The sequence below is a fragment of the Pelodiscus sinensis genome, chromosome 23 (assembly GCF_049634645.1).
Source record: "Pelodiscus sinensis isolate JC-2024 chromosome 23, ASM4963464v1, whole genome shotgun sequence".
NCBI lineage: Eukaryota > Metazoa > Chordata > Testudines > Trionychidae > Pelodiscus > Pelodiscus sinensis.
Window position 1 is genome coordinate 14,051,088 of NC_134733.1, and position 133,525 is coordinate 14,184,612.

Here is a 133,525-nt window from a genome sequence, read left to right on the forward strand (position 1 = left end):
ATTTAATGCCAAAGGGACTTAGGAGTCTCACATAGATGCTTTTGAATCTTTTGTATTATAGGCCTTAATTATGTCACTTGCTTAAATGAGAATGTAAATTCTTTGGGGGCAGGACTGAGTCTTCCTCAGGTCTGTGCAGAGCCAGTCATACTAACAATGCATGTGGCGCATAAAGTTTTCTGTTTTTGGGGGGGGTTTTCTGCTACAAAATGATACCCAGAAACAGATGGAGCCTCGGTTGGATTGCTGAGTAAATCTGTGACAGCGCTTGTGTTGAGGAGAAATGAGGGCATTAAAATTTCAAGTGAGAACATAGGTTCTGTAAATTTGTCCCTCCTAGCTGCTTTCCCTTCCCCTGCAACATTAACCATTTTTGGACTGTAGTTTCATTTACAAAGTGAAACCAAACTAGTTTATCATGCTGAGTTTTTGGGGAAGGAGGCTAAAGAAATGCCCAGGAAAATAGAGCTTGTTCCATTATCTAGATTTGTAGAAAGTGTCCTGAGTAGAGAAATGGGGGAGAAGAAAGCTAAACTACAGTTTAAAACTAATGTGTATGGAACTAAATAGAGAGACTCTCTTAAGCTCTTACAATATGTTGTTAGACTGTGATATTTATAGGAAATTCCCTAGGAACCATTTTAGATGGCTGGAGGATTTTTAATATATTTTAATAACACCACAAAAATTCTTTGCTTGCCTTCATAATTTTAATAAGACATTTCAGGCTGTGCAGTATCCTCATGTACCCAAGAAGGCATTAATCAGCACTGCTGCACAATCTGTTGAGACTTATTGCTTAATTAGAACGCACACAAGCCTATTTGTCACTGTGACAGTGGCATGCGCACTAAGGTTAAGATGGCAGAAATGCCCAGGTTAAACCTTTAGTGAAGTGTACATGAAACTATTTTGGGAAGAAAATACAACACTTACCATCCCAGTTATCCTCAATATTTCCTCATTGGCTCTGTCCTCCCAAGCTTTATTATATCATTTTTAATTCAGTTACCTAATGCTATGAACGAGTGCTAGGAGAAGATATATTTGACTCCCCTGCTGAATCACTGATGAAGGCCAACAACATAATGTGTATATGAAGATATTTTCCCATGGCAGATGAACTGCTGCCGCCATTAGTAAAACCCTTAAAAAAATAGAAAGTGGCCGTGGATGATGCTGAAATCCAAAGGGCAAGTGATTCTCATGTCGAGGTATGTCAGCCTGTCCTAAATTGTGAGTTAATATAACTCATGAATGGTTGTGGGGAACCAATGTGACTCCTTTTAGACTGACACACACAATTCACATCAGCGTTCTGAGGGCTTGTCTTCATTGCTCAAACAGGCACTTTTTTTTATCTTGGAATCAAACGCAAAGGGAAAACCGGATACTTTAGTTATAACACTAGGTAAACTCGCAGAGGTCAGATCTATACTCCTTCTGCTTGGTCTCTGCTTTGTTTTGCTCTCAGAGAATACAGCCACTGAGCCAACCAGACATCCCTCTGCTTTTACCCCAGTGTAACTAACTAGCATGACCCTATCCTGAGATGAAAAACAAAGCAAAGACTAAACAGTTGCCCTTGACAAGTTTATCTTGAGGTAAAACTAAAGTGCCAGTCTCTCCTCACTCATAGTAACTGAGGAGACTTGTGCAGATTGATTCTGTGTGTGTTTAATTCGGCTAAAACTATCCCCTGCTATGTTTTTGTGGCTTTGTTTTTTCCTCTTGGCAGTGCTATTTTTGGGAAATTAAACAGCAGTTATGCTTACTCACTCTGTTATACCCTAACAGATACTTGAAGGTAAGTTGTTGTATTTATGTGACTCCATCACAGGAGCAGGGTCTGCAGTCAAACCTCTCAGATTCAGAAACGCACATACAGTGTTAATCCTTTGTTTACCGAAGGCAAGACTAAACACAAACACCCAGGCACAGTTTGTACTGTGTATTTTTACATTTGAAACCCACTGATAAGAAGTGAGAAACCAGAGCTTGCAGCACTTATTGCTTTTGGTTGATAATGCCTGCCCAGGCTTTTGATTGAGTCCCTTAGTTTGAGTGAGTTACAGCACAACAAAAGAGGGCAAGAAAAGGGTGGTGGAGAGATAATGGTACCAAGGAAACAGCTTCCTAATAACTATGCAATAACTGTACTAGCAGTAACTGTTTTTTCCATCACTGTAATCAGTCCGCTTCCTCAAGGGGCAGTCGCTAGGTCATTCTTCTACCAACCTAGTTATGTCTCCATCAGGGGTTAGGTTAGCTTAATAATGTGTATTGGTGTGAATTTTTCCTTCTTCTGCGCAATGTAGCTACATGGACAAAGTTTTCAATATAGACGAGGCTTTAGATGTGTGCTCAGTGGCTTCTCAGTGCCAGCTAGCAATGGTTCGCTATTCCTTGTGTCAGCAACTCCTATCAGGCCTGACAAATTTCCTACACGCAAACGCTTCTTTCTTAGTATTTACCTAAAAAGGGTTGTGTGAGGTGTCTCATGCAATCTTGTGTCATGCTGATCCTTAAAATTAGGCAGAGTATGTGCAATGACATTTAAGAAATAGCATGTATGTACTAAGGACTGATTAAAGGGAGGAGGTGGGGGGGGCGCCCAGCCCAGCCCAGCCCTCATTGCAGTTGAGTTGTTCCAGAGTGAGGGTGAGGTTTACCGGTTAAACATTCACTACTTCTTCGAGTGATGTCCCCATGGGTGCTCCACCGTTGGTGTCAGGCTCATCCCGGCACCACAGGTTAGAGACTTTTTCAGGCAGTATCTGGTTGAGCCGCATATGCAGGGATGTGTGCTGTTCGCACCTTTGAGAGAGAGAGAGAGAGAGAGAGAGGACTCGTTCATCATGTAAATTGTTTTCCCACAACCCGCTGATGCACTTTGCGTTTAATGGGACCTAACGATGACCCCTCACAAGCACAAAAAGACGACTTCAGTTTAAATACAGATTTCCTAAATCCATACCTCAGAGACACCTCATACCAACAAGGCAATGCAGAGAGGACCAAAAAAAAATCTTTAAAAAAAAATGCCTGGTTCATCCGGCTTTAAGAAATGAGACCAGTGTTGTGACCCAGTGTCCGCTTGGGATAGCCACAGGTCTTTCATTAAGTGCTTGGGCAAAGCGCATATCCCTCGCCTGCACTGCTGCAGCCTCTCAGCCAGGACGCAAAAGGATAGGAAGCTCAGATTGAGAATGCTCCTTTTCGATAAGGCCCTTGAGTCTCAAGCACCCAAAGAAGGGACTGCAAGAGGCCCTTAGCAAGCAAAGGAAATGAGCAGGTTCCCCTTTGTCTAAATTGCACACAAAAAAAGATAATCTCTTCAGCCCATTCCCTACCTCCCAAAGTTAGCACGGGAGATAAGCCTGGTACATCCGGTGCCGGCCGTCCCCATGCCGCCTCCATGCTGCATCGGTCACAGAACCAAAACCACAGACTTTGCAAACTCCAGCACCGAAAGCATGGCACCGAAGCCTCTGGAGGCCCGTGAACCAGATAAGACTCCAGCACTCCTAGCACCAGCGAAAGCAAGGGCGAAATCCACCAGACCTTTGCCTTGATTGCCAAGCCCGGAACAGGTGGCCTTTCCAAAGGCAACAATGCCTCCTCCGTGAGCAACTCCGCTCATGGACACCGAAAGAGACTGCCGATTCCCAGCACCACTCGACACACAGGTACTGTGCGGAAGAAACAGTGCTGACTGCAGCACCACATTCTAGGTCACCATGGGATGAAACCCATGCACAACCGTTTTAGTGACCATCTCCAGCTAAAAACTGCCCCCGCTTCCCGAGATCAGCGGTGCTCTCCCATTACTCTGATTATGATGACCGCAGGAACACATTCTGCTCTCAACACTCCTCTCTAACCAGAACAAATACACCCTATGATAGACACCTACCACGATATCACCATCATCCTCCCTGGTAGTCTGACTGGTCTTATCTTCATAACGGTAGTCCCCATGCCATCATTGTGCTCCATCACGGCATCAATCCACTGACTGTCAACTTCTGCCCACAGATCAGCACTATCTTCCCATCTTCATAGTCTGCACCCTAGCCAAACATCACGTGGGCAAGCAGGTCTCAAGTCCACTGAGCATTATCGTTTCCTTGCGATGGTGGACTGACCCAAGAAACCTTCTCACCGGTGTCACGTTCCACCAGATACAGCTCTCTCTACAAATTACTACGGACGCCTCCCTTATCAGCTGGGGCACACGCATGCAACGTAATTTGCACAAGGCAGATGGTCAGCTCACGAATCCCCGTTGCATATCAATCTGTTGGAGCTTTGTGCAGTGACCAGTGCTTGCAAGCATTTTATCCACCACATTTGCAGATCCACGGTGCTCATCCTCACTGACAATGTTGCCACCATGTTCTGTATCAATCGTTAGGGTGGTGCCCGCTCTTTTTCCCTCTATACTGAGGCTGTATGCCTATGGAACTGGTATATCAACAACATTTAACCTAGTTGCATTGTATCTCCCGGGGATCAACAATACAACTGCGGATGCTCTCAGGCGCCATTTTGGAACAGACCACGAGTGGTAGATACACAAAAGCATCATACAAACTATATTCTGTTGCTGCAGGTTTCCAATGGTAGATCTCTTCTCAATTTACCAGAATACAAAGTGCCCCAGTACTGCTCCAGAATGGGAGCAGGTCTGGGCTCACTAGGAGATGCTTTCCTAGTCACATGGGAAGCTCCCCTCTCCTACACATTTCTTTCAATGCCTCTCATTCCAAGGGTTGACGGGAAGATCAAGTAGAACAATACCATAGTCATCCTCTTAGCGCCAGCATGAACCAGACTTGGTTTCCCTGTGTTTATCGAATGTCTCATCGACCTCCTTACCCTATTCCAGTTCATCTAGACCTCCTTTCTCAGAATGCAGGTGCTCTTCTCCATCCCCAGCTCGAAACACTACAGCTCATGGTATGGCTTCTCTCTGGTTCTCGGAAGAGGAGAAAAGATTCTCACACCAAGTGAGGAATGTCTTGCTTCAAAGTCAACAGCAGACTATTCGCAGTACTTACCTGCAGAAGTGGAAATGTTTCACAACATAGTGCCACAACATGGGCACTCAAACTACCACCCCCTTTACATACAATTCTTAATTACATTATCCATCTCAGACAGGATCTATCACTCGCCTCTTTCACTCTTACATCTTGCCGCACTGACGTCCTTTCACACTCTGATTGATGGCTTTTTGATATTCGCACATCCTATCTCTAAGAGATTTATTAAAGGGCTACCCAACCTAATCCCTCCACATAAACTCATGGGCCCACATGGAACCTAGAGTTGGTGCTCGATTCATTAACTAGACCACCGTTTGAGCCTCTGGCCATGTGATTGCTCTGAAGACAGTGTTTTTATTGGCAATCACATCTGCGAGACGAGTTAGTGAGGCTAACATGCAGCTGGCAAGGCAGCTGTGCCTTATACAACATTCCATAAGTACAGAGTGGTTCTCCGACCACTCCCCACTTTTCTGCCTAAAATCTGCTCAGAATTTTACATTAATGAGCCCATTTCCTGTGGGGAGATGGTGTTACACACCCTAGATGTCCGGAGAGCGTTATCATTTTATAATGACCATACACGGCCTTTCTGCAAGTCTCCAACTCTGTTTTTATCACTTGTGGAACGTTCCTGGGGAATGCCACTATCATCACAGTGTATTTCCAAACTAATAACATCGTCCATCATCCAATGTTACTTGCTCTAAGACAGAACACTTTCTTCGCTGCCTAAGACACGCTCTACACAGGTAGTAGCCACCTCAACACCTTTTTGAAGGGTGTCTTTCTCAAGAACATATGTGCGGCAGCTACTTGATCATCCAACCAAACCTTCATAAGGCATTTGCAATTCCCTTAAAAGTAGACCGAAGCTCTGCAGTAGCTCAAGCAGTTCTTTAATCCGTGTGTAGTACTTAAACCAAAACCCACCTTCCACTTTGTGGGTACCGTTGTGTAGTCATCAACAGTGGAGCACCCACAGGGACATCACTCGAAGAAGAAAAGGAAGTTACTCACCTTGTGTAGTAACAACAGTTCTTCCAGATATGTGTCCCCGGGTGTGCTCCATGACCCACCCTTCCCTCTTCTTCGGACCTGTTCCATTCAGGAGGGCATGCACAAAGAAACTGAGGGGAGTTGAGCCACACGCAAACTCCAAAGGTGCAAATGGCATGCGCAGCCCAACCAGATGCTGCTTGAAAGTCTCCAATGTGCAGCGCCAGGGCAAGCCTGACACCAACAGTGGAGCACCCAGTCGGGGACACATCTCGAAGAACTGTCATTACTACACAAGGTGAGTAATTTCCTTATCCCTAATATGTACTGAAAGTATGTCTTAGAATCTGTCCCCCAGCAGACTTGGCAGGTTGGCTTTGCTAGGCTAAGGTCTGTGGAATAACTTGCCCTTAGTTCATGTATGCATTAAGCATTGTAGAGTTAGCATAGAGAGCCCCATTTGCATGTAAAAGTAAATGGGGGGAAAAGGTTGGGAGGGTAGGAGGAAGTGTGAAACAAACAAGAGTATGAGAAGATGCCTTTGAGTCATACCTCGCGAGGGAAACGCTGGGAGTTATCTTGCCTGTGGGGGAAGACAAAAAATGGAGTTTGGGGGACAAGAAGGCCACACAAGGACTCCTCTTCTATCCAGCAGGTGGGGGGTTAATTAGGCAGTGTGGTTATGGCAGCAGTGAGGAACCTAAGCTAATGAGTGGGCCACATGAGTGACCCTCCTTCATCTCACTGGGCCACAAGTTGGTTGCAACCAAGATGGTGTCCCATGATAAGGTAGTTTTGCTAACTGCTGGCATATCTGCAATTTGTAGGGGTTGCAGACGGAATGCATGGCTGTTTTAGGCAGTGTTGTGTGCAATCAGCACGCACTTCAGTTAACATGTCACTTTAATAATACCAGTTAGAAAAAAACTATGTGGATAGAAACCAGCAGAAAGTGGCAACCTTGCATGTGGGCACCGTAAATTAAGTATCTTGCATGCCACATATAGAACCCTCATGGGCTGCATGAAAACAGGCTCTCCACCAGCCTCAGTTGGTTGCAACGTTGCCAGGAAAGGCTTAGGTGAGAAATTGCTTCAGCTGAGGTTAGCCTGTTAAAGTTAAATCTGTTATCAGCCTGGGTTGGGCCAAAAGCTCTGGTCTCCCCCAGCCAAGGCAGAGAGTTGAGGTTACTGCCCTGTTTGTTTGATTTGTAACCAGTTCTTATTATCCTTGCTCTTCTTATAATTACCTTTGTTAATAAACGTATATTTTGTTTTCCCTATAAATAGATTACTGTGTTGTATTGGAGCTGATACCCAGCAGTTTCAAACATAGTATTGTGTGTGTATACTATACCCATGGGAGTATCGAACCTAGTAATTACAGTGCATGTCCACTAATAGGGACTGGATGCTACAGGGGGATGCTTGTGGGCAATTCAGGACTGGAGTCTGCAACGCAAAGTAGGGCACAAAAAAGATGACAACTCACTGGAGGCAGGAGAGTAGTACAGTGACTCTCAGTCCTGGACAGCCCGAGAAAGTGTCCCTAGATGGACAGAGCTATATTGCTAAGGTGTGTGAAAAATTCACATTCCTAAAACCTAGGTAAGACAATTCAAGCCTCAATGTGTAGGCACCATTAGGTCAACAGAAGAATTTTTTTGTCCATTCTTCTATTCATTCTTCTATGTTCTAAACACCGATAACACTCTTGAATGTGAGCTGGTATCTAGAGTGCCTACAGACTTTCTGTCCCAAGGAATTCAGAACCTAATCAGAAGACAGGCCAAAAATGAGGAGGGTAGAAACATCTTTTCCCCTTGAAATCTGTGCCTTGGAGAAAGAGGGTAGTGACAGGTTGGATCACAGTCGTCCCTTTAGGGTTGTCCCCAGGTGTATGAATCAAGCCACTGATGCCCACCTTCCTGCCCTCTGGGCCTCCCTGCCACCCTGTCCTGCTGTACCAGAAGCTCTGGTCTCCCCTACCCCAGGCTCACAGTTGGGGTTACCTCCTCCTTGAATCAGGTCATTGAATTGATCAGTGTTTGATAAACATTTGATAAAGTTCCCAAGCATCAGTAATGGCTGATTTTAGAATTCTAAACTGATCCCCATTTCATCTTTCTAACTCCACATACAAGAATAACACGTACACAAACATAGCAGATAGTAACTTAAACATTCATGTTACATGAGGTATTTTGTCTAAATCATCTTTGAGTGATGCATATTTGTATTCATAACCCAACTTCAGTAAAGCATGGAGGGGCATGACATGGGTGAAGCAGGGCCTTTTCTCTCCCCCCAGGCCACCTCTCGGCTGCCAGGAGCCTTTTCTCCCCCCCAAGCCATCAGGGCCTTTTCTCTGCCCCCGCTCCCTGACCGCCAGGGTCTGCGGGGAGGCGAGTGGGGGGATTTGGGACAGGGGGCTAGTTCCCGGTGTGCTGGCAGACAAGAAGGTGATGCCCCAGACCTGCTGGCTGCTGCCTTTGTGGTGTAGCTGCCCCCAGTGCATTCTCTGCAGGATTGCTCTCCCCTGTGGGCTCATTGCCCTCAATGGTCATTCAATAGCGCTCTCATGCCCCTCCTTTTCCCTATTATGGAAAACAGTCTCTTTCCCAGTGATTCCAGTTGACCTTGTACAATCAGACCTCAACCTTGCTTTAAGGTAAGAGAAGAGGAAGCTGCATACTAAATTTGGTGGTTCTAGCTGTTAACATTTAGGAGCAGTTCTAGAACAAACAGACTCGCAGACAGACAAGCGCACAAATCTCTAATGTGTGTGTATGTGATGCTGTTTGGAGTACGCTGGTATGCTGAGATTCCATAACAAGAGGGAAGGTCTCTGTATGGTGGGAGGCTAGGTGTTGGTAGACTGTCGTCCTGTTATTGGGAGGGCGGGGAAGACACTCCAACAAGTGGGTTATGGTCTGCCATTCTGCCCCGACCTCAGTGTAGAAGTGGGGTGAAACCTGGCCGAACTGGTGGATGGCTGCAGCAGCTTTGGTTGAGCCAGAGAATAAATAGTTGGTTGAGCCTGGTCTAGGATCTACAATCAAGTGGACAAGGAGCAGGAGTGGCCTGAGGCCAGCTGCGGCAGCTGGCGCCCCAGGCAGAACGCGCGATCGGCGCCCCCGCCTGCATGGCCGTCAACGGTGTGACGTCATCATCGGGCGCCCCATTGAAGGTGGCACCTTAGGTGACCGCTGAGTCAGCCTATACTCATGGGTCGCCCCTGACAAGGAGGCAGGTGCAGTAATGGGCCCCTGAATTTACTTGATGTTAGGCTTCTTCCTATCGATGTTTCCACTCTGTAATGATGTAATTTTTGGTTCTTTGGCAGCACTGATCATCCAGGCGTGATAAAGGGCCAATCACATGGTAATACAAGAAGCGTGCATGAGGTGCCTTGGCAATAGGGTTTTAAGAGATCAGCTGTGGTGTCCCTCTCTGGACTGTGGAGCAGAACTTCATATTTCAAAATCAGAAGATGTGCAAGAGTCCATTGGGACTCTCTCTTACATGCATGGTTGGTGGGTAAATGAGAGAAAATGGACGAAGTTCTACAGGAACAAATGCCACTCGTTTATTTTCCATTATTGGAAGAATAAAGATCAATCATAAAGATCAATCAGCCAAAAGTGGCTGGTGGGCTTGAAGAGTGTGAGCTCAGTGTTGTGGAACTGCTGTGACAGGTGGGACTCAGTTGGTAGCTGTGTGAAACAAGGGAAAACCCAAAGGAAATCACCACCTTTGTTAGGCCACAACTTATCTAAACACTGCGCCATATGTTTATAACCAAGTGCACAAAATGCATTTTTTTCTCCTCTTTAGAAGAGCATCAGCTCCATTAAGCAAGAGATTTGCCAGCTCTTCAGTGGTTGGTTCAGTGCTACCCTTGTGTGTCTCTTGTCTGGTGCACTCACACTGGTGCAAGCACATACGGTTTGGCGTCCTTAACATTTGCAAGTCACAATAAATGAGAAGCTGGGGTATACAGCGCTTAATAATGCCCGTCTGTTAATTGTGTCTGTCGGAGGTCTTGATTGAGTTGCAGGCAGTGGCGGAGGAGAGCATGGTTTCTCGTGCCAAGAAAGCAACCTTCTAATAATTACAAATAGCCTGTGCAGCAATATAGGTAATACTGGGTTGTGGAAGGGCATGACAGCTGAGCAGTTCTCAAATGGCATGCGGAGTATGACTTTAGCAGCAGTGTGTCCCTTCTTTCTTGTTAGCCACATCGCCTACTCCAGCTTTTTATCATCGGTCTCCTAATTTATTTTTGTTATTATTTATCTTTAATTTGGGGGGAAATTATTACTGTTTTGTAATAAAATGTCAGGAGGGGAAAGCTTTCCCGCCAGAGCCACTATCCTAGGACCGAACTAAAACAGGATGGATCTTGTCTTGGATGATTTCAGTGTGTGGAAAGGTTTTTAAATATAGGCGGATTGGTTAGGAGCAGGTCCCCGGGCTAATGGTACTGTCCAGAACACTGTGGATTCAGAACAACCTTCTTTCTGCCTTCCCTCAGTGCCCAGACACCAAACCAGCTCAGTTTATCATGCTGTTAGCAATTATAGTACAGAGATGTAAGATGTGTTGACTGCAAGACCTTGCTCTGAGATGAGGTGAGATCACCAGGAACAAAATGATCATTACAGGCCATTCATGTCGGCAGCATTTATGCTCCCATGTTTGCTTGCAAGCAAAAACAGCAGCTAATTTGCAAGGCAGCCTTTTGTAAAGAGGCCTTTTGATCAATGATTGCCTGTGTTAATGTTTCAGTAGGCTATTGATTCCTGCAACAGCTTTTGTTCCCTAAATTTATGTGCGATGGGTTTCTGCAGCACACACTATGCATGTTTGATTAAAGTTCAATTGACTTCACTGGAGGTGAAGCCGGGAGCTGTTTCGCTCTCTGTTTGTAGAACCAAAGCTTTCCCGACATGTTCTTTTGTTTGTGTTCAAGCCCCTGCCACCCATGCAGTCACCAAAATGCTGTTGCTAATCCTCCCAGATTCACTCCACTCCATCATTTAATCCTTTAGGTAGACAGACTAGTATTTGATGGCAAGGCAGCTAATATTAAAACCTGGGTTGGAATTTGTCTGCATACATTCCATAAGATTTATAATGTTAAAATCTTACTTCTGTACTTCCTCACTGATACTTAATGCTGGGACTGTGACTGAAGGTTGGGTCATTTTAGTGCATCATGTATCTGAAGCTCCAGAAAGGAATCTTACCTACCGTTCATTAACTCTTGTGATCACCCATTTCTTCAGTCTCAGCTAAGGGAGTCTTTTTGAATAAGCATTTCATTAGTCATTTTAAGACAATCCAATCCATTGCATTAGTAGATGTGTTTGTTAGTGAATGTAAATGTAAGGCTGTCTTGTCGTGGACGGTAGTTGTAGTGGAAGGAAATCACACATGCATATAGATATGTTTGTGCAAATCTTAAAAAACCCACAAATCCTGGAACACCCTGGATCGGGCTCCCAGCTCCAGAAGGAAAGATGATGGTTTGTTACCCAGAGCTACTCCGCTGTTCTCTATTCCCAGAGTAGGGACTCAGGGCTAGAAACTAGAATGTATCCCTGGTACCAAGAGGATTGCAGGATCTTGCTTCCTGTTCTGGAAGGAAGAATGGCTGCTTGATAACACAGGGAGACCCCACTGTGCATCTGCATTGAGCTTAGTACAGTTTAGTGATTAGAGCAAGGGACTGTTACTGCATCTGGCTCTGGCTCAGGCTGTGTCTGCGTGTTAAAACACTACTGCTGTGTTGCTGTAATTGAGGGGTGAGGAACCTTTTTTGAGTCGAGGACCACAGACCCACAGAGAAATCAGCTGGGGCCCACATACAAGTGAGATGTCCCTTACAGAGAAGGAGAAAGACACTCCTCACATTCCCTTCACACACCAGAGCTGGGCGGGGGGGAAGAGGAGGCAGGCTAGTCGATTTTGTATACCCCAGTCCTGGGGGTGGGTCACAGGGAGGCTGGAGCACCAATGCCATGGCGCTCCCCAATGCGGGGGCATCTCTGAGCCTCGGGGGCCAGATCCAGGCAATCCAGGGGCTGCATCCAGCCCCCAAGCCTAAGGGTCCCCACCCCTGCTGAGCTCTTCTGTATAGATCAGGGCTACTCAACTTTGGAAGCTCCTGAAGCCACAATGATACTCACAGCACATGCCAAGGGCCGCAACTTTAAGTGTGGTTGTATAGACATGCAAATATATGTGCAAATAGCCTCTTTCACACTTAAGGCAAGACTATACAACATGCAGGCCCCGTTTAAGTTAGTTCTGCTGATATTAATAAAATGCAGTAGTTACCTGATTTCTACCCATAGGACAGCACTTTTAAAGAGTAATGACAGTCCAGGAACTTAATTACTAAAACACGCATCAGCAGAAGACCATTATATTGACTACTTTTTTGTTTTGGCTCCCACCCATGGGCCATGTGTTGAGCCCCACGTAAACCCAAACCACACCATGGACCGCAAACAATCAGTCTGCGTGTTGAGAGTAGCCCTGGTATAAATGCTCACTACAAAGTAGCTCTGCTGATGTAAGATTCCAGGGTAGACCAGCCCTTATTCCGCGCCCTTGGGCAGCTAATTTAAAGTTCCTGAGGCCTGATCTGCGCTAAAAATAAGGTCAACCCAATCAAATTACTCAGGGGTATGAAAAATCCACACACCACCAACCCCAGTGATGCAGTTTAGCTGACCTAACCCTCAATATAGTTAACACCACCACCACTTACTGGGGAGATGAATCACCTTCACAGATGGAAAACTTCTCCCATTGGTGTAGGTAGGGTCTATACTGAAGTGTGACAGCAGTGCAGCTGTAGACAGTGGTGCTGTACTGTTTCAAGTCTAGATAAGCCCTGAGTTGCTATATTTACCAATTGGTATTGAATGAGGATGGTACCTGCCTAGTTCACTTTTGGAGACTCTGGAAAAATGAGCATTTTCATGAGGATTTTTGTATCCCACCTGATCTAGGGGCATAGCTATGTTTTTGTCTCATGCACAAAGTGTTGCTCTGAAATTGGTGGGGCTTAGGTGTCATTTCAATATTGGTAAATCTGTGGCAATTGCACCTGCTACCAGTGCAGCTTAACAGTGTATTTGTTCTGTCTGTTATCTGAAGACAAAGTTGTGGTTGTGTAACTTCGTCTACTGTTCGATGTTTTAAGTGAGTCCTGTAACTTTTTAAATAATATCTCCTATATGTCTGCATTGCTTGCAGTGCTGTACACACAGATTATGCTGTTACTGCTTGTTCTGAGCCATTGGAAGTTTTGAGTGAGGAATTTGTCTTTAGTGCAGAGTTAACTCAAGTGATCTATGCTGAGCAAAGACTGAACTATTTAGCCCAGATTGAGAGAGCACAGACTGGCTACGTCTAGACTGGCATGATTTTCGGCAAATGCTTTTAACGGAAAAGTTTTTCCGTTAAAAGCATTTGCGGAAAAAAGCGTCTAGATTGGCATGGACACTTTTCCGCAAGAGCACTTTTTGCGGAAAAGCGTCCGTGCCAATCTAGACGCGGTTTTGCGCAAGAAAGCCCTGATCGCCATTTTCGCAATTGGGGCTTTTTTGCGCAAAACAATACTGCATTTTCTACAATGGCCCTCTTGCGCAAAAGCTTTTGCCAGAACGGGAGCAGCATAGCATTTCCGCAAGAACACTGACAATCTTACATGAGATCATCAGTGTTCTTGCATAAATTCAAGCGGCCAGTGAAGACAGCTGGCAAGTTTTTCTTTTGCGGAAAAACTTGCCAGTCTAGACGCAGCCACTGAGGTTACTTGATTAGATCACATATAAGGCAGTTCAAAGAGGCCCTTTTTTGTGGTCAGTAGGCATGTTTGTTCTGATGTTGATTTTCAAGGGGCTAGTTAGAACGTCTCCATTTCTCTGGCAACTTTTACCTCAGAGGCAGATAAGTGGCCAGGAAATGATGGGGTTTTAAAGTTTAAAAAACAAAAAACACCAAAAAAAAAAAAAAAAGATTAAAACTACATGCTGTTCTTCAACTGCTAGTTTTAATGTCATCAGCTATAGGGTTTTGAATGCAAACCAGATTCATTATGCTATGGAATTATCTCTAGTTTTCCTTGGTGTACTCCTTTACCTGTCCAATTAATTTGCAAGTAGGCATATATATTCAGATTAAAGTTTGGTTTGGTTGAATATTATGTTTACAGCTTATTCTAATTCATGTTTTTTCCCAACCCTAGTCTTCTATGAGTCCGTGTTTTTATTCTGATATTCAACTTTTCAAACAGGATATCACTATAGAGTTGAACTGATTCCACTTTCACTCAAAGTACCATGGGATCTTTAAAAGGCTAGAGCATGGATTTTTATAACTCGTTGAAGAGATGATACTTCTGAAGTACAGAGCCTACTAACTCTTTGACTCAAAGGAAAGAGCGCCCCCTGCTGAAGCACCAATATCTGCACTTCCTGCAGTATGCAAGTGGTAGCAAGACTTCCCATCCAACTACTAATTTTTTTAAAAATGTGCTTCCCCACCGAAATATCTGTTTCTCTTACATCCAGGGGATTTTTTTCTCACTGAAATATACCTTTAAGCTTGTGTGTGTGTGTGTGTGTGTGTGTGTGTGTGTGTCAGAGACTGACAAGTCAGCTATTCATGCCCCTCTAACACATTCTTTCTATGTTTACAGGGAGAACTAATCACTTTCTATTACTATTGGAAGAAAACCCCTGAAGCAGCAAGTTCCCGAGCCCACCGTAGGCATCGAAGGCAGGCTGTGTTTCGGAGAATTAAGACTCGAACTGCTTCCACTCCAGTCAACACTCCCTCCAGGCCCCCCTCTAGTGAATTCTGTAAGTGGAAGCTAAAAGCAGCACATTTATCTTTGTTTAGATGCATAGAACTGTAGTAATGTAATGGCTGTCTGCCTGTAGCTGAATAAAGCAAGAAAATGGAGTTTAGGCATTTGGTTTCTCCCACTCCACCGTTATGCCTGAGTATAGCAGGCGTCTGTGATCTGCAAGTGATGGTTTTGTACTGTGTGTAATGCAGTGCTTAGGAACGGAGGCCCAGCGTAAGGATGGACACTTGTACCTGGATCTAAATTTCCCTGTGTTTGTTGTAGTTGGTTGTATGTGTTGCATTTTCTCTGGGGTTATTCTAGGAATAACACTGAGAAAAGGCAAGATATAAAGCAAACTTCCCTCTCCAAGCTTCATTTCATGACCATATTTTCTGCTTTATTTCAACTCATGCCATGCTATAGTCAGTGTTGCTGTATCTTCACATATCTTAGGTAGGGATTTTAACTGGTAACTGGTTGCTCTGTACTTGGGGAGCAGTTCCCCACCCACATCACACCACGGGCTACTCCAGCCCTAGGACTGGAAGCAGGCAGAGGGCCAGAAGCAACCAGGCGGAAGCAGCCAGGCTAAAACTGCCCCCACTGCTGCCTGGTTGTTAGTTAAACTTAATGTTTAACCAGTTAACTAATTAAATAGGATTTTACATCCTTAATGTAAGGCTATGATTGCACTACAGCCTGTGTCGGCATAATTTTAAAAACTACCCTGCATGCCAAAAGTTACACTAACAGCACTCATGTGCATATTGTTGTTTTGTGGGGAGATCTCGCACAAACACAATTTGGGCTGCTTGTGGCACTGGCTTTACTGCACTGCTAGGAGAGCTCTCCTGTCAACATAGACCATCTTCACCAGATGTGCTACAGCTGTATTGGTCCAGCTGTGCTGCTGTAGCACTTTCTCTATAGACATGACCTTAGAAGCTCCATGACCTTGATTGCTCTGGCCTCTAAGTATTGTTTGAGACAAAAGCATCTAAACAGTCTAGCACATCACTATGGGTACGTCTAGACGACATGCCTCTGTCGCCAGAGGCATGTAGATTAGGCTACCAGACATAGGAAAATGAAGCGGCAATTTAAATAATCGCCGCTTCATTTAAATTTACATGGCTGCCGCGCTGAGCCGACAAACAGCTGATCAGCTGTTTGTCAGCTCAGTGCAATAGTCTGGACGCGCGGGTGGCGACATCAAAGGTATTTGTCGACCACTCAGGTATGCCTCCTGGGATGAGGCTGTTGGCTCAGCGCGGCAGCCGTGTAAATTTAAATGAAGCGGCGATTATTTAAATCGCCGCTTCATTTTCCTATGTCTGGTAGCCTAATCTACATGCCTCTGGCGACAGAGGCATGTAGTCTAGACGTACCCTAAGTGTTATGGCACCACAGTTACCAGTACAGCTGTAAGGAATATATCACCATACAAAAGACTAAAGATTTAAAGATTCCCCTTAAAGTTTTAATCTCTTTTTATGGACTAACTCCCCTCACTCCCAAAAGTCAGAAATGTCACCAAAATGTATTGACGTAGGCTTTAGGGATGAGGGAAAGGGGGGGGGGGGAGGAGATATAATGAGGAATAGTAAGAGAGAGAGGTTAACTTCCTCATGCCAGAAAGTCTCTCTTATTCTTGTTTAGAAAGAAGGGCCCCCACGTTACCATTGGACTCAGGTGGATTGGATTCCTGTGCCCACACAGCCTTTTGCAGTTTCTGTGACCTCTAGGTTCTACCCATTCAAATCCGATTATGAGATTAAGTCCAAAATTAGCTCAGTAAAATGAAAATCTTGTCCTAGCGCAAATTTCACATTCAAGTTTTTGAACACTTCAAGGAATTGAAGTTGGAAAATGTGATAGTGCTAGCAGCCACTGTTGCAGCAACTTAGGTTAATAAGTTGGACCACATGTGCGTTTGTAGAAGGGTATATGGATTGATGACAAATGGTAATGGAAGTTACTGCAGAGACACTCCGTCTACAGAACATGCATGTTATAGTCCTGCACCAAGGACATCTCTTCAGTCTAAAGACTTAAACAAAAGAGGAAACACGTAGTTATTGATATGCATTGCTTTGTGAATTTGTCATGAGTGGCTAGAAAATGCAGTGCCCTCAGCTATAAAAGATTCACTCTGAACTCTTTGCAGAATTCTGCAGGATCCTATATTTTGCTTTGAAATATTCAGATTCTTTCCAGTACACGTAATGTGTGTACTGTGACACTAATGCACTTTTCACAAGTTGGTTATGCTTTTCAGCTGATGGGCATGGTGATCATATGATTTGACATCGACTACTCACTAAACGTGGAGGTGACTTTTGCAATAGTCTTTAGTTCCCAAAAAATGCATTACATAAAATGTACTTCCACCAGAGAATGCACCCTTTAAGAAATGATTACACTGGATTCTTGTGCCTTTGTCCAGATGGATCACAAAGCACATTACAAATTATATACATGAATCCTTCATCTGTGAATTTCAGCCATCTTTGAGGTGAAACTGTGTTTGAGCACTTTTGTTCAAATATTTAGTTTGAAAGGGACATCCTTGTTGCAGGAACTTACGTATGTTCTGTTGAAGTACAAAACCGTCCCACACAGCCAGTTGAAGACCGGAAGTTTAAAAAAAAAAAAAACTCTTGTCCAGTTGAAACTGCAAGGGAGGAATTTAGATCTCAGGGGTTGTACCATTTGATTGGAGAATTGCTAATACAGTTCCTGTTTTTAAGAAAGGGGAAAAAAAGCCACCCGGGTAACTATAGGCCTGTTAGTCTGACATCTGTAGTATGCAAGATCTTGGAAAAAATTTTGAAGGAGAAAGTAGTTAGAGACATTGAGGCTAATGGCAATTGGGACAAATTACAACATGGTTTTACAAAAGGTAGATCGTGCCAAAACAACCAGATCTCTTTTTTTGAGAAAGTAACAGATTTTTTTAGATAAAGGAAATGCCTGGATTTTAGTAAGGCATTTGATATAGTACCACATGGGGAATTATTGGTTAAATTGGAAAAGATAGGGATTAATATGAAAGTTGAGAGGTGAATAACCAACTGGTTAAAGGGGAGACTACAGCGGGTCATATTGAAAGGTGAACTGTCAGGTTGGAGGAAGGTTACTAGTGGAGTTCCTCAGGGATCAGTTTTGGGGCCAATTTTATTTAATCTTTTTATCGCTGACCTTGGCACCAAAAGTGGAAGTGTCCTGATAAAGTTTGCGGATGACACAAAGTTGGGAGCTATTGCCAATTCAGAAAAGGATCGGGATATCATACAGGAAGATCTGGATGACCTTGTAAATTGGAGTGATAGCAATAGGATGAAATTTAATAGTGAGAAGTGTAAGGTTATGCATTTAGGGATTAATAACAAGAATTTTAGTCATAAGCTGGGGACACATCAGTTGGAAGTAACAGAGGAGGAGAAGGACCTCGGAGTCCTGGTTGATTATAGTATGGCTATGAGCTGCCATTGTGACATGGCCGTGAAAAAGGCTAATACGGTCTTGGGATGTATTAGGCGAGGTATTTCCAGTAGGGATAAGGAGGTGTTAGTGCCATTGTACAAGGCATTGGTGAGACCCCATTTGGAATACTGTGTGCAGTTCTGGTCTCCCATGTTTAAGAAGGATGAATTCAAACTGGAACAGGTACAAAGAAGGGCCACTAGGATGAACCGAGGAATGGAAAACCTGTTTTATGAAAGGAGACTCAAGGAGCTTGGCTTGTTTACCTTAACCAAAAGAAGGCTGAGGGGGGACATGATTGCACTCTTTAAGTATATTAGAGGGATAAATACCAGGGAGGGAGAGGAATTATTTAAGCTTAATACCAATGTGGACACAAGAACAAATGGATATAAACTGACTAGTAGGAAGTTTAGACTTGAGATTAGACGAAGGTTTCTAAACATTAGAGGAATAAGGTTCTGGAACGGCCTTCCAAGGGAAGTAGTGGGGGCAAAAGATCTATCTGGCTTCAAGATTAAACTAGATGGGTTTATGAAGGGGATGGTTTGATGAGATAACATGATCTTGGTAACTAATTGTCCATTCATTATCAGTGGGAAATAGGTCAATGGAGGGATTATAGGAGTTACTATAAAGAACTTTCTGGGTGTCTGGCTGGTGAGTCTTGCCCACATGCTCAGGGTTTAGCTGATCGCCATATTTGGGGTCAGGAAGGAATTTTCCTCCAGGGTAGATTGGCAGAGGCCCTGGAGGTTTTTCACCTTCCTCTGTAGCATGGGGCACAGATCACAGCTGGAGGATTCTCTGCATCTTGGGGTCTTCAAAGTATTTGAAGGCTTCAATATCTGAGATATAGGTGAGAGGATTATTCTAGGCGGGGGTGGGTGAGATTCTGTGGCCTGCACTGTGCAGGGGGTCAGACTAGATGATCATAATGGTCCCTTCTGACCTTAAAGTCTATGAGTAATAATATCGGAGATGGAATTTGGCTAGAATCTTGAGGTGAAGATCCCTACTCTGGAAAATTGTCCTGAGACTTAATTGCCAGCAATTATAGAGGCTATCCACTTCCCTCTTCCCCTCCCCCAACATGAAAGATAACACCGCTAAAAGAATGGCTAGAATTTTTCGTTGTAAATGGTTATTTAGTCAACTGGTGCAAAATATGAGCGCCTTCTGATTTTAACTTCGTTCTTTGCTTACTCAGTGGACTTGAGCTCAGCCAGCGAAGATGATTTTGACAGCGAGGACAGTGAACAAGAACTGAAGGGTTACGCCTGTCGTCACTGCTTCACAACCAGTATGCACTTACTGTATCTCTTTGCAATATGCTAGTGCCCTTTCAGCATAGCTTCATCGAAGCAAGAACAGTTCACATGCATGTATCCGTACTAAAAACATACCATTGGAGCAGCCAAAATATGCCCTATTTTTGTAGAGGGTTAAACATAATTTACCATTGCAAATTAGTATTACAAAGTGATGGGGGAATATCCTGGAAGTTAGAAATTTATGTAGCAATGAATGCATGCCTAAACAGAGAGTCCCTTGTATAATCCATTTACTGTATAGCATATCAATATTGAACTGTGGCTGTCAGATACATCACACACATTTATGATGCATCAAGGCTTTTCTGCATCAGCTTCTCTCCTGTAAGTACTCCTGGAAGCCCTCTGATGCTTGTGCATACACACACAGTGCATACTGAGAGCCTGGAGGTAAGTAAGTGAAAGGGGAGATGAATCCAAGACCTTGAAGAAAGAATAGCTGCCAGTGCTGCAGAAGAGTCTTTTTTTCTTTTTCTTTCAAAGTGGCAGGTGCCTGTTTAATTAGAAATAGTCTGTAATTGAGCAGGATGAATGTTAACAGAAACATCAAGTCACCCTGGAAGAGGCAGTGATTTCCAGTCAGCTTTTAAGCTTTGTCAGTAACTGCAGATTGTTTTCCAGATTGTATTAAATGCAAAGTGCATGTGTTCAGTATCCAAGAGATTGTCTGTTTCTAACCCCATCCTTTTTCCAACAAAAGCCTCCAAGGACTGGCACCACGGCGGTCGCGAAAACATCTTGCTGTGCACTGACTGCCGCATCCACTTCAAGAAGTACGGAGAGCTCCCACCCATTGAGAAACCAGTGGACCCGCCGCCCTTTATGTTCAAGCCTGTCAAAGAGGAAGATGACGGACTCAGCGGAAAACATAGCATGAGGACTAGGCGGAGTCGAGGCTCGGTAGGCCCATTCCTCTTTTTTACCAACCCATTTGAGCTCCTCCCTTAGGGAGAGATGCAGGTTGGAAAATTCCAAATGTAGAGAGCCATATTTGCAAATAGACTTGTAAAGCTTCACTTACAGATGGGAATGTGAAAGAGTAACTGTGTACTGGGTTAACCCATGAGTCTGGGTGCATTGGTTAACCTTCACGGTTACATACAGGCTTTCAGTATACACACAGGGAGTCGCCTTAAAAGCCAGGTTCCTGTGTGTACTGGCTCCCAAGGAGCCTTTCCCCCCCTCCCCCATGATGTTGTCTCTATATCCAGGCAGCAGTGTGGAGAGGCAGGCCAGAGCCGGTATGCATGGGTAGTCAGTTTAAAAGCCAGCTCCCCACATGCACCAGCTCCTGGGGATTCTCCTCTTCCCTCCCCTACACTGCAGCTGCCTGCTGTCCCACGTGTAACTGCTGAAAATTTCAGCAGTTACATCCTTAATTAAAGGCATTTTAACATCCTTACTTTAATCTCTTCTCTGCCAATCTCATTTTAGGCATGCCTACCATCTGTAAAACAGACACACGTGTGCAATTCCATGTGTGCAGAATAAAGTTTAAATGCTGCTTCTCTTTGTGCTTACCAGAAGTTGCCCCCACATCACTGAAGTTAAAAATCTCATCACCTAACTACAACTATCAGAGTCTTTTACGTAAAAGCATGGTATTCTGTCCCAAAAGACTTTCCTCACAGTAATAGGCTAAGAGCATTGAAATGGAAGCCAAATTACTACTCACCTGGTTGGAGGGGAAACTTCAGCTAGTTTGGGGCTGGCCATCTGTAAACCTGGATTGACTGTTTTAGTCAGACCTGAAAATGTTTCTTTTTACACCAGCCTCCTCTCTCGCCTGCCTGGTCACGTTAATGTTGTCGTTGCTGCCAAACACCTTGTCAGGTTCTGCGGTCAGCTCAAGTTGGCTTCATTATTTTTATGGTAGCCAGTCATCCCAACAGCTGCTAAATTAGGAGGAACAGATGAAACGGCGTTAATTATTGCTGCATAATCTACGTGTTTCTCATTGCACAGCAAAAACACATTGAAGCTGTTAGTGGTTTTAGGAACTGCTCTGTGCTGCCTTGAATGCCTTATTTCTCTAGGTCATTTTCATATCCATCTTGGCTTATGCCAGCAGATTTTTTTTTTATTAAAGATGGAACATTGGGGGCAGGGAAGTTCTCTTTCCCCCTCCCCCAGTCTCCCAAAAGAGATGCCTAGCATGTGAACAGCAGCTGTGGGAACATCTTTCTAATGTTCTCATTTCCAGCAGACACTACTTAATACAATAAGCAGCACTTAAGTATTTGTCTCCTTTCATTTTAAGGCCAGATGAGCCTTCCAGAAGAGATTGTAAAATCATTTAATGCTCTTGGTTTTCCATTTCTCAGGCACTGAGCTGGAGCTTGCGTCTTTCCAGTAATCGGGGGAAAAGCAAAAGGTTTGGGAGAATCCTTGTTTGTTTATATGCTCTTTATTTGTGTAAAATTGATAGATGTCTACACTACGTAGTGGCCGTAAAAAGCAGCCAGCCAGCCCCGATGGTAGAGCCTCGCCCACTAACGAAGACATCAGATCCAGTGGCCGCAACTCTCCAAGTGCTGCCAGCACCTCCAGTAATGACAGCAAAGCAGATTCTGTGAAGAAATCCACCAAGGTAAAAGTGGCTTGAGATTCATTGTTCTTGGTTCAGGATCTGGACTGTTTTCAATTCAGAGAGTTCAGCTTAGGAACTTCAGAGCAAGTCAGAGACTTGGGGTTGACCTGGGATTTTTTTCTTTCTACATGTACAGCAAGGTAGATGTGGCAGGTCCTTTGTTCAGGTGCTCAGAGCTGTTCTGTATATACATATACAGGCATGATGGTGATTAGAGGAATTTTTTTCATAAATACACAAACTGCATATACTAAAGAAGTGACTGGTCTGCACCTCAGTTTTCCTGTGGTACTGTTTTTCTGAAAGCATATCCACACCTCTGTCATTTTAGACTTTCAGTAGGCATATAAAGACCTTCACAAGAAGTTACTAAAGAAACAAAATAGGCATAGGGCAAAGAAGCATGGGACATCTTGATGAACTGAAAACTGGCAGACACACAACAGAGAAGACATAAGTGGTCAGTTTTCATCATGGCAGAAGGTTGACAGCAGAGTGACTTCAGGTTCTGGGACTGGTGGTGTTTACCATATTTATCTGGAGTCTAGAAAAGTGAGTGAGAGGAAAAGGTGGCAAAATTTGCAGGAGGTACAAAGTCAAGTCCAGAGAAGAGTGCGAGGAACTTCAAATGGACTAACCCCACCAGGTGAACAAGCAACACAATGATAGCTGAAATTCAGTGTTGTCGATTGCAAAATAATGTACTACTGGAGAGAGAATATGAAGCAGTCATGCACCTTAGAGTTCTTAATTAAGCATGTCAACTCAGAAAAGGGGCTTGGGCATTAATTTAGACAGCACTTTGAAGATCTCTGGTCAATGGACTGCTGCACTCAGGAAACAAACTGTGTTATTAGACTTAAGGAATGGGATGCAGAATCATACCATAAATCTAATGCCATTATATGAATCAATGATGCTTCCTCATCTGAAATGTCACCCTGTCTCAAAAGAACATTGCAGAATTAGAGGGAATTCAGAGTAGGCCGACAGGAATGACACAAAAAATCTTAGAGAGAGGTTGAAAGATTATGATTTAGAAAGGAGAAAGGGCAGGATAGAAGTACATAACGTAATTGATAATCTAGAGAAGGTAGGTGCGGGAACATCTGTTCTTGCCTCATAACACACAAACTTTGGGAGCAGTCAGTGAAATTAAATTGAAAAGTGGAATTAAATTGAAAAGTGGGAGGTTGAAAACCGATGAAATATTTTTCATACTTGGTAATCAGACGGTGGAACTCATTGCCATATGATATTGACACTGAGAACTTTAGCCAGATTCCAAGAGAACAAACATTTCTGAGAAGAAGATGAATATTGACTATTACAGCTCATGCTAACAAAAGTGTTGGAAAGGATATGAGAATTCACATTTCCAGGCATTACCTAGTCTCTAACTACATGGGGCTAGAATGAGACTTTTATGGGGGCACCAATTATCCTACATTTCTCTGCTGCAGGGTTCATGCACCATCCTCTGAAGATTCTGGTGCTGGCCAGGATAGACAGAGAACATTGGATTAGACAGATCTTGGGTCTGATCCAGTGAGACAGTTTGTATGGGACTTCTTCTGACATTTAAGCCTTAACAAATCTAGGGCTTAGGATCAGCAATTTCCCTTTAAAAATATTCCTAATTAGAAATCTGAGATTTAAATAATAATGCCTTGATAAAGGTTGCATTTGGGTTGTCCACTTACTCCCACCTATATACTGAATGCTGTGAGGGATTTGCTTACAAGCTGTCTCCTAACTTGCTGTTCCCAGCGGCAAAACCATAACTCCATTCTGGGCCCTGAGTTAAATTTGGCCATGCATGCCTACTGGGAACAGCTTCTAGCAGATGGGAAGTGCCTCAGCAGCTCCAGAACCAGATGCCTCCCCTCCTCTTCAAACTGGGGGATGAGGCATATTGGATTGCCATTAAATACTCACTAAATCAACCTCTGATAAGTTTTCCTTCGCCATAGGAACTCTCCTGTGTTGCTCGTGTCAGTATGAAGTCTCTCCGTATGAGTAAGTGCTCCATTTAGCATCACTTAACTTCGCTAACAAACTGCTTCTGTCTGTTTCTTTTATGGTAGAAGATAAAAGAAGAGGCATCTTCTCCTCTCAAGAGTTCCAAGCGCCAGCGGGAAAAGACAGCCTCAGACACCGAGGAACCTGAGAGAACCAATGTCAAAAAATCCAAAACACAAGTGAGTCCCTGTAGCAGAGCAACAGTCCTGCCTGTTCCCCTCTGATCGGGATGTGCACACCACTGGGGGCTAAAATCATCTGCTCCCCCTCCCTCCAGGGCAGAGAGAATCTAAAATCCAAATCCCACAACAAACCAGAAACGTAACATGGATTAGAACAGCTTCAAAGTGCCAGAACAGCACATTCTAATTGAATCTGTGGCTGGAAGCAACCCACTTCTTGATGCATTCCTGCTGCAGGGAGAGCCAGGGAAGGATGTGGGTAGGCACCAACGCCCAGGCCTCCTTCGCATTAATATCTCTAGGGTTCAAGCACAGTTTGATTTTAGCTTTTTTTCTTTAACCCATGTCCACATTTTATTTCAATGCCAATTTTTTCTCTTCTTGGCATCTCTCAGTAACATACTGTCATAGGGTGGACACTCACCGCCACGGTGCCTTCTGCAGGTAGCATTGGGAATTAGCTTGGAAGCAGGGCGCCTCCCTCTGGCAGGTGTCCCTGTGTCCTCACTGCACGCTCTCCATTCTGGACCCATGTCATTCCCGGACCAGAGTGTCCCCTTCGGGACACTGTCCTCTGGCAGTGCCCACTCCAGTATCTCTCGGCCCCCTTCCGGGGATCGGGAGTCCTGTCTCTGCACTGTGGGGTCCTCCCCTCCTGCGGAACCCCCAATTCCCCTATATCCACTTTGCCTCAGTAACCCGCTGCCAGTCTTCATCTAGTCCCTGCCTGAGGGGCAAACTGCAGTCTGGAATGGTCATTCATCATTGGCAAGGGGGGGTGTGCCCCCCTGCAGCCCTAGAACCCTCAGGCCTTGCCTCAGGCCTTGCAGCCTGGGAGTGGGGTCAGGCCAGAGCACTCCAGCTCTGCCTGCCTTTTCGCTGCACTGCCCTGCCCTGTCTCAGGAAGCCTCTAGCTTCCCTCCAGCCAGATCCCCCCTGCTCCCCAGCAAGAGTGTTTCCTTTCTGCTCTCCTGGAGCCCTTACTTATACAGCCCACAGCTGGGCCCTAATTGGCAATATCAGCCTCAGCTTTGGGCTTTGCGGGACGCCCTCTCCCAGGGCTGGGTTTTAACCTTAAAGGGCCTGTGTGGGGCAGACGCCCCATCACGCATACAGCAAAAGGAAAGTCCTCTTCACATAGGTCTAAAATTCACGAGTCCTTGGCTGCAGTAGCCCTAACAGAGCGCAATGTAACTGAACAAATGTTAAACCCGTTAAATCTGTGATTGTCGATTTAGTGCATGGTATTTAGTCCATTTGTAATTGGCCAGGTTTACCCCCTACCATGGCATCTAGGATTTCTAGACCTCAGTCTTCCATGCTGGCATCCACTGTTCCACAGGGTTTACTTACGCTGAAAGCTCTGGGGAGGCTGTGCTGCAAGGTGGCCTGTAACGAGGGGTGTCTGGAGTTAGGCTGGAGGTGCCAGTGGGAGCAGGTAGCTCACTTTAGCCACATCAGTGATGACAGAGATCTTTCCCCCATGTCAACAGGAGATCAGCAGGCCAGACTCTCCTTCGGAGGGAGAGGGCGAGGGCGAAAGCTCAGACAGTCGCAGCGTCAATGACGACGGGAGCAGCGATCCAAAGGACATTGACCAGGACAACCGAAGCACTTCACCCAGTATCCCCAGCCCCCAGGACAATGAAAGTGACTCAGATTCGTCTGCCCAGCAGCAAATGCTGCAGGCACAACCTCAAGTGCTCCAGGCACAGAATGTCCCTGCCCAGGCTCCACCTTCTACCCCGCCCGTATCAGCACAGTTACCAACTCCGTTACCAGCAGCCTCCAGCACCCCGACAGCGCCCCTACAGGTTTCTCCATCAGTGTCTCAGCCTCCCAGCCAGCCCCCCCCACCACCACCACCTCACTCGCACATCCAACAGGCCCCTGCTTTACACCCTCAGAGACTCCCTTCACCGCACCCACCACTTCAGCCTTTGACTGTGCCTCAGAGTCAGCCCCAGGGTCCTGCCTCATCACAGCCACATTCACAGCCTCCGCTTCATGGCCAGGTCCAGCCTGTCCCTCACAACCTGCAGGCCCAGCCCCTCCTGCCTCATCCGGTACCACCTCAGCCCTTCCCTCTCCCCTCACAGCCTTCTCAGTCTCAGGTTCCCCTTCAGACGCAGGCTACTGCTCACCCTCATGCTGCTCTGCAGGTTCAAGCAGCGCAGCCTGCCCTGCAAGCTCAGGCTCCACTCCAGCAACCTCAGCCCCCCCGGGAACAGCCCCTGCCTCCTGCACCCATGGCTATGCCTCATATCAAACCCCCTCCTACTACCCCAATCCCTCAGCTTCCTACTCCACAGGCCCACAAGCACCCTCCCCACCTCTCTGGGCCTTCTCCATTCTCCATGAACTCCAACCTGCCACCACCACCTGCTCTGAAGCCTCTGAGCTCCCTTTCTACTCATCACCCTCCTTCAGCACACCCTCCTCCCTTGCAGCTGATGCCTCAGAGTCAGCCGCTGCAGTCTTCTCCAGCCCAGCCTCCAGTCCTGACTCAGAGTCAGAATCTTCCAGCAGCGGCGAGCCACCCCCCATCCAGTCTCCATCAGGTATCCTCCCAGGCACCCTTTTCTCAGCATCCATTTGTCCCTGGGGGCCCACCTTCCATCACCCCTCCATCTTGCCCCTCCACTTCTACGCCACCTTCCGTGCCTGGTGTCCCGTCTCAGACATCTGTCCCCACCTCTGCGGCTTCCAGTGGAAACGTTCCAGTGGTGACATCCTGCGCGATACCACCTATTCAGATCAAAGAGGAGGCTCCCGATGAGACGGAGGAACCGGAAAGCCCACCTCCTCCACCCAGAAGCCCATCACCTGAGCCTACTGTGGTGGACACACCAAGTCATGCCAGTCAATCAGCCAGGTATGGAGAGTGGGTGTTGGCAAATTTTTCATTCGATGCTCTGCCATTGACATGGCTGCGTTCAGAGTTTCACCGTTTGCTGGCTGGCGTAGCCAGCAGGGATTGAGTATTATAGACTTGACCACTGTGGAATTGGGAATTAGGTCCACTACAGCCTCTGTTTGCCAGCCACTTGTGCAATAGGATGGTTGTCTGAGTGAGTCCACACTGGTTGAAATCGTGCTAGCATCTGTTGGAACAGTTGTTACTAGCATAGTCTACAGAACCCAACATTCAAGTTATAAATCACTTGTAGGTAAGAACCTGTGCCCCTTTCCCTCTAAACTTGCAGCAGAGTCCTATGAACTGCATGACAGGAACTCAGGAATTAAGCACGTTTCCCCCCAAAGCTTACTGCTCTCCTGACACAGCACAGAATCCCGTTCGTTTCTGCAGGGTTTTCTACTTTGCCCTCTAATATTCAGTCTCCAGCTTGCAGCATGTTTTTGTGCTAATAAACGTGGCTCTTTCAGTTGCGTGGATGAAGCTTTCAGGGCAGGTTTCCAAAGATACAAAGGGGAGTTGGGCAGTGTGGGCATTGGGTGTGTCTCTCCCACTTGTGTCTTGGGAAATCTCCCCTAACTCTGGCACCATTTTTCAGGGAATGAAAGCCCCTTATCCAGCCCAGGTGCAGCCATAGTATTCAGACTGATATTGCAGGTACCATCTGAGAGAGATCCCTCTGCACAGTAGTTCTCAAACTGCAGTCCAGGTGGTCCTGCAGCTTGAGCTCAGCCCCTCGCCTTCCCCTGGCAGTGGGGAGCCAGTGCTGGCACTCAAGCCTCATCCTCCCTCCCCTGCGAGATTGGAGCACCAGTGGCAGCTTCCTGCTTGGGGGGCTGAGAGGGGAGAGAAAGCTCTGAGCCTCACTTGCCTGATCCAGCTCACAGGGAAGCAGCACTCCCCCTTCTCCTTCCTCTCCCCTGGCTGAGCAGCGCGCAGGCATGCTGCCTAGAGGCTTTGGACTGGAGTCCCTTTGGAGCAGCGGGAGGCAGAGCCTGGAAGCGGCATGAGGCGCAAAGTCAACTAAGTGCCCAGACCCTTGCACCCCAGGCCACTCATACACACGCACCCCTGCCGAGACCCCGCACCTCCAGCCTGCTCCTGCACCCTTCCCCCTGGCCAGGCACCACCTCCTGCCCAGATCCTGCACCTCTTGCTGGAAGCCCTGTCCCTCATTCTCAACTCCTCATTTTTGTCCCAACCCCAGAGCCGGGGGTTGTGGGGGGGGTGTCCACTAACCCTGGAACCCCAGAAGCCTGCTCCTGTATCCACCCTTGCTCCTGCACCCTTCCTCCTTTCCAGACACCCTACTCCCAGCCTGCACCTGCACCCTACCTCCCATCCAGACTTCACCCCCTCCTACACCCTACCTCCTCCTCAGATCCTGCACCTCTTTCCCTCTTGCTGGCAGCCCTATCCCGCATTTTCAACTCCTCATTTTTGTCCCAACTCCAGAGCCTGGGGCGGGTTCACTAACCTTGGAACCCCAGAAAAGTAAATCTGGCCTATGGGAAGCCCTGAACGTCAGTCCTCCCTGTTCCTCCCCTGGTGGGGCTGGAGCCTCAGAGGAGTGAAGTGTCTCAGTTTGGAGGGGAGGGGTCACATCAGTGAGGGCTGTTTTTTTTTTTTCTTTTTTCTGAGAGTCAATGGCCCCTGACCCAAAAAAGGTTCCCTGCTCCTACCATAAATAAAGAAAACATGGGACCTTTGTGTGGGACATAAATACATATTTTACTTTAATTTAAATGAGGTTTGATAAACTAACATGATAAAGTTAAGTGTTTAATCTGTTTAATAATTTCAATTAATATTTCCTTTCTTACTGGTTAAACCATTCTCCCCAGCTGCAGCACTAGCAAAATGGCTTGGGCGTCATTATGTGATTAACAGCGAGTTTCCATTAGCAACTGGCAGTCCACGGAAAGGTTTACATTGGCAACTGGCCAAAAAGTTTGAGAACCACTGCACTGGAAGGCCAGCCTGTGGAGACACAACACCACAGTTAAAGTTAGTTTCCCTGGTTCTCAGTGCAGTACCTGGTAATGTGAACCCCAAGTCTTGTATAATTCTCCTTTGATGTGAAGCTGTCAGATCACAGACTCTTGGTCTTTCCCAGGCCCAGAGGTGGATTAGAGGTTTTTAGGGTCCTGGGCAAGAGCAAGGGGTAGCCCTTTCCCACTTCTTCTGCCCGGAGTCCCTCACACTCCTGAGAGCTTCTGGCAAGACAGTGGCCTCAGGGTGCAGGGGCTTCCCTCACTCCCCAGCGGCGTGCTGGGCAGGCAGAGTGGGTGAAGCCCCAATGGCCTGACCCCACTTCCCAGCAGAAGTGCCAGGTAAGTAGCTTAGGGCGTGTGGGTGCCCATTTTTCCAGGGGCCCCCCAGTTGGGACCTCATTGGTCCAGTGGCTAATCTGCCACTGCCCAAGCCTCTAACTCTATTTTCTCTTTCAGGTTCTATAAGCACCTGGACCGTGGCTACAACTCCTGCGCAAGGACAGACCTGTACTTCATGCCTCTGGCAGGATCCAAGCTGGCCAAGAAGAGGGAGGAGGCAATTGAGAAGGCCAAGAGGGAGGCGGAGCAGAAAGCAAGAGAGGAGAGGGAAAGAGAGAAAGAGAAGGAGAAAGAGAGGGAGAGAGAGCGGGAGCGGGAAAGAGAAGCAGAAAGAGCAGCGGTAGGTTTATCAACCTGCTATGCAAGATGTGTTCATATCTGTATTAAATAGTGACTGTAAGACGTTGGGGATGCCTTTGCAAATCTCCATCAGAGCTTATTCCAGACACAAGCATGGCATGGAAGGGGAAGACAGGTGCATGCAAAGCACGGGCGCAGTGGAAAGGTCTGCAAGCAATGTTCCCTTTTAGCTGAGCACTTGTGCCTCCACTCGGTAGAGTTTCCAATGCCACCCAGCTGATTAGCAGAGTGCCCACAGCCAGGTTTTCTGTTTCTACTGGTGGTGCGCATTCACACATGCTGCAGTGCACATAAAATTATTCTGCACATGAATGGAAACAATTTGAGGGAACATCAGTTGCAAGGAAATGTTTTGGGTTATGAGCGTGCCATATCTAGCTTATACCTGTCCCGTCCTACACTGGCCCTGCCCCTTGCTCCAGACCTCCCCTCAGTGGAACAGCAGGTTAAGCGATACCAAAGTGTCAAAGAACAGTAAATATCTATTGGTGAATATTATTGCTTCCGTTTGTGCTGTAGGCACAGAATGCCTGAGTGTACTTTGAGTGTCCTTTACCTGCTGCATGATGTACCATTTCAGGGAGCTCCCTGAAAGGGGTGGGGTGAAGGTATTGTACCCTTGAAGTGGATTTGACTGAAGAACACCTAATTTTCTTCGGGACGCCCCAACTCTCTAATTCAAACTTTTATGCTAATTTCTAAGTTTTTGGTTTTTTTTAATTTACTTGGAATTTAAGAGCTGTGGCATAGGCAGAGAGACTGGTCATAATGGCCATGTGACAATACTGCCTTCCTGTTTTAATTGAAAAACACTGCACTACAGTCTTTTTTTTAATTGTTTTTAACCAAACTTTTTAAAAAAGAAGGTTTGCAATAGTTTGCAGTGGAAGATGCCTACACTCTTCCAGTCCCCCGCACCTGGAAAGGCAGAATGTAGTCCTCCTCCAATAGGAGCAATGTCTGACTCTGAAGCTGATACTGAAGTTGATATTTACACATAAGCTGTATTTGGAGGCAGGATTCCATAGATGATGACACTGGGGTGAATCCCGTCCTTGCCCAGAACTGTTGCGTGGCCTTTGCACCAGTGCTGGGAGCAGGATGTTGAGACCTAGTGCAGGAGGCGAGAGCCTCCCCCTGCCCATGCGATGCAGTTTGTTCAATCGTAGTGCATGTTGGGGGAGGCTTTGGGGCGAAAGCTGTGGGCCCCTGGCTACGATTCCCTAGCAGCTATGCCCCAGAGTGGGGTGTAAGAGCTGCAGCTGTTAGACCTCTGAAGTGTGGTGCCAGTATTGAGCTCAGTGGCCTGCAGGGGAGGAGAGAAGGAATTTTCCCCACGCGAGAAGAGAACGCCCTGGACGAGGCCTAGTATCTATCGGTGGCAGAGGTGTAGGGTTATCCCCATAGTGACATGCAGGGAAAGGGGGAATGTGCCTGCAACTTTTTCAGCCTGATTTGTACTAAAATCTCTTCCCTTCCCCTCACATTCTCTGCAGCAGAAAGTGTCCAGCTCTTCCCATGAAGGTCGCCTAGGGGAACCGCCACTCAGCGGGCCAGCTCACATGAGACCATCCTTTGAACCTCCACCCACAACCATCGCTGCTGTTCCACCTTACATAGGTCCAGACACACCTGCGTTACGGACTCTCAGCGAGTACGCCCGTCCTCACGTGATGTCCCCGACAAACCGCAACCACCCCTTCTTTGTTCCCCTGAACCCCGCCGACCCACTTCTGGCCTACCACATGCCCGGCCTCTATAACGTGGACCCCACCATTCGGGAACGGGAGCTCCGGGAGCGGGAAATCCGGGAGCGGGAGATCAGGGAAAGGGAGTTGCGAGAGAGGATGAAACCAGGCTTTGAGGTGAAGCCACCTGAACTAGATGCACTGCACCCAGCGACCAACCCCATGGAGCATTTTGCTAGGCATGGCGCACTGACTATACCCCCAACGGCAGGGCCCCACCCATTTGCTTCCTTCCATCCGGGTTTGAACCCTCTTGAAAGGGAGAGACTTGCGCTGGCAGGCCCACAGTTACGGCCTGAAATGAGCTACCCCGACAGACTGGCAGCAGAAAGAATACATGCCGAGCGGATGGCGTCGCTCACCAATGACCCACTGGCACGGCTCCAGATGTTCAACGTGACGCCTCACCATCACCAGCATTCACATATCCATTCGCATCTGCACCTCCATCAGCAGGACCCGCTGCATCAAGGTGAGCACAGGGAGCTGTTCTCCAGGGACGCTGGTGTCTGCTCTCCCTGTGAGATTGTAGAATCACAGGGCTGGAAGGAACCTTGAGAGGTTGTCCAGTCCCCTGCGCTGAGGCAGGACTAAGTAAACCTAGACCATCCCCAATAGATTTCTTTTACCTGTTCCTAAAAACCTGCCATGATGTGGATCCCACAGCTTGGCTTAGAAGCCTATTCCAGAGCCATAAAGTTTTTCTAATATCTAGCCTAGATCTTATTTTCTGCAGATTAAGCCTGTTGGTTCTTATCCTACTTTTCAGTGGACATAAAAAGCTGGCCCCCTCCTATAGATCATATTTCTTATATTTTAAGACTGTCAAGTTGTTCTTTGGTGGTCTTTTCTCAAGGCTAAACACGCCGAGTTTTCTTAACCTTTCCTCAATGGTCAGGTTTTCTGAATCTTTTAAACATTTTTGCTGTTCTTCTCTAAACTCTACACTTTGTCTGCTTCTTTACTAAATTGTACCGTGCAGAATTAGACACAGGCACTCCAGCTGAGCCCAATCTAGCGCTGAGTAGAGCAGGACAAATACCTGGCATGTCTTACGTACCGCATGTCTGCTAATACACTTCAGAATATTAGCTTTTTTGCAAAGAGATCACATAGTTAATTCATGCTTAATTTCTGATGAACTATAACCTGCAGTTTACCACCTGTCCAGTTACTCCTTGTTTTGTAGTTGAGTGTTTGATTTTTTTTTTCCTTCCTGTGCGTAGTACTCTGCACGAATCTTTATTTAATTTCGTTTTACTGATTTCAGATTATTTGTCAAGGTTGTTCTGAATTTTAATGCGTTCCTCTAACGTGCTTGCAACCCCTCTCATCTACATATTTTACGAGCATACTTTCTACTCCATTGTCCAATTCATTAATCAAATAGCACCAGGTCCATGAGCTATCTGCCCAAATCATGGGGTCATATCCCATGGCTCAGGAACTATGCAAAATATAACCTCCAGCCATGTCGGCATGGCCGCTGTACCCAGGTCTATACAAGGTTGTGACATTTAGGTGTGACCCCACCTTGGAGTGACATTGCTTTCTCTGTACCGTCTGGATGAAAAAATAGTTATAATTGTATTTGATCTCTTCCAGACACCTGCTTTTTCCTGTCCTCACAGGCACAGGAAAACCACATCACAATGTAGCTGGGGCACAGCCATGTTTAAGTAATAGGATTATTTTTGTATTTTAGGCATTTTGTCTCTGTATAGATGACGCAGGCCTCCCTTGTAATAATCTTGGCATTTTAAACCCACATATTTCACGCTTCCCTGTACTGGGATTGGTTGAGCTCGTTGCTGAGCACAGGGAAAATTTTCAGCAGCCAGTAACACGCTTCACATGTTAAGGCCTTGTCCAAAATTCTCCCTCTCTTGATCTGAACCTGGTGCAGGCCAGGCAGTGGCACAGTAGTGTAGACTGAATGCAGGCTCTTGTCAGATCACACAGGTATACCTGTGTATCCGGCTTAGTCATCCATAGCCTGGTGTGTACACCAGTGAGAGTTAGGGATGGGATCACTAGTCAGGCTGTCTCAGGCTGCAAAATTGGAGAGTTTGAGTTGTTCAGCCAGAGTGTGAATCTAAAACTGTTGGTTACTAAAATATTGAATGACAATAGTGAGGGAAAGTGTCGAGGGTGTGATGTGTGCACTTTGTGTACTAGGGATGTAAGCAACTAGTCTAGTCAACTTAGCGACAAAACAATGAAAGCGTTTTCACTCCAATGTGACTTTTATCCGGGGAGACACACACCCAATTTTGGCAACAAAAAACTTCCACATCTCTTCAAGAGACTTTTGTCTTTTTCTCTCCCCTTATTGTTGACAAAGAGCCAGTGTGGACTCTTTTTTGTTTTGTTTTGTTTTGTTTTGTTTTGTTTTGTTGAGAGAACTAGCTTCTGCCAGTATCCCAAGTCTGCCCTGATGGCTGTGCTCAGTGTTTTGTGTTCTCTGCTGCCCTGTGGGCATGCGCCCCCTCCTCTTTCAAAGCTTCTGGAAGTATGTAACTACTGAGTGAGCTGCTCCCTTTGGCCAACAAACCACAAATCATTGGAATGCTTCTGATCTACTGCGGCAGGGAGAGGGCTGGAAAGACAGTTGTGTGCTTTGACATTGCTTAGCGTGGAGAGCTCACAGAACTATGAGGGAATGCCCAGGAGTCGACTCTGCCTGCCCACAACACTGCACTGTGGGATGTTGACAGTGGGAGGCAGAAAAGCTGGTTTGACCATTTTTCACTTTTGGCAACTTTGCATATTGACAGCACTTTTGTTGCCCGTCCTTCCCAGCCAGCTACTTGAGAGAATTTACAGTTCCTCCTCTGAGCCCTGGCCCTCCCTTCCAGTGTCCAGTTGACAGCCATGGCCATCCCTGATGCTTCAGATGAAGGGGGAAAAAACCCACACCCCAGAATGCATTGGGGGTGAGGGCAGGAAGGAGAGTTACATGCTTACTACCTTGGTAGGTTTTGGGTAGAGGTTACATATCTTCCCTCATCTCATCCCTGTAGAGCAGCATTTCCCAACCTATGAGTCGGGACGCAAATATGGGTCGCCATTACATTTCAAAAGGGTCACCAAGTGTCTCCCCAGGCGGCCCTGCCCTCCCTCCGTTTTTGAATTGCCTTGGGTCACCAAGTCTTCCTGAATTGTCAAAATGGGTCCCCATCTGGAAAAGGTTGGGAACCGCTGCTGTAGAGGGAAGGCGCCAAGGCTCTGGGCATGTCTGCATCGCAGACCAAGGTGTAATTCTGGTACAGGCAGGCACCCATCCTAGTGCAGGTGACTACAATAATGAAGATATGATAGTCCAGACTTGCTGCCTCAGTACAAGCCCACCAAGAACCTTGGGAAGTCAATGCCACCACACCTATACTACTGTTACCAGTGCTAGCTCGGCTGGGTGTGCCTACCTCTGCTACAGAAATACGTGATCTGCAAGGTAGACCTACCCTCTGGCCCTTTTGTTGACAGATCCCTTTATCTCTCATTCATCTATTTGTTTTGACTGTCAACACCATAACTTCCTAGTTCTGACTACATATCTACAAATCTGACATCTGTTAGTTGTTACCACTTCACCCTTCTGCCCCTTTGGCACTTACCAGTACATACTTTACATCCAGTTTCAGTGCAGTCCTAGTATCTCGTGAATATAATGCAAAACCTCTGCACAGATCAGGGAAACTGGCAGTCTCTACTGAGGAGTACCCAGGCCTGGATGTTGCAATGTGAGATTGCAGGGCCCCTGTAGTGCACCTCCTCCTCACTTCAACTCAGCCTCTGTGCAGGGCCTGAAGAGTGCAGGCAAAGTTGCCACATGCGGATATTTCTGCATCTCCTACATGCCATAGAAAGGGGACTTTTGCCGTGGCCATTTAGAGACACAGAACTCCATTGGGTGAGGGGAACAGGGCCCTTGAAATGCATGGTTCTGCAGATCCTTGTTATCCTGATATCCTGTGCTACAGGAAGGGGGGCTGAGGCTGCTGTTCCAGGCAGTCTTTAGTAGTAGCATCAGTGAAAAGGGCATGGGGGGTAGATTTTACCTCTTCAGCCTTTGTGCACTGCTAGAGCTCTCTTGGGCCTCGTGCAACTGGAATAGGCTTTGGCCATGTCTGCACTACCACTTTACTGCACTGAAACTTCCTCACTCGGGTGTGAAAAAACACACCGTGAGTGCAGCAAGTTACGATGCTGTAAAGTGGGAGTGTGAACAGGCTTCCTAGCACTGTTAGCTACCCCCCTCATTTAGATAATTGACCTCCAGCTCTGGCTGAGCTCTCTGCCGCCGCTGGCACTATGGACAGCCTTTCACTTTAAATGTTTAACGTGTAAATTTAGCTGTTCTTGCACTGTTGTTATCCGAAAGCTCCTCAGTCTAAGCTTGGCGGCCTTCCTCGTTAGACTGTGCTTAGTTCTAAAATGTTGTTTTTATAGCCCCAGAAATGATTGGTGCAATAACTTAGCATCTTGTTAGGTGTCAAGATGAAGCGACAGGAAAGTCACTCATTTGGCTGAGGAGCTGTGGGTGATTGGGAAGATGGGTAATCAAAACAAGATTGCCACGTTTTCTGATGCAAACTGGTGGAGAAAGGTTAAAAAAAGGCACCAAATAATTCAGCAGCAAGGTCAGGAGTGAAAGCGATTCAAGTACATGCTGTACAGTCCCTGGGACAAATGTACTTGTGCAAGCAAATATAGCATAATGAGTCGTGGAGCGTGTGTATTAAAAATAGCTCATGTCTCTGTTTCCTGGGTTAGGAAGGGAATTTGAGAGCTATTGCAGAAAGAGCCAGAGTGCGCATCAAAGAAGGCAAAGGATACACAGTTGTATTTTGATGGAAATGTATCTGTGAGATGGTAGCTTGGATGCAGTATATAGGTGCACTACTAAATGGAACTTGCACAGTGTTTGATTTGCTCTGGAGGGCATAGGATGGACTGCACCAAATGTCAAGTCTTACGGATTGTAAAGGGGCAGGATGGGCACAGGTTGAACTGAAGTTTGGCAGATGATTAATAGGGTTGATTGAAGTTGACTTCATACCTCCGGACGCTTGTGTAATGAATATGGTCACTTTTAAAAAAGAAAGACGTGCCTGAGAGAGAACGTTTCTACACACGGTTTTTATCTCCAGTTAATTGATTGCTAACACATTTGTGAAGGCCAGGGTGGACACTTGACAGATGTTTGTTCCAGGACACTCATGTTTCCTGCAGGCCCAGCTGTTTACACCAGCCTTTACAAACATGTTCTCTGCCTCAAGTCGATGGGCAGTCCACTCACTCAAGCTGGAAGACTCTGGTGTGACCCACAGAGGGCAGTGATGCTGTTGAGTGAGTCACTGAAATGAGGGAATCACTGAAGCAATATGCTCCGGGGAGGGAAGGGGGGGCACCATTTCTGAATTAAGAACTTAGCTGCTCAAGGAAGGAAGGAAGGAAGGAAGGAAGGAGAAGCAGGGGGCCAATCTGAGTGATGGGCAGCCTTCACATAGTTATCGTATTGCACTGTTCTTACAGGCTTGCACAGGGATGAGCTTAAAAACAGGAGGAGGAGGATTGATATTGAAATGGCCAAGGGAGACCATCCCACGGTGTTCAGCTCCCAGCTGGGTGCAAATTGTGTTCCTGTCCCATGCTTTCTGCTAATATGCAATCTCCATGCAAACTTGCAGCGGATTAAGTGCAGGGGATTTGCCACATGCCGATGGATAAAATATTTTCATGGTTTCATCAGTATGAAGTTTTCATCCTCTTAGTGAAGTGACTTTAGAGGAATTGCCTCCAAGTGGGAACAAAAAAGAAGGGGGTGATCGTTTCTCTTTTGTACCAGACTGGCAGCTCCCTGGAGCAAACACTGTCTGCTTTGGGGAATGGAGGGTTTGAGAGCTTCCTGTCTGTCCAGAGCAGTATTATGAGGTTGCTCCGTAGTTAAGTCCTTCTGACCCGAGGATTGTCACTGATCCTTTGACTTGTACTTATTTGCTAGAGGAAGGCAAGAAAATATTTACAGATAAGTTTTCTTATAAAACTCTGAAAAGCTGAGCTTTGCATTAGAATCTTGGTTTACCTGTCTTAGCGTGAGAGTGTGTAGGGTGAAAGAGGAGGCTACTTAAAATGAATGTTTGAGCGGTTTTGCCATTTGATTTTTTTCCTATCACTTGGCAGATTTATTTGTCCTTGTTGAAACTGAAAGGCCCGGGTTGTTACTTTAACAATTAAGACTGTTTGACAAGCAGATATCACTTCAGACACTTGAAGATAGAGAAGTGGGCTTCAAGTTAGATGGAGCTAAGCTCCAGATAATTACACACCAATTAAGTCAGATACTGCACGAGCTCAAGTGGAATCATAGCTTTTGTTCCTCAGCCAGGGAGGCTTCCCCAAGCAGTTGGTTACCTTCCTTTTTGTCATCTTTTCTAGGTTCAGCAGGACCTGTTCACCCACTGGTGGATCCGTTGGCAGCTGGACCCCACTTGGCACGCTTTCCCTACCCGCCTGGCACGATCCCCAACCCACTGCTAGGGCAGCCACCCCATGAGCATGAAATGCTCCGACACCCGGTCTTCGGTGAGAACGCTTCACTGACCTTTCTCTAGGCAGCATTTCAATCCAGACTATTAACACTTCCCTCTGGGGCTAAATGTGCAGTGGAGCAAACTAGGAGCTTTAATTTTTATGCTTTTGCTTTCATCATTGTTTTTAACTGAACTTTTGAGAGACCTCCTCTTCCGTTACTAATGCATCCACTAGAACTGAATCCTCATAGCAGCTTTAGGGAAGCCACGGGGTGGTATAGTGATTAGAACAGCACGGGGACTGGAAATCAGCACCCAATCCCAGTTCTGCCACTGATTTGCCGCATTACCTCCAGCAAGATGCTTAACCGCTCGGCACATCTGTTTTCCCCATCTGTGAAATGGGAATGTGGGGGAGGATGTTCTGTTGTACTCACCTTGCAGGCCAACAAAGACGAAATTATGTTTGTAAAGTTATGTCTCTTGTAGGTACCCCCTATCCACGAGACCTGCCTGGTGCTATCCCACCTCCAATGTCAGCAGCCCATCAATTGCAGGCCATGCATGCCCAGTCAGCAGAGCTGCAGAGATTGGCGATGGAGCAGCAATGGTTGCACGGCCACCCCCACATGCACGGTGGGCACCTACCGAGTCAGGAAGATTATTACAGGTGAGACATAAAATGGAGATTCAGCTAGAAACTCTGTTACTACTTTCCTGGCCCTTTTCCCCCTGACAGGTCCCCTCCCTGCCACCCAGACATGATCAGTGTGACCTTGAGGAGCTTGGAGATAAAACTTCAGAAAAACCTGATTTGGGGTGGAGAGTCAGTCTTGGTCTGCAGCCGCTCTGCAGAGGTGGTGGGGGGCTCTAGTGCAGCGTGTCTCCCCTCCAGGTGCACTCTTACAAGGGCAAGAAGCATTTCTTGAGTCTGGCCTCAGAGCATTCAGTGCACCATGAGCGTCCCGCTAGCCATGCCATACGGGTCGCCAAAGGGCGCCGTGTACCCCACTGTGCACTCAGCAAGTGTGTAAAACAGACGAGTTTCTTAGTGGATGAGAACGCAGCATAGAACAGATCATGTTAGCACAGAATCAGGACCATTTAGCAAAATCGATCTTGGGGTAATGAATGGAGATGCCTATCTCCTAGAACTGGAAGGGACCTTGAGAGGTCATCAAGTCCTCTCCCCTGCCTTCACAGCAGGACCAAGTACTATGCCTGACAGATTTTGCCCCAGATCCCTAAATGGCCTCCTCAAGGATTGAGCTCATAACCCTGGGTTTAGCAGGCCAATGCTTAAACCACTGAGCTCTCTTCCCCCCCCCTCCCCCCCGTGTCCCAAAACAGGAAACTGACCAGTTTCCACCAGCCCAGGCTCAGTCACTCCCACCTGCCCTGTCTCAGGCTTTGTCCCTTTCTCAGGCAAACAGGTCACTAAGTCTCTTTGTTCTTCAACACCTTCAGCTAGTCCCTTGCCGAGGAGGAGATCCCGCCCTCATTTGCCAGGACACGGCCTATAGGCCATTTTCCATGACCAGTCGGCAATCACACCTGCTCTCTGGGGATCTCTGCAGAGATCACACACTCTTATCCCACCACCTAGATAGCTGAGTAATACATAGGGGAAACCAAAGCGCGCGCACACCGTATTTACTGGAAACATTAAGAACATTCCCACTTTGTCACAGGAAGAAGGGATATTTTGGAAACTAGACCAGAGTAAGGAATAAGCTAGCTCTAGTGTGCTCTGCAGAATTACCTTTGCTTTTAGTGACATTCGTTACAGTTGCTATTTCCCCACTTCCTCCCCTGCAAGGAAAAAACCCCTGTGAACAAAAATAAGAGGAATTCGCCAGCATGTAAAGCTGAACCAAATGCTGATGGATGCCGGTTGGTGCAAGCATAACTAACACAGATTCTGGGTGAATGTCTGAGCAGATCTCAACAGGCCATGAGAGTTTCTCCTGTACCAAAATTACTATATTGCAATGTTTTTTCTCCTCTCTTTTCCCCATTTCTTTCACTGGAAGATTTCTAGTTTCTGTTTTGCAATGGTGGCTGGTAATCTCCTGCCTATGGCATCCAGCGAAGTCCTCTCTTTGTGTTGCTTTGTAGTGAGGATGACTGAGCAGCAGCATGGCATGTGCCAGCCTCATGCCCATCTTGCTTTGGCGTCTGAAACCCTCTCTGTGCTCTGGAAAATCATGGACATAGGGGGATGGTACGAGCAGCTGCGCTGGTGTTGAACATGGTTTAGCTGCGAGTGTGTACAGAGGCAAAACATAATCAGCACCAGTTCAGCTGCACTGTTTGCTGGCACGTGCTTCCAAGTGGTAGTCTTGCTAATTTAGAGAAGACCCCAATTAAACTAAGTATGTCATCTCCCAAGACTGACTGTGTTCTTCCATGCTGGTTCTCCATTTGTTCAGAGAAATCAGATCTCCTGCACCCATGTCCCCTTCGCTCTCCCCTCTGGACCTTCACCCATTTCACAGTGAGGCATCAAAGGGCAACATATTGTGGAGACACCGAGACACATGTTCTCTGTCCACTAAAACTCATTTTCTTTCTCTTTCAGTCGACTGAAGAAAGAAGGTGACAAACAGTTGTAATTAATTATTTATTTGTAATGCCGGCTATGGAAACCCCAGTCCTTGGGAAGGAATGGAACATTTTTACATACAATAAGAGCTGCAAAAGAATATCTTATAAAGATTTCTTTATATATTTAAATCAAAAGAAAACACCCACCTCCCTTACCAACAGCTACAGACTGACCGGCATAAATAGTGTTCATTTGTAGAGAAGATGTTCTCAAGACTGGTGTGGGCTTCCCTGCATGACAACCTGTTCAGAAGCCTATTGAAAATACAGGACTCTTTGGATTTCTCAGAGAACTACCCTGCAATCTTGGGAGGGGGGGGGGTTGTTTTTTGTTGTTTGATTTTGGGGTAGGTGCTAGAATCAGGTTCACAACACGACAGTCACTGTGCGTGAAGAGACAATGCATCTATACTATATATATTACAAACAGAAAAAAAATAAGGATTGCAAGTAGGTGGCATAACAAGCTCTGAATCCAAGTGCTATAATAATAAAAAAAAATTACTTTTATTTTAATACATTGTAGGAAATCTTCATACTTTTAAAGAGAGCTCAGTTCTTCAGCATGGCTTTTTAAGTCTGTAAATAATTTTTTTGGGTGGTGGGGGAGGAAAAATAACAAAACTCTACAAACATAACAATCTTGATTTTTTTTTTCAGTAACATCACAAATCCTGGTAGTGACAGAATACAGAGTTGATTTTTAATACAAAATAAATATATATAATTATCCCTTTAAATAAAGGGAAATGGTGGGTGTCAATAATTTCAAATGGGCAGATGCTTGAAATTTGATTTGGTAGATACAATAAGCATTAAAGGGAGTTGCAGGGATAATGTTACAAATAACTGTTTCTCTTCTATTTTTTTCCCATTATCGTTATATCTTTCCATTCTGCAGATGACTTTTATTGAGTTCTCAGCAGTACAGACGTCCCTTGGAACTGGCCTCTCCTTTCTGTCTCTAATATAGAGGTTATTGTTAAATTTGGCTGTAATCTGCCTCCTCCTATTGTCTTTTAAAACAAGAGTCTTGCTAAATTTGTGTTATCTCTTTAGATTTAGCAAGTAGCAGCAAACATTGAAAGAAATAGTAGCTTCCTTTAAAGAGGATGTGTCACTCAGACTCTTAAAGTCAGGATTGTGTGGGCATGTGCAGAATTTTTGGACCAGGCCCACTGTCTGTGGATTTTGTTTTACATAATCCTAAAGGAAGAGACTAGACAGTTGGACCAGAGTTATGCATTTAAAGTTTTTTCACAACCACCAGTCATCTAAACTTATCCTGTCTTTTACTGAAGGTTGCCTTTTTTTTTTTTTCTGACATGGCACAAGTATGTGTGTAACAAGGAACCTACCACTGTGGGGTTAGCCAGAGGTGTTCAGTAACAGCATGTTCATGCTGATTGGTCCAGATTGGCTAGAAGAAGAACTATTGTGTACCCCAAGTGCACCATGGCTGATGTATGGCAAAGGAGAAGGTGCACACGGTAGAACAATAGGCATATATTTTTGTAAGTAGCTTTGCTCGCTGTCTGAACAAAGAGGCACATCTTCCTCACATACACACGTACCAAAACATCTTTTTTCTTAGTGCTGCATTAGCCATGTTTTTTTATAAGGCAGAGGATGGCAGGTCCAGAGAACATCTGCATTTGCTGGCCATGTTTTCTATTGGTACAAACCTCTTCCATTCTCTCTCTCAACTTTTGAGGGCTGTAGCTCTGCTGTTGTAGACTGTTATATGTGGTGGTCGTGTCATAGGACTGTATTGAGCCATGTTAGATAAACTTGTAGTTAATCATTCAGCCTTGTGGCAAGGCACAGCATGCATGGTGCTTCACCACCACACTGGCCAGAAACCAACATTACCATGTTGCTACTCATTGGCTGCGCTCATGGGTAGGTAATGGCACCAGTTTATGAATGAAGACCTGCATCAGGGAGTTCCAGGCTTAATCTGTGTAGCAGGGGAGGAAGCTTGTTTCAGTTGCATCTCATCTCTTTTCCTTTCATTCCAATTCTTCTTTCAGTCCCATTTCAGATCCTTAGAGTGAGTCAGTGTCTCACTGTCTGGAATTGTGGAAGGGCAGGTATAACACCACCACCCGTGACACTGCCTCCCTATTTCAGTGTGGGTTTTTTTTTTAAAGTAAAATGCTTATTCCTTCATGGTGTCCTTTTTTAATCTCCTTCCATTTTTCCAAAGAACAAAGTACTGTTTTGCAATCCCTATTCAAAAAGCTAGATCTTGTTTTTCTTTGCAGCTCTGTAGTATTTTGTACGTTTCTGACATTGTGCCACAAAGAAGCACTGAGATTCATCCATCTCAGTCCCGTGATTAACTACAGCTTTATTTGCAATGGCTTTTGAACCATCTTGGTGTTCATTGCCCTGTTAATATAACCCTGACCTTTTGGTTTCCTTTCAGAAATCTTATTTTTTCCCCTCTGTTTTGAAGGTTTTTTTTTAATTTTGCGTTAGTGTTTCTGAAACGTCTCTTGTTCTATGTCGTCATGGTTGAGCTTGTTTCACTGCACCGTTAAAGCAGAGTGTACATTCTGACTGCTACATTTATATATATCTTGAAGCTTAATGTATATATGAGTAGTTGGCCATGGGATAACACAGTGTAAACAGAGTAGAAACCCAGAAATCGTGACTTCTGTGTTCTCTCCATTTGAGTATTTTGTAATTTTTTTGAAATATTTGTGGACATAAATAAAACCAAGCTACACTACAGCAGCCAGGTTTTGTCTGCAAGTGGAGTGCGTCTGTTACTTAAGGTGAGTGCGAGAGAATGTTATAAGGGGAGAACAACTCTTCTAGCAGCTGCACATCTACAAGCAAACGCAGATCTCTTCTCTTGTCTGTTATTAGCTAACCCTAGTGTCTAGCCTTCATATATAATGTTATGCTACCTTGGGTTTGCACCTGAACTGAATTCCAATGTGCGTAATTGCATTCTGTCTACCTGGGTCTAGCTTACTGCTGCAGGGAAATCCTAGCATAAATTCTGCAACCTTCACTTAGGCTATAAGCAGCCAAATGGAAAATCACATACATTTAGGGATGTGTTAAAACGCAGCTGTAGCCAAAAGGGGTTCTGGTAACTATAATGGAGACTGACTTCACCCACGATGTGGGTGGGGTCCAACCAGTGGTTAAAGTAAATTGAAGCATGAGCAAAGAAAGAGTGGAAGGGGGTGCTGTGTCACCAAGCCCAGGCGAAGACGTCTGCTGCTGTTTGCAAAGTGGGGGAAGCCGCACTCTGTCACCTCTTCCTTGTTGAACTCTCAGCCCAAAGCATGTTTGAAAACATGTCTTTCCCTAAGTGTGGACGCCGCTTGTTAACATGATCCTAACGCTGTATGGCCCACAATGGCTCAGGGAGTCTGGATTAGAGCATGAATTTTTAATGCTCTTCTAACATTGCTTTGCTTTGCTCAGCCTGTGTTACAATGCGATTTGACTACAATCAAGTTAAAATATAGCGGCTTTGTGAGTGTTCATGGCACTTTGTCACATGACTTCACCATCCAGTCAACATTCTCTGTTACCCCAAGTACAAGCTACCTAAAACACAGCAAAACAACGGGGGTGTGGGGAAGAGATTGTGGTTTAAAAAAAAACAAAAAAAACAAAAGCTTTTCGTTGAAAATTCCTGGGCCCACCTCTTCAGGTGCGACTGCAGAGCGAAGGAAAACCTGCTGCTGGCCTGTCCCAGCTGACATGAGCTCACAGGGCTATTTCATTGCTTGGTAGGACATTGAGGGGTGAGGGTGAGAGAGTCCCAGAATGTCTTCCCAGCAATGAAATATCCCTGTGAGCCCAAGTTGGCTGACACATGCCAGATGCAGGCTTTCTTTTGCTGTGTAGACATACCCTTCTGGTCTTTGGGCTGAGCTCCATGACTCCAATTCAAGTTAATGGGAGCTGTGGATATTTCACTTTTCTGGCAAATGGGCCCTATGTGATCTAGGTCAAATTGCTGAACTTATGCCAGTATGTGCCCGAGAAAAGTGATCCGAGAAAAGTTTCAATACATCTTTACTATTGAAAAATTGCTGTGTAGAGCTAGTTGCCTGGTTATAAACAGAAGAGAGAAGGATGCTTTTCCACAGTGTGTCTGATTTTGAGGTTAAGGGACTTGTGTTGCCACAGACTCACCATCACGTTTGTGGCCATGACAGAGGATAAAGTACCCTGTTACCTGAGTTTGCATGGGGCAAAAGGGGCAGCAGTTGTGACTAAAATCAAAAGGGAAGTTAAAGTTGCGTGTTTCAAGCAGCTTTTCTAGTTAAACCATGTAGTATCTTGCAGGGGAAAATCAGTGACTTCTGAAGGTGGTTTTCTCCAGCTGGGGACACTTGCTCTGACTCCCTTTTTTAAAATTCTCTGTCTGACATGGAACTTAGTCCAAGTTGTGCTTCCCGCTTGCTACAGGTTGTGGAGGATAAACCCTACAGCAGGGCTATTCTACTTGGGAAGCCCCGGGGGCCACAGTGATACTCCAAGCACATCCCGAGGGCCGCAACTTAAGTGTGGGTGCGTATAGTACAAATATATATGCACAGGGCTCGACAAATCATGTAATCTACTTGCCCATGGCGAGTAGATTACAAGCCGGCACAGCCGGCACCACGCGATCTGCGCACGTGCAGTGCGCAGAACCACGCGGCTGGCAAGCCCTGTATATGCAAATAGCTTCTATCACTTTGATGGACATGAATACAAAGATTAAGGCAAGACTACGCAACACACAGGCCCCATTTAAGTCAGGTCTGCTGATATTAATAAAATGCAATAGTTACCCGATTTCCACCCATCTCACAGCATCTTTAATGAGCAATGACAATCGAGGAATTTAAGTACAAAAATGCATGTCAATAGAAGACCATTATATTGACTACTTTTTTGTTCCGGCTCCCAGCCATGTGTTGAGCCACGTAAATCCAAACTGCATCTCGGGCCGCAAACAAACAGGCCATGGACCGCATGTGGTCTGGGGGCCACATGTTGAGTAGCCCTGCCCTACAGGGACGAGGCCCAAATATGGGATTTCTGTTGCCCGAGAACATGTGGTTTTTCTCTGAGCGCTCTGCTTCAAGTGGATGGAGAGCTTTCTATGACGTGGTCGTGATACATTCAGAAATGCAAACCTGCCTTCTATCGCCATGCCATTTGTAAACAGAAACATAGACCCATGTGTTTGAATGCTCTCTAGGGCGGCCAATAGCCGTCTGTACTATCTGCCAGTTGCATGAAGAAAAGGCTGCAGACAGGTTTTTCCACCAGGAGTTTGTTTCTCTGACCTTCTTCCAAGACAGAGAAGAAATACGCTCATTGCTTGCCATAAAGCCTCCGATCCTTTGTCTAGCTTCCTGTCACTTTCGAGTTCTTCATTTAGATAACGATCAGAGCCAAGATACAGATAGGTGATAAAGCGCTAGGAGAAAGAGAAAACAGGAAGCTGCTTTTCACAGAGGAAATTGGCTTGTGAAATATTAGTTTAATTAGTGTAAAAGGCCATAAAATCTACAACCTAGGCAAGTTCTGTTTTCTCTTAATTTTGCTCATGGAGGGAATTAGCGTGTTGATTCTCGTGAATGTTTTATTTGTATAGAGATCAGCTCTGCAGGTGCATAGCTGGCATGCTCCTCTGTTCTGCCACACAGCCAACATTTAGCTGTAAAGCAGGGGGGGCTTATTTGCCTGTGTTCTCTGGAGAACCAAGCTCAAACTTGGTTTAGGCCACAATTATTAAACGGAAATTGTTCATCTCAGCAAGGCGCCTGCTGGATTTTTGCCTGTCGCCTCAAGCCCTGTCGTGTTACGGTTCCCCGGAGGGGACAGGGAAAAGCACCTGGGTTGAAATGACAGAAGAGACTACCACGTCAGGACTGAGGTGCCATGTCGGAGTGCAGCAGTCCGGAGCCTGTGTGAGTGAGGACTGCATCAGTCCTCACTCGAACCATTTTCCCACTGTAGCTCTGCCTCTCCTGTCCCCCCATCCTTCCACCCGGCCACAGAGATGGTGCTTGGGAGAACTGGCTTTTAAGCTGGCTCCCATCAGCTCCTGTTCTGATACAGAGGCAGCAAGAGGGGGGAGTGACTAGTCAAATAGTGACTCGACTACCTGACAAGCCTATGCTTATTGGGTAGTTGACTAGTTGCTTACGTCCGTAGTTCAAACAGCAAAAAGATGGCCCCCCAGCAGCAAGAGATTAGAGTTTTGCCTTCCTTCCCAATTGCTACTGAGATCAGACAACTGCTCCCTACCCCCTACAGCTAGAGATGAGGAGAAGCTCTGACAAACCTTTGGACTAGTTGAGATTTTAGATGGAGTTGAGCCACAGGTTTTATCTGCAGGATTCCAGTCTGCCTGGATTGAAAGCTAGATGTAGACTGGACACCAGTTTGTTTCAGTCTTCGGCGGGAACGTTGCTCAATGCCGATGTATCTCAGGGGAAATGTGTGCAGGTTTGGGGACATGTTTGGGCCTGGGAAGAAATATTCCATTTATTACGCTTTCTCAGATACGACCACCCACCAATCTGGAGGAAGCCGCTGGGGTCTGGCTCACCTACAGCAATCCCAGAGGCAGCTGGGCCAGGAGACTCATCTGACCGTCCCTTTCTGGAGTCCAGGGTGCAGCCTGCCAGGATCCCAGTTGTCATTAGGAGCAGCTGTGTGTGGTGGCCATTTCAGGTACTTTACACTGCTCCCTGGGATGGATGGGGTCTGAGCCAAGGAAAACAGAGGGCTCCCCATTGCTGATGCAAGTTTGCCTGCAGCCTGTCTTGCTGCGCCTTCTGCTGGGAACATAGTGCAGGTAAATCAACCCTAATGCCATTTCTTATAAGTAGCGGTTCTACATGTAACAACACACCTGGCGCCGCACCAGAATCCAAGCGACAGGCAAACAAACTGTAGGCCCTGCTCTGGTAGGGTCAGTGAGGAGGGTGCAAGCCAGAGCAAGGAGAGGGTGTGAGGGCTGGTGTTGATCCCAGAAGGAAGAAGCGGGGGTGCCTGGCTGCTTTTTGACGACACATTGCTCCAATGGGCTGTTTTCGTGGGGGTCCTGAGTGCAGTGCATCGTGTGCAGGGTCACAGACCCAGGGAACAAGGTGGAGCAGGCCAAGAAGGGGTTTTCCTTTTTGTGTCACCTTGGGCCAAGCCCCCTTAGACCAGGGAAGCTGACAGCCATGTTGGGGCGGGCGCTTAGGCCTCAGGAGGAAGAGGTGAGAGTGGGGGCAGCCAGCCCTCAGTGCCGCCTGGAGCGTACCACATCACACTTCCTTCCCCCCCAACCCCTTAGAGCACCGTGTATCATTCCTGCAGCGATCTAAAGGGCCCAGGGTTCTGGGGATCTTGGACCCTTTAGAATCATCAGGCCCCAGGGCAGTACCCGCCCCCCCTTGCACCCTGCCCACCTCCCTCGTCGGTAGGCCTGCCTCAGACTGGCTGGTTTCTTCATTCTCTCAGCTGGGGAGGGAAGAGCAGCCACTCAAGGATGCAATAAAGTGCTCGCGCTCCCCCCTCAGGAGCGGGACACCTGTCACGAGGGAGCAGGAAGAGCCTAGCCCCACCCCCGACCTCTCCTGTGAGCAACAAGATGGCTCCTCAGCACCTCCTGGTCCTGGAACCCCTAGTCCGGAGAGGGGAAGAGGACACCTGGTTGCAGCCCCCCTCCAGCTATGGGAATGGGGGCACTCCTTGGAGCTGCATGAAGAGTGGGGAGGGGCAGAGATGAGGTAAAATTTGCGGGGGTGGAATTTTCAGAATGGAGGACCAGGAAATGGGGCAATGAGGGGTGAGGATCAGACCCCTCCCTCACTTCTCTGAAACCATTTTAAGCGCTGTCAAAGAATGTGGCTCTGTCGAGGTCATGTTGCTTGAAGAGCTACTGATACTGCTGCTGCCAGTTGCGCTTCCTTCAGTCCTCATCCCCTGTAGGGCACTAGTGACCAACAGTTTTGGGAGGGGCCTTAATTTTCCCAAGTCTTGGGCAGTGTCTTTTACCAGGGTAGTCCCGAGTTGTCCCTAAAACACTGTGCTTAGGAGCTTGGCGGGAAGAGGCTTTCTGTTTGCGGTTTCAGGTTGTCCTTGCACTCTGCAGCTGTGTTTCACTCTTTTCTGAATGCAAATTAATTAGGTTTGTTTTTTTGCTCATGGCATTGGCTTTGCAAACGCATGATAGAGAACGACATAAAACAGGCCCCAAATTCCAAGCGACAATGTAATTCAGCTGTTGGGTTTTTGGGTTTGGTAGAACTTGCACTTGCTGTGCAAAATGAACTAGGAGCAATCATTTGCTCACTCATGTTGTCCCTCCCTTTTATGTGTCCAACACAACAAAACAAAACAAAAAAGAAGCTTACGAGCAAACAAAAATGATCTTGTGTGAGAATTGATACTAGCAGGCCTGCTGCGCCTTGCCAAATTGACAGCCACTAAAAGGCTGTGTCTACATTGGCCCCTATTCCGTAATAGGGATACAAATGTAGCACTTTGGAATAGGCAAATCCGCGGGGGATTTAAATATCCCCCGCGGCATTTGCATTAACATGGCTGCCGCTTTTTTCCGGCTTGTAGATAAGCCGGAGAAAAGCGCCAGTCTGGACATGATGGTCCGGAAAAGAGCTTATTTTCCGGAGGATCGCGTCCAGACTGGCGCTTTTCTCCGGCTTATCTACAAGCCGGAAAAAAGCGGCAGCCATGTTAATGCAAATGCCGCGGGGGATATTTAAATCCCCCGCAGATTTGCCTATTCCAAAGTGCTACATTTGCATCCCTATTACGGAATAGGGGCCAATGTAGACACAGCCCAAAGAGTCTAGCAGACATCTCCAAGCCAGGGTTCCAAAGAATGGATTTCTGAACTAAGGCGGGTCTGACATTATTTACCAGGCACCTGTCAGATAAGAAGAGGTGGCCTACCTCCACAATGTGCACGATTAACATCTAGTTTACAATCAGATGGGACTGAGATGGGTAACATGGGCAGCTTGGCCAACCCGCAGTTTTAAGGACAGGTCACTGCCTTTGGTTTACCTTAAGTGCCTTCTAATGCTATTGGCAAGACCTGAAGGCAGCAGTATAAAACCTGGAAACATGCATTCTTGCAAGGAGGATATTAGGTAGCTAGTTGTCCATCCAGTAGTTTCGGATTGCAGAAGGAGAGACATCAGTGGGAAGCATCATCTCTAGAGAAGATATCAACAATGGCTTTAGTTCATAGAATACTAGGGTTGGAAGAGACCTCAGGAGGGCATTGAGTCCAACCCCTTGCTAAAGCAGAACCAACCCCAACTAAATCCTCCCGGCCAGGGCTTGTCAAGTTGGGACTTAAAAACCTCTAGGGTTGGAGTTTCCACCCCCTCCCTAGGTAACCCATTCCAGTGCTTCACCACCCTCCTAGGGAAATAGTTTTTTCCTCATACCCAACCTAGACCTCCCCCACTGCAACTTGAGACCACTGCTCCTCGTTCTGCCATCTGTCACTACTGAGAACAGCCTCTCCCCATCCTCTTTGGAACCCCCCTTCAAATCCCTTTTCTCTCTGCAGACTAAATAAGCCCAAATCCCTCAGCTTCTCCTTGTAGGTCATGTGCTCCAGGCCCCTAATCATTTTTGTTGCCCTCTGCTGGACTCTCTCCAATGCATCCACATCCTTTCTGTAATGGGGGACCCAGAATTAGATGCAGTACTCCAGATGTGGCCTCACCAGTGCTGAATAAAGGGGAATAATCACTTCCCTAAATCTGCAGGCAATGCTCCTCCTAATGCACCCTAATATGCCATTAGCCTTCTTGGCTACAAAGGCACACTGTTGATTCATATCCAGCTTCTCATCCACTATAATCCCCAGGTCCTTTTCTGCTGAACTGCTGCTTAGCCAGTTGGTCCACAGCCTGTAGCAGTGCTTGGGATTCTTCCGTGTTGAACCTCATCAGATTTCTTTTGGTCCAACCCTCCAATTTGTCTAGGTCACTCTGGACCCTACCCCTATCTCCGATGTTTCTACCTCTTCTCCCTAGCTTAATGTCATCTCTGAACTTGCGGAGGGTGAAATCCATCCATTTATCCGGTTAATTAATAAAGATGTTCAACAAAATGGGCCCAGAACCAACCCGAGGGGCACTCTACTTGATACCAATCACCAACCAGACGTAGAGCCATTTATCACTACCCATTGAGCTCAATGATCTAGCCAGCTTTCTATCTACCTTATAGTCCATTTATCCAATCCACACTTCTTTAACTTGCTGGCAAGAATACTGTGGGAAACCATATCAAAAGCTTTGCTGAAGTCAAGGTATAACCCATTCAAGGTATATTAAGTTCTTCATATCCTGGGCAACACAGGGCATGCACATTTCTTACTGAGACAGCAGTTTGTGTAATTGCCAGAGCCAAAGAATAGTGGGGAATGGTGTGTAGCACATGGAATTTCTCTTTATCTCACTGCCAATCTCCTCTATCAGGTGGAAACATGCAGAATTAGTTGTTGGTATAGCTACCGTGATGCAGGAATGACTGTTCTTTAATCAGCTCTGAGAAAGCGGAACGGTGCAACAACAAAAACACTGGAAACCGTAACCATCGTGCCAATGAAAAAGAGAAAGGTGAGTCCACGTTCCAAATACCCAGGCACAGAGTTCATTTGATTGTGAAAATCCCTAACCCTGGGAATAAGCTCAAAGGAGTGTGAAAATCCTACTGTGGCTAACTCGGCATTGATCAAAGTAAGGAAGTCAGAATAGATGTAAACAGGTGTTTACAAGAGTAAAGCAGAACTCTGCACAGCACTACGGCCCCAAAAGAGGCTGGGAAAGATTTGAGCAAGGGGTGATGTTACCTTCTCCAACTGTGTTTGATTACGCTGGGACTTGGCAGCTCCTGAGAACTGCTGTGTAATGCCCTTTTTATTATTTATCATTTATTTAAGTATGTGCTTTTGTACACAGCAGTGGGACAGGGCAGGGTAAAGGGCTGGATGGAAGGGGAGAGAGGCAGCTCTGAAAAATAGCAAGGACTCTGGCTAATCATGGGCAGCTGAGACATGGCTGCTATAAATCAATTAAAGGCCAGGTGAGCTGCCTTCAGGCTGCCACGGGACCTTTTTAAAAGCCTTCCCTGTGGGGGAGGGCAGGAGAGCATGGAAGAGGAGTATGGAAGCAGAGGGAAGGGAGAGCTAGAGGGTGAAAAACAGTGGGTCAGCACTGCCAGAAGAGACGGGGAAGGTAAGGGGCTCTGACCGGGAGTGTTTGGTCTTCCTTCCCCAAGCTGTCTGAGAGCCTGGCTGGTGACTGAGGAGGACTAGTTACTCAGCCCGGCTCACCAGGGTGTTGGCCCCAGCACCTGTCTAGCCAAAGGGCAGAACCTCCAAAATGCTGGAAAGGGCAAGTGAGGCTGTGGAGTTACGGAGAGAGCAGGGGTCTGGGATCCAGGAGTGGGTCTGACCCTGCCACACTGGGAAGACTCTACACACAAGGAATGGAGAGTCTCACCTCTGCCTTGCCCCATGCTGCCCCTCCAAGGCTAAATTTCCTGGGCTGAGGAGCTGCTGGGGTCAAGTTAGGGAGCAAATTGTTGCATGTGCTTCTGGAGCCAGCTCTGTGATGGCAATGGAGTCGCGTTTCCTCCTGCACTGGCACTTTTTGTCAGACTATATTAATCAGCTCTGCAAGTTGGAAATCTCTCTGAGCGACCCCTAATTACAAGGCCTGTGCAATCACAAGTGATGGAATTTAATGTTCTGGGGCTGGTGACTTTTCCACAATTGTGGTTTAACATGCATCTTCTGAATTCTCAGACACAGGTTTGTTTTATTCAGGCTGCATTGTCTTAACTCTGCTGTCTCAGCCGACTGTTCACATCCCCTGTGCCCCAACCCCTGTTAACGCCTTCCCAGATGGATCCTTTTCTGCAACACACCATGTGATTGAGTAATATTGCCATTTTAAGATGAATCAGGGGGAACTGTACCCAAACTTGCTGTAGATCCGGAATAGCAGATACACACAGATGTGTTCTCTCTGTGACAGTGCCCCCTTGTGGGGGAGGAATGGAATACCATAAGCTGGAGAGGGAACTGCTCGGTCACTAAGCACTTATTTTGGAACACACGAATTCACAAGTTCAAATCCCAGCAGAGTCCGCTCAACTCTGCATCCTTCAGGTGTGAGACTCGCCTTATTGCAGGGCTAGATTTGTCCTGGTCAATGTCTGGGTGCACATAAAGGAGACGGGCACAAGGACACATTTTCTGACTCCCTTCTAGCACTCCATAGGTGCTCAGCCCTATCCCGCTCTAGCTGTGTGCTGGGAGCTTTAGGTCACTGATCTCCCCAACCCCCTCCCCCCCCCATTGGTTCCAGGGACAGTGTATGTAGTAGAGATGTTAAATCCCATTTAATTGGCTAACTGGTTAACCACATTATTTAACCAGTTAACTGATTAAAGGCATGCCTCCCATCCCCCGCTGGGCTAGAGCACCTCCACCCAATATACTGGCCAGCCAGAGCAGCCCCTGCCTGCTGGTTAACTTTAACCAATTAACTGGTTAAACCTTCACATCCCTAGTATGTAGCGTTTGCGAAGCCCATGGGAGTCCTACAGGAAAAAAATGGCGGTAGAAATGCCAGGTGATGTGACCGATTGTAGAGCTGCAGTCTGACTGTTTTGAAGGGTCTATCTGGGGTATACACAATCCATGTACCAGAGGGCCCTGCTCCCTGTGCATTTTTGACTGCCTGTTCCATGGTAATCATTCAGTTCCTGTTGCCAACAGGTTATTTCTTAGCAGAGAAGCACTAGGAAGGCACCCGCTCTGCTGGCCAAACCGAGCACAGGTTGCAACTTGCCATTTAGAAGTATGTTGTGCGGGAAGAATGTGGGCGGCAGATCAAACAGGGAGGATTCTTAGGACTGAGGTGAGGTTGCTGTGATCTGACCCCCCTTTTCCCCCACTTACAGGAAAGCATTGCAAAATGGCCACAGTTGGGGATAGATAAACCGGGGATCCCTCCAGATAAGAGAATGTTGGCAGGGCACCAGACCTGCATGCTATGTCTCTTCTGTAGGTCACTAGAGCTCCTAAGCTGGCACCTCTCTCCAGAAACATCATGTTCTCCCCCATGGCAAGTCTAAAACCAATGACATTCGCTGTAGCACGGGCCCTCGGGAGCTTGGTGAATTCTCAGGCTGTTTTCCTTCTTGGCTCTCTTATTGGACCAGCAGCAGTTACATTCAACAGGGAACATTTGCTGGGCTTCGGAAGCCTTGATATCAGCTGGAGGAAGACTGTTCTCTCTGTCCTCTAGCAGGTGGCTGTCTTCTGCCTGGCCTACAATGTAAAGTTTTACCAGTGTAACTCTGTGTGTGTGTTGGGGGGGGGGGATGCTTTTACTGCAGGGATGGGGAACTCTTTTTGGGTCAGGGGCCGCTGACCCACAGGAAAATCAGCCAGGGGCCACGCAAAAGTGAGAAACCAAAAAAGTCACTGACGTGGCCCCGGTCTGAGAAGCAGAAAGACACACCCCACATTCCACTTGCACACGAGGGCCTGAGCTTGTAGATTTTGTGCATCCCCCTCCCCCAGGCTCTGGGAGGGGGTAAGAAATGAGGGTTTCAGTGAATGGGAGGGGGTTGGCAGGACACAGGCTTGGGGTGTGGGATCTGGGTGAGAGGGAAGGGTGCAGGAACCTCACGGGCTAGATCAAGGTATGTTTCCCCACCCCCGTTTTACTGGTATAATCACATCCATGCTGATGGGGGTTGTGCCTCTGATCTGTGAAAGCAGGACAAACTTTCTAGTATAGACAAACCCTTACACTGAGCCAGCAAAAGCGCACAAGCCACCAGCGTAAGTTGCTGCATTTCATCTCCAGCTCCTCAGTCTGTGACTGGCTGGAACATCAGATCTGAGGGTTGGATGGTTTGTGCAGGCAGCTCCCTGCACCCAGTTGAGATAAGTGAGTTTGTAGCAGGAGGGAACATAATGTGCTGGGTCAAAACGAAAGGGTTAAGCTTCGGGGGGTAGCCGAGTTAGTCTGTACAGGATAAACTTAAAAAACAAATAATCTGGTAGCACCTTAAAGACGAACAAAACATGTAGATGGTATCATGAGCTTTCATGGGCAAAACCCACTTTGTCAGATGACTGGAGTGTCCGACTATAATCAGGAGGCAACCAGACAACTCTCCAACACCACATTTTACAAACCTCTCTCCTCTGATCCTACTTCAGAATACCAAAAGAAACTACACTGTCTCCTTAAAGAACTCCCTACAGCTACTCGGGACCAAATCCACACAGAAACACCTTCTGAACCCCGACCAGGATTTTTCTATCTGCTTCCCAAAATCCATAAACCTGGACACCCCGGACATCCCATCATCTCAGATATCGGCACGCTGTAGCCAGACAGACTAACCCCCCATATCATCCATCTTATTTGCCTCTCTGAAGCATACAGGGCAGAGAAGGAGCAATAAAATCAGCATAGTCTATGCTGGCTCATCTGATCCTGAGAAGCTGAAAAAAACAGATATGTGGAGAGAGAGCGATTAAGGCAATCAGCATAGCCATTAAGCTTTGATCTGCTTTGATGCGAGATCAGGATATGCGAGAGTGCCCGGCTGGCACCTATGTTGATTCAAACACACACACAGTCCCTGGGAGAGGAATTTCCCACTGAGAAAAGAATGTCCAGTACTTCCAATTTAATCATCTCAATTCTCTCTTACAAGTGTAAATTAAGTTCACAACTCCCTTGTAAGAACTAGTCTCACAAAAGACAGACCAGCCCCATTTGGCATGACAGATAAGAAAGAGAAATACGTGACCCCATGAGTATAAAAGATAGGTCCAGCACACACTCACTTTGAGTGTCATTCTACCCTCTACCTGCTGGTCGGGTTAGGTGTTTGACCTCCCAAGGTTCTATGGGGACGCCCACCTCGTATTTTCGTCTTTCCTAGGAATTGAGGGACCGGCCCTGGCCTGACATGCTGGAGTAGAGAGGCACAGAAGGGGGTAAAAATTGTACCTGGATGTGGTCCTCTGTCTTAAGTGTACACATAGAAAGAGTAAGCTGTTACTAGGTACCATTATTTCTATTTTTCTACCTTTATCTTCTTTGTAACCATTTTTAAGATCTATATTTTGCTAGCAGTTAAGAAATAGAACAATAGCCATTGCAACCATATGATTTATAAGCTTCCTCAATAAACCTGTAACTGTTTAAGTTTTAACCTGACTCCTTCAGTTGCTGTAACAGAACCAAGCACAATTTAAAAGAACTTCAGCCGGTCTTAGGGACAGATATAGGGAGAGCTTGGGCGTTTGGATTTGTGTCACACCCAGGTGGCACAATCCACTGGGGCACCTTTCAGTCTTTCCCCAAGGCTGCCCGCTGTGAAGGAATTATGAATTCTAGCAGCTGAAATCTAAGGTGTAATAAGCTCTTCCTATAAACTTGGGGCGTCTGAGAGCCTGTTGGCTGCCCTCTGCGACGGGACGCCGGTCCTAGCAGTAAAGTCACAGACGTTAAACTATTTTTCGGGGCGCCCTCCAGCCTCCTAGGCTGCCCACTGCAACGAGACTTTGTGTCTCAGCAGTTGAAGACTTGGGTGTAACACACACGCACACACTGCCCTGACCGTCGGCTGACAGAATTGGCGTAGTCGGCAGGATTGTGCTACTGGTTCATATACAGCAACATGAAGCCTGTCATGCTAGACATGGATTTTAGTGGTATAGAGAAAGGGGTTTGCCCAGGAAGGTTGGGGCAACCCAAAATGGGATAGAGAAATGTTAGAAAAGGATTGGGGAAATCCTGAGGAGTTGAGTATAGAACTGCCTGCAAGCTAAAGAATGGGACAAAGCCTGAGTCTGTGGAAAGGAGCCACTTTCCATTTAGCAAGGAAAACAGGATCAAGCCCAGACAAGCAGGCAGAAATGGAAAACAGGATCAGTCCCAGACAAGCAGGCAGGTAACAGATAAGATTGAAAGCTATTAGAAACACTATCCCAGAGGACACCACTGCCAATCTGGCAGCAGACCTATGTAACTTTGTTCTCACCCACGATTATTTCCAATTTAAGGACAACTTATACCTCCAGATCAGCGGCACAGCCATGGGTACCCGCATGGCCCCACAGTACGCTAACATCTTTATGGCTGACTTAGAACAACGTTTCCTCAGATCCCGTCCCCTTTTACCCCTTCTCTACTTATGCTACATTGATGACATCTTTATGATCTGGACCCATGGCCAAGAAACACTGGAGGCATTCGACAGAGACTTTAATAACTGACACCCCACCATCAATCTCAGCCTGGACCATTCTACACGAGAGATCCATTTCCTGGATACCACAGTACAAATCACCAATGGTAAATTAGACACCACTCTCTACAGAAAACCCACTGACTCCTACAGTTACCTACATGCCTCCAGCTCCCATCCAGAACACACCATGCAATCCATCGTCTATAGCCAAGCCCTTCGATACAACCGCATCTGCTCTAATCCCACTGACAGAGACCAGAAGCTTCAGGATCTCTACCAAGCATTTATAAACCTCAATTACCCATCCGGAGAAATAAAAAAACAAATTGAAAGAGCCAGACTAATACCCAGAAACCATCTACTTCAAGACAGACCCAAGAAAACTAAGACCCAAGATAGCCCCCAACTTAAACCCATCCAACACATTATCAATAAACTACAATCTATACTGGAAAGAATACTACACTCCGAGAGGCTCTGGGAGACCGACACATAGTCTCTTATAGACAACCACCTAACCTCAGGATGATTCTTACCAGCAACCACAGGACATACCACACTAATACCAACCCTGAAACGTTCCCTTACAACAAACCCCGTTGCCAGCTTTGTCCACATACTTACTCTGCTGACACCATTATTGGACCTAACCAATTCAGCTTTAAGATCAAGAACACATATTCCTACTCATCCAGCCATCATGTGCTGACACCCATGTCCGTCTGCTATGTACACTGGACAAACGTCTCAGACACTTCGCCAAAGAATCAATGCACACAAAACAGATATCAGACAGTATCACAAAGAAAAAACAGTTTCTTGCCATTTCAACCAGAAAGGGCATTGTCTCAACGACTTGATTACCTGCATCCTGCTTCAAAGACATTTTAACACCAGACTTGAAAGAGAAACCTCTGAACTGTCATTCATGCTTAAATTTGACACTTTATGCCTGGGTCTCAACAAAGATGCTAATTACCTTACCCATTACAAAGATAGCTTCCCCAATTATCACCTCTAATATCATTAGCTCACAGACATTAACCTCCCCCCCTCCTCCCCTCTGTTCTGAAATTTGATTTGTCCTTTTTATGTGTTCACTTTTTTTGATTGTATCCCTTTGGTATATATGGTCATGCCAATTTTCTTCCACAAGTTGATCTGAGGAAGTGGGTCTGGCCCACAAAAGCTCATCACCTAATAAACCATCTTGTTCGTCTTTAAAGTACTACATAGTCCTGCTTTTTGTTTCAGCAAGACTAGACTAACACAGCTACATCTCTTATGTTGTTTATATAGATATTAAAGTTTCCCCCAAGATAAATGCTGGTATTGGTGCCTTGTAAACAGCCTTATAGAGATAAGGTTCCTCTTTGTCTGTGGTTCTTAAATGTGTGTCTGCTTGAGCACCGCAATTGCCCTCAAAGCTACGGCTTCAAGGGGAGCTGTCTGTGCTGAGCTCCTTGCTGTGGGGCATTTGCTGCTTTTCCCTGTGGCTACCCAAGCAGTGGGCCCATGTGGTCCAGCCTACGGCGCTGCCCCTGTTCAGAAAGTCACAGCGCAAAGGCAGCTTTCAGGTAAGCTTCCTCCAGGGTTCCTTTGCCCCGTTTCCCAGCTCCTCTCCTGAACCCTGGTGTGCTCGTTGTGCTGTGTGTGTGGCTGCTGTCCCCATCCCCAGAGGCGGCAACATTTCAGCACAAAGTAGCTTTTCACTCAGTTCATTTGTCAAGCGTCTGGCGGTCCCGAGGATGTCCTGCGCTGTGTAAACGTAACCGAGGAGGCCAGCTCTGCAGTGGGTGGCAGGCTACCTTGGGGCACCACGGCCGCTGGAGCACTAAGCTGAGTGTCGGGTTCATTCAGGGGTGTTGTAGAGGTGTCAGTTCTCAGCTAGCCTAGTGACAGAGATACCGAAGTATGCCTACAGAGCGTCCTAGAACTGGGAGGGCCAGCTTCTTGGGGCAGGGGAGTCTCATGCCGCCTTTGGAGGGGATGCCAGCCTGCGCCACCAGACCATCGCAAGCTTCCAGCCTGGCTGGCAGGGGGTGGGGTGGGGTGTTTCCTTTCCCCTCTCTTGTGTAATGTTAAACTCCCCAGCCTTGCAGAGAGGTGGCTGGGAGCTACTGGGACAAGCTGCTATATGGAAACCCCTTCATCTGAATGTAAATGAGCTTCTCTACCTTAGGGCTGGCGTTAAGTCATTGTGCTTGGTGTCCTGGGGGGCTGGTGCATCCCTTCCCCACCTGGAGCGGGGAGGGGATATTTATACACCCGTTTCTCACTCTCACAGCTGTGACACCGCAATCCAACAGCCGGTTCGACGGTTTGCCTTAAGGGCAGCATGGCAAGTACAGCAGCCCTTGCCTCAGGCAGTGAGGCCTAGTGGCCAGACTCACTCACAGCAGCACTTTCCCTCAAGACCGCATAGCCCAATGGCCAGTCAATCACTGAGGCCCTTGCTTGAGGGGTAGCACGGCCTAATGGCCAGAGCCAAATCAGTGGCTTTTTCCCTCCCCATCAGAGGGATGGCCCACAACCGGGTCAGTGGGAAATCGGTAACTCAGTCAGGTGGGAGGGATCACTCCTTCGCCTTCTCTGGGTCACTTCCTACCCTATATCCTGGAGTTGCTGTCTGTAGGTTGTTGGGATTGCTGTGTAACGAGTCTGTGTACTTATTCCAACATGCGTCATGGCCATAACCCCAGACACATGCAGCCCAATAACCTCTCCCCGCACCATGCTTATTTCTTCTTAGACAGGGGAGGGCATCTTCCGTCCTGCGGCTGCTTTCTTCAAGACTTACCTTAGCCTGGGCTTTTAGAAATTAAGAGATTTCAGAGTTTTGACCAGGGCTGAGAAAATAAATGTTCCCTCTCTTCCCCATCACATCTCCTAAAGTAACCCTGCCTGGGGAGAATTGCCACCAGTAGCAGAGGGCTCTTGGCCCAGAGACCGTTTCTGATTGGCAAAGGCAAATCATCACGTGGATGGAAATAGAGGAAAGGGACTAGATTCCCAACTCCACAATCAATGTGGGGTTACTCTGAGTGATGTCGTGTTTACATCTGCCCTGTGGAGACCAGAATCTGGCCCATGGAGCACACTTGGAGCTGAATTGTTCTCAACGAGCTCTTAAATCTCTTGTCCTTTGTTTAATGAACAGCAAGAGACATCCTTCCTCCCTCCATCTCCAGCCATTCGCATAATGGATCTACTCTGGCTCCTAGGTCTCCTGCAAAGGAGTCAGTATCCCATGGCGAAGAGGTGAAGTATGAGTCCCCTCATCCCAGTGGTCCATTTTTTCTTGGCCATTGGAAGCAAGTACCAAAGTGAGGCCTATTTAATGTAAGGGCACCAACCAAATACACTTCATTTGAGGACCCAATGCTCTGCAGGCCAATCAATCGGGTTGCCAGATGGTTCCAACAAAAATACCGGACATGCTTGACATCACATCACAATCTACATTGCATCTTATTTAGAAAATACCGGCCATTTATATTTTCTCACTTATATTTTCTCAATTTGCTTCCCGAACAGAAAGCTCAAATACTGGACTGTCCGGTTCAAAACCAGACACCCGGCCACACTACCCATCAACAAAGATTCTACATCAGTGATGGGCAGCCGAGGCTAGTGAGTAGCTGCAGGAGTGGCCCACCTTCAGCTCAGTGGGCTGCAAGATTGTCGTAACCAAGATGGATAAAGTAGCTTTGCTAACTGTGCTTGAGTACCTAGAATTTGTGGGAGGTGCCAGTTGCCCCATAGCCACCCTTTGATTGGCTACACAGGGAGCGCACGGCTCTCTCAATCAATGTTGTGTGCAATCAGAACTCACCTCACATACGTGTCACTTTAGTAATACCAGTAGGACAAAAAAATGACACGGATGAAAACCAGCGGAATCTGGCAACCCTGCACATGGGTAATGTTTTGTGGGCCATGCATAGAACCCCTAAGGGCTGCATGCACCCCACTGTTCCACATCTTTCACTGCTTCCTGCTTTATAACCACTGTCTGTCTAGGTCCGTGTTTCTTAAACTTTTTAAGACCGAGGAACATCAAGCAATAATTTTTTTTATGAGGAACACTGAGGATTTTTTGTTGAGCCCCCCCCCCAAAAAGAAAAAGGTGTGTGTGTGTGTGTGTGTGTGTGTGTCAGGGTTGGGGGACAGTTATTGAGGGGAAAAAAGGGTCAGGGGAAAGTTATTGGGGGGGGGGGGGAAGGTTGCCTGCCTCTTTAAGGGCAGCCATTTTGAATTCTGTTCTCCCCGGCACACTGGTGTGCCATGGAACATAGTTTAAGAAACACTGGTTTAGGAGCAGAACCCTGTGGGATTGGATTTGGAGGATTGTAGAGGGGTGTGTGTGTGTGTGTGTGTGGTTATTGAAAGGGTTTGCATTAGTGATTTGGGCATCTGGTCAGAAAATAGTTGGGCTCCCTGTAATCAGAGGTTTACAATTCCTTTCCATGGCAGGTAAATTGAATTTTTGGCCAAGGAAGTGTATCATAACACACGCACTTGAGGTTACCAACAGAAACTAATAGGCAGCAGGTTTAAAACAAACAAAAGGAAGCATTTCTTTACGTGAGGCACAGTCAACCTGTGGAACTCCTTGCCAGAGGATGTTATGAAGGCCAAAACTGTAACACACCATGTTCCCGGTAAGTGCATGATGTCCCTTGCCAAGAGCCATGTGCACCAGGCCTGGTATGCACTGTAGCTGTTTGGCCTGGACTTTCAGGACAAATCTTGATGCTCTTGAGACCATGACCAGAGAATAGATAAGCAGGGCAGGTACTGTTCCAATCTGTCCGAAGCGCCGCAATTACTGCAGTGCTGCCAGCATTCATCAGTCATGCCAATGTACTGAGCTGAATCGTGGAGAGTCCTTGAGGGGAAAAGTGACTATAAAAATCAAGTCTCAAATCCCACAAAAGGCATTCTGCTTTCCTGATCAATCGAAAGTCTGTGCACACCCCCACCTCCAAGTCAAAATCTAGATGTGATGTCATGGCCATATAAGCCCAGTGTTTAGCACAGTGGTGGGCAACCTGCAGCCAAAGGGCTGCACACGGCCTATTGGGGTTCCATGTGGCCCGTTCACAGACTTACCAAATTCCGCTGGTTTTCGTCCACATAGCAAGGACACATGAAGTGAGGTGCTTGCTGATTGCACACGACACTAGGAGAACTGGCTGCATCCAAAGTGCTGCTATGATTCAATCGGTAGAGCTCTGCAAATCTGCGGTCTGTCGATATCTGCTTTGTATCCACAGGGATCCGCCTCTGTGGGTGTGGCTGCAGATATCCATGGCTCACTTATACAGATGCAGATACGGATACAACTTTTGTATCTAGAACCCTGCAAATTTGTGGATATCTGCTTTGTATCCGTGGATATCCGTATCCGTGGATATCCACATCCGTGGCTATCATTGCAGATATCCATGGCTCGTTTTTGTGAATATAAATTTTGTATCCGCACAGGGATCTGGCAATTGGCACACCCCACAGTTTCTAGGTAGGCAAGTGCAGTGAGCAAAACTACCCTATCCCGGGAGACCATCCCTGTGGCCCACTGATATGGAGAGCCACTCAGGCGTCCCATGCACTAGCCTCGGTTGTCCCTCATTGTTTAGCACTTTTTCTCACACTGCATCAAACAGTAGGCTGAGCACGTGTTACATTTATAGCTGAATTCTGTTCAGTCAGTTTTCAGTCTGACTTCTATGATAGGGGTGCGCACGCTCATAGGTCGAATTTCCAAAGGGCGTCAGCACCTCCTTTTGACATTGTCTATGGGGCTGCCAATGAAAACACATTTCCAACCGTTGCTATGGGTGGACTGTGCCCTCGAATGCTGGAGGATGTTCCAAAATGTGTCCAGTAGATGGCAGCAGATGCTCGCTAAAGAGACCCAAGCCCTAAATCCCGAGTCTCTCCTGCTGTAGAAACGGGGACACTGGTTTGAAAACACTGGGAAAGGAAGAACCTGCCAGGCGCTGACAAAGGGGCATTGCCAGCGAGGATCAGGCTGTGTGAACAGCCAGCCTGTCTGCTCTGAGCATGCAATGAAGCAGCCATGGGTCCTTGTGTAAAATACAAGGCTCATTCTGTCCTTGCTGTTCCTTCCCCCCTCTTCCCCCCAATGCTGTGTAGGGGCGCTAGGTTTTACTGGCATTTTCCTGTGGACCAGATGTGAAGAGGTTCGGGGTGAAAAGGGGCTGCAGGACGGTGTGAACTCTTGGAGGGGGGGGAAGGTGTGTAGGGAAGCAGTGACTGACTGCAAGGTGGGGAGAACTAGCACATCTTCAAGTCTTAAGAAGTGGGGAACATCTCTGAGGGGGAACCTCCTGACATTTCTCCCACGCGTATGCTGTCCACAGCGTAGTCCAGCTGTCTGAGCCCAAGTCCCTTCTTGTCAGCTCTGTGACTTTTAAAAACACTTTCATGCTGGTGTCTCTCCAGAGGCCCATATACAGTATCTGGGAACAGAGCAGGGCATATGCCTGGCTGAGTGTGTGCGGAGCATCCTGGCTGATGCAAAGGCTTTTTCCTCCTTTGTCTTATGCTAATAGTGAGCCTCCTCTGTAAACACAGCACCATGGGTCTCAGTGTGTAACTTCTGTGACCCTGGGACAGAGGCTCTCACCAGGGCCAGGAGTGGGGGAGACACTTTGTTCTTAATGATTTTTGTTATGGCAAATATGCAGCAAAATGAGAGGCTGGGCTGTCCAGCAGTTAGAGAAAGGGATTGGCTGGGTCGTCCATTCCTGAATTTTGACTGGCTGTCTCATGCCACCTCCAGTGCCTTGGTTTCCCTATATGGGAGTTACACTTTTGCTGCCCTTGCGTGGGAAGCACGACACACCAAGCAGAAGCAGTGCTTTTCCTTTCTCTGTGTAGACGGCCTCCATTCTAGGCTCACTGACCAGCCTTTAAATTGTGTTGTACAGCTTGGGTGTCTTTAAAGTAACAACCCTGACCCTTGCAACAGAATAACTGACTGGGAACAGTGGGGATTTTCCCAGGCCTTCCAACTTTCTGTTTCTATTGACACAGCCTGTTTAGTATTCATGTGGCTTGGAGTCTGGAATCTAGCAAGTTCTCAGGGTTCTGTGGGTTACAGTCTTGAATCAATGTTACTCTTCAAGCTAAATACATAACGGTGATCAACAGCGAGTGTAAGGGCATATCGCTCCAGTGAAGACTGGTTTGCTTTGGATTGACAGAGGAAGCCAACCACTGCTGGAAGATCAGCTTTGTTCTGAGCTGCATTACAGAAGAGTTGAACATGTCCCAAGTGGGCATAATATAATCATCAGTTTTAAGCGGTGGTCTCCAAGCTAGTGTCTAAAATTACTTGATCTGGGCAGTAGGGGGCACTATTGGTCCATGCCAGAGGCTCTGGTGTGTAAAATTCCTGCCTCTTGAAGAGCGGAGGTTGGACTCCGAATAGAGGGGTGCAACTCAAATCTGCCAGAGCCAGGAAAGGCGGACAAGAGGACTCCTGCTAACCCAGCCGTTCTGCCTAGCAGTGCAGCACCTCAAATCCAGCTCTAACTCCACCCAGGAAGGAGCAGGCTAAGGTCAGAGTTTCAGGCTCGATGGAGTTGGGCTTTTTCCAAAGGAATGCAGGACAGATGAGACGTATTCCGGCGTCCACTGCCTGTGGCATCAGTGGCCCCGGCCTTAGGTCAATGTCTAGCTATGCTGAGCACCTCTAAAGAGCATATGTCAGAGAGTGGACCACAAATGTCCTACTAGCAAAGGAAGGACTTGGTCTTTGTTTTGGGGGCATGGGTCCCAGCGGCGGGTGTGGGAGTAGATGGGTGTGACAGGATGCACGAGGCATACGGAAAGTGGGGATCTGGGTCCAGGGAGGAGGGCTGGGCTCTGGAAGAGACTTTCTTCCTTCTTGAGGAAGAGTGTTTTCTTTACCGGTCCTGTAACTGTAGCAACGAAGAGCAGGCCATTAACAATCCACGGGGCAGAGTTCTGATGCTGTTCCATTGAAACTGGTGGACTGCCGGGTCTGGTGCTGAAGGCCTGGTGTCAACGGAGTGATCTGGGTTCAGATTGAATTTCCACAGCTTAGAGACCAGCAGAGGGGTCCTGATACAGGCCAGGTCCAGCTCTGAGGAGGGTTTGGCTATGCCCTGGCGAACGACAACTGGTTGCATCTGAAGAGCCAGAGCAGTGTTCGCAGCCAGGAAATTCCAAGCTGGGGTGGAGCTTACTGTAAATCCTTGGCACCGGTTCTTCCCTGCCTTACCTCTGTGCAGAGTGCCACTCTCCAGTTGCAATGTCAGCTCAGTGTCAACCGGAACTGCATCGCCTGGCCATGTGCTGTACCTGTGTGGGTGGGGCGGGGGTCATGGGAAGAGACAGCATAATATGCCATGAGGCTGGCGTGTTTCACTTCAGAAAGGGGATGATGGGGAGGCTGGGGATAGCTGGAGATTTCTATCTTTCAGTTTCAAGTAGTTATTAATTAATACAGTAGCTATCATGGCTAATGGACAACTGAATTGCTTCACCTATGCCTGACTGTCTTAGCCTGGTAAATCTCTGGAGCATGCCCTTTCCTGTCTAGGAATCACCATGCATTCTGAGTGTTGCCAGGGAAAAAAAACAAAATAAAAATAATTAATAATGAGGAAATTGAGGTGCAAAGGCTAAATGACTTGTCTGAGGTCTCCCGGTGAGTCAGTGGCAGAGCAGGGAATAGAATTCGAGGTGCCTATTTCTTGCCTGGTCCACTGGGTTGCATTCTCCCACATGTCTTATGTATAAATATACAATATATTTGTGTGTTTGTATAGATCCATTTGGTTTGTGTGTGTGAACCTGCAGGCAGACACTTCCGCAGGGGGTCTGGTGAGGGTGCTGAAACAACTGCGTCATGTTTCTTCCAATCCCCCCAAAGAGTTCTCTAGATCCAGCCAATCCCTTTATGACTTTGAATTCTTGTTCTCTTGCCACCCAGCCCACGTCCTTAGGGCAGGTCTACACAGCAGGGCAAAAGTCGGATTAAGCTGTGCAACTTCAGCTGCATCAATTGTGTAGCTTAAGTCAAAATAGCTGAATTCAGCTTTTGGAGCTGTCTACGCCGCAGGAAGTGGAAGGAAGAAAACTCCTTCAACTTCCCTTACTCCTCATGAAATGAGGGTTGCAGGAGTCGGGGTAAGAAGTCCTCCAGCTCGACAGCTGTGGAGACATCGCCCCTGAGAGCTGAGTATCAGTGCGGGGCAAGCATTGAGTATGGCCCCTACACGCGTGATCTAGGCTCCCTCATGCAAAACTATTTCAACTGGAGCAAATAGGCTCTGTCTGCTTAGGTCTCAGGCACAGACTGTGCTGCTTGGACTTGTGGCTGTACCCAGGAAGAGACCGACTTCTGCGTCCCTTGGTTTTCCCTGCTCGGCCCAGGTGCACCGTGCAACCTGCACAGCGATGCTGCTTGCGTCATGGCAGCTGTGGTCACTGGCCGCCTTGGACTAATGGAAAACGAAGGCAGCCTCCAATAACTTTCACTGCCCTTTCCCTTTGCTGCCACAGCTGCTCCTTCCCAGCATGGCTCTTCGGAGAAATGGTACTTGGAGCACATGGGGCCCATTCCGGCAGAGCTCTGCAAAGCACCAGCAGGCTTCACTGAAAAACCCAGCAGCCATGGCAGAGGCTGGAGAGGCCCTTTCTAGTGTCCTTCATACATGATCGCAAGTCAGGCTAAGGCAGATTGATTGATTGGCTTTGGAGCTGCCTCCGATGTGATCAGTAAATCTTGGATTCTATGAGCCCCTGCTCCCCACCCCACCCCACCCCAGCAAAGGCACCCAGCAGGAAGCTGGAAAGGAGCACATCTGAAGCAGCATGTGGGAGCCCAGAGAAGAGTGCTTGTGTAATCTGGAGCGGGGATATGATCCAGTTAGCCAAGCCCAGTGGAGGTCATGGCAAACCTCCCTCCAGGGCTGTTTCATCAAAAGGCCATCCTGGAAGTGCTAAGACCCCCTGTATAGCTGAAAAGGCCGGTCATGCCCCTGGCCAGCAGCTGCTAACTCCTCACATTTAGCACAGGGTGTGTGTGAAGAACCAGGGCATGCCAGTTATGTCGAGGTGTAATGGGAGCCAGCCATGGAGTGCAGGAGGAGAGGCATGGGAGGTAAATTCTGTCAGTGTTCTTTCCCTGCCGCCGCAATGGGCACTTCTCACTCTCCATGCAGTACTAGGAGGGACAGGACTGGATGGCGCAGGGGAAGGCTGTCACGAGCCTGCCAGTTCTCAGGTTACGGGTGAGTGGTGAAAGTAACTTAAAATTTCTTACCGGTCCTGTCCTATTGCAACCCTGGGCCCCTGCCTGCTCTTTCAATAGCTTCCTGCTGGCTTTTGCTGCAGCTCAGCCAGCTCTTGCTGGAGCTGTGCATTGGGTGCACCCGCTTACTTTCACCTCTGTTCCTGATTCAAAGCTGTCCTGATCAGTAGTTAGCATCTAATCATTCTCTCTGGTTTTTTGTGTGAAATAAGAGGTGCTTTCGGTCATAGGCTCCCAGTTCCCCTCTAGCCGGGTGTGTGTGTGTGTGTGTGTGTGTGTGTGTGTGTGTGTGTCTCCCCCCGTCCTCCCCGCATCTGCCCTCGGCCCCGCTCTACAGTTTCCCCTAATCCATGTCCCGGCTCCACCCCCACCCTACTCCCATTGCACCCTGACTCCACTCCTCCATTCCCTCCTTGGAGCTACCTGAACACTGTGAATCAGCTGTTCACAATGTTCCGGAAGCGTTAGAAGTGCGGGGGAGGAGTTGGTCAGCAGGGCCACTGGCAGGTGAGAAGCACCAGGAGGGAGGCAGGCATGGGGGTGGGGCAGCTTAGGTGCTGGTAGTTGCTCAGCAGCTCCTGGGTGCTCCAGCCCCAGAGGACCACAGAGTTGGCACCTATGCTCTTGGCTCAGTTTTCATACGATCGGTTACATTATTCTCAGGTGTGATAAATTCTGTACCATCAGCTTGGGACTGGCCTAGATGATGTCTCGAAGACCTTTCCAGTCCTACGATTCTGAGGTTACAGTATCATGGGAGGTCCTGTTGTGCCGTGCACTGTGCAGAAAAGGTGCAAAGATGTCAGTCCTTGCCCCAGGGAGCTGCCCATCTAAAATGAGTCCCAGGTGGCCTTGTTCTGTGAAGATAATTTTCCCCATCACAAAAAAACAAAACAAACCCACCCCAATGGGTCCTTCCTGGAAGCAAAGAGGTCACGTCTACATGGCTCAGGATGGTAGCCCATTGGTGGGGTGTTTTGGGGTGAATGTTTATGCTGCTGCCTGCACTAGTACCTGTTTTGTGGGTAGAGACCTTGATTTTGCAGGGTCATCCCTCTGACAAAATACAACCGGACGCCCTGGGAGCGACTGTCACTGAACCGGTCTTTCCCCTGCCCCAAGAGCATTCAGAACAACGCAGGGATGTGCCGGGGCTATTTGTACTAACTGGAATTATTGGAGAGAGAAAAGTTTCCCAGACTGAGAAGAACTATAATCCGCCACCCTTCTGGGTCCTCCAGGAAACAAGCAAGACAGTGACAGCTTTGCACGATCCCCTCCTTTGGGAACTTCTCGTAGCCAGGAGAGCAATTTGAGGAATTTGATGGGCTAGCTAGTGCAAGGTCCACTGTCATTTGGCCTGAACACATGACAACTGGAATCCCAGCCTGGCATAAGTATGTGCAACTCCACAGATGCCAACGGGGATCCACCTGCTTAGCCCAGAGATGAATTTTGACCTTGCAGGCTTGGAATAAGACATCTTCACTGGCCATGTGGGATAGCAGCAGTAATCATGGTCGCCAGCCCAGCCAACTGTTCAGGATAATGGGAGCGCTGCTCTTTGATATTTGACTTCCCTTCCGCAAAGGGGCTTGGTTTGTAACGTGAGAAGAGATGAGACGCTTGGCCCCTTCCCAGCACATGTCCTGCACCCAGCAGCTGGTTCTTCATCTTTTCTTTGTAACCCTCCTTGAGCAGCGGGTGAAGAAGGAAGCTTCCTCCAATGGCGGAGCTCATGATTTCTTCCCGCAAGCAGCAACCTGCTCCACTGGCAGAGGAGGCTCTGGACTTGAGCTCCATCCTCTCTTGAAGATTGCTCATTCCATGATTCCCTGACACCGCTGCCCTGCGGGGCCTCGAAGGGAGCGGCCTGCCCAGCCCAGCCCACCTGGCCAAATCCATTCCTGCCCTGGGGGGGGGGGGGGGATGGGCAGCGGTGAGGACTGACTCATATCGCTCTGAACAACGCTTGTGGCTGAACTTGAAGATTTACAGCCTGTTGCTCCACTCCCACTTCTCGGAGCTGGAAGGTCAGAAGTTTAAATCCTGCTCTCGGCAGATCTCGGCTTGTCAGCCGGTCCCTCGAGCAACCGGGGCGAGTTGCATTCCGATGGCCCGCTTCCAAGTGAGCCTTCTCGAACGCGGGTGAGCAGTCCGGGCATCCCAGCCGTCAGCCCTCAGAACGCGGATGCTTTCTGCCAGACGTGGCACCGTGAGGGGGTGGGGGTGGGGGGGATTCTGGGAAAGAGATTCTCTTTCTGGGCTCTGACACCAGCAACTCAGCCATCTGTGTCAATGCAACTGGAGTGTTGGTTTGTACCCTGGTCATAGTCTGTCCCCCAGCTGCTCTTGGCTAATGCACATTGGGAAGGTCTAAGGCGTGCCGGGTGCCACTTGCTGGCCAAAGAGCATATTCACTTGCTGGCCAAAGAGCGTCTCCACTTGCTGGCCAAAGAGCATTGGGAGTGAGGAGGTTTGGTGATATCCACCATATCTTGAGAGAGTTTGTCTGTGCATGTGTGCGTGTGTCTGTCTGTCCCCAAACGCCTCCTAAACGGTAAGCGCTCGGACCACCAAATGCAGTACACAGCTTCCTCTTATCACTTACAGCACGGTCAGGGGTTGGTTGTGCCCGAACAATGGGATGTGCCTGGAATGGGACTGCGTCTCATAAAGCCATGCAGAAATGAGACAATCACCAGGCAGGTGAAAGGGACTGCCGGGCACTGCCCCAGCCCTGAGCCTCCCACCTGGCGGGCACCCCCCAATTCATACGGGTTTGTTCCCCTTTGTCAGGGAGCAAGGGGAAAGTGAACAGTTGGCTCCATTCCTCAGTCTGGCTGGGAAGTGCAGGGGGCAGACTAACCTGAAAACTGCCCCAGCCCGGGGACATGCAACCCTCCCTCCGCACTGACCGCTGGAGCTGCAGCGACTGTGGAGAGCCGCTTCTCACCTGGCCCCAAGCTGCTGTGGTGGATGAAGGCTGAGGTGGTCCTATCGCCCTGGGGTAGCCTGTGTATGAACCCCTCCTACCCACCCCCACACCAGAGCAATGATTCGAATGGTGCATATACATTTTCATTTCATTTTCCAAAATGCAAAAGTGAGTTAAGGACCCAGGCGACGCTGGGTAAATCTTCTAGTGTTCTATATAGAGTTGATCACATCAGCTTTTTAGTTTGCATAAAAATGATGTCTTTATTTCTTTGGCACTTATCTTCCCCTGCTGTCTGCCCTCCCTCCTCAACTGAAGTCATCGTCATCTCTTTGGATGCATATTTTACTGTGAATTGAGTGCTTATGCAATCTGCCAGCATGACAGCCCCAGAGACTGAAGTCCTGCCTGCTTGGAGACCAAGGCCAGACATGTTTCTCCATAGAGGAAGAGTGATCCTGTACTTTCAAGAGTGAATGACTTATTTGAGGTCTAGGGCAGGGATGGGGAACGTAAGGCCTGGGGACCTTAGGCATTGGGGAGCCCAGCTGGTGCTCCAGCCCCCTTACAATGTGGGAGCATCCAAAATTTACTAGGCTGGGCACCCCTAGGCTCTGGGAGGGGCATGTGGAGAGTGTCTTTCGTCTTTCGTCTTTCTCCTCCTCACTTGCGGGCCACATCAGTGAGAGGTTTGTTGTGGGGGGGTGTTTTTTATTTTCTTTGCTTCTTACTTGTGTGTGGCCCCTGACCCAAAAAAGGTTCCCTGCCCCCTGATTTAGGGCAAACAAGGCAGAACAAATAATTAATTCTCATGCTGGTGGGGGGGGGGGGGGGAGAAGGAGGCAAGATGGAGCACACAGCATATGTTGTCTGCTCAATAATATGCTGACCCAGGTATGTCTTGCAAAAGGGCAGCTGCCTAGCCCTTCGAAATGTAACCGTGCAGTATCGAAGTAGGGAAGCCCTAAGTGTTACTGCACAGACCTACCTACCCCAGGACCGTGGCAAGGCATAGAGGTGGATAGAGGCAATTAAGCCGATATAGCTAGTTCCCCTCTCCAGTGCAGAGAGGACACCCGGGGCTTGCAGGCCCGTACGCAGGAATTTGTGTGGGGGGTGCTTTTTTTTGTAAACGTGGACTGCAAGGACATGAATGCACCTCCCCTCCCCCGAACGGTCCCCCACGTAAGCATGCTCTGGCCAGCCGGGGGAAGGCAGGAGCAGTGCGCTGCCTGAGCTTCCTTTCCCCATGGCCGGTCGGGGGTAGGCTGGGGCTGATTTCCTCCCTCCCCCCCAGGAGCAAGGCCCAGCCCCTGCCTCTGGACTTGCTCCTTAGGCGGGGGATCAGCCCCAGCGGATTGGAGTATGCGGGAGGGAGGATCAGGCAGTCTGCCACTCTTGCCTGCCCCTGGCTGGCCGGAGCATGCTTACTTGGGGGATGAAAGGGGGTTGCATTCACACCCTTCGAACCCCCCGACACCCCTCCCGGTGTACAGGCCTGGCTTGTCTACAGAGGGAGATTGGTCCGAACGTGTATTCCAGGAGAGCTCTCTAGGCAGGTGTGTTAGTCCAGAACCAAAGTCATTTTTATTCCAAAATAAAAATTCTCCTTGCTATCTCCAGTAACTAGGAGTTCCGTGACTTTTCCATTCTTGCCTTCCAGAGCTTCATTTTTCATTTTAATCCACCCTCTCCCCTATGACAAAAAGGAGCCCATTTATTTCCATGGAAGTCCAGGGGGCCAACACTGTGAAATCTACTTTGTAGCTCAAAATCCTTCCATAAAGTTGTTTGCAAGGCGCAGTTGGCAATTAAGTCATGCGCTTTGCCCTCTGCAGACTTTGTCTGGCTCCTCTGATTTTCATACCAGAAAAATGTTTGTCTCTGGCTCTCCCAGGATAGTGACTGGGTTTTTCTCCCTAGAAAACAGCACATTCAGAAGTGAAGCAGAGAGGTTCCCAGTCTGTTGTCAGTAAGGAGTCTGTCTTAACTCCCCCTGTCCATTATTCTCTCACTTGCCCTCTCCTGTGCACTGAAAGATGGATATACTGAGCTAGGACTTGTTTCTTGCTCTGTTGTCCTTTTGTAAGAGGAGGAGCAAAAAATTCACATGTCTATAAGTAATGTTGGGGGCATTAAATTGCTGCTGTTCATCCAGCTCTTGTTAACATCCCTCTCCTATGGAAAGAGTCAGGGAATCTTAGAGGAAGGACGGAGATAGGGCTTTGGGTGGGAATGTGGGAGAGGTGGGTTCTATTTTGGACTCTACCACAAACTCCTTGTATGACCTTGGGCATGTCTCACCGTCTCTCTGCTTCAGATTTCCTTGCCTGTAACATGGGGGTAATAGTAAATCCTGAGTCTTGTCTGTTTGGATTGTAAGGTCTTTGGGGGAAAGGGCTATCAGTGTGTTTGCCGTGCCCAGAAGGTTGGAACCCTGATCTTGGTTGGACCTTTTAATTACTGCAGTAATATAGATAATTTCATGCTTATGCATTGCTGACCTGTCAGGACCTTGCTTTTCCTCTAAATGCCAGCTAGCATGCAGCAAGATCATCTGAATCCCAGTGTATGTTTGGGTAATAAAGACAGTTTCACTCTAGTTCTCATTACTGTTGTATCTGACCACCTTACTGTATGTATTATCCTCACAATGCTCCTGCATGGAAGTACTAGTCTCACTCTTCTACAGATGGGAAACTGAGGCACAGTGAAGCTAAGTGACTTGCTACACGAGAAATCTGTAGCAGAGTAGGGAGCTGAACCTAGGCTTCCCACATCCCAGGCTAGTGAACTAACCACTAGAACATCCTTCCTCTTTGGTTTTGATTAACTCAGTGTCTCTTTGTAAAGAGGCATTTCTATGCTGGGATACACTCAATATTTGTTAAAATCACAAGCAGAAACGTTTAGCTGGGAAATGGTTTGCATTTTGCTCACTAACGCTGGCTTTTTCCCTCTCTTTGATGAAGAGCTTTTCTCCTTGGCAGATTCCATTTTCTGGCTTCTCCTCCTTCCCCACCCAGTGCTGTTCCTGGCATCAGTGTGTTCTCACAAGCACTGCATTGCAGTGTCACTCGGAAGGGTGCAGTGGCATGGGGAAAGTTATTGGTGAAACAGAAACATCTTGTACAGTTAACAATGTTCTAGTCTAGAAGGATTCTCTTCCGAGGACTTGGGAGTGTTCTGCAAACTTGAATTAAGCAAGCCTCATGATCCGCGTAGTACCCCATGGGTGGGAGCTCTCAGGATGAAGAAGCAATGGCCTAACGCTAATGAGGCCACCAGAGAGTAGCCTCATCTGCTCCCATTAGGCATGGTTAATACATCAACACTAGAGCTGTTTGGTAATTTTCTGACAAAATGCTATTTCTGCAAAATCAGAAGGAAATATTTCAATTGCAGGTTGATTGGATCCGATCAGAATATTTCATTGTTTTAACTGTCCCAAATTTTTGTTTGTTTCCATTCAGTTCAACAAAACAGTAAACTTCATTTACAATCAGCCCATTGTCTTTCTGAAAATTGTAGTTCAGGACCCTCATTCTTTCCTATAGGCTGGGCTCTCTGAAGGACTACATTTTCCCATAATGCAGTGCGGTGGTCCTTCTGACTAAGATGTGTGTTGAAGTATGGGAGATGTAGTTCAGTCAGGGAGCAGTGGGGCATCCCAAGCTATAACTCTCAGGATGCAATAGGCTGCTATGGGAAAAGACAGTTTAATATTGGACTGTCTGAAAATGAAACATTTTGAGTCAGTTCCATAAAGAGAGAAGATTTTGAGAATGACACAATGTTTCATTTTGATACAAAATGTCTAAATGAAACACTTTACAATTCCAAACTGAAATGGTTCAGAATTTCAGTTCTGTGAACACTTTTAAAATTTACACTTTGTCCCAATTTGCGATGAGAAGAAATGTTGCAATTTCCCACAGGACAGGAACTCCAAATGTAACTCCTCTCTGACCAATACTACCTCCTGATCTAGGATCTTACAGAATGCCAATGCGCTTCATGGCAGCAAGCAGGGCACCTGGTGTTTGTCTAGCGCCAGGAGAAGAGAAGCAATGCTAGGAACTGAAGAGTGGTGACTGTGACATACCCAGCTCAGAATCCCAATTGCCAAGAGTCCAGGAATTCAGAGGCATCCAGAGTTGCCGTGCTACAACCTAACTGACCCAAGTCAGAGGCTCCCCCCTTATGAAATTATGCATGGTCAACATTGTGTGTGGAGTAGAAAATGGGCTGGAGTTGTGAAAGTCCACTCCCTTTCTCCTGTTTTTAAGGTTGCATTAGGTTGGGGTCTCATATAGGGCTCTCTGTACATCTCCCACCTGCTGCATTTAACTCTCATCCCTGATTGTGGGGACAGACCCAAATAGTCCACAGGACGTCATCTCTTACTAGGGGCAGGTGGCTGATTGCCTAATAAACACTATATTTTCACATTGACAGGATCTGCTGCACTGCTAAGGTTTTTCCAGTGTGAAGGACCCTATGTCACACTTGATGTCCTTTGTCCAAAACCAGTATTGATTCTTGTATACAGGGGACAGGATTTACTGCTTATGTCGCTGAGCGATTTCTTGGACTGCGCGACCATCTTGCCAACTCCCAGAAATGCCTGCTAATTTAGCCTTTGAAAACCCAGCCCCCCACCACCATCCCCTACCCCAGCCAGGTCCCTTCCAACTTATACTGCTTTACACACCTGTTCATCTCCATTTGGATTCTGGAACTACTGGGGAGGGGACCAGCCACACATTCATCCTGCAGAGGAATTTCAAAGGCAGCATTTCTGGCTCAGAAAATGTCTTGATGATATCAAAGGCAGAGATGAGACTTTGAAATCCAGGAGGTACAACCCTGGGCCCTTGGCCAACACTTTGAAACTGACAAGGAAAGAAAAGGGGGAAGGGGAGGGGAGGGGAGGGAGGGAAAGCAACCTAAAAGGGCTCTGTTTCTTTGAGATGCTTTTGCTGTATCAGCAGGGTTGACCAGTCTTGTGTTGTCTTCTCCTGCCTCTTCAGTGAAATGCAATATTAATTCTGCTTGCTGATGCTCGAACTGGTGAGGTAAGACCTATCTCTTCAGGGGCCGTGACCTTTGGACCATCCACAGGCGTGTGGTATGCTTCCTGCAACTTGCCAAGCAGATGAGCACTCGGGCACGAGCGCTTGAGAGACACCCAGCCTAATTAGCGGCATTTGGGGAGGAAGCTCACTTGTAAGGGTCAGGCTGCAATAAATAAAATATTAGCCAGTGGAGGTGGTGAGGCAGGAGAGAGAGATGGGGCTGTGCGAAGGCATTTTAAAAAGCAGCACTAAGGGGAACTGGCGGGAAGAGGGGAAACTGTTGGAAAAGCGCAGGTTTCTGCTCGCTGCCTGCCCCAGTGGGCCTCTCGGGGCAATGCACACACTTGGACCCCTGGGAAATCAACACCATGTACACAAGTGCGCCTCTGTTTGGCCAATAGCAACAAGGGATTTCAGCACATGGCCCAAAAAGAGACAAGATGCTTCGAACGCGCTGGATGATGGCCGTGTTTCTCTATTTATTCCATTTGCTTAGTTGGCTCCTTTTAACGTATCTCATCAGGTGCAGGCTGTGTGGCACAGCTGCTTTAAGCACAACCCTGTGTAAATTATGGGGGAGGGAGGTTAATTCATGACAGTGTTGTGGATAAGAGTTTGCATTTCATGGGATGTGTATGAGTCCCCCTTCTTCCCAATGGACATAAGAACACCCATACGAAGTCAGACCAACAGTCTGTCTAGCTCAGTATCCTGACTGCTGACAGTGGCCAATACCAGATGCCCTAGAGGGGGTGAACACAACAGGTAATCCTCATGTGATCCCTTCCCTGTCACCCATTTCCAGCCAAACAGAGGCTAGGGACACCATTCCTACCCATCCTGGCTAATAGCTATTGATGATCTAACCTTTATGAATCTATCTAGCTCTTTTTTTAACCCTGTTAAAGTTCTAGCCTTCACCACATCCTCTGGCAAGGAGTTCCACAGGTTGACTGTGCACTGAGTGAAGAAAAACTTCTTTTGGTTTGTTTTGAACTTGCTGCCTATTCATTTCATTTGGTGACCCCTAATTCTTACATTGTGGAAATAAGTAAATAACTTTTCCTTATTTACTTTTTCCATACCAGTCATAACCCTCCTTAGTCTCCTCTTTTCTAAGCTGAAAATTTGCTGCAGGTTTTCCAACAACAGAGAGGCAGATGCTTGTACTAAGGGCGGTGTTCCAGGAGAGTTGGGGGAGGGTGGCAGCAGCCCTGTGTACCAGGAAGCGGCTTGCTTTCTTCCCACTCCCCTGATAAGGGAGTGAGGGGAAAGTATTTGGATTCCATGGATGCCTTTCACTCCTGGCTGGTGAGGGGAGGGGGGCAGAGAAGTAATTCACAGAATCAAAGTACTTTCTCCTTGCTCCCTGATAGCCAGGGGAATGGGAAGAAAAACAAGCCACGTTCTGGTACACACGGCTGCTGCCTCCTCTGCTAGTTTCTGCCTCCCTGCCAAGGCCTTGGCTGCTCATGAGGGGTTAGTGGGCTCCTCCCATCCTGGCAGGCAGGGGGCGGGTTGATGGGAGCCCAAGTTGCTGGATGATTGTGATGCCGAGGGATGTCGACATCTCACTACATGGCTTTGAGTGTCTGGGCCCCGCTCGTTCTGTGCACAGCTGTGGTTCAGGCTGGTGCTTTTGCATTTGGGTGAGCAGGGAGAGCAGGGCAGTGCTGACGCTGTAGCTGTTGGGTTTCCTGGCCTGCCCCACGGCGCCCCCTGGCAAGCCAGGAGAGACCCCAACCTCAAGCAGCTGAGACCAGGAGCCACTAGTTGTGTGGTGGGTTCAGTCTGAGATTCCCTGGAGACTCTCCCTGGATGGGCTGAATTACCACTGAGCCTGCCTACCTGCCCTCTGGGCTGCCCCGCCATCCTGTCCTGCTGGGCCAGACCCACTGGTCTCCACCAGCCACGACCCAGAGTTGAGATCACAGCCCCACAGCAGAGCAGCACAAACACTGAGATTGGGGAGGCTCAGTCACGCACACTTGACACAGCACCCAGGGGCACGGCCCCAGTGGAACCAGAACCTCAGATAAATGTCTTACTGTGCATAATGGTTTATACCCAGCAAGCTTATGAGGTGTTCCAACCCCTTTCTCAATGAAAGAGGGATGGGCATAGCCAGGCCCTCCAACAGGAGGGGGGAGGGGCAACTGCTCTGGGGCCTAGGGATTCAAAGGGGTCCAGGGCTCCTGGTTGCCACAGCTGCAGCAGCGGCCAGCATCCCAGGCCCTTTAAATTGCTGCCGTAGCACTGTATGGCACCGAGGGGGGCATGCCACTGACTGCTCCAGCCCTGCCCCTTCCATCCAAGGCCCTGCCCCTTCTGGAAGTGTGGAACCGCCTCCCCTTTGCCAAGGGGCCCCTGGAGGCTGTTGCCTCCCCTGTACACAGCTGTTTCCCTCGGTAACAATTATTTACACTGGGTTGATTAATAAACACAAGAGATTTTATTAAGTATGAAAAATAGGATTTTATTGTCTGCAAGTGATAGCAGACAAATCAAAGTAACTGACTAAGCAAAAAAAAAAACATGCCCCAGCTAAGTCTAATACTTAAACTTATGTGCAGTTTCTTACCCAAACAGTGGTCCTAATAATCTTTTCTCACATATTGGTTTGCCTCCCAACTTGGGTCTAATCCTTCTTAATGTTCAGTACCAGGTGTCACCTGGTATCTGGGCTGTGCCCCAGTTGTCTGGTTCCTTGCCCATATGTGGATTTTGCCCCAGGCAGGCATCCTGTGTGTTCAGTTCAAACTTTTCTCCCCTCCAGTGGAAAAGTACAATGGCCCAGGTGGGTTCCAGCATCAGGTGACCTGGCCACATGTCTAGGCAGGACTATCATAGCCCAGGCTTACAGGAAAAATAAAACTATCCACAGATCATTGTCCCGAGTATTGGGCCATTAAGGTCCTTGAGGTCCTACTGGCCCTCATTTAGCAGTTCTAGAGTAGTAAACAGGTTTATACTTCATATTTCCAACTTCAAATACAGGAATGATACATGCACACAAATAGAATAGACACATTCAGGGAATTACAAGCTCTCCAATGATCTCTTACACACAAGTAGGTATGTGAGAGAGGCCATTCCCCGGTAGGGGAAACAGGATGGGGTCGGGGCAGGATTCTCTCGTGTTTGCTTGAGCTCCAAGCAGCAGATCGTCGTTGCAGCTCCTCAATAGCTGATGGTGCAGGGTCTCTGTAGGGGCTGCTGGGCTCCAGCGGAGGCACTTTGGATTGGCACCAATGTAGCCCGTGAGCTCACACTAACCAGTGACATGAGCTGGCAAACACGTATGAAACGATGACAGTGTGAAAGATTTACATTCTGCAGGTTCCATCTAGGACTGATCAAGAGGTTCTTCAAAATGTGTTGTGGGTTTTTTTTTTTTTTGAAATGTTAAGGAAGGGGGAAGGAAACTCAAGTCCTTATCTTCCTCCCCCGCCATCCTTTGCTCCCCTGTGCTTGCCTCCTTGTACCACCACTAAGTACTGGCAGGGGAGAGAAAGCCAAAATGAAAACTGAACATGTTTAATTTGGGGATTTCATGAAAAAAACAATTATTTTTTTTAAACAGGGAATCTGGTCGTGAAACTTCCCTTGTCAGGACCAGGCCCTTTCATGAACTGAAACTTTTCAGCCAGCTCTCCCAGCAGTTACAGCAACTTTGCTGGCTAAGGTGCTAATGCATGGCTCTAAGGCAGGGCTGATAGGGGGGATGGCAGCCCCTTGTGTCTGCAGCTCTCAGGTAGTGGCTTGACTCAGAAGGTGAGCTCTGCTGGGTGGGGAGGAGCAAGGCTCAACAAGGACTTGTAGGTCAAAAGAGCAGTTTTGAAAATCATGGTGCTTAACAGGAAGCCAGCGAAGCGACTAAAAAGTGGGTGTGATATGTTGAGATAATCTAATACGAGTGAGTACCCTGGAGGCAGCATAGCCATGTTCATAACCATCAGCAGCTGCTGTAAAACCTTATCAGGGAAAGCTGGGAGTTGTAATAATCAATCCTGGAAGGAATGCGGCACCATTTGTGCATCGGCCAAACATTTCACAGCCTAAGAATATTACTTGGATTGTCAAAAGAACCACCAGCTGGATGTGACATAAAAATATGAAGATTCGACTGCCTGTAGTCATTAAAAATCCTAAGGTCCTTTTCACAAGAGAGTTGGGTCTTCTAGCCTCTGCATCTGCATTGATTTCAAATCCTAGGCATGTCTAGGTACATTCTGGGGCCTAAAAGCCTGCAATTTAAATTGGATATGAAAGACACTATATGATCTTAATTTGTTATACACAGCTGCCATATCCCACCCTAGAAGCTGCTGCATTTATGTCCTAAGTGAATTATGGTTTTCCCTTAGGAACTTTGTAAAGTGCTTTGGGATCTTTGGGGTTAACCAGCACTAAGTGACATGTCTGGGTCTTGGAGAGAGGAGGCCAAATTCATGAGCATTCCTCAGATTCCTTTCAGTGCTACAAAAGCTTAGTCCGGTTGCCATTGACCTAACTCTTACACTGAAGAACTGGGTTTTCCATTTCTGCTCTCACTGTTGATGTGATATCTGCTGGGAGTTCAGACAGCTGAAGTACTCGCAGGTGTTTGGGGCTGAGTCCACTAAATCAGTTCCGTTGTGCTGGTGCAAAGCTGTAACGCATCTGCATTGAAACAAATTTAAATGACATTCCGACTCGTTTAGTTTAATTCCTTTTCTAGACTGAGCAAAAGTGCTCCAAGCATGGCTTGCGCTAGCGTATTGATTCACTGACACCAGGACGTGCTTCCCAATGCAAGCGCAGAGGGAGCATGTCTCTGGGGAGAAATTGCCATAAGCCTAAGCAGGACTGGGGTGGTGTAATTCTGGGGGGTCGGGGAGGGAGAGAATGTCTTGGTGTGCATGGTGTCATGCCTTTTCCAACCCACACAGGCAAAAGTGTAGACAGTGTTCCAAGGGAAACCCCTCAGCATGATGGCGAGGAGAGGAAACCTGCCGCTGCAGGTTTACCATCAGTAAATTCACAGCCAGGCCTTAAAAAAGAGGCAAAATTGGACCTGTCCGTACCATCTGTTTTTTTTAATAGATATAATTAAAAAAACCCTCAGCTTTGCAGTGGCACTGAAGCGTCCCTCCCCCTTGGCCCTGGGACCAGTTCCTTGCTATAGGGCAGCTCCAGGGAATCTACAGTTCCCAGGACGGGCAGAGAGGGGGATTCTCCTGGGAACTGTAGATTGAACCTGGAGCTTCCTTGAACCTGCGGCTGGCTGGCAGGGCCTGCTCTTCTCCACCTCTGGCACCTCTTCTCCACTTTTTGGGGCATGTATACATAGCACACCTCCTGCCAGGCTCTCTGCAGCTGTAGGGGGCGGGGACGGGGTACAGTGGGATGGGTGTAGCAGCCTCCCCCAGGCACCCAATAGGGATGTAATAATGTAGTCCACTAACCGATAAGCAAACCCTTCTAGGTTAATACTATAGACTACACGCATTTCTCCCCTCCTCCCCACGCCCCCGCCAGTACATTTTTTGCAAGCTGGCCAGCAGCCTGGCTCCGTACTGGCTCACGCCAGGTCCAGGACCTTACCCCCGCGGCGGCTCTGCATTTAAAGAGTATTAGGAGCCAGGTGGGCAGGCAGTCTGGCTCCGTTCCAGCTCACGCCGAATCCGGGAGCTCAGCCCTTACCCTGGACAGGGGCTGCTGCCATGCCATGCTGCCTCTGTATCAGAAACAGCAGTGTGGGGCGACAGGCATTTGGTCTGTGAGGGGAGCTGGTTTTTAAATTGGCTCGCCTTGCAGACCAGCTCTCGCTTGGCACCCCGCACTGCTGCCTCCGATACAGAGGCAGCAGCGTGGAGTGGCAGGGGCTCCTCAGGAGTGGGGCTGGAGTGCACTGGCTGCTGGCCCCACCTCCAGGGGCTATAGAATAGTCGAGTAACTGATAAGAATTCATGAGGTTAATTGACCGTTCAACTAACTGACATTTAACATCCCTAGCACCAAAGGGAAGTCACAGCGGGGCTGTCACTGGTGGCAGCCCTGGTCCCAGCCAGGTGAACAGCACCTGGGCATCCCCTGTGGGGTGGGAGAAGGGCCTGGGGTAGGATGGTTTGGGCCAGAGAAGGGGCCATAATAGGAGTAGGATTGTGTCCGCATTCATGTGGCATATTGGTCAGTTTTGTCCCCTTGAGCCATCTTTATGGTCCGTAAGAATGTGCCCATTAAAAAGTTCAATTTTTTTATACTGTCCATAAAAATAATTTTCAGCAGTTGGTAGCCCTGGTTACCCCCAGCCTCCTTCTAGACTCTCTGGGGGAACCAGCTGAATCATCCAACGTACATTGTCCCTCTTTGCAGATGGACAGGTGGAGGCACAGAGAGATGAAGTGACTAGCTCTGGACCAAGCAGCCATAACGCTTCACGTGATGACCACCTGGCTTCGCTCGGGGGCCTGGCTCCATCACAAGGTTTGTGATGCGAGAGAACCTGGTCTGAATCTCTCCTTTGTAGCCAACGCTAAAATGCGGGGAGATCCAAAGGGGGTAAGTCGCCCATTCTCTCCATGTGTCTGTCCCCCGTCAGACCGGTCCTGCTGCTCTCTGGCGCTTTGGTCTGGCTGGTCCATGGAGGTGGGAAGCTCTTCGGGGCAGAGGCTTTCTCCTGCTACGTACATATAATGCCTACTGCGCTAGGGCGCCCGTCTTGGTTGTGTTAGTCCACACACCAGCCATGGTTCAGATTTTATTGTGACCGTTTCGAACAACTCAGATCCTGAGAGCTCAGAGCTGCCTTTGCTCGCTCCCCAAACCTGAGGCTTTATGGAGAGAGGCGACCCTGCTGCCTGCAAGCAGGGCAGGCACCTAAGGGACAAACTGGCCATGATGCAGAGCGGACCCACTGCTACCGTGATAGGTGTGTCCAAGGCCACGAACAAGGCAAACCCCCAGCCCGGGAGCAGAAGACAAGGAGCCCTGGTGCATCCGAGCTTCCAGCCAGCCCTCTGATCGTGGCATGACGGAAGTGGGACAGAAGTTCGATATTACCACTGGCTGAGTGCTGGATAATGAGGGCACAGACAACCGAGGCTGGGCTCATTAGCCATTCCTCTGCCCAATTAGGCTAGGAGCTAATTGCTCATTAACAAGCCCTTACCCGCTGAGGCAGCTGGGCTTCCCTGGAACTCGCTGCTGGAGCCGCAGCAGAGACCGGGGAGAACAGAAGCGAGATCCGAAACCAAGGAAATGGAAAAACTCAGCTGCCGCCGAGCAGGGGTTTTGCTGCCGCCGCCGCCGCCACTCCCTGGGGGCCGTGGTTTGATTCCTGGCACTGACGCCGCCTGAACGGCACGTCAATTAGCTGAGAGCTCCCATGGCTCCACTGAAGGCTTCCTCGGCTGCTGCTGGCGTCCTGCAGCTCCCCTCCCCCCCCGGCCATGTGGAAGGAGAGCAGAGCCGCAAGAAGAGCAGGGTGTTTGGGCTGAGAGGAGCTGGGCTTGAGGACAGTGACATAGGCCCTGGAAGTGGGGGTGCAGCGGGGGCTGCAGCACCCCTCTAGAAGTGGCTTCCATTATATCCAAGGTTTGCAGTTAGGTTCCATGGCTCGCCGCACCCCCATTGTCCCAGCCCTTCCGGACCGTGAGAAAAATACCGAGAGGAGGGATAAAAGCTGACACTGATGTTGGAGAAGGAGAAGGGGGGGACGGAGAGAAATACACCTGGACCTACCTAGTCAGTGTCTCTAAGGCCTGTTGCTGTGTTCTCTGGGTGATCTGATCACACCCGCCCTGCACTGAGGGACACTGAGGCATCGGAACGTGGAGGCTTAATTGAGGCGCATTTAACAAGCCCTAGTGACCCCTCCTGAAGTGCCAGTTTCACAGGTGTTCTCAACTCCCTTCAAAGCGGAGGGGGTCATTTTGGAATCGGTGACACTTCCGCAGCTGCTGGGGTGAGCGTTGAGGTGTGCCCAATATGGGTCTGCCAGGTCGATGAGGCTTTGCAGATGGTAAACTGAGGCTCAGCAAGCGAAGGAGAGCTGCCTAAGAGCAGAGGGGGAGTTTCTGTTAACACCATGGGCCCTGTGCATGCAGGAGGGAGAAGGGTTGAATTTATGTAGCATGAACCCCTCTTAGCTGCCCACCAGCGAGCCCCTGTTTTCTATAGGGTCACTTCAGTTACTTGGAATTTCTGATAAGTGACATTACTGAAATGGAGGAGGAGTCTGTGGAGAAGCAGGTGTGACCTTGTGCTTAGATCTGGGTTCTGGCATTGGCTCAGACTCATCCTTCCACTCAGCCTTCTGGGAAGGGGATATAGAAATAGTACAGTAAAACTCCAATTGTCCAGCATCCAGTGGTCTGGCACTCCTGATAGTCCAGCACCAACTGGAACCTGGAAGTGCTCGGGCCAGCTGGACAATTGGAGCTGATCCGTGCTGCTTCCAAGTCCACTGCTGCCGCTGCTGAAACTGACCAGTGGCGGACTTGGGGAAGCGGCGTGGAGCAGAGCAGCTGGGGTGCTGCCTGGCTGGTCCCGCAGCACTGCCCCTCGCCCTCCTGCTTGGCACCCGGAAGCTCCCCAACTGCTCTGCCCCGCCGCTTCCCCAAGTTGCCGCTGTCGCTTGCAGCCCCATCTGGCCTCTCACCAGTGGCTGTGCGGGGCTTCCCCCGCCTTCCTGCAAAATGGCGGAGGGTTTGCCCCAGGCCGTGCCGTTCCCTGCCGACCCCCCCCCCTCCCCAACCCGTCATAGCCCCCCTGCCGGATACTCCTGCATATCCGATAATCCAGCATCCCCTGGGTCCCAAAGGTGCTGGATTATCGGAAGTCTACTGTACTTCTCTTCTGAGCTCTAATTGGATGCTAAGGGCATGCCTATGCTACACAGAAGAGCAAGGCTGCTGCGCTCAGTCTTCTGGGGTTCGATTTAGTGAGTGCAGTATAGACCCACTCGATCAAACTCAAAGGGAGCCCCCCTCTGCGCTGGTACTCCTGCTCCTCACGAGGGGCAAGGGAAGCCGACACGAGTGTTCGCTCCCGTCGGCCTCCTGCTGCATGGCTGGCATGGAGATGCAATGTAAGACATGGTGACTCCAGCTGCGTAATTGGCGTAGCCGGAGTTGCGTATCTTACTTTGACCTTCCCGTGTAATGTAGACCAGACCTCCGTACATGGGCAACCTGGGGCCAGGGTGAAATGTAAGATCATATCTGTTGCCAAAGCACCTGCATGCGCTTTGTGTGTCAAGGAAACAGATTGGCAAAGAAGTGGCTAAGCAAATGCAGCCCAGTGGAGTAATAACAAAGCTCTTTATAAAAGATGAAGGCTGTGTCTACATTGGCACCCTTTTCCGGAAAAGGGATGCTAATGAGACCAGTCGGAATTGCAAATGCCGCAGGGGATTTAAATATCCCCCGCGACATTTGCATGAACATGGCTGGCGCTTTTTTCCGGCTCGGAGCTTTGCTGGAGAAAAGCGCCAGTCTAGACGGGATCTTTCCTGATTTTAAGAGGAATAAGGGATCTTCCGGAAAAGGCTTTATTTTCCTCAAGATCCCGTCTAGACTGGCGCTTTTCTCCGGCAAAGCCCCGAGCCGGAAAAAAGCGGCAGCCATGTTCATGCAAATGTCGCGGGGGATATTTAAATCCCCCACGGCATTTGCAATTCCGACTGGTCTCATTAGCATCCCTTTTCCGGAAAAGGGTGCCAATGTAGACACAGCCGGAGAGTATCTCACTTCCCCCCCCCCCCACACCCCGTTCTACAAGAGCTGTATGTCAGGGACCGAGCTGGGGAACGGTTTCCCAATTCAGAGCCTCATCGGCTGATGCAGCAGCTCTCCTTTCTGGAGGCAGAACCGAAGGCCAAGAGTTTACATGTTCGCTAGAGTGAGGGGGAGCAGAAGCCGGCTTTGACTTTATGCGAGTGTGCCATCGCTGGGCAATGCGGCGATGAGGTACCTATGCAGGGTTGCGAGCCACTGCGCTTCTGTTGTTAGTTTACTGGCTTGATGAGAGCTAGCACTAGTGTGTGTCTTCCAGATCCCAGCATGGCTCACAGGCCCCAGCCTTTCCCAGGGGATGAGCAGCCTTCACTGAACAAGGGAAGTGGAGCTGAGGCCATGAGCTCACATGGCGTTTGGAGCAGACCCGTCTGCCCTTTCGCGGAAGAGTTGGTTGAGTGGGGAATACATTCCTCATTACGTACCAGAGCCTCTCTGCTCACACAGCCGGAGACCAGAGAACCTCCCGCCCTGGGCCCCGGGCCCCCTGGAGCTCAAGGATTATTTTTGGCTGACGCAGCAAGCACAGCCCTAGCATTTTTCCCATAAGGGAGGGACCCAAACGGGAGGGGGAGGGGGAGAGAGCTGTTTTTCGAGCTCTTTTTAATAATCACACTTTGCATGTCTCTAATCTCTTCTCTCTGAGGATCACAATGCGCTTTGAGCCATTGGAGTCTTGATGCCCTTATCCCCCCGCCCACGTTCAGCTGGGGCATTAGTACTTCCATCTGATGGGGGAAACTGAGGCACAGAGACTTGAGTCACGTGGGAAGTTTGTGACTTGGCTAGGTATAGCATTCAGGCCGCCTAACTTCATTTACTTTAAGCACGTGGTCCTCCTCTCTCCCCCTGGCATGGCCCCATCCTGCACCCTCTGGCTATCTGTCCTGCTGTGACTGACCCTCGCCCCCATTGTGTGAAAGAGGCAGGATTGAACCTTCCCCTCTGGAGGTGCTGGAATACTCTGAGTATCGCGTGGTGGGGTGACTGGCACGGCAACATGAGGTCTCGCCAGATGGGGCCTCCGAGCTGTTCTTAGTGGTCTCCGTGAATCCTCGTCAGGGGACTGGGCCTGCCCAGAGGAAGGAGCGACCTGCTGGAGCCCTGTGCGGCTCTAGGAGACCTCGGAGGACAGCGCCTTGCTCTGGGTGAGGCGGGGGAGTTGTGTTTTACCGTAAATCCTGCCGAAACGCTATATTACAGAAAGAGGCGGGGGGAGCTCGGTGCAAAGTGGCTTAAACTCCCCAGCCTGCAGCCTGGCTAACCCCTCCCGGCCGGAGCAGGTAACGTGCCCACCCCCCACTGCTCAGGGGGGAGCTCCCTGGGCTCCGGAGCAGCCCCGCTTGTTTTCTCAGCTAATCGAAAGCACATGGGCAGCGCAGCCAGGCCCAGCGACAGCTGTTGGGAATGAGTCATTGGGGACACAAACAGGAATCGAACGCTGGCTGCTCCCTAGGCAGAGCCTGTCCGCGGCTCCTTCCAGGGGGTGGCTAGAATTCCGGAGCTCCCCCCCACCGGCACTGACTCACTTCCTCCGACCTTGGCAGGAGCAGTGTGCAGAGGGGGCCAATTCAGTGCCTTGGGACTATGTGGGGCCTGACCCTCCCCCGCCGCTCTGACCCCCGCAGGCAGAGTCCAGCCGCGGTTGATCTGGAGGGGGAAGCCTCACACAGGTTTCCAAGCTCTGGCCGGAGGTAAATCGCATGCTGTAGCAGCGTATTCAGCAAACGGCCGTGCAAAGCCCAGGCTAATGCTCAGAGGAGAGGGGGGAATACGTGCGCTGGCTGGGAAATCGCTCCATGCTCGGAGCCAGGGGAGAGATGCCTGCAGACTATATATCCCCACGGTTCAAGATTTTAACTGTTTGTCCGCATCTCTGGCTGGCCCCTGTTCATCGACTGTCGTCTTGCCCAAGACGGACTCACCCACCCCACTTGCATGCAGAAAGCAGCCTGGCCTGCCTGCTAGATGGCCAGTTTTTCTTTTTCCTTGGCTGGTCAGCGGGACCTAGTGTCCTTTCAAAGGCTGAGATTGCATGAGCTAGAAGGGCTAGGAATTCAGACTATGGGGAGCTGGAAACTCAGCTTTCCAAGGAAGCATAATTGTTTTCCTACTTTTGGAGCAGTCACAGGACGTTAGACCCTAAGATCCCGGGTCTGTGCAATACAGTGTCCCGTGCTTGCTGTGTCTGTGTCCCATACTTGCTGAATCTCTCCTGACTCTGCCTGGCCACCCCTGCTGCCCTCTGTCTCTGAATGCCAGGAGCCTCCACTCTGTGGGTCTGTCTACACTGCCACCCTAGTTCAAACTAGGGTGGCTAATGTAGGCATTCGAAGTTGCAAATGAAGCCCAGGATTTAAATATCCCGGGCTTCATTTTCATCTTGCCGGGCGCTGCCATTTTTAAATCCCCCTTAGTGCGGACTCCGTACTCCTCGTGGAACGAGGTGTACCGGTAGAATCGTAGAACTGGAAGAGACCTCAGAAGGTCATCAAGTCCAGCCCCCTGCTCTAGGCAGGACCAATTCCAACTAAAGCAACCCAGCCAGGGCTTTGTCAAGCCGAGACTTAAACACCTCTAGGGATGGAGACTCCACTACTTTCCTAGGTAACCCATTCCAGTGCTTCACCACCCTCCTAGTGAAATAGTTTTTCCTAATATCCAACCTGGACCTCTCCCACCACAACTTGAGACCGTTGCTCCTTGTTCTGCCATCTGTCACTGCTGAGAACAGCCTCTCTCCATCCTCTTTGGAACCTCCCTTCAGGAAGTTGAAGGCTGCTATCAAATCCCCCCTCACTCTTTGCTTCTGCAGACTAAACAGACCCAAGTCCCTCAGCCTCTCCTCATAAGTCATATGCTCCAGCCCCCTAATCATTTTGGTTGCCCTCCGCTGGACCCTCTCCAATACGTCCACATCCTTTTTGTAGTGGGGGGCCCAGAACTGGACACAATACTCCAGATGTGGCCTCACCAAAGCCGAATAAAGGGGAATGATGACATCTCTGGATCTGCTGGCAATGCTCCTCTTAATGCAACCTAATATGCCATTAGCCTTCTTGGCTACAAGGGCACACTGTTGACTCATATCCAGCTTCTCATTCATTGTAATCCCCAGGTCCTTTTCTGCAGAACTACTACTTAACCGGTTGGTCCCCAGCTTGTAACTATGCTTGGGATTCTTCCGTCCCAAGTGCAGGACTCTACACTTGTCCTTGTTGAACCTCATCAGATTTCTTGTGGCCCAATCCTCCAATTTGTCTGTCACTCTGGACCCTATCTCTGCCCTTAAGGGTATCTACCTCTCCCCCCAGCTTAGTGTCATCCGCAAACTTGCTGAGGGTGCAATCCATCCCCTCATCCAGATCATTAATAAAGATATTGAACAAAACCGGTCCTAGAACCGAACCTTGGGGCACTCCGCTAGAAACCGACCGCCATCCTGACATCGAGCCATTGATCACTACCCGCTGGGCCCGGCCTTCTAGCCATCTTTCTATCCATCTTACCGTCCATTTATCCAATCCACAATCCCTTAACTCGCTGGCAAGAATATTGTGGGAGACCGTATCAAAAGCCTTGCTAAAGTCAAGGTATATAACATCCACTGACTTCCCCATGTCCACCGAGCCAGTTACCTCATCATAGAAGCTAATCAGATTGGTCAGGCACGACTTGCCCTTTGTGAATCCATGATGACTATTCCTAATCACTTTCCTCTCATCCAAGTGGCTTAATATGGATTCCTTAAGGATCCCTTCCATGATTTTTCCAGGAACCGAGGTAAGACTGACCGGCCTATAGTTCCCTGGATCATCCTTCTTCCCTTTTTTGAAGATGGGCACTACATTTCCCTTTTTCCAATCATCCAGGATTTCTCCCGATCTCCACGACTTTTCAAAGATAATAGCCAAAGGCTCCACAATGACATTTGCCAACTCCCTCAGTACCCTCGGATGCACTAAGTCCGGACCCATGGATTTATGTACGTTTAGCTTTTCTAAATAGTTCCTAACCTGTTCTTTACCCACCACGGGCTGTCCATCTTCATCCCATCTTGCGTCACTTGGCGCAGAAGTCCAGGAGCCGACCTTGTCCGTGAATACAGAGGCAAAGAAAGCATTGAGTACTTCAGCTTTCCCCACATCATCTGTCACTAGGTTACCTCCTTCATCCATTAGGGGCCGCACACTCTCTCTGATCACCGTCTTCTTGTTAACATGCCTGTAGAAACCTTTCTTGTTATCCTTCACAGTCTTAGCCAGTCGCAATTCCATTTGCGCTTTCGCCTTCCTGATAACCCCCCGGCATTCTCGAGCTATACCTTTAAACTCCTCCCTGGTCATTTGTCCAAGTTTCCACTCTTTGTAAGCTTCCTTTTTGTGCTTAAGTTCACCAAGGATTTCCCCTGTAAGCCAGTCCGGTCTCCTACCATGTTTGCCTCTCTTGCTACGCGTCGGGATGGTTTCTTTCTATGCCTTCAATAAGGCTTCTTTAAAATACTGCCAGCTGTCCTGGACTCCTTTCCCCTTCATGTTAGCATCCCAGGGGATTCTGCCCATCAGATCTCGGAGGGAGTCAAAATCTGCTTTGTTGAAGTCCAAGGTGTGTATTTTACTACCCTCTTTTCTTCCTTTGGTCAGGATCCTGAATTCTACCATCTCATGATCACTGCTTCCCAAAAATTTTTTATAATTTTTGGGGGGAGACGGGGCACAGTTCAGTAGCTTGCCCCAGGTATGGCTCTAGGTGCAGGGGGGAGAGGCAGGGTCAGTGAAGGAAACCCTAACCAAACAGAAGGGGGGAGAGACTTTTCTAGACCGCTGAGGCCTTTGCCACAAAATGGAAGTTTCTGAAGCTTGTTAAAGCAGGAGCATGCTTCATTCTTGTCCTTCCACCTCCCGCATTTTAAAAAACCTGGCTCTGGTTGAAGCAGCAACGTGGGGGGGCGGGGGGGGAGGAGAAAAGGTTGCCTTCTCAGTCCATCCCTGGCTCCCCCAGGGCCGCACACCCAGCGCCGTCTGTCCGACAGAGGAATTTGAACAGTGGCACGTGAAATGTGGTTGGTGTGGCAGCATCCCTGAGGGGGGGGGGGATGAACTCTGTGACCAGTGTAGGGGGCCCCAGTCCTGTTCTGGCAGGCCAGAGTGGTCAGCCGTGCAGTCTGTGGAGACCTGGCCCTGCCCCCCGCCCCTCCTTCCACTCTCCTTTGCCCTTTGGCTCTGCTGCTGCCCTGGGAACCAGGCCTGCCAGGTGGGGTGTCGTGGCTGCGGCCGGCACAATCTGGCACAGATGAGAAGCGCACGCTGCGTCTCCCTTCTTCCTTAAACCCCCGCATTCCTCTCGCGGCCTCCAGGCTGCCTGGAGACGGCACTCAGCTGTCACCGGATAATAGGCCTCGAGTCCTAATTACAAATCTCCCCGGCTCGATCAGAGGGCGTCTGGGCAGTTCCATCTGGATCGCCTCTCCGGGGGAAGGGGGCGGGGAGGGAAGAGAAACTCTACACAAGAGCCCAGAGACGCCGAAACATTCAGGCCTCCAGCCTGAGACAAAAATAATCAGCCAGCTCCAGGGGGCAAAGGGCCTCGGGGAGGCTGGCTGGAGTCGAGGCTTTGCAGCCATACGTAATGAGCCATGCATCTCTCGCCCAGCCAGCACAGCCTCACGCACACGGAACTGTAAAGGGCAGCTGGACTTGATCCAAATGCACCGCCTTCAGGCCATCCATCAATCCCTCTTGAGCCTCCCCCTGGACTTGCTACAGGGAGGGCAGGCGAAGGGGGTTCATTAGCCGCAGCGTTGGCAGCATTGAGTTTGCAAGGCCCACGGAAATTTCCATGACAATGCATTGGTTCTGCATTGAGGCACCTGCACCGAGCCCTTCCCTGGCCTCATATCCCTCTAGCCAACTGCCCTCTCTTAGGGGACGGAGCCCCACGACGTGTTCTCAGCCCTTCCTCGGGGCAGGTTGGACCATAAGGGGGAGTCTCGGGCAATTAGTTCTCCCTCTGGAGCGTGTGGCCCCTGAATAGACGAGTAGAGCTGCTTAGAGCTGTTTAGCGTTTTCCCCCAGCCAGGGAAAGGAACTGGTCAGCTGTCCAGAAGGATTTAAAACTGGTGTTTATGCATGCAGGAGTTACAGGGAAGGCTCAAGACACGAGGGAAGCCGAGGACAGAGCGTCAGTGTGTGTGTTGGAGGTGCAGGGCAGAGATTGCATGTGAGTTTGGTAGGTGTTTGTGTGCATGTCGGTTTGCATGTCCATGCATCTGGTGGGAGGTGAGTGGAGCTTAGAATTCTTGAGCTTCTGGATCCAGGTCCCCATGTCGGCTGGGTCAAGCCAGGGCCTAAACATGCGTTCGTGCTAATAAGGAGCATCAAGCACTCCTTGAAAGTGCAACCCCTATGTAAGTGCCGCAGCAATAGGCGGGCCAGCTGTATCCCTGGAGCCCCGGGGGTCAAGCAGCCATCTTTCACTTGTAGTGGTGGGCAGCAGCAGGGATGCCTCACTGAATCCTCTAGCTAAGGATGCTGAACGGGGTGGGTGCGAAGGTAGCTGGTGCCTTGCTTGTGGTACTGATGGGCGGATCGCTAATCCACAAGACACTGCAGTGGGGTTAAATTCCATTTCCTCACTGGTAAACGGTCTTTTCCTCCCTACCACTAGATCCCCTCAGTATTGTTTTTAAATAAAAGGGGGAGCTGTTCCTTTAAACCCCCGAAATGAACACTCTGACTCATAGAGGGATCTGAAGCAGAAATGAATGCGTGGAGGGGAATGCTCGCTCCGCTGGAGCTAACCCACAAGGGCAGGTTCTGTTGTTCCCCAGCCCCGCAAAGCTCTTATCCCAGGGAGTTATCTGAGGCCAGGGATGCGGTGGCCGCTCCTGCCGCCCGCCACCGTTCCTGCTCCTCTTCCGCTGAGTGTAACCCAAGGTCAAGTAACATCCCGGCATTTGCAGCCTCGTGAGCTCTTGAGAGATTTAATTTTCAAAGCGCTCCCTGTGTCCCCTGGGATAGACCTTGGCTGGGATCCAGCCCATGACCGCCAAAAGGATTTGCACTAGGCCAGTCCAACAATAAGAGCTTGCTCTCTCCGTTCCAGCCGAGAAAGAAAGAAAAGAAGCAACGCGGGGGGGGAGTGGGGAGCTGGGACCCTTTTGGCCTTTAGCTGGCTTAGCAATACCCGCAGCAAAGCGTAACCTACAGTTGACACAATCATAAAGCGCAATAGGATGAGATGCCTGTGAACAGGGTCTTTTCCCCTCAAAGACAGCTGCTGAAAATCTGCTGCCCCGCGTCGACTTGGGGGCAGGGAGTTTCCTTCTCAGATTTGAAACGAGAGAGGGAAATATTGTGGAGCTGACTTATGATGCTAAAGGAAGTGAAGGGCTGGCATCTTCCAACGGGCAAGGAAGCCCAGCCCCGCCTCCCTACACCCACTCAACGCTGCCAGTGCCCCTCAGTTCTGACCGCAGAACCCTGTTACGCCAGCCTCGGAGTCCCTCGAGTACAGCTCTTCAGAACTGACCTACACTCCCTGCTAGCTCAGTCCTCCCGGCTGTCCCAGTCCCTCTGCAGCTCTGCCAACGTGTCTCCGTCTTGCAGTCCCTGTGGCTGTCCCAGTCCTGCCTCTACCCCAAAGTCTGGTTTTGTGAGATGTGGATAGCAGTCCGAGGGGCGCTGCGATGAGACCAGCTCACTTCACGACAGGCAGACTCTAAATTGGGCCTTGCTGTGCACAGGGCAGGCGGAGCTGTGCCTTGACCCAGCCGAGCCTCTTTCTTTCTCTCTCCTGTCCTCTCATTCTCATCCAGTTTTCGTCTTGTCTCTTGCTTGGGGCTGGAGGCTGAGCCAATGAGCCAAGCCTGAGCGGGTGCAGCTGCTGCTTTTCCAGTGGAGGGGAAGAATTTGAGATGGCTCAGAGCGACCTCAGGGAAGGATCTGACCCAGGAGCGGTTGAAAGGGGAGAGGGACCCAACCCTAGGGCTCAGACTTAGAGTTTGTGAGCATGTGATGGCTGCCCTCTTGGCTTACCCATCGGGGGACCTCCAGAGATATGCATATGAGCTGCTACAGTGTGAGCCAAAGAGTGTAGCACTGTGTGTGTGTGTGTGTGTGTGTGTGTGTGCTCTGTGTGTGGGTAACAACTCAGATCCTTGGTCGGGCCGGGCTTGTCTCACACACTCACCAGTGGGTTACGTGTAGGCGCTGGGGAAGAGGAGGAAAACGCAGGCTGGAGTCTGTAAGGGTTGGCTAAGCCCTGGGCCTTTGTAGGCCTGGGTGGTTGGCCGGGTAGGACTGGAGGGTGGAGTCGAGGGAGGTGGGTGCAGGCCTGTGGGCACAGGGCGGGGGAATGGCCTGGAGGTAGACGACTCAGCCAACACCCGCTCCCAGAAAACTGTATTGGGCCTAGCAGCTCCCAGCACTCTCTGCTGGAAGATACCTCAGCCTGGGCTAATGGGAGCACGTTTGGGAGGGTGTTTTGTGGGAGCAGGGGCTTCTCTAGGGGCACATGGCTCTGGGAATTGATGGGGGTACAGGACGCTGGTGGGGAGGATGGGGGTACAGAGCGTGTGCTGGGGGCACCTGGGTGTCCGTGGGGAAGGGGGCTGTGAAGAGCAGTGGCTTCTATCGGGGATGGGGCTGTGAGAAGTGGGGGAGTGCAGGAGGGTCTGTGCCAGGCTGGAGGGGACACAAGATACTGGGACAAAGTGCTGAGGGGATGCGGCAGTGGGGCTTGCTAGGGACGGGGGAAGGTCTGGCGGATGGGGCTGTAGGGTCTCTAGTGGATGGAGCAGTTGGGGTGCAGGTGGTTCTGTGGGGGATGGGACTGTGAAACTGGAAAGGTGCAGAAGGGTCCGAGTGGGGCATGGTGCCGTGGGAGCTGGAAGCAGGCTGGGGCGCGGGGAGTTCTGCATGGACAATGGTGCTGTCTGGAGACATGGGGCAGCCGGGTTCTCTGGGGAGGCACTGGGGACTAATGGGGGGGGGGGGGCTGTGGGGAAGCTCCCAAATATCTGGATCCTTCTAATCAGAACCAAATGTCAGTGTTGGCGGTGGCTAGGGTTGCCAACTCAGACTGTAGCTATTCTGGGAGACTCCCCCTCCCCCCACATGGCATAATGTCATTTTCTTACAGTAATCTATCCAAAATCTCCCAAATTGTTTTCCATGCACCTTGGGAGATCGAAGCTGATCCTGGAGGGCTGGCAACCCTCGCGGTGGCAGCCCCAGCTCCGGCCTTCATAGCCAGGCCCATCTGGCCTGCTGGTGTTTCTTTGCTGCCTGTTGAGGAGGGAGGGGACGTGGTGAGCCCCTGTGGATCTCTGGGCAGTGTTGAGGCAGCCTTAGCCCCTGAGAGCGAGCTCCCCTGTCTCCGTGGGTCCAATCTGGACTCTCCACCCTCGCGCTTCTGTGGGTTGGCCTGTCCCCGGCTCCCTGAGCTCTAGTGCATCGCTGGGCCCTCGTCCACCCCCGGGCTGTGCAGGGAATGGCCATTTGTTTTCACTGTGCTCCCTGCGCAGCCCGGCAGGCAGGCCAGGAACAAGGGAGGAGGAGACGACAATGTTCGATGTGGCCTGTCACAAGGCAGAAGGCCAGGAGGTGTCTGAGGTGCGGGAATGGGCCCTGCAATATCTCACATCCCCCCCCCTTCCCTCCCCCCCCCACCGGTCTTCTCTGGGCCCTGGGCGCCACGCCTAAACCAGAGGTGGTTCGGGTTCTGACCTTGTCAGAGGAAAACACGCCGGCGGAGGTTGTGCCAGACCTGAGCCCCAGCCGCCCACGCTCCCGTCTAGCTGTAATTCTTCCTCCTGCCATCCCCGCCGGCTCCCCTGCCAGGCAAAGAGGAGGAAGCGGGAGGCTGTTCCTCCCCAGATGGGCTTTAACGCTTGCCTGCAGCAGCCAGCGGGAGGCAGGGGGCTGGAGGGGGGGGGGAGCTGTCTCAGACGCACTCAAACCGCGGCTCTAATCACGGCTTCCTTTTTAACTTTATTGTGCAGCCCTCCATTGGAAGCGGCTCCGGAACCGCATCTTGGGCTCTCCACCAGAGTTAAAAACAGGAGCTTCCCCAGGCAGGGAGGAGAGCCGCAGGGTTTCTTGGAAGGCAAAGCAGCCAGATGGTGACAGAGAGGGGGAGGGAGACTGGAGGGGCTGCTGCAGCTTCCCCCCTTCCACATGTGTTCCTGCTGCTGCCTTCAGGAGTGAGAATGCCCCCAACACAGGCATTGCTGTGGCAAACGCTCCCTCATCCCTGCTGCAAAGGTCCTGGAGCGATGGGGGGGAAGGAGGGGCAGGATGTACTGGAATAAGCAGCAATGCAAATATTCCTTCGTTCCTCGCCTGACCTGGATCTGATTTGCAAATCTCCTCAAAGTCCGAAGGGGCGTTGAGGGCTCAGCCTTGTGTCCAAGCCCTGCTCTCCATTAGCCACGTACCAAACAGCTGTGCTGTGAGGTGGGGCGGAGGAGCTTCCTCTTTTTATTTGTTGTGATTTGTTGCAATGTGAGTTTCACTGAAAAGATCAGCCAAAGGCGGGGAGGAGGGGGTGCAGGATCACCCCTGTAGATTCCTGGAAGTGCCGGGGTTGCGGAGGGGACAACGCACAGGGGAGCTAGCTAAAGAACTCCCCAGGCAAGGCCTGGGAGCAGGGCTGCTTCCCACTCCCCACCTTCCAAGTAGGTAGAGCAGCCTGAGAGGTTTGTCTTGGCTTGGTGCAGAGCGGTGTTGGCTCCTCGCTGCAGTGGCCGGGCGGTTCTTGGCCTGGCTATTGGGGCATTGGGCGGGCAATGATGAGTAGATTTGTGAAGATGGGTGGGACCCAGCTTGCAGGCAGAAGGGTTGCCTGGCTGCTGGTGAAAGTAGGGGCCCGTGAGTTTGTTCTGAGCTCCGGGGCTGATTTGACAGGCTCCAAAACCTTGGGACTCAAACCTAGCCCAGCTCCACAGCTTGCATGGTGTTGTACTGAAAGCCTAGTCCACACCTGTCTCCTGTTGTAACAACTGATCTGAACCCTGGGCCTGATTCTCTGAGTTGCCCACGGTCCCCACCAGCTTTGCTGGAGGTGGGCAGTGTTCTCAGCCCCTGAGAGAGTCAGCTGGTCTGTCAGCAGAGGGCAAGGCTGCTTGTTGAGAGATCAGGCAAGTGAGCTGCTGCTGCGGGGGAGGATAGAACCAAGTGGGGTACCAGCAAGGGGGGTTGGTGCAGCTGGGGCTGGGGGAGACAGGCCCCCAGCCCCATCATGGGGAGGGGATGAGGCAGGACAGTGCGCCAAGCGCCTCCCCACCACGGGGAGGGGAAGAAATGGGAGGGGGTGAGCCTGCCCAGCCTCTGGAGCACAGGGAGGGTGGGCGCTGGGGTCAGCAACACTCTGCCCCCAGAACAACTACAGCAGGCGTTCTGGGGGCGGAGTGTGGGCAGGGCCATGCCTGGTGGTTTGGGAAGGCAAAGCCTTCCCCCACCTAGGCTACTGGATGCCCATGGGTAACAGGATAGTGATGCCGTGGCATGGAGGGTTCTGGGGGCTGGAATGTGGATGAATCCAGGGTGCTGCCTGAGATGCAGTCTCCCCGTTCCCCCCAGGACTGGCCATAGTGTCTGTGTTTTTCTCTGTTGTGCACGGCAGTGGCACCCCAGGGTTGTTATACCTGAGCGCAATGCTGACAGTTTACCCTCAATGGGTTTCCATCATCCCGTATGCAACGTCCCCTAAAAGGGGGCTCAGGGGCTGTAGTGGGGAAGAAGTGGAACAGCTTGGCGCAGACCCAGTACTGGGAAAATCAAGGATGTGCTATAAATGAGCTCCAAGCTACACCTACTGGATGTAGCCACAATGGCTTCTCGTTTCCTAATGGCTGCATCAAGTGGTTCTTAACCCCTCCAGAAAACACCCACGAGAGGACGGGGAGGTGTACGGTCTCTTCCAAAATATGGAACACCTCATAAAGCCAGGGCGGTAGGACACAAGCCAAGCAATGCCAGCCATGGCTTAAACTCACAGGAGGCCCACTATACAGTACATAAAGCCCAGGGAATCGGCTCAGGATGTTGGCTAATGAGCTTTTTAATTAGCTGCAATTGCAGGCCAGGTTTAAAACCCAAATAAATAGGTAAATTAAAGATTTAAAAGGCTGAACCCAATCAATGTAGGGTCAGCACCTAAAATATTAACATAGCCAGACAGCTAACTTTACAGTGAGCTCGCGGTGCTAAAATGGCGCTGCCTCTTTAAGGAGGCAGGAGGCTCTCGTTTTTCTGGTCTGAATCCCTCTGGCTGGAACATGCCATCTGCAGAGATCCATAAATCATCCTTCGCTCAGCAGTCTGGAGTCCAGCAGGGTCTCTGTGTGTCCTCGCCCTCGCCTGGAACCTGCAGGGCGTTCTCTGCAAGTGAAGGGAGCCAGCCAGGCGCTCCTCGTGGCTAGGATCCAGCTGTTCTCCCCAGCTGATCCAGCCGCATCCCAGGAGGCAGCAGGAGTTGGGGCCAGGAAACTTGCCGTCAGCTTGGAAGTCCTGGCTGGGCTGCTCTGCAGCCGTGAGGCAGATGGCCAAGTCTGCTTACACTATGGTGAACGATAGCAGGGGGTGGGCTTCTTGCCCTCTGCAGCCTGAGTCCTGATACTGGGTTTGGACAGTTTGGAAAACAGACTGAGAGGGGACATAAGAGCAGCTTTCAGGTACCTAAAAGGGTGTTACAAGGAGGAGGGAGAAAAATTGTTCCCTTTGACCTCTGACGATAGGACAAGAAGCAATGGGCTTAAATTGCAGCAAGGGAGGTTGAGGTTGGACATTAGGAAAGACTTCCTAACTGTCAGGGCCGTTCAGCACCGGAATAAATTGCCCAGGGAGGTGGTGGAATCTCCATCACTGGAGATATTTAAGAGCAAGTTAGACAGACACCTGTCAGGGATGGTCTAGATCAGGGGTGGGCAGTAAAATGGCAGCAGTTCACCAGGGTTAGCCTCAGTGAGCCACAACTGCTGTATTTACCTGCACCGACACCGCTTCCCACAGCTCCCATTGGTGATCAGTGGCCAATGGGAGCTGCGATTGCTGCTACCTGTGGAAGTGCAGATAAATACAGCGGCGGGGGTTCACCGGGGGCTAATCCTGGTGGACCGGATCTGGCCAGCAGGCCAATCTTTGCCCCACCCCTCATCTAGATGGTGCTTGGTCCTGCCGTGAATGTAGGGGACTGGACTTGATGGTCTCTCCAGTCCTGCTAGGGACTCATATGTTTCTATGCTTCATGGCTCCCTTTCTCCTAGGAAAATAGATGGGTGGGATCTGATGCCTCCCTATGTGCCATCTTGTGTCATGCCTGTTTGGGGATGTAATGGAGCCAGTCTGAGTTGCTAGCAGTTGGCACCCACGCAGCGTGAGGCTGTGTGTGACGGGCCTCTGATGCTAGTGCCAATCCTGGGCCACCAGATCGGGAGAGGGGATGTGTCTTCGGGGCATGTGGGGCAAGCCAACCACTTCCTCCTATGGAGCACCACAGCTCTATGCAGAGGAATCCGGGTCAAAAGCTCAAGCGGGGATTCTGCAGAGGCAGTAGACTCAATCCCCAGCAGGCAGGGAAAGCCAGCTCCCCCAGCCTCTGCTGGACATGGCGGGTGGGTCCCCAGCCGTTCACTTCCTCCTCGGTTTGTTCTGCCCACCCTGTTGTGTGTCTGGAGACGTGGTTCTCAGCATTCCTGAAAATCAGATCATTAATTCAGCACGGCATCACTGCAATAGCAGGGGCCAGAGACAGGCCATTGCAGAGAACTGTTACTTCCTCACAAGTATTGGCTCAGCAGAATGCATCCTCTTCGCTGCTCTTACGCTAAGGCTACTCAGCCCGTGGCCTGTGGGCCACATGCAGCCCACGGCCCGTTTGTTTGTGGCCCATGGTGCAGTGTGGGTTTATGTGGGCAGGGCCGCATTATGACTTTCATGGGCCCTAGGCACTTTTGCCTTCGTGGGCCCCTTCCACCATTAAAAAAATATTAACAATTATTTTTGATATAACTTTCAATACTGCAACATTTTATTTTTTTTCTGTTTTGGGCAAAATTTAATAGCAATTAAATGCCCTAAAAGTTGCATCTTTTTTCTGATGTGAGAAAAAAATTAAAACATTTTCTTTGACCCCAAAGTTCTTTTTTTTCTTCTGATTTTAAAAGAAATTAAAACATTTTCCTGGGCCCCTAAAAGTACCGTGGGCCCTAGGCACTGTGCCTACTGTGCCTAATGGATAAGTTGGCCCTGTATGTGGGGCTCAACATGCGGCTGGGAGCTGAAACGAAAAAGCAGTCAATGTGATGGTCTTCTGCTGAGATGCGTTTTAGTAGTTAAATTCCTGGACTGTCATTGCTCATTAAAAGTGCTGTCAGATGCGTGGAAATCCATATTGCATTTTATTAGTATCAGCAGAACTATTGCGTTTTATTAGTATCAGCAGAACTGCCTTAAATCGGGCCTGCGTGTTGTGTGGTCTTGCTTTAATTTTTGTATTCATGCCCGTCAGTGCGAAAGAAGCTATTTGCATATATTTGCATACATATTTGCATGCAGTGCTTTTTTTTGTTTAAAAAAAAAAGTTCTGGTACTAGGGTTGCCAGATAAAAATTTGTCGAGCAACCAGGGAGACCTGGGAGGGGAGGGGGGATTCAGGAGAAAGGGTCCGCGACTGCATTTTGGCCCCGACAATTGCCGTGTGTCCCGAGCAGGCTTCCATAGGGTGCAGCAATTGTCGGAGTGCTCCCAGGGCTGGCTGGGGGCTGTGCTGGGGGAAAGCGGTGCGAGTGATCCCCAAAAAGGTGACTGTACGCTGTGCCGGTGTGTACCATCACAATAAAACCCACTATTTGCATGTCTATGCAACCACGCTTAAGTTGCGGCCCTCGGCGTATGCTGTGTTGTACAGATTAACCCATTCACAGGGGTCACGGCACCCTCCCATTCCTCCTCCCATGCTGCACGGTGGGTGGAATTCATTGTGCAAAGGAGATAGCATGAGGCTAGGTCCCACTTACATGCTCAGGGCTGAAGTGGCGCCTTATCTTTGCATTGACCCTCTGTGTACAAGGGTGACGTTCCCCGGGGGGGATGTAAGGGGACACCTCCTGATGGGGGTTTGCGCCCTCTGCCTCTCAGGATCCCTTCTTGAGCTTCAAACTTGCATTCCAGGCATAGGTAGGAGGCAGCGTTCCCTGTAAGCCAAGTCCTTCCGCAGCCGTGCAGGAGAGATTCAAATGCCGTCCAGAGAATTAACAGAGCACCCATGGACGGCAGCATGTGTGTCCACTGGTGGTGCACATTCACACATGCCTCCAGGCACATCATAAAATGTATTCCATGCATGTAACAATTAGAGGGAACACAGGGAACATGTCGTATTTGCATGCGGCTGCTGAGTTGGAGCTTTGCTCTCACTTTGGGGGTTTTCTTCTTTGAATGGCCAGCCTGCCAGCCCTCAACGAGCCCAGAGCGTGAGGGGATGGGAGGTGGGGTTGGAATTTGGGACCAAGGTTTAAGGTCTATTATTGTTTGGAGCTGAAATTGACAACTGGCTTATCTGTGAAAACCCTGCATGAGTGAGTCCAAAGCAGAGGTCCCATTGGGAGCCCCAAGCATGAATCGTTTTGAGCCTTGCACATGCAGCGTACAATAGTAAGTGAATAAGGGGCCCCTCTGAGCTGCTCAGGTCCCAGAGCAATTGCTTGCTCTGCTTATGCCTTACCCCAGCTTACTGCAGCATGAGGACAGAGCAGTTGCTACCCCAGCTGCCTTGAGCCATCACTCAGCTGCTGCAGGCCATGTGTGCTGTATCTTTAGCCATTCTTAAGGCTTGTGTCATGGCTCAGGGGGCGGCAAACTCATACAAGGCCCCGAGAAATCCAGTTTATTTTTAGGGCTGGCTTGGTTTTCCATTCCTGCTGCTAGGGAGGGGCATGGATGGATGGGGGCAGCTCCAGCCATGCAGCCCAAGTTACAGCCCCTTCAGATGACATTAGGATGTTGTTGTCAGCTGTTGTCACAACCCACATTGTCTTCCTGGTGAACGGCCCAGGAAGGTTTGCCACTAGTGACCCTGATGCCTGGAGCTTCTGGGGTGCACGTGGACGGGACAGATTCTTATTCCATTACTTTGCGGGCATGTCTGGAACCAGTGGTGTGTCGGGCTCTGTATGAGATGGGGGCCTTTCCGTGCAACATTCAGATGGTCACATGTGGCTCTCATGCTCCAAGTGTCAAATAGGACCCAGTTCAGGCTCTCCCTTTTGCCTGTTTCTTGAAAGCTGCCTTAACCGGGCAGCTGAGGATTAGGCTTGTAATTGGGCATTGCCAGCCCGACAGCACCCCCTTCTTGGCACTCCGTCTCGAGCATGTGTCCGGAGCAATCCGGAGCCAGTGGAATGTCCACAAAGGGGCTCGGCAGCCAGAGTAGAATAGAACAGCCCCAAGGCTGCTCTTAATGAGGGAGGGGGTTGACCTGGTTCAGGATTGTGGAATGTGCAAGTGGTTTTAAACCGCCTTGGACACCCACCTCAAGCTTTGAGGGCAAGCTCCCCAGGGCAAGGGCTGCTTCTCAGGAAAGTGGCGCTGGAGCTATTTTTGGGGGGAGGTGTTGAGTCCCACCCCCACCTTTTAAGCCTGTTGAGATCGGGTTGCCAACTCTCTTGGGCTGGAAGGACAGGATTCCATTGCTGCAAATGGCGTCCATTCCAGGAGAGTTGGCAACACTCACTGTCCCAGGCTGGGGCAACAGTTAGGCACAGCTGCAGAACCCTGGGCTGGTGGGGGGACCCCAGGGCTGGCAGGCAGCAGGACCCCGAGGACCAGTGGGACCCCAAGAGGCAGGCTGGCAAAGCCTGCGGTAGCAGGACCCTGAGGCTGGTAAAGCGTGCATGGTGGCAGGACCCAATGTGAGGGCTGGAGGAGCCAGCAGTGGGGTCAGCCCCCAGGCATGGGAAAGTGAGGTGTAAAGCATGCCCCTATGTCCCACACCTCAGTCTTATGATGTGGCTGTACAGCTCCTAGCACATTGGAGCCCTAGGTCTCTAGGTGCTACTGTAATACCAATCCTAATCATCTGGCCCCCAGTGTTTCGAAGTGAACGGAATGTATTTCTCTGAAATAATGATACTCCATCAGTGTCTTTTGTCTGAGGATCTCTAACAGCTTGGCAAATATGAATTGATTAAGCTTTGCTGCAACCTTTCAGGGAAGTAAGTATTATTGTCCGATAGCAGAGAGGAAATTAAGTGACGTCCTGCCGCACAGGAGTCTTGCCACACAGTTCCCACATTTTACCCCCCAGAGGGGACACACCATCGTGTATGAGCTCTGGGTGAGATCCGACAGCCTGTAATGGATTAGCAGCTTGTACCCGTCTCTGTTCTCAGCGTCGTGGCTCTCCACAGAGCTTTGTCAATGCGCCTCTGTCCCAGACAGCAGCACCCTCCTCTGTCCCAGAACTGGAATAGACACTGCTTTTGGGGGGCAAGGCTTTCACGTCCACACAGCACCAGGCAAAGGAAGCTCATAAGACTGGCTGCCCTGGTGTGGATGCAAGTAGAACTTGAACCCAGCTGTCCAGAGGACACATGCACCTTCCCCTGCTTGTGGCAGGATCCTCACCCACTCCCACCCCTTTGGAAAGTAATGGGCGATAGCTTACCAGTTCAGGACTGGTGGAGTTCGGGCGCCAGGATGCGTGATGTGGGCCCGAATGGGTTTATTCAAATGATGATTTACTGGAGCTAGTGAAAAAGCCAGGCTGGGGTGGCAGGAGGAGAAGAACCCAGCCCCCGGCAGCCTTGAAAGCGATCCACAAACGACTGCTGTCTCCGCACTGATGGATTTGCTGTCACCTCTTGCTGGCACGAGGTGACAGATTTCCCTGTCGGACGAAGCCAAAACCAATAGCCATCCATCACTGTGCGGACAGACGGGCGGGGGCGGGAGGCGGGGGATGGGAGTAAGAAAACCCTGGCCAAACGCTTCCCTGTCGGCGCTGGGTGATGGTGAAATCGGCCCCACGGGCACCGAGGCTGGGAATGCTGCTGCCTGTTGTGAAAGGAGAGGGGGAGGGGGCAATGAGGTATGTTCAGTGGGGCTGTTTTTGTTGGGGAGGGGAATCCCTCAGGGATTTGTGTCAACATGGGGGGCCCCTCCTATTGCTCTTGCCTTCATGGCCTGTCCTTCCTGAGTGACAGTTATCAGCAGATGGGAGGGCAGGTTGCCACCGGGGTGATGCCAGGATAGGCCACTGCTGAGCACAGAGCCAGCTCAGCTTTCTCCAGGCATTAGCAGGAAACACGGAGCCCAGGATCCATCGCTCAGGGACCTTGTGCCCGGAAGGAGCAGAAGCCTCCTGCCCATTTTCCTAAATGTGTTGCAAATTAGCAGCTGATGAACCACCCTTCCGGTTGAAGGTCCCGGTCCTGACTTTTGGACCCATTCTGCCATGAATGGTGCAAACAAACTGAAGAGAAATCTCTGCCCACCCTGAGCTGTGTTGCTGGACAAAGTACCAGCTCCGCGCAGCCTCCGGGCTGTCCCCAGCAGCTGGACGAGAGCTGTTTCTTCTAGCCTCTCTTCCAGCTCTGGCAGATCAGCACTGGGTGGAAGAGAAAAATGGCAGGAGGGAAAGAAAGGGAAGAAACGTCAATTCCTTTTGGAATCTACTCTCTTTGCCCAGGGGCGCGGCGACTGGTCTGGGCCAGGGTGCAGACTCCTCTGGTTTTCTGACGATGCCTGTCTTGCAAATGGATGCCACGGCTGACGCTGCTCTTTTGTGTTTGCGCTAGTGGGCTAATAGGTGCACACGCAGCAGATGGCAGAGTATTGCAAACTTGGCCCTCTGTGTCGGGACAGGCACCTGCTAGCCCCCATGGTCGTAAAGGATCTGTCCCCTGCTTTTCACCTCCTTGAGATCATGTCCCATCTAATATGGTGGCAGCCATCTAAGCTTTTGTAACTCACACACCTGCTGGCTGGGGTGCACTGTCGCATCCAGTGGCACTGAGACCACTTGCAAACTCGGTATTCTCTCTACGCTTTACCAGGGGTGGGCAATAATTTACACAAGGGGGCCACTTAATTAATTTTGGTATGTGGTCACAGGCCAGCTCCATCTTCCCCCCACTGCAAGAGGCGGGCCTGGGGTAGAAGAGGCGGGGCTAGGGACTAGCCTCCCCCCAGAATTGTGTGGGCTAGGGGCTTTGAATTAAAAACATAGCAAAGGGCTCGTGGCTCCCAGTCCCACTGCTGCCATATTGCCTGGCAGCTGCCCCGGGTTGCTGTGGCTATTTAAAGGGCTCACAGCTCCAGCCCTTGCTGAGGTAGTGCTGCGACCGGGAACCATTTAAATAGGATCTTGTTACCTGAGCCACCACCTGGAAATTCGGTGGCAGGGGCAGGAGAATATAAATAGAAAACAGCCAGACAGCGTCTGCAGGCCGGATCCAAGCGTTACATGGGCTGGATCCAGACCCCAGCACGCATCTTGCCCAGGCCTGTTCTACAGCCTTAGCTGCAGGCCAGCTGGTCTTTAGCTCATGCGGTAGAGGCTCGTTCACTAAGCTCTAGAGGTCCCAGGTTTGGTTCCACCTGCTGACGTTACGCTTTGCCTGATCCTAGGACAAGTAGCTCTGTTCTTCCTCTCTGTTACACGTTGAGCCTCATTCGAGGCCGGCAAGGAAGCCATGTCCCTTGCTAGGGTTGCCAGGTGTCCAGTATTTGTGCTCTTTGTTTGGAAAGAAAAATCAGAGAATACTGGATATGTGCAATGGGACTCCCAGCCTGGCCCCGCCAGGTTTCTGCACAATCACAGGCTCCCAGCGCCAATGGTGGCCCCGCCTCCCAGCTTGGGAGTCCCAGTTGGGAGGTGGGGCTGCGATCGCCACTCTGGGCGCTTCAGAAGCCTAGCCAGGGCAGAGGGAGTGGCAGGGAGTCGGGGTTGCAATCGCTGCTCTGGGCTTATTATCCCGTGTTCCCTTTTTTTTTTTTTTTGCTTGACCAGAAAAATACCGCGTGTCCGGTATGTTTTGGAGACCATCTGGCAACCCTACTTGCCTCTGAGTCCCCTCTGAGCAGTGGCAGGATTAGCAACCTGATTTTTTGCCACCCTAGACATCTCTGCTGCTTTGAGATTCCTTCGTCCTCCAGCACGTTGCCCATGTCTGGTTGGAACTGGCTGTAAGCGCTTGGGGCAGGGACTGTCTCGTATGATGTCTCGTAACAATGTCGATGTCCAGTTGTGTCCAGTGCTGGGAAGATGCCCTAATTCCTGCTGTCATTGCCCTCTGAATTGTGTCTAACGTGGCCTGACCCTGCTCTCTGCACCTTGACAGTCTTGTTCTGTCTTGGGTTTAAATCTTACTGCCATGCCGCGCCTGCCGGGCGTCTAGCTTTAGGATGTCTTGGCTGATGGTTCTTATCTAGAACCCAGGGCAGCTGCCCCTCCCTGTGGGCCTGTGAGCAGTGGGGCCAACCCCTCCCAGCTGCCTCCCAGCACAGTTCAGAGGCTCCGCCAGTGAGGCAGCGTCTCTCAATATAGGACACAGCTCGGGCCTGTCTGTGATCTCACAGGGCAGCTGGAATGTTTCTTGCTTGGAGGATGGTGGCTTTAGAGGGGCGATAGACTACGGAGAACAGGCAACACAGAGCACTCGATTCTCCCCTTCTGCTCTGCTTTGGGGAATGACTCCCGGAGGCTTGGCAGAAATGACTCCTCGCTTTGAAACAATTCGTGCCTGACCAGCACCCCTCTGCTCCTGACTGGAGGGAGCTTGCAAACAGGAGCCTCCATTTGCTCCAGTACTTTGGCAGCTCTGATGTGGGAGGGAAGAGGGGGGGAGCCTGGAAGAACCTATTCCAGCCCTAAAAATATCAACTAAGTTCTGTCTGTCGGTAAGCTAGCCTGCAGTTGAGCAGAGCGGGTGAGCCCCTGGAGACGTCTGGCAGTGCAATAGGCCTGGGCATGTCACCCCCTCGCAAACATATCTGGCTAATCTTGACCTTGCGGGAGAGCGAGATGGTGGAAAAGCGACTTTGCTTTCAGAGATAAGAGTCAGAACGTTTGCCCGAGGTCTTTTCCAAGCCCTGAAATAAACCACAAACCTCACCCAATACGGGTGCTGAAAAAGCTCTGATGGGCTCCGCTATTTCGAAAACTCCCTTCTTGTCACCAGACCACTGACACTCTACAAGAGGTGTGGGGGAGATGCTGTTCTCTGTGCAGCAGTCTGCTTGCGGACTGGCCATATGTGAGCTCTACCCTTGCACCTCTAGGGAGCCAGAGCCAGGCATACCCTTCCGCTTTTGTGAGGCATGGGAGAACTGGAGTGGTTCTGAGTCTGATTGTTGCATTTGGGACACGTTTATCTTTCGCCTCGGTCTCCACATAGATTGGAAATGCAGCAAAAAATTTCTTTCTCTCCTCTTGGCTCTCTTTTTTTTATTATTATTTTCTCCATAAATGGTTTCTGACAAAGTCTACTTCTACAGGACTCTCTCTGACTTGACTGGACCTGGGCCCATCGTTGGCAATGTAGGTGGTGTGTTTAGGAGGAGGATGGTCCTGGACTAAACCACAGGCCTTGTGTTCTTCTAATCTCTGTCACAGACTCACCATGGGGGCATTTCTCCTCTCTGCTTCCCTTCCCTACCTTGCAGTGGTATTGATGCTGAATTGATTAGTTTTTGAAAGTGCTTGAGGTCTTCACAGTTTATAATGCTTTGCAGTGAAGGGCGTAGCATCAGTGTTGTTTTTTATTTTAGGATGATTTTTAATCAGCGATGACACTGGAAAGGCCACTTCAGCCTTCAATTTGGTCTCCTTTAAAATTGTTACGAAACAACATCTTCTGTTCTCTAAAATCTTCAGTTCCTCTCTCTAAAGTCTGCCATTTTTTCAACTAGAAATTCAATTAAAATGCACATACTGATAACCTCTTTCCTCCTTTCCTGCCCCCAAAGACCTACACCAAAACGTTGTGTTGTACTCTTAGGCTAGGTCTAGACTACAAGGTTTTGTTGGAAAAAGCTATGCAAATGCACACCACCTTTTGCGTAGCTTTTTCCAATTCTTTTGTCGGAAGAGGCTTTTCCGACATTTGGCCCATCTAGACTGGGTCAAATGTCTGGGGAAAAAAAAACCCTCTTTCAGAAGACCCCTTCTTCCTCATGGAAGGAGGAATACAGGGGCTTCCGAAAGAGTGTGTTTGCACTTATGCAAAGAAAAAGCGGAAGTGCAAATGAGTTCCATGGATATGGTGGGGTTTTTGGGGGATACTTCTGGTATCCTGAGAAAACCCCCATAGTCTAGACGTAGACTTACATGCCCTCTACTGGCAGTTCTGCTGTGAATTCAAATGATCTAATCTATTTTTAGGGCTCTGCTGAAATTATTCATGGTCATAATGCATAAACAAGGAAGCAACCCCAAAAAACTGTGTTAATTTCATGCCTCTTACGAAACACCCTGGGAGCAGGAGTGGGGCAGGAGGAAAGAATGGTCAACAAATTGAGAAGAATAAAGAGCCTAAAGAAGCACATGGGCACTTAAGGTACATCTACACGGCAAGGCTAACGTCAAATTAAGCTATGTCAACTGCATAGCTTAAGTCAAAATAGCTTAACTCTGCTTCTGGCGCTGTCTACACAGCAGGAAGTTCTTTGACTTCCCTTACTCCTTATGAAATGAGTACCATGAATCAGAGTAAGATGTCCTCCAGATTGACATTTTTTAAAATAAAACCTTGTAGTGCAGACACGCACTGTTATTTCGGAATAACGTCAGTAATGAGAATTGCGTAGCTGGAGTCTACGTACCTTAACTGAATTTCTCTGGAAGCCCCACTGTAGAAGAATGGTGAAAGAAACTCTCCAATTGACTTCCCTTACTCCTCATGACCCTGTGGAGTACTGGGATAGATGCGGTCTCCATCAGCTTTTGATTTAGCAGGTCCTTACTAGACCTGCTAAATCGAACCCCAGAAGATCAATCTCCAGGTAAGTCTAGACAAGGCCCCAGACACTTGTAAGTTGCGCTAGGCAACTAACTTTTAAGGCACCTAAATACCTTTGTACATTTGTCCTAAAGTCCTTTCAGGAGAGTTTATTTTTGAGCTTCTAAGTATCTCTGAAAAGTACCCAAGCTGTCTGTTGGAAAGCATGAGTGTCTCTTTAAACTGAATTAGCATGCATGAAGCTTGGGCTGCTGCCGCAGCTCTGCTTGCTCCCAGGCTTCAGACTTTGCATCTGTTTCTTCATTTGCAAAGGGCTAATGTGGTCTGACACTACACCCCTACGGGAAGCTGCCGATGGGCACTGTCAATATTTTTTTCAAAACCCCCCAAAACCCTTTAAAGAAGTGCTTTCCTATAGAGGCTTTAAAAATTAAATTACTGAGCACGCAGGCTGGAAGCCTCAGCCTGGGGAAAATGATGTTCCTGATTCACCCTCCAGACTGCCTCTACTTTTATTCTCCCCCCATTACAAAAAAAATCAACCATCGGGAATGTGAATACCCACCATCCTCCATGGCCACTGCCAGGCTAGATCAAATCGACGACAGCCAGGCTGCAGCACTGCCACCCCCAAGAACTCCAGCATCACAAGTCAGGCCCCTAAAATCACAACTAGCCTACCCATAGAGATTATTGTTGGTAATGGAATTGTCCAGCAGAAGCATGTGACGCTGCAAGCCTACACATCAATGGGAGCCCTTTTCACTCAGTCACTTGGAGTTCTCCAGGTTGAATGATATGCTGCACGCTGCCCTTGTTGATTGCTTGCGCTATTGTTCCAAGGGTCACATTCAACCTTGTGCAGAGGGCCAGCCTGAGATCCAAGCACAATTTCTAGAGCTCGGTGCAAAGGCTACACAAACCTCTGCAGAGGGGTGAATTTCACCCTGGCAGAGTACAGAGTCATGATCTGCCCTTCCAGAAGCCAAACTGGATTGGCGCCCTCGGGGTATTGCGCTATTCCACCCCTAGTGAGACTTCCAGTCTCTTTCCCTCGAACCAAAGTCAGTTTCGCCCATCTTAATTGCTGGGATTTAAAAACCACTGTCATGTCTTTGCCCACGAAAGCTTATGCTCCAACACTTCGGTTAGTCTATAAGGTGCCACAGGACTCCTTGCCACTTTTGTCATGTCCGTGACTTTCCAATTGCTCCAGAAACAGTCACTGTGTGTCGTCTTCTCCATCCACATGTCCATTACTGGAGACTTTATACCCTTCTGAACGTACAGGTGAATGCAGTCTGGCCCTGGTGCCAGAGCTTCGTCCTCAGGGATTTGGGTGTCTGTCTGTTACGGCCATGCTGCTTTCCTGTGAAGAGAGCCCGTGGATGAGCAATCTGCCCATTGTCCTCTGCAATGAAAAGAGCCCTGAGAAATGGAATTCACTTCCCTGCTACTTTACTGTAAGGTACTAAAGGGTTTGCCAATCATGCATGCATCTTGTGTCGAACGTGTTTAAGCGATTCATTGTTGTTGAGTATCTTTGACTATGCTCATATTCTCTTGCTACCTAATTTAAATGCCAATTTGAATCTATTGTGGCATAGTTTATGTTCCAATCAACACATACCATCTGGGCATAATCATGCCTTTTCCAAGGATGCTGATAAACTCCTGTGGTTTTCTTCTGAACCATCCTGGTTCTACTGTAACTCCTTTGTTATCTGTTGCCCAGGGATACACAAACCCTCAGTACATCTTCTGTGGTGTCCGAGATGGCCTGCAAGCCAGTCCAGTAGTTGTAGGCTTTCGTTTTTGCCCTTCTCCCTGCTTTTAACCATTTCCCTCAGGGAGTGGACTAGTTAAGACTGAGGGTACGTCTACACTACAAAGTTAGTTCGAACTAACTTAGTTCGAATTAGTTAATTCGAACTAAGCTAATTCGAACTAACGGATCCAGACTAAAAAACTAGTTCGAATTAGCGTTTTGCTAATTCGATCTAGCATGTCCACATTAAGTGGACCCTGAACCAGGCTTAAGGATGGCCAGAAGCAGTGCCGGCAGGGCATCAGAGGAGGACTTAGAGCGTGGAGATGCTGTCTCAGGCTAGCCGAGGGCTGCGCTTAAAGGGACCCGACCCCCATCCCGGACAGACAGTTCTCAGGGGTGCCCCGCTTGCAAAGCAGTCCTGGCTTGGATTGCCCGGAGTACCCACACTGGGCACATCACACCACTCGGCCATCAGCCCGGCTGCACTTGCCGCAGGCTGCCATCTGGGGAGAGTGGGCAATTGGGGGGCTGCAGGAGAGCTTCCACCCCCAGAAGCCCGCAGAGCCAGCCCAGTCCTCCCCATTGGGAGCGTGTACCCCATTCCTCCCTCACCTCCTTCCACTTACCCTTCCCTAGCCCCTCTTCTTGATGTACAAAATAAAGGACAATTGTGTTCAAAAATGGAATCTGTCTTTGTTGAACAAAACTGGGGGAGACTGGGAAAAGGAGGTGGGAGAGGGGAAGAGAGAGGGTGGGAGAGGGGAGGGCAACTAAAATGATCAGGGGTTGGGAACAGGTCCCATATGAAGAGAGGCTAAAGAGACTGGGACTTTTCAGCTTAGAAAAGAGGAGACGGAGGGGGGACAGGATAGAGGTCTCTAAAAGCAGGAGTTGGTTGGAGAGGGTGCATACAGAAAAGTTCTTCATTAGTTCCCATAAAGAAGGACTAGAGGACACCAAAGGAAAGGAATGGGTAGCAGGCTTCAAACTAGTAACAGAAAGTTCTTCTTCACAAAGCAAAGAGTCAACCTGTGGAACTCCTTGCTGCAGGAGGCTGTGAAGGCTAGAACTAGAACAGAGTTTAAAGGGAAGTGAGATCAAGTCATGGAGGTTGGGTCCATGGAGTGCTATTAGCCAGGGGGTAGGAGTGGTGTCCCTGCCCACGGTTTGTGGAAGGCTGAAGAGGGATGGCACGAGACAAATGGCTTGGTCCCTGTCTTCGGTCCATCCCCTCCAGGGTCCCTAGGGTTGGCCGCTGTCAGCAGACAGGCTACTGGGCTAGATGGACCTTTGGTCTGACCCAAGATGGCCATTGTAAGCTCAGGGCTCAGGGTCGGGGGTCTCAGTGGACCCCCTTGATTCTCTTGCACACCTGCTCCTGGGTGGCCAGGCTGGCAGCTCTCCTGCCCTAGATGGCCACTTTCCTGTGCCTAGTGCGGAGATCGTGGACGAGGTCCACGATGTCCGCACTAGCCCAGGCGGGTGCCCGCCTCTTGCGGTCCCGGGCAAGCTCCCGGGAGCCGCCAGCCTGGTCCCGGGAAGAGGGGGAGGGCTGGGGGGCATCGGGTGGGTGGCTCGATCCGTGCCAGGTACAGGGTCTGCTGGCTGGGTGCTGGCAGGATTGCACCTGGCACGGGCACCGTAGCCCTTTAAGGGGTCCGGGGCCGGGAGGGGGGCAGAAGAGTTTCCCTGGTGTTGGCCAGAGTGTCCACCAGGGAAACCTGGGGAGGGCTAGCCTCCCACTAGTTCGAATTAAGGGGCTACACAGCGCTTAGTTCGAACTAGGAAAACCATTTTACGAGGATTAAGCCTAGTTCGAACTAGCTAGTTCGAATTAAGCGCTCCGTTAGTTGCAAAGATGCACCCTTCTTTGTACCTCCTTTGAAACGCTGTGAACAGCCCCTTTTTGGGTACCCTGGGAGAACCGGCTGCAAGTGGCTGAGTGTGTGGCGTCTGTGGGATTAAAGCAGGAGAACCCGGGGTTCATTCAAAGGCTTTCAGACAAACCAGCCCTGTGTCATCTCGGCCCTGCTGCAGACATGCTCTGTCCAAACGAGGCAATGAGATTAAAGGTGAAGGTCCACCCCAGAGCCTGTCCTTCAGGCAGGGGAGAAAATAGAACCTAGTGAGTTTGCTGGGTTTTTCCCCAGCCTGGAGAGGTCCCCGTAGCCAGAATGTCAGCTCGGATTTGGTGTGCTCTGTTCCCTAGTCCTGTTTCATTAACCCTCCCCTTGTGTGAACGCTGCAGATTGCACACAGCTCTCGGCCCTGCAGCCCATCCCACTGCTAAAGAATCTTTTACTGCTGCTCACTGAATCCTACTCCCCTTCCAGAGCACTTTCTAATTCCCCGATCACCCTGTCTCTCCTCACAGCCTCACCATGCTCATCCCTGGTTAACCCACGCTTTCTGTTGCTCCCTTGAAAATGTGTGAGGCTAGATCAGAGTGACTGTGGTATAAGGATGTTAAGGACTAGTTGACTAGTAGACTGCCCGATAAGCAAATGCTTATCCGATAGTCAGTTGACTAGTTGACTAGTCGATTTCCCCTCCTTGCTTGCCTCTATCAGATACAGGCAGCAGGCAGGGGAGGGGGAAAAGAAGGGGTACTTCAAAGAAACAGCATAGCACAGCTGAGCCGGGGATCAGCTGTGCGGCGCTGCCACTTTGAAACCCCAAGGCAGCATTTCTAAGGGGCAGCCGCCGCACAGCTGATCCATGGCTCATCTGTGTGGTGCTGCCCCTTTGAAACTCCGAAGCGCTGTGGAGCCAGGAGTCAGCTGGGGATTCCCCAGCTAACCCCGGGTTCTGAGAGGCATTTCCAGCAGACCCTGGGTTCTGGGGAAATGCTGCACGGAGCCTGGGATCCGCTGGAGACTCGTTCCATGAGGAGTAACGGTAGTTCGGAATAGGAAGTCTAATCTGAAGTACCTAGTTCGAGCCGCGTGTAGCCGCGGGCACGGAGTCCGAACTAGCGGACATTTAAAAATGGCGGCGCCCGGCAATATGCAAATGAAGCCTGGGAAATTCAAATCCCGGGCTTCATTTGCAACTCCGGTTGCCTACATTAACCACCCTAGTTCGAACTAGGGTGGTAGTGTAGACATACCCAAGGAGAATGGTTCACACCCACCTCATGCAAAGCGTTTTCAGATGGAGGAATTTAAATGGTTATTGAAGCTCCAGGTCTACTCTTCTGTTATTACTCAACCTCTCCTTGCCCTTTCCCATGAAGGTTTCACCCCAATGGCTGTGGCTTTACATGCTCTTGTCTAACTTTTGGTTCTTTGTCTTTGACTTGCTCTAGACTCTCTGTCTGGCCTTTGCGGGTAAATCCTTCCATTTTGTCTTCCAAGCTCTCTGCAAACACTAACTAATTTACACGATAGCCCTGGGAGGCAGGTATTTATTACACCCATTTTGCAAGAAGAGAAATGAAGGCACACAGCAGGGCTAATTTCAGTTAATTTAGACGGTGCATTTGAGCTATTTTTAAATTTTTATAATGTGGTAGTGAACATTCCCCAGATTCTAAATCTCTCTACCTTTTAATTTGCCCTCCCCTTTCTGAAACTGGAGTCACTTTTTGGGTAGGACCAACACAAACTCTACATGGCAGCCTTGTGCACTTTTTATTAGTAACACTAATTTACTGTATAAAAACCTTCCAATTAAAGTGCTCTCTTTGCTGGTTCTGCAGTGACCAAGAACATCGGTTTCCCACAGTGCTGTGCAGCTGATAATTAATCAACAATAGTGGGGCCCCGGCTAGGACATAAATCATAGAAAATCACACTGGCTGTTTTGAAACATAAGGCAAAAGTGAATTTAAAAGGGCAAAATTGCTGGAAAACTCCAGAACTTCCAGCAGGGTATTTTTTAAAATCTAAAGTAAAATATAATTATAATATGCCTGTGTCTCTTCTTTTTGTTCCACTAGTGAATCCTGCCCCTCTTCTCCCTCTGTCACCTGCTTTCATCCTACCCTCATTTGTCCTTTGTCATGTACACTTAGAATGCGCTCTCCTTCCCCAGGTAAAATGCATCCCTGTACAAGGAGCCCAGTGCCAGGGCTGTACACAAACTAAGTCCCACTTGACCTTGGAGTAGGATTTTCTTCCTCTGTGTCCCATATAGCACGAAGCATACACTCAGCCCTGAAACGACTGTTAACGATTGTCACCTGGTACCTGTATGATCTTGTCTAATGCATCCTCTGCAAATGATCTCCATGGCTGAGGTGGTGTACCTCTTTCATTGCAGGCTGTGACTCTGCTGGACACACAGTTCCAATGCAAGAGGGAGAGATGCAGGCAGTGAATCGGCGCTGGGTTCTCAGTTAAGATGTGGCCACAAGATTCGGACAAGCCTCTTTTCTTGGCGCTCTCTCATCCTGCTGTGGACAGGAGCACTGTGCACCGCCCAGCGTTCTTGGAGGGTAAGAGTAACTTGAAAGCGCTGGTGTGGCCAAGAACTGAAAGACAAAGGGATGAAGGCGTATGTAAAATGAACAGTAGACAGAGATGCTCTGGATACCAGTAGGCATGAAGCGGCTTCCCATTCTACCTTGGACATGACATTGCCCCATCCAACTCAAGCTGCCTCTGGCAGTGCTGTGTCCCAGGGCTGTCCTAAAGATCTACGGGGCCCAACACAGTACTATTAAACTGGTGCCCTGGGCCAATGGCCATCCAGGGTTGGGGGAATGATAACTTTTTAGAGAATGGCCATTTTTCACAGAATGGCCATCAGAGCATCTGTGCTTTTTCTGATAGGCTCTTTTTGCGCAAGAAACCCTTGCGGAGTGTCCACACGTGCCTTTTTGCACAAGAGCTGTAGCGCAAAAAGGAGTTATTCCTTGTGGAGAGAGGAATAACTCTACCAGCAAAAGCCCCCTGTTCTGTCGATTTACTGTATTTATTTTTTTTTGCACCAAAATGTGCTTGAGGTGTGGACACTCTGCAGTTTTTGCACAAAAATGGACATTTTTGCACAAAAACCTTATAGTGTAGACATAGCCCTTGAGTACAGCTCTTCCTTCAGTTGCATGGATGGGGAAGCATCTGTCTTGTGTGAAGATGGCATGTTACCTGCAGGAGGGTTTTGAGCTGACTCTGGGGAAAGGAATAAGCTTTTCTTTCTCCCCAGCTTCATCGCTGGGCGACATTACAACTGAGGGGGCGAGAGCACTGAGTCTGAGCCCTGGAAGAGGCCAAGGGACGGAATGTGATTTTTTTTCTGCCACATGCTGCTTAGACAGCGGGTCTTTGGTACCCACTCACAGTGGAGCCGACACCTTCCACAAGGCCCCAGGCAAGGGGAGGGGGGGGGGCATCCAGCTCCTTGCTCCGGGAAGGGCCAGGACCAGGCAGTGAGTGCATCATGCCAGCCCCCCAGCAACCCTTTGTGCTGCTCAGAGCATGGTTCACCTGTGCCCCCTCAGAGCCGCCCGGCGTGCACGGTGCAGTGCTCCAGTGGTGATTTAAAGGGCCCGGGCTCTGAACACTAGCGGTGGCAGCAGTCAGGATCCCTGGGCCCCTTGGGATCACCAGCCCCAGAGGCAATTGCCGCCTTTGCCTCCCCCTGTTGGGGGGCCTGCCTCTCATGCTGAGTTACTAATGACTGAGAACTGGGACTCTCCACTGCTCCGTATGGACCGGTCCTCTGTCAGCTGCAGAGGGGGAGAGACGGGATGAAGGGCCTCAGGGGCGTGGCAGTGAAGGGAAAGAGACTTGCCCTTGTCCAATGAGCTTCTGGTCTCTTTCCTCTGTGGTGAAACAACGGCCTTTGTGAAGAGGTTGCAAACGAGCCAGCAGGCCAGTCACCGTGGGCTCCTGCAGTTGTGATCCACGACGACTCTTTCCTGAGATGGCCATGAGGGGCACTGCAGGGTAAGAAATGGCCACTGCAACCCCATTTCTGGGCTCTGGGGTCCCAGACCACCCTGGGGCATTGGCGGAGATGGCAGAGAGCACTGAAAGTGCTTTTTGCTGTAGTTATTTACATGGCATATTAGCAACAGGCACAGTGCTGGTGAGGCCCTAGGGACCGCGTGCTTCAGAAGGTGGTTGCTGGGGGGTGATGAGATGCCAGTGTAGGGCACAAATGCCTGTACCTGGGAAGAACTAGAAGGTTAAATAATCAAGTGCAGCAAAGGGTGAGTCTCTGTATAGGCATGTGTCTGGAGGGGTCAAGCCTGTGGAGGAAGCAACGCTGACTAGTAGTCAGAGCAGGGGAGTGAAAAACAAGAGCCTTGGAGTTCAATACCGTCTCCGCTACCGACTCATTGTTTGGATTGAAAGGTCATGTGACCTTTCTTTGACTCACTTTTCCTGTCTGTAAAATGGGGCCACCCTTACCTACCACCCAACCAAACAATGCAGGGCTTTGTGTCCAACTAATTGCAGGTGCAAAGTGACGGCTATACAACTGCTAGCTGTTGTTGGGATGTATTCATGTGCTTGGCCCGCTACAGCTACAATCCAAGAGTCTTGGATTCCCATACTGATCCCCCCGAGGTTTGTTCACTATACTCATTCTGGACTCGTGAGATGAAAGTGATGGAGCCAAAAACTGTGCTGCAAAAGCAGAGAATACAGATGCGTGAGAGAACATGCATGTCTACAGGAGCAAGCAGGTATGTGTCTCTGCATGTGTCAATATGTGAGTGTGTCTACTTGTGTGTGCATTAGTACAGCTTCACATGTGCAGGCAAGTTAACTTGTTAATGTGTGCTATGCATACGTGTGTGCTTGGCTCTGCCTGCATGTGGGTGCGCATTTGTACACGCTTTTACATGTATACGTGCATTTGTATCTCTGCATGTGTTTGTTCAGGCTCACGTACACCTGCAGGAGGTCCTGTGTGGGTGTGGATAAGAAAGCTCACTTTAAAACTGGGAGTGAAGCGAAAGCTGTAAGAGACGATTCACTGTGATCCATGCATGTGCTTTTAGAATTCCAGCAATGGGAATGATGCAGATTTGTAAATATTGACACTTTGCTCTCAGAATAGCCTAGTTTGATGTTGTAGCAGAGCACATTTTCTCTCTGGGATCTCATTCAGGTTGAAGGGGGGAGTCAAGTGGGTTAAAATGATTTTAATGAGAGCTCTCCTGGGACACGGTTAGCAGCACCTGCTCCATCTTACCTGAAAGATGTAGAATAAAAAGAGTCCATTGAGATTCAGTGTACTGGGCAGGGAGGGGATGTGGAGATGAAGTTAGACTGGCACTTTTGAACAGACACCAGAACACCAGCCCTTTGGTTTATTGTCTGACAGTCGTATCTAATTGCTAATGTCACCAACCTCTTGAGCTTACAGTAATATTTAACCAACATACACCTACAGTGTTGAGATACCCCTGGGGAGTGCACACCTGTGATTAACCTAACTGACCAGTGCAAGTCATTGTCACTCCAGAAAAGACCGTGGGTCAAATCCAGTCCCAGTGTATGCAGGCCCAAAGCCAACGGCTGGCAATGGGAACTGAGTCTAGTTTACACCAGGGCTGAAATGTAGCCCATTATCTGAAAGAAATATGTAGTTGGCCATAAAGAAAAAACCATGTTTAAGGGCTGATGAATATTCACATATCCTAACACATTGCTTCACCTGAAGATCTGGATTCCCTGAGGATCCCTGAATTAATGATACATTTTGTCATCTGCAACACAATCCCACCAGAAGCTGAAGGTGTTACGAGACATCCCAGTCCTGGGCCATAAGTGTCCACGTTTTCCTCCTCTAACTTGCAGAGACTGCATTTGTGTGTGTGTAAATCCCCCCTGGTAGCTGTTGGCACATCTGCCATCATCAGCCTCTGTTCTCGTCAGTCTGCGCAGTCTTTCCCCCTCACACCACAGTGTGTTGACTTTTCTGAGACTATGGCGAGGGCTACACTCATCGTCGCTAGTACAGCACTGTGCTATCCTTAGATGGAAGGCACCGTTTCCAGAGCAGCACGCCGTGCTATTCTGAGACTCCCAGTGTAACTGCCCATGGCTGCAACACGTCTGATTGGGCAAGGGAGGGTTAAAAAATACAGCGGAAAGGGGAGGCGGGAGAAACTCCAGCCCACCCAGGCCTGGCGCCCTGCACAGCTCGCTGTGATTAGATATTGATGGGTTAGGACCTCGGCGGAGCTTAAAGATATGCAGAGTGCTGGAGGGGGTGAGCAGAGCTTCCTTCCTGTGCCAGAGAACTTCCAGTAGGCAGAGCCGGTGCCAAGTCCAGCTCCGCGCTGACTCCTATTGCACACAATGGCTCATTGTTCGGGGGATATCGCTTCATCATTTTGTCAGTACCATCGTTTACTCTCTCGGCTCACCGGGGAGGGGGGAAGATGTTTTACTGACTCAATGCCAGAGGTGTTCCCACATACAGATGCTTTTTTGCTTTGCAGGAATCTCTCTCTCTGCCTCTCTCTCTCTTTATTTGATACAAATTCAAAGTCAGGGGGAAGGGTTTTTTATATATTTTTTAAAATTGTTTCCTCCCATGTGTGCTAAGAGATCAATGCCGGGTTAATAGAGCAACCTCGCCAACCTGTGCTGGAGATGCACAGGGACGAGAGAGAGCACAGCTTAGCCCAGAGGCACGAGATGTTCTTTTGCTTTTAAAACCTTTGCTCACCCAACTGAAAAGTCCCTTTTCAAGTCCAAGTGGGGCGGCGGAGGAATGGTAAGTGGGGCCAAGTGTTCCCAAGGCAGGATTTATGGTTAGGCATCTAACGGAGTGCCACGAAACTCTGCAAAGCTGGAATGCCTCAGTGATGAGTGCCGTGTAAAAATCGTGGGGGAGCGACACGTCTCCGCCTGGCTGAGGGCACGGCGCACTGGAGTGGACTAGCCTTTCTCTGCCGCAGACTAAATCCCAAGTCTCAGCTCACAAACTTGGAAGCAAAGGGGTTGATGGTTCAATTCCGTCCCTTGACAAACGCTTATCCACATCTGAAATCACCGGCACAGCTGACCATCTGTGCTCAGGCAGCCCCCGGGGCTAGGGTAGCAGGGAGCTCTGCTGCTCAGGTGTAAGAACATCTGCAGAGCTGTATGCAGGGAAGCTCCGAGAGGCTATTTCGCGCCCGCCTTGCCTGGCTGCCGTCATTGTGTTAGCTCTGGTTTGTGGGAAGTCTCCCTGCATGCCCAACGGGAAAGAAGAGAAATCTGGCGTGGCGGTAGCTGGCTGTAGGGGTGGATTTGAGCAAGTCTTCCTGCATTTCTGCATGCAGTTGTTGGGTCCCATCCTCATCCCTTACCTGTTGGTTGCCAGGCTGGTCTGGCATTTCTTGTCTCTCTCTTGAGTCCCTTTGAAAAGGGCCCAACATTTTACCTTCCTAGTGAACTGTCCCATGGGAATCAACAGGCTGGGAAGGTTCTTCCCTTTGTCTGCCATGGGCCTTGCCAAGGGAGGGCCCCCACCTGTTCATCTGACATGGGTGCTAAAGGCCACAGTCTGCCTGACACTTGTGCAGATTCGGGAGGTGGGAGTGATCTTGTTTGAGGACCCCATATCAGCCTGCCATCAATCAGACTGAAGGCGGAAGCCCTCTCTGAGACCTAGTCATCTAACAGCCATGTGGACTCTCTCAAGCAGTGATGGCCAGGGGGGGGGTCTTGGACGGGACATTGATCCCATGGGTCTATGGCTCTGGAATTCCTCTGTTTTCAAGCAGATTCCTGCACATACAAGCGAGGTATAGCCTGGCTCCTTCCGGAGTGGATGACCCAAAGAGTTCACTGCTATAGCAAGGGAGGTGGAGTTTGGGTGGTTGGGTGGGAAGAGCTTTGTTTAGTGGTCTCTGGATCCCAGCCACTTTGCTTGGGACTTGGGTCAACTAGCAGAGAACTATCTGGGTCCAACACCCACCACCAACCTCTGGCACGAGTTGAGATCTCTGTTTCCTGCTCAGCCTGGTGGCAGCCTGGCATTGGAACAGCCGTAAATCTCATTGCACGGCCTGGCAGACAACGCTCTTCAGGGGAGGCAGAATGGGAGGGGGATGCACCCGGACAATCACCTGCTCGCGATGTCATCTATCACCTTGAATTGTGTTGCAGGATAAAATTACTCATCCAAACCTAATGATGAATTAAATCCAGGCTGGAGTAAAGAGGATTAATGGGCGCACATGGGCTCACGCGCAGACCTGCCACCCAGACAGGGTTTTAAAAGCTCATTAGACACAATGAAGCCAATCACTGAGCGGTGGGGTGAACTCCCAGGGGATCCTACATGTTCGCACCGGCACATACGAGGTCTCCGATTGGCTTCTTCCCAGCGAATGGTGTTGCCTCTGCTATGTGAGGATTTGGCCTTGGGGGCAGGGGGAGTCACTCAGCTTGCCTGCTGTGTCGTGAGGCTTGCCTCGGGGAGCAAGGCCACAAAAGGGGTTTGTTCTGTGTTTGTGCAGCACCCAGCACCACAGGGCCTGGTCCAGGACGGGGGCTGCTAAGTGCTACTGCCACACAAATAAAGAATAACAAGTCATTGCATGAAATAGAAGCTGTAAACAAACGTTACTGAAGAGAAGCCATGTCTGTATTATTCCCAAGCAGCTGGGAACGGTGGAGTTGAGGCTGAGTGTATATGTCAGGGAGCCATACAGGAGCATGGTAGCAAGCTATAGGAGCACAGTAAATTCTACAGCGAATCTGTTATGTAGACCCATTGTGCATACAGTCTGGTCTAGTAGAATGACTGTGGGACTGTGACCCCGGACTCCTGGGTTCTCTTCCCAGCTTTATCATTGATTCACAGCATGATGCTGGGTGAGTCGTCTGAGCCAGGGCTGTATGCCACCGTCCGTGTCATAGGAGACTGCCGACGAGATTGTCATCATTGTCTCTTCTGGCCTTAAAATCTATAGATCTGTAAACTCTTGTCTACTTTGGCATGTTTTATTGCCAAAAACTGCCTTTCGGTAACAAAACATTGGCTGTGTCCAGACTCCATGCCTCCGTCGACGGAGGCATGTAGATTAGCCAGATCGGAAGAGGGAAATGAAGCCGCGATTAAAATAATCGCGGCTTCATTTAAATTTAAATGGCTGCCCCGATCTGCCGATCAGCTGTTTGTCGGCAGATCGGGAGAGTCTGGACGCGATGCCCCGACAAAGAAGCCTTTCTTCATCGACACAGGTAAACCTGGTTTCACGAGGCTTACCTGTGTCGATGAAGAAAGGCTTCTTTGTCGGGGCATCGCGTCCAGACTCTCCCGATCTGCCGACAAACAGCTGATCGGCAGATCGGGGCAGCCATTTAAATTTAAATGAAGCCGCGATTATTTTAATCGCGGCTTCATTTCCCTCTTCCGATCTGGCTAATCTACATGCCTCCGTCGAAGGAGGCATGGAGTCTGGACACAGCCATTGAGAGCATTTACACTGCAATGCAACTTCTGTCGGGGAAAAATATCCAGTTTTGGTGACAAAAATCTTTCACCCTGCGAGAAATTTTTGTCTTTCCCCCTCCCTTTATTGTCGACAAAGAGCCAGTGTGGACTCTGCTCTTTGTTTTGTTGAGACCTGGCTTCCGCCAGTATCCCACAAAGCCTGCCCTGAGGCTGTGCTCAGTGTTTTGTGATCTCTGCTGCCCTGCAGGCATGCGCCCCTCCCCTTTCAAAGCTCTAGGAAGTTTCTGACAGCTGAGTGAGCTGCTCTGTTTGGGGAACAAAGAAAGAGCAAATCTTTGGAATGCTCCTGTTCTGTCCTGCACTAGAAACACGGCAGCAGGCAGACTGCTGCTGCAGAAGGAGGGCTAGAGAGATGGCTGTGCTGTTTTGACATTCCTTAGCACGAGAGCTCCCAGAGCTAGGAAGGAATCCCAAGAAGCGCAGAGTTCATCTCTGCCTTCCTACAACACTGCACTGAGGGATGCTGACCCATATTGCTTTGCTTTATTTGTTGACAGGGGAGCTAGCCAGGTGGCCATGAAATGTCGACAATGGGAGACAGAAAAACCAGTTCGATGGGATTTCACTTTTCGTGACTTTTGCATGTCGACAGCACTTTTGTTGCCAACCCTTCCCGGTGTAGACATAGCCCAAAAGGGGCATGACAATTCTTACTGGCCGTCCTCTGTGGGGTATGACAAGGCTTCATTAGTTAAAGCCTGATAAGTGCTTGGCAGACATGAGCTAAAACCACGTAGTGCTCCTAGAATGCTTTACAGGTTTGCACTCTGCAAACAAAAATGCCTGACCTCTTGCACAGCCCCCATGAAAGGAGCAGGTGGAGTTGGCCCCATTTTGCAGGTGGAGAGACTGAAATACAGAGAGATGAAATGACTGTAGAAACCAGGGGTTGCCATTCCCAGATCCTCCTACTCTAATCACTAGACTGCACTGCTTTATCATCACCTGACAATGGTTTTCAATGCCAGCAGCCTTATAAAGCCCTTCTTAATCTACAGCAGATGCTGCAAAAGGCCCGCTTATTAGCATCATAGGAAAAAACCACCCAGGCGCCCCAATAAATAGCACTAGTGTGGGTGGGTGCAGCAGGAGGTTCACCCCAGCAAGCGGGGCATTTCTCTCTCTCTCTGGCGTTTGGCTGAAAAAAAAAAAAAGCAAATAAACCACAGAGGAAACGCGTCACGGTGCAAACTGTAACCAGATGGCGCGGGCAAGGGCGTGGGAGGGGAAGGGGGGGATTCTCCGAACGGAACATGCCTGTCAAACAGGAACACTAAAGAGAGACGCAATTATCAAAGAGACCTCTTGTTTGCTTGACGGTTGGGTCGCCCCCGTGCCCGGGCAGCGAATCCTCCCTGGGGGCGAGAGGACGGGGGCGAAGGGGTGTCTCTGACTGAAACCGAGATTGCTGGAGGCTGAGAGCGGAAAATAAATTAAATAGGGCAGGACTCCCCGGAATCAGCAGCAGCCAGCCAAACCTCTCGCTCAGCTCCTTTCTTTTTCTGTTTCGCTGCCGCCTGCTAATGGAATCTGTCAGGTGCCTCTTGCTTCCCCTCCGACGTTGCCATTCATCCTAAGAGGTCCTGGAAAATAAATATCCAGCCCTCCTCCTCCACCTCCTGCTGCCCCCTGCCCCGGCTCCCCTAGGAGGGACAAAGGCCACCTGCCTGCCTGAAAAGTGCTTCGCGGAGTCAGACGCAGCCAGGCCCAGTTTAGCGGTGGGGGGTTCATGAAGCATGTTTCATGTTTGCTGCTCAGGAGATGTGGGATCCTGTTCGTTTCCCCCACCCGCCCCCTCCACTTCCACGGCTCTCTTGCTGCAGCTGCTTAGAAGTTCTGCCAAGGTCTTGATAAGTCTCCCTTTCTCTTGTATCTGCTCCCGTGGGGATCTGAAAATGCTGGAAAGCATCAGGATTCCTGCTAGCTTGAGGCCCTGGGTGTGCAAAGCATTTAACCCGAGAGAGGAGGGAGATCTAACCCCTCAAGAAAAAACACACGTGCTCTTTGGTAGACCCTGCAGGGAATCTTCCCAACAAGTCTCCAAAGAGCCGGTAAATATGACTTCTCACAGTTGGTGGGGCCTGGTCAGAAACCCAGCTTGCTTGGAAGTGACTCTACGGTTTCCCTGCACAGCCTCCCCCTTCCCCACAAAAATCCCCCCAAAACCCACTGCAGCAATTTTCAGAGCCCAGCTCAACTATCCAGAGCTCACAGGACTTGTGCTAAATCAGTGAGAAGCAACCTGTAGCCTGTGGGCCACGTGGCAGCCCATTGGAGTCCTGTGTGTGGCCTGGGAGACATTTTGTCTGGTATTGCTAAAGTGACATGCATGTAAAAGGGCACATGAAGGGAGGTGGGTGCTGATTGCGTGCAACATTGACTGCAAGAGCCATGCACTCCCTCTGCAAGTGCAATTAGCAAAACTACCCTGTCCTGGGAGACCATCTTGGTTACGGCAGTCTTGCAGCCCACTGAGATGGAGGAGGGCCACTCGTGTGGCCCACACACTAGCCTAGGCTACCCATTGCTGTGCTAAAGGGCTAAAAATAGCTGTGAACATGGAGTCAGGCTCTGAGACTCCAGAGGTCCCTGGGTTTCAAACTCCAGCCGAGGTGGGAACCCCTATGCTACTATTTTAGCCCCATAGCGTGAGCTCAGAGCAGTAGAGCCAGTCTCTGAGAATCAGTGGCATGGCTGTTTTGGGGCTTTGTATTTTGCTTTTGTTTGCAGGGTAGAGGTATCCGCTGAGCCTAGTTGTTTCTTAGGAGAAAATCCTGAATTTTTCATATGTGCCCACCTGTAACGGAGACTGAGCTGAGCGCCCGAGAGGGGAAGAACCTGAGCTAGGTGTATCTGCTCAGTGCTTGATTTCTGTCCCTGATCGAACATCCCTTCAATCCTATGGAGCTAGGGAGGATTGGTAGGCAGTGTTCCTTGTAAGCTGTGCACTTGAGTGGCCATTCAGGAGAGACTGAAATGCTACCCAGCTGATTAGCAGAGGGGCACTGCTAGGTTTTGTTTCTACAGGTGGTGCACATTCACACAAGCTTTGGGGCACATGAAATTTTATTCCACACCTGGGTGGGAAATATTAGAGGGAACATTGGTGGTAGGCGGGCTGTTCTGAGGCACTGGAAAGAGAGTGACAGAAGCATTGTGAAGTGGGAAAATTTTTTGGTTTACAATTAAAACAAATACAAAAAATTAAGCCACTTCCCCAGAGACTTAGATTCTAATTAGAATCCCCCTCTCCATGATGAGGCTTTACCAAACAGGAAAACTCCACAAACACACCCAGAGCAAAGGCTCAGTGTGAGGGGAGAAATGTTCTCCTCTTTCTCTCCCTTTTTAAAAATGTTGGCTTGTGTCAAGGCACTGAGCCCTGAGAATGAGTTTCTAGGAGGTCAGACGTGAAGATGACTTAAAAAGGCCCCATTTGGTGGTGCTAGACTAGAGCAGTGTTTCTCAAACTTTTTTTATAAAGTACCCCTTTAAACAAAATTGTAAGTACTCCCAATACCTTCAGTTTTCAGACACACAACATTTTTTTCTGCTATTGCAACACATTTGTTTTAACAATTTAATCGTAGCTGGGTGGGTGATAACATTTTTGGGTATAAAAAGTACAAAAATAATCAAGCGCTGGAAAACTTAAAACAAAAATTAAGTTTTCTCCAAGTTTCACTGGTGGTGTTGTACCTCCCAGACTTCTCTCAAGTACCCCTAAGGGTACTCGTACCACTGGTTGAGAAACACTGGCCTATAGCAACTGCTGGAAGTACACAGTCAGATTTGGTGTCAGATTTGGTGCTCTGTGTGTGTGTGTTTTCTCCATGTAATTCCTGTATCAACAAGTAATAGACAAGTCGGTCACAGCAGGGAAGCTGATTTTCAAACAAATATCTCTGGAGAATATTTGGTTCTCCCATATCACTTGCCGGTGGCACCGCCAGGAGGCCTTAGGGAAAGATTCTGCTAATAATGTGCCACAAAGAACACTGAAAATATCAACCTCTGTGGTCCCCTGTAGAAAGTATGTTGAACCCCATTTTAAAAGGGAAACCGAAGCACCGAGTGGTTAAGTGATTTGCCCAAGGTCATGCAGTGACTTGCTGTCAGGGCTGGGATTAGAATTCAAGAGGTCTTGACTTCCAAGCCTATGCTCAAACACTGAGATAATTTTTTCTCCATTTTAACATCCTTTCATATCTCCTCCCCATAACCCTTAAGCCATCTGGTCTCAGCATAAAGTGCAGTTCCGAATCAAGAGGTTTGGAGGAATTACTTACAAAAAAATGGCTTGTTTGGTTTTTGGTACAAAGTTAAGTCAAGTTAAAAAGGCACAGGCGCATTTCAGGGTGTGAACACTGTGTGTGTGTGTGTGTGTGTGTGTGTGTGTGTGTGTGTGTGTGTTGGGGGCAGGGAGGCTGAAACAATGGTTATAATGGGGACAAGGAGAGCCATTGACTCAAATGGAAATCCCTGGATATAATGGAAACTACTCCAAGCCAGAGGGGAGCTACAACCCCCCCTTGGCACTCCTATTTCCAGCACCTATTGTCGGGGGAGGTTGACAATTAGTGTGGTGACAACATCATTCTCTAGGATTGGGGGGAAGAGGAAAATGAATCCCTCGATGAGGAGGGAGCAAGCAATGTCGTCCTCTGTCTCCCACCAAGAGCCCTTCTCTCTCGTGGTTTATATTGCCTCTAGAGCAGGGGTGGGGAACCTAAAGCCTGGGGGCTGGATGTGGCCCCTGGCTTGTTTGGATCCAGCCCCTGGAGCACACACAAATCTACTAGTCTGGGCTCCCCCGGCTCTGGTGTGTGAGGGGAATGTGGGGAGTTTCTTTCTCCTTCTCAGTCAGGGGCCACATCAGCGTGAGGGCTGTTTTTTTCTCTGTCTGGGTTCTTTGTTTTTGTGAGGTGTGTGTGAGGGATGGGAAGGAAGGCTGTGGACAGATGTGAAGAGGGTATCACTGCGTGCGTGTCGGTCTGTGGAACCAGTGCTACGAGGGGGGGGCTTGTGCCGAATGTTAGCAATGCTGAAAGCCCCAAGTGCCATCTTGCCTGGGGGGCTGGCACGGCTCCAGATTGTGCGTTTTGTGTGGGGTTTGGGTTTTCTGGTTTTTTTGGTTTTGCCCCTTGGTTTTGCATGAAGTTATGCATGTTCCACCCACGGAGCCTTTGAGGAGGGAGCTGCTGCCAGGCAGACATGCTTCGCCTGCCAGACTGAAAAGGGAAGGGTGGAAAATACAAATACCCATCTGTCTGGTGGCTCCTCTGCAGGAGAGGTGGGCATTCGGAGGGGCTCCTGGTGACCTCCCCCTGGGGAATGAGCATGTCTATAGACCAGGGCTCATGGCTCCACCCTGGCCAGAATATTTGCCAGCAAAATCAAATGTACATTTTCCCAGTGAATAGAATATTGGTCTGAGCACCCTCCTCCTGCTGCCTCGGTGAAAACGGGCAGCTCCCGGCCGCGCGTGTCAGATCAGTGCTGCTGTGAGTCAGCTTCTTGCTGTGGAGCGGCTCAGGGCATGCAATGGGGGATTGTGGGAGGAGAAGTAAACGCTTAATTCCCCACCCCCCCGAGAAAAGTTAGAGGCAGAGCTGTCTCACCAGACGGGGAGGGGGACACGTTGACTCACCGAAATAGCCCCCTCCCCCATTGAGCACATTACTGAGATGCCCAAAACCATCTGTAGCACCCACCACCTGAGTAGGTCAGAGCTTCCATACTCCCATCTACCGCAGGGGGGTTTGCGGGGAGCCTCGGGTCTCCCTTTCCCCAGGAGCGGATGGATCTCAGGTTTGTCAGGAAACCAACCCCTGCTTGGGAGCTGGGGAGGATGAGAGTGGCAGCGAGTGTCCGGTGAGGGGGCTCTAGCCAGGTACCGACCTTGCCAGGGACCCATTGGAGGAAAGTGGTTTTCCTCTGGCAGCTGAGCCAAGCAGGATATAATAGCGCTTTGCCTTTCTGTAGCATGTTCCACCCAGGCTTCCCAGACACCTTTAAAAACACGGCTAACCTACAGCCACAGGATGGGAGGGAGGGAAACTGAGTCAGAGAGAGAGGGATGAAGGGACATTTAGGCTCATGTGGTGAAGAGCGCCCCATGGCTGTGCTTTTCCTAGCTGCCTGAGCGACTAGACATTCACACACACACCCAGATCCCAGGGCTTCAACCCCAAGTCCATCCTTCCTGTGCCTGTCAGACACTACAAAGGGCAGTGATGTGACAGGAGGTAGATGTGCTCTTGTGGCTGCAGGTTGTGACACCAGCGGCCGTGCTATATGGGGATATTGCAGGCGGACACTTCATCAGGGATAGAGGCAAAGCAGCTAGATCATAGAATCCTAGGGCTGGAAGAGACCGCAGAAGTCATCGAGTCCAGCCCCCTGCCCAAAGCAGGACCAACCCCAACGAAATCATCCCAGCCAGGGCTTTGCCAAGCCAAGACTTAAAAACCTCTAGGGATGGAGATTCCACCACCTCCCTAGGGAACCCATTCCAGTGCTTCACCACCCTCCTAGGGAAATAGTTTTTCCTAATATCCAACCTAGACCTCTCCCATTGTAACTTGAGACCATTGCTCCTTGTTCTGCCATCCGTCACTACTAAGAACAACCTCTCTCTTTCCACTTTGGAACCTCCCTTCAAGAAGTCAAAGGCTGCTCTCAAATCCCCCCTCATTCTCCTCTTCTGTAGACTAAATAAGCCCAAATCCCTCTGCCTCTCCTCGTAGGTCATGTGCTTCAGCCCCCTAATCATTTTTGTTGCCCTTCACTGGACCCTCTCCAATGTGTCCTCATCCTTTCTGTAGTGGGGGCCCCACAACTGGACGCAATACTCCAGATGTGGCCTCACCAGTGCAGAATAAAGGGGAATAATCACTTCTCTAGATCTGCTGGCAATGCTCCTCCTAATGCACCCTAATATGCCATTAGCCTTCTTGGCTACAAGGACAGCCTGTTGACTCAGCTGGTAAGATTTAATGGGTCTTTCCTGGGACAACTGATCTTGCAAAACAAACAGGGTAGTGAGCTGCCTGATTCAGGGCTACTGCATCATGTTTAGGGCCGCCAGTGCCTAAGCATTGAGGAAGGCTGCTCTGGCACCATAGCCATGTGGCTGCCCTGGTGGGTGCAGTAGCAGGGACCTGAGTGCTGCCATCTGCTGCCCATTGGAAGTTAAAACTGAGTAGCTGGGCTGGAACAATTTGCATAGAGAGAGCACTGAGAGCCATTGAACTGAACTGTAAACAAAGTATGTAATGGAAACCACTTAGAGCTGGGGGGGCTGTAGTATCTCTAGTTTTGGCACCTGTGCAATGAGGGGAATTACTGTGATTCTAGTCCCAGCTTTGGCACTGGCTCCCCCAGTCACTTAGCCCAGCTCTGTGTTAGTTTTACCATCTGTAAAATGGGGCCAGTACCAACCTCACAGGCTGCTGGTGATTTATGAAGATTAACTAGCGAATGTTAGAAATGTATCTGTCCCAACCACCTAAGAACCACACGTCTTTGACCTTTGGAGACATTTATCGCCAGATTCAAACGTTGGGACCTGGGGCTAGTTTCTGGTTAAATGTTTACATTTAGGGCTTTGAAGATGCACAGTACCACACGAGTGCCAAGTATTATCATCACCCATTAGAAGCGGAAGAGACCTTAGGTCTTAAAGTCCATATTTCCAGCTCTGGTGAGGTTATTTTCTAGAGTATATTTTCCAGGATGTAGGCCAGGGTGGGGAACCTTTGGCACACTGGCCGCATGCAGTTCATCAGAGCTATCCGTTGGCAGGCCACCAGATGGTTTGCTTATCTGAGTGTCCACAGGCATCTCTGTGTCCACGCTTCACCATTACCGGCCAATGGGAGCTATGGGAAGACGGGATGGTAAATTTAAATTGATTAACTAATTGAAAAGTCGATGGGATTACCATCGACTATTTGATGAGTCGATAAAGGTGCCTCCACCTTTGAACTGCCGGGCTCTTGCTACAGTTGAAAAACAAAAGCCCTGCAGAGAGCGAGGGACCAGTGGGGGAGTCCCCCGCTGGTCCCGCACTCCCTGCAGCACCTCAGACTTTGAAATGTGCAAGAGTCCCAGTGGAAGGAAGCACATTTCACAAGGAAGCCCCACAGGGAGCACAGAGCAACGGGGGACTCCCCCATTGGCCCCTCTCTCTCTGCGACTTCTGAATCTTTGAAATGTACAAGAGCCCCGCCGGGACTCTTGTACATTTCAAAAGCAGAATCGCAGCAGAACCAGCGCAAGCAGAGACTGCTTCAGTCCCCACTCGTGCCGTTTCCTGCTGTGCCTCTACATCCCCTGCCCCCTGTGGAGATGGTGCTGGGGGGAACTGGCTTTTAAGCATTAGCTCCTGCTTTCCCACCTTGCTGCCTCTCTCTGATAGTCAACTAGTTGCATCACTAGTTGACTATCCGATAAGCTTATGCTTATCGGATAGTCGACTCATCACATCCCTAATGGGAAGTGGTGTGAACTGGGCTGCAGATTTCCGTTAGCTGGGATTGGCGAACCGCAGCCACGGGGTTCACTGAATATCTCACGGTCCACCAGCAGCTAATCCCAATGAACAGTATGCAGCCTGTGAGTGGGAGGATCCCCACCCCTGCTGCAGACTTTCAGAGTTCAAGTGATAGGAGGTTATTCTCCGGTCTGATATGCTAACGTGTCCTCGAGTCCCATTTAAATTTTTGCTGTCCTTAATTTTATCCTAGCAATTTCCACCTCAACTCTTTCCCCTCTCTGCTTGGAACACAAACTGAAGTTGGTGCAATTTCCCATATAGCAAGCAGGGTGTTTGTCTGAATGCCACTTGGATACATTGGTAGCCTAGTGTTAGAAAGCGTCAAAATAGGCGCTGACGAAGGCCATGTCTTCTCTCAGCAGAAGATCAATGCTGCCACAATCAATTTTCCGGAGTTTGATTTAGCTGATCTAGTTGAGGCCCACTAAATCAAACTCAGAGGGCACCCCTATTGGCAGCCAGTAGTCCTGCTCCTGTGAAGACTAAAGAAAACCAATAGGAATGTTTACTGTAGGGACGGCGGGGAAATTCAAAACAAGGTATGTCGACTCAGCTACATAATTAACATCTTGATTCGACCTTCCCCTTTAGTGTAGGCCTAGCCTTAGATATTGCATCAATCCCTTTCTCCTCCCTCCCCCGCCCCAACTCCTCCAGGCTACGGAGAGAGTTTTAGAAGACAGATCTGATGAAATCCATCCCCATTCCCCAACATTCTGCCTGGAAGCAATCCCAACAAAACTAAGTCTCAGATGGTCTTGCCCCGGGAGCCAAGGTCTGTGTCAAGAGCCTTGGAAATGTGAGATCACACCACCGGTGAAATTCAAATGGTGTTGAATATCAGCTGTCAATGCTGCTTTCCCTTTTTTTTTTTTGTCACTGCTGAAGCTCTTTTTGGTTTTGGTTTGTTCCCTCCCCCCCCACCCCAAAAAAAAACCCCTCTGATGGAGGCCTAAGGAGAAAACAATTAGAAACAATCATCCCAGGTCAGGCTAGCCTAGGCTGAGATCCCAGCTGGAGTAGGATTCTCTAGGTAGCCCGTTGCATCCCTCTATGAACACCCTTCCTCTCCACTCGTGTCCCCTTCACTTACATGCTCATTGGGGCTTCAGAGGAAGTGTTGTATAATGGTTATCAGGGCCCACCGGCCAACCTCAGAAGATCATGGTCCAACATCTGACATGCACAAAGAGAGGTGAGGTTCACAGCACGTCCCCCTTCCTCCTCCATGATAGAACCTTGGCTTGTCCTGTCCTTTCTTTGCCAATTTTCCTACCCCTGCCTCCTCTGCCTCTCTCTCCATGGAAGCTCCTTGGCCTCTCTGCTCTGTCTCTGTGTCCACTTTGCCCCTTCGACAATGCCTCTCCTTTCCCACTGCCCTCAGTGCAAACTCTTTCACTCAGTGATGTCATGCCGGGGCAAAATTATAGCTCTGAGCTCTCAACAAGCATCTCAGGTTTGGCTGAGTGACAGGGTGGCCTGCCTGGGTCACAAGTCAGGATGCTATTCTGCAAGCACAGGATGAGGGAAAGTCTCCTCCAAATAAGGGTTTCCTACACCACCCAGACTAGAAAATACTGCTCATTTTCAGGTTGGGATTCTCAGCTTCCCAGTGGTGCATGGAATGAATTGCAAGTCCTGTTTGGCTGATGAGAGATCACACTTTGAATTGGTCACTCGTCCTTCAAACCAGAGGAAGAAACAGGGCAGACAGGCCCAGGTGCTGTTGGCATCCCAAGTAAACTTGGTCAAGCTGCCTCTGCTTAGCAGTGGTTGGCAACCTGCCCATGGTGACTGGGCCCAGAGTGACCTGTGGGAGAGGCTACTGGAGATTAGAAAACACTGGGCTGGTGACATTCTGGGGCTAATCGTTTTTATTCTTGAGTTAATTCACAAATCAGCTTTAATTAGAGACTGGGTCGGGGGTGGAGGCTGCTATGTATGACAGTGACAGCTGGATCGCTTTGAGAGGACATTGCAAAGAGCTGTGTCCCAGAGAACCAATAGGTGTAAGAAACTTTAAAAAGCTCTGAAAGTTTTGGACACGGGTACCTGGCAGAGAGATCAGGCATAAAGGCTGGCCTGGCAGCAGCACTTAACAGGGATGGACTTACAGTCTTTCCTTCGTTTGTTCTGCCGCTCTCTATTGCAGCGTTCACTCTAATAATTTAATTTGCTCTTGTTTCTATCCCGATTTTGCAAAGAGATGATGCAGACAACCCAAAAGGGCTCCTGCCCCTCTAACTTTTCTCTTTTCTTCTGTCTTGTGAAGTGGTAAGTGACAGTAACTAACATAAATCAGTTCCGCTCACTTTCTGGGAGAATGCAGAGTGCTCGGATGGGCTCCAGCCCACTGAATATTCAGACGGGGGTGGAGAATTAATCAAATCAGCAAGGCTACTGTGAATCTAAAGGAAATACAACCATGATAAAATTCACCACACCGGAGCAGCGTGGAGTTTAATCACTAGAGATGTTGAAAAGCTTGTGAACATTCAAAGGCATTTTTATTCTCTTGGTCGTGTCTTTTGAGATAAAAAGTAATAAGCTAATTAAAATGTGCCCAAGCGTGGCTGTGAGTAATAAGATGAAAGCATGGAAATAAAGCAAACAAACAAACATCCCCCTTCGTCTGGTTCAGGCACCTCAATCATGTTTCACCTGTCTCAGCATCAGACAGCATCAATAGGAACACAGACTTTGTTAAAAGCCCTGGACAGCCCATTCATTACCAGGCTGGCCAGGTCGTCAGCTTCATTATATTTGGAAAGACACGAGAGTAGGTCTGATTCTGATCTCGGGAGTGATTCCACTGGAGTTACACCAGTGTAAATGAGGTCAGAATCAGGCCCCATGGAGCAAAGTGAGCTCTGGTACATCTCTTGCACCACTGAATTCAGTGGCGTTATACCAGGGATGACATTAGATGTAGATATGATGTCAGGTGTGGCATGTGTGTATACATACACAACACACATGTGCTAAAGGGTGTAAAAGGCTAATTGCAGAATGATGGCTGGAGGCTCTTTAAGAGTCATGGACCTTCTCTCTGTAGCTAGACAGTGGGAATTGATTACTTACCTTGCAGATATTTTCTGGGGTGCAAGGGAAGGAGCTACGCTGTTGATCTTGAGGCTAGAAGCAGAACAGAGGCTCTGGGCTCTGTCTGGTACATCGAGACCCATGTGAGTGCGGCCGAGGGTAAAATCAGGCCCTTGTTGGGGTGGCTCTGTGTATTGATCTCCCATGGTACTTTGAGAATTTGGAAAGGAAGAGGGAAGGGAAGCCAGCAAAGAGCTTGAATGCCAAGGAAAGCTGGGGGGCTGGACCTCTTGCACCCACCCCTCCCTTTTCAATTTGGTTTA

At 49.3% G+C, this 133,525-nt stretch overlaps 1 protein-coding gene and 1 long non-coding RNA gene across 7 annotated transcripts in view; both read left to right on the top strand.

The window, feature by feature from the left end:
• The window catches only part of RERE (arginine-glutamic acid dipeptide repeats), a 468,752-nt gene extending 424,976 nt beyond the window's left edge, over positions 1–43,776 (top strand). For 3 of the 6 annotated variants that reach the window (XM_075906794.1, XM_075906795.1, XM_075906800.1), the window contains 11 exons: positions 14,769–14,931; positions 19,618–19,710; positions 20,442–20,641; positions 22,170–22,331; positions 24,419–24,532; positions 26,029–27,410; positions 29,903–30,125; positions 31,642–32,365; positions 38,335–38,481; positions 38,904–39,099; positions 41,011–43,776. In XM_075906794.1, coding sequence (XP_075762909.1) covers positions 14,769–14,931; positions 19,618–19,710; positions 20,442–20,641; positions 22,170–22,331; positions 24,419–24,532; positions 26,029–27,410; positions 29,903–30,125; positions 31,642–32,365; positions 38,335–38,481; positions 38,904–39,099; positions 41,011–41,044 — 3,438 coding nt within the window. In that variant the 3' untranslated portion in view covers positions 41,045–43,776. The remainder of the gene's footprint in view (positions 1–14,768; positions 14,932–19,617; positions 19,711–20,441; positions 20,642–22,169; positions 22,332–24,418; positions 24,533–26,028; positions 27,411–29,902; positions 30,126–31,641; positions 32,366–38,334; positions 38,482–38,903; positions 39,100–41,010) is intronic. The other 3 variants (XM_075906796.1, XM_075906798.1, XM_075906799.1) reach the window with 3 other exon arrangements.
• A 20,981-nt stretch (positions 43,777–64,757) lies between these two features.
• LOC112546417 (uncharacterized) lies at positions 64,758–121,117 on the top strand. The gene is made up of 5 exons (XR_012897380.1): positions 64,758–64,933; positions 114,449–114,623; positions 115,981–116,076; positions 116,593–116,822; positions 120,247–121,117. It is a non-coding gene; the product is annotated as an uncharacterized LOC112546417 (long non-coding RNA).
• The last annotated feature ends 12,408 nt before the right edge of the window (positions 121,118–133,525 follow it).